This window comes from Plectrocnemia conspersa, unplaced genomic scaffold (assembly GCF_051122295.1).
Source record: "Plectrocnemia conspersa isolate PC_06_02 unplaced genomic scaffold, ASM5112229v1 ptg000012l, whole genome shotgun sequence".
NCBI lineage: Eukaryota > Metazoa > Arthropoda > Insecta > Trichoptera > Polycentropodidae > Plectrocnemia > Plectrocnemia conspersa.
The window spans coordinates 4,551,381-4,695,559 of record NW_028277176.1 but is presented as its reverse complement, the minus strand read 5'-3'; the positions used below and the strand labels follow the sequence as shown (position 1 = coordinate 4,695,559).

General features: G+C 29.7%; 6 protein-coding genes across 11 annotated transcripts in view; 2 read left to right on the top strand and 4 right to left on the bottom strand.

Moving 5' to 3' along the window:
* Nucleotides 1-1,182, bottom strand: part of jef (major facilitator superfamily domain-containing protein 6 jef) — a 9,492-nt gene extending 8,310 nt beyond the window's left edge. The window contains exon 1 of the mRNA XM_088200862.1: nt 825-1,182. Within this exon, the coding sequence (XP_088056988.1) occupies nt 825-952 (128 nt within the window). The 5' untranslated portion in view covers nt 953-1,182. The remainder of the gene's footprint in view (nt 1-824) is intronic.
* Nucleotides 1,183-4,714: 3,532 nt separating this feature from the next.
* Nucleotides 4,715-38,594, bottom strand: LOC148228015 (monocarboxylate transporter 14). Of its 2 annotated transcripts, XM_088200865.1 has the most exons (9): nt 38,130-38,594; nt 36,549-36,640; nt 14,635-14,739; nt 11,703-11,828; nt 11,358-11,562; nt 7,298-7,483; nt 6,177-7,232; nt 5,625-5,750; nt 4,994-5,545 (listed from the first exon to the last, which is right to left on the bottom strand). In XM_088200865.1, the coding sequence occupies exons 3-9, from the start codon at nt 14,728-14,730 to the stop codon at nt 5,400-5,402; spliced, it is 1,941 nt and encodes a 646-aa protein (XP_088056991.1). In that variant the 5' UTR covers nt 14,731-14,739; nt 36,549-36,640; nt 38,130-38,594; the 3' UTR covers nt 4,994-5,399. The 2 variants fall into 2 exon arrangements, with proteins under 2 accessions (XP_088056990.1, XP_088056991.1); XM_088200864.1 differs by lacking the exon at nt 36,549-36,640 and having other exon boundaries at nt 4,715-5,545.
* Nucleotides 22,435-23,538, top strand: LOC148228016 (general transcription factor II-I repeat domain-containing protein 2-like). Its single transcript, XM_088200168.1, has one exon. The coding sequence runs from the start codon at nt 22,435-22,437 to the stop codon at nt 23,536-23,538; it is 1,104 nt and encodes a 367-aa protein (XP_088056294.1).
* Nucleotides 38,595-52,613: 14,019 nt separating the features above from the next.
* Nucleotides 52,614-129,966, bottom strand: LOC148228014 (putative monocarboxylate transporter 5). Of its 5 annotated transcripts, none has more exons than XM_088200850.1 (12): nt 129,808-129,966; nt 72,822-73,098; nt 72,226-72,369; nt 60,486-60,730; nt 60,097-60,420; nt 59,872-60,029; nt 59,117-59,213; nt 58,799-59,027; nt 58,551-58,729; nt 58,253-58,475; nt 56,211-56,442; nt 52,614-56,138 (listed from the first exon to the last, which is right to left on the bottom strand). In XM_088200850.1, the coding sequence occupies exons 1-12, from the start codon at nt 129,901-129,903 to the stop codon at nt 55,880-55,882; spliced, it is 2,463 nt and encodes an 820-aa protein (XP_088056976.1). In that variant the 5' UTR covers nt 129,904-129,966; the 3' UTR covers nt 52,614-55,879. The 5 variants fall into 5 exon arrangements, with proteins under 5 accessions (XP_088056976.1, XP_088056979.1, XP_088056977.1 ...); XM_088200853.1 differs by having other exon boundaries at nt 59,872-60,005; XM_088200851.1 differs by lacking the exon at nt 129,808-129,966 and adding an exon at nt 119,946-120,162.
* Nucleotides 129,967-133,994: 4,028 nt separating this feature from the next.
* Nucleotides 133,995-135,253, bottom strand: RfC38 (replication factor C subunit RfC38). Its single transcript, XM_088200911.1, has one exon. It carries the CDS (start codon nt 135,149-135,151, stop codon nt 134,081-134,083), a length of 1,071 nt encoding a protein of 356 aa, XP_088057037.1. The 5' UTR covers nt 135,152-135,253; the 3' UTR covers nt 133,995-134,080.
* A 1,050-nt stretch (nt 135,254-136,303) lies between these two features.
* On the top strand, nt 136,304-143,891 carry Cdk8 (cyclin-dependent kinase 8). Its single transcript, XM_088200879.1, has 7 exons — nt 136,304-136,603; nt 138,764-139,015; nt 139,118-139,307; nt 139,379-139,592; nt 141,745-141,913; nt 142,041-142,196; nt 142,259-143,891. Exons 1-7 carry the CDS (start codon nt 136,379-136,381, stop codon nt 142,523-142,525), a joined length of 1,473 nt encoding a protein of 490 aa, XP_088057005.1. The 5' UTR covers nt 136,304-136,378; the 3' UTR covers nt 142,526-143,891.
* Nucleotides 143,892-144,179: the final 288 nt, after the last annotated feature.

Below are 144,179 nucleotides of genomic sequence, written 5' to 3'. Positions count from 1 at the left end.
AAAAGCATTCTTTTGCTTTTTAAGTAAAAAAAAACTAATTGCATTAACAGGGAGGTTCTTCTTATTAAGCCGGATAAATTTATTTAAAAAATAGTGTATGAATATTTATTAATATCTTATTTGAAGTGTCCTGTTAATAGTGAAATTAAATAACTTTCCTTAAAGAACTTACCTTTCCTGAAACATTGTGAGAAATATTCTTATCAGCATTCGCCTTGTGAGCTGCCTAATGATACATAAAACTAACAAAATAATTTCGCTTAATTTGTAAAAGATTTTTTAGTTTTTTTTTCTTAAATTATAAATTATAAAATTATAGCTAATAACAAACTGTAAACATGAGAATGGTTAACCAGTAACATGTATAGTATATAATTAGTATGTTTTTAAAATTATTTATATTATTGAAATAAATGTATTAAAAAAGAATTACATAGTCTTACCATAAAATATAACAATATTCTTGTGGATTAAACATGCTTAGGATAAGTTTATTATTTTTTTAAATTAAATTATATATCATGAATAAAATAGGTTTACCAATATAGATATTTATATAATAATTTGTTAGTTTATTATAATATGGTAGTTATAGTATAATAATAATCTTATATAATATTATGTTAGTTTATTGAAATATGGTAGTTCCAAGCCTTCCAATTTTTTTGACTATGTTCAAACCGACTGTGATTTTTTGCATAAATATTAATATTTTAACAACTATGTTGAAGATTTGATGTTAAATCAAGGTCGATGTCAGCGGTCTCCGTTCAAATAATGGTTCAGTGTTTGGATTGATTATATAAGAAAGATCACAATCTAACCTTGTGGGATCGACCTCGCCCTCCGCCGACGGATCCACCATGGGCCTGATGTTCTGCCCCATGGGTGCGCCCCCCTGAGGTTGCCTATAGTCCCTGCTGTAGTCGTCCATGTCCCCCATGTTCTGCATGGCGATGACGAGCCCTCGCTGTTCGACTGTGACACCACCGATTGGGCGCTCAGCGCCTAAGGGGCATACGCCGTCGGCCGGAGGCTCGACGAGGCTCGCCTGGTGACGGGAGGGTGACAAGTGTGCCTGAGCTGTATGCTCGGGAAGGCGCCGGGATCGATTCTGGCGGCTGGGAAAACCGGATCAATATGCGGGAGGGATGGCGCACGCGTGTGACGTCACGCTCGAGTACTTTTCAGATTACCCGACGGGCGGATTTTCCGATCACCCCTCTCTTATTTTCTACATATTCACACAGTTCAATACGTATTATTATTATTATTATTTAATAGACCAACATAACATTTGGTTTTAGTTTGAGTTTCGGCCTGTTTTGAATCACAAATAAATGATGGGTTGTTGTTCGGTTTCGGCCGAAACCGAAGCTGTGTGAATTTGATTAATAGAAACCGACCATTTAGTTGCAGTATTATTATATTTTATTGAAATTAAAGCAACAAAAGATTTGTCTATTGTTATGTACAGTCCGGCCAGTACGGACCGTACGTGACAATAGACGAAATAAACTAAAAACATTGCAATAGTCATTCGAGACTTTCTGCAAGTGTTAATACCATATAACAAATAATCTAAAAAGCGGATAGATAAATTGCCATATCTCACACTACTTTAAAATATTAAATCAGCTAAGATGATAAGTTGCATACTGTTTAAACTCCAACGTAACGATCATAAAAGTCCAGCAAGTGAACAAGCTAATCAAATTCTTTTTTTATCTCGTCGTAATTGGTCGTGCTATAAAAAAATTGGTGAGCTCTACGTCCTCTTTCAGGCTCACCAAGTGAATTAAACACCGCACCAAAATCAACAACTATTGTTTGAGACTTGCTTTCAACAACACATAAATAATTTCTACTTCAACTCTTAATGCTTTAAATACGAGGATTCGTACGAACTCGAACAAGAGGAGCCGCTGATTATCAACACACGAAATAAAGATAGCAGCCGCTTCCCTCTTCACGTGTTCAACCCGCTTTGCCGACGACTAGATCCTTCGAATACTTTGACATAATTATACGAATTTATATGAACGTGAATAATATAAAATATAAACAAAAATAACTTACTTTTTTAAGGCATAAAATTGTGTACAACTGGTGACGTGGTTATCCTTTAGAAAATGCAATTTGGATGCTCATTTTTTTTAATAAAGTGAGGCTTAACGGTTTATGTTAAATTGCTTTTGCGCTATTAATTAATATCATTAATGAGCATAAATATAAAATCCCATTCTTATTAAATTCGAGAAGCACAAATCTTTTGCACAAATGATCCTTTTAACAAATCTTTGACGATTTAGGTAGTCACGACACGTTCCAAAATTGCACATATGTAATTGTATTTTGATTTCTTGTTTATGTAAAATACGCAAAAATTTTACGCTGCACGGTAAGATGGTCTTTTTTTATTTATATTAAAAAGATATATTTTGTGCAGCAGAAAATGTTTGATACTTGACTGATAGACTTATTAGGAACATTTCAAAGTTTATTTCACAAAGATTGTAGATGCTTATAAGCGAAACATTTTTAGATATTTTCTACAATTGGTTCTTGGTATCTCTATATTTTGACAGTAATCACTAATACCTAATGAGAAAAATAAAATAATAATATTTGTTTCATTATTTATTAAAAGTTACGCTGTTTACAAATAATAAAATACAAACAAAATAAGCAAATGGGGTGTAAAAACATAATTAAAATTAATCTAAAACTGATTGTAATTTAATATACCGATAATCATAAGTTATTCAATACATATCATACTTACTAAAAATAAAGGTGTTATCAAACGGCATTGGACGGAATTATAACTAATTCCGAAAAATTGTAATTAAAATTATATTTACAATTACTATAATATTTATTATCTTACCTCACATTATTGTCTGAAATTCGTATCAAGTTGTAATGCTTAAAAATGTGTTTGTTAACTTTTTTTATTAAGAAACAACCTTTTATTAATATTATTTTACATATGTATTCAATTTTTATTATTTTATATATTATATTTAAATTTATAAAGGCAGTTAGAAGTTCTGTTATAGCATTTTCTTCATAATAAATAATTTATTTTGTTTTAATATATTATAGTTGTCACTAATTACGTCTTATTGTATCATATGAAAGTTTAAATTGGTTATTATAGTTATACTCATTACTAAATCACAATCAAATCCTGCAGATTTTACCCGACTAGTTTGTTTATGTTATGAAATGTCTAATTAAGTACAGAGTTTTCCATCGGTCCTCAGCAGGATTTGACCGTTTTAGTGGATAAACCTGAAAAGTCAGTACTTCGTTCAATCTAAATTGATAGGAACTTTGATTTAAGGGTTATCATTTTCATACAAGAGTTTGTAATAATAATAACAATTTATTATACAATAATACTAATTATAATAAAATATAATTTCCAATACAGGTGTTATTGAGCAGTACAAGTTGTGTCTTCTTAAAATATAGACGACTAGACGATTCTAATGATCTATATTTGTCTATTTAAAATACATAAACGAATCGCATGTTATATTATTACAGTACTTTAACCAAAAACCGTGTCAAAATCATCATATTTAAAGAACAAAAATGATTAAATATTGGGATTAATTGAAGACTTTAGAACTTATCGGCTAATTTGATTAAAATTATTTACACTAATCACAGCAAATAATGTGCTAAAATATTACAATTATTTAATAATTAAATTTCATTTAACAAGAAAAAAACTTGGAACCTTTGTATAATATTTAGATACTGAACGAAGATGTACATCTAAGTTTTGGATTCATCAAACTATTTGTAATGAGTATGCTAAATACGAATGTATGTATATATTATATAATCAGTCATTCAATGTGAATATATAGATATATACGTATATAATAAAAAATATTTTATCAACATTCAATAATTATCAGCCATCGTCGATTACACGCACATAATTTAAAACATTATAATAGATACATGTTTTAAAAATAGATGTTTTCATGATTATCATAAAATACGCATATTTTTCATATATAAATGAATCTAGCACCTCATTGAATTACCTCAATAGATTTTCATTAGGCATTGTTTTTATATCACAATTATTATTATAAGGCGATATATAACATAAACAATTTAACTTACATTTATAGTTCGAACAACAATTACAAACAAATTCACATGTGTAAACACAATTCAAAATTACATTCCAGTCTTTGTGTAATATTATATTACACGCATTTTGGCACAGAATTTTTTAGAGTAATATTTTTTACAAACTGTGTTATGTTAAATATAACATAACAATAATATCATTTGACTTAAATAGAGCATCTTGATGGAGCAGTAAATATTTTTGTATATGAAAAAGTATGTGGAAATGTACAATATTATGAGAGTACCAGAATAAATCTTTATTTTCATATTCCATTTTGCATCTAAAAAAGAAATCTAGGTCTTATATTTCATTACTGCACAAAACATACAGTAAACAGCATTGGATTAAAAGTATTTCTCTTTATACTTCGTTAATATACAATAAATTAAAAGTGGTCTCAAAATCAAAACGTATTTATAAAAATATTATATTAAATATATTACTGTATATGTGATTTTTTGTGCTTTTTAACATATTGTACTGATACTCCTATAATTTGTTGTACATACGTAATTAGCACCAAAAGTTGAACGAAAACAAGAACGACCCACATTTTATTTATATTATTTTATATTTTAGCATTGATATATATTTTATAATAATAGTTACATAATAAAATAATAACATTCAGGAGTAAATCAAAGAGTAAATTAATAACTAAAGTAGCTGCAGTTCTGCAGCTTTTTTAATAATTGATATTTTATAATTGAGTTTTTAAGATATGGGTACAAATGAATGGTAAAACACATCTAAAATAAAAATTTTGATTTACCCTTTCATTATTTCTCAACAATATATACAAAACTAGTAAATAAATTTCATATAAATGTCTTTGTTCTCAAACTACAATAAAAGTGTCTTTTGCGATAAAAATTTGCATGTATAAAATATTTTTTATATAATGATCAATAATTACATCAAAAAACTGATTGATGTTAAGTAAAATATATTTATAAAAAAGTCTCCGATTGCACCTCCTTTTTATACAATTTTACTCTGGGACTAGAACCGAAATATATGATACGCATAATAATACGTACTATCACTTTTCTCATAAAGCATCAATATCTATATAACACATTATATATAATATTTGTCTAAAAATCACTTATCACTATTTTGAAAAATAATTACAATGTCATTCATTTCCATTACTTAGTTAAAAAAAGCAATATTCCGTTGTTCCGATAATTCCGATACCAGTCCCTACAATTCCGTTTAGATTAAATGTTCATTATCAAACTACGTCTGCTTTTTTCTCCTTACTCTGCTCCCATTTATTCACGTAGCTCAAAGGATAGCATAGAAAAGCTGAAAAAGTATAAAATGCCCCGGCGACGTAAAAAGACATATCATAACCGCCCGTGGCATCTTTGAGAGCACCTAAAAATAAAATAATAGATAAAGATTACATAATTCATTAGGAAATATTCAATAAAAGACATGTTTAAATCCTTCTTACCTGCAATTGGAGCGCCAGCGACTGCAGCGATACCTTGGAACATCATCAAAAGTCCGAAAGCATTGGTAAGTTTCTCCAATCCCATTAATTCTACTACAATGATCGATCTGAGTGAAGCGAAGCAAGCTGAAACGAAAAAGGACATTGAATAACATTGTTTTTATTAAGTAATCTAAGTTTGATTATTTGTGTAAAAATGATACGAAGTTTGTACTTTAAAGCTTAACATTATTATTTAAGACTATATTTGCTGATATCTATATAAATGCATCTTTGTTGTATTTAAAACAATTTTATCACAAAGAATATAAATTTATTATTAAATAAATATTAACATCCATTCTTTGACTGCTTCTAACTAATTTTTGCATAGTTACTCTTTGAGACCCCGCTCAAAATAAAGGCACCCTGACAACTGTCAATTTAAAATTTAGCTCATATGTCTTAAGACTATGAAGAAAATTTAATTAAACTCCCCTACCCTGACACTTTAATGTTGATCTTTTGCTAATAATCGAAATTATATTAACGGAAATAGTGAAAAATATATACCTATTGATAGTCCAAATATTACACAATATGTGTATTGATAACCAACTGAGTAACTTATGGCACTAGCGATCGTAGCAATACCGCCAATTGTTATCGCCACGTTATTAATCCAAAGAGTGTTAATTCCATCAATCGAAGAGACCACTCCGCACAGTATCCTACCGATTGTGTTAGCAACGCCAATGGCGCTTAGAAGCCAAACAGTTGATTCTTTAGACATCCCTTCTACCTCCCCCCTGTCGGTTAAATATATGAATGGTGCATAGAAGCCCAACATTGAAAATAGTCCACTGAACGCCAACAGTAAAAACGTTGGCGAAACGAGAAGACTGAAATCCAACATTGTGACCAAAGTTCTTTTCACGGCTTCCGGGCATATCCTACAACCAGCTTCAGCCTCTTCGTTGACGTCCGTGACTGTCGGTAAATGTGTTACGGATAAATGATAACCGATCGACGTTTTCGATTGATACTGCGGGATCTTTTTAAGCGATCCGCCGAAGAATATGTCTTCCCTGTACAGCGGCCGAGATACTTGAGTGTCGCTTGTTAAAGTACCTCTCCGACTATGAGCTGGTGTACGACTGTGAGATATAATCTTGCCTTCTTTCTCTTGTTCGCTGGTCAAAATCCTGAATCTGTCATTCAGTAAAGGAGCTGTGTTTTCATTTTTACCGTTCGCTCCGTTCTCGTCGCTTTCTTTAACCGCCACCACAATATAATTCTTCTTCGTCTGACCGTTTCCTTGAGCTAATTGCGCTTTAATTCCAGCAGCACTCGCGGATGATCGTCTCATTTCTAAATTGGTATGACTCTTCCTGAACACCTCGGCCGCCGTCGGATACGTGTCGTTCGGAGCTACACCCATCCAAGTGTGGGGAGTAGCTTTATCTTCCATTTCGGGCGGAATATACACAAGTCCAGAACCTAATCTAGTTCCTGAACCCAGAGTTTTTACTATCTCTACTTTATTTTCATCACCGTTTGTAATTGCCACTTTAATTGGCTTCAATGGCCTGAACAGCGCACCGCAAATGACACAAGTCAAAATTAATCCTGCAAATAAAAATAATTAGTATCAATATTAAATTTATATAACGTAAATATATGATAAAATTTACCTCCGAAGACGACAAACGTTCCTCTCCATCCAATTGAACCTAATAATATACTAACTATAGGGGGAAATACAAATGTTCCTACACCGGAACCACACATGGCTATGCCCGTGGCTAAAGCTCTCCATCTTTCAAAGTAAAATCCTACTGTAATGACAGCTGGTATATATATCATCGAGCAGCCAATTCCTGTAAATAAATACATAGTTAATAATTAAACATATGACAAAAGTATGTACAGTGTTACGGTTTATAAACATATATGTAAAACTGCATGTTGATTTCTAATAGATCATTATTTTTGTTCTAGTTAATTATGTTTAAGACTGACATGATATACTTTCGAAATCATATCAATTTTCGAAAAACTGTTGCTTAGAAGAATTAGAACTGTTTTACAGATAAAAAAGTTAGTTCCTAGTCATCAATTTGGTTTTCTTCAGGGACACAGTACGATCAAACTAGTACATCGAGTGGCGGGTGAGGTGAACTGCAGCCTCCATGAACGGAATTACTATTCAGCTATGTTTCTAGACATCAGCCAGGCATTCGACAAAGTGCGGCATGAGGGCCTACAATATACATTTAAAAACGCACTTCCCTATAATATGTATGTGACACTTAAGTAATATCTGAGTGACAGACATTTTCAAGTCAAATACCAGAATAAAGTGTCAGTTGTTCATAAAATAAGATTGAAGGTGCCTCAAGGCAGTGTGCTTGGGCCGATAATCTACCTACTATATACAGCAGATCTACAAACAACTAGCGAAACTCTTGTTGCTACCTTTGCAGACGATACGGTCATTATGGCCTCACATGAAGATCCAAACAAGGAGTCTAGACTTATACATGAACATTTGAATAAAATTCAAAAATGGCTACAATTTTAGAGAATCAAGGCCAACGAGCAAAAATCTGTTCATGTGACATTTACCATGAAAAATGACACATGCCCACCAGTACAGTTAAATAATATTATATTACCACAAGCAGATAGTGTCATATATCTGGAGATGCACATGGACAGAAGACTCACATGAAAGACACATATATGGACCAAACGCAAGCAATTAGGATATGCCCTAAGAAAATACTATTGCCTGGATTCCCGCCATCCATCAGTGTGGGAGTGCAAGGGACCCTTCTTGGGTTAAACTCCAAACCCTTGAGAGGAAGGGACCTCTCGAGCTGGCCGTCTGAGGTAGAGCGCGTAGCACTACCTCAGAGTGAAGTAACACAGGCAGGCCAAAGGGGTCGGCCCCTCCTGGGGTCCGAGGGCTGAAGGCTGCAACTGAGGTAGCATAAACACCCCCCGTAGACCTGGGGGGTGGTACTATTACTAGGATGATACGCAATGTATGAGAGCCTGTCTCTCTAAGCGCTCGAGAGAAAAACTAATATATCTTCAATATCATATTTAGTACCACTCACCCGGTCGACACAAGCTGAGTGCCCACCCGAAAGGTTAGTTTAGGTTAGGTTAAGATTTGTTACTACGTAACAGAATAAAAACGAGTTTTTTCTCAACTAATCACTAGCGGTGAAAAGTTGATTAAATACAGAGCAACGCAATATTTAGATTGTACTAAAAGAAAGTCTGGTGAAATTGGAAAGGTATAATGTACTAGAAGCTTCTGCCACTAAGCCAAACTATCGATTCTACTGAGTAATGCTCACAATTTTACAAATTCAATGAGAATAAGTGGATTTCTGTAACACAAAATAACCCTCAAGGTTGAAAGAAAAAATTTGAATCCACCTAAACTGTGATTTTTATTATAAAGGTTTTGAATACATGTATTTGAGACACATTTACATGGTAAAATGTGCTCATTCTCATATCCGGTGACTTTTCATGATGTCATTTATATTTAAGCAACATTAATTTTCATTTAGCTATGTTAATAAATAAGCAGCCAAGTCGCTCAATCTGATTGGGATTGATTTGAGAGATGAATGCTTCCCTCATTGTCCATTTTTAGTTGTAATGTTTTGAGCGCAGGATTTAAGACACAAACATATGTGCTGGCAGATTAAAATAATTTAAAAAAATATCATCTATGGATTTCTACCAAGTCAAAACACCTTTGAAATGGAGCCGATGAGTAGCGGCTGATATTTTGTCATCCAAAATATAAGCTGCTGCTTGTCGACTCCTATGGCAGTCCATGAATTTCACTGGGGAACTAGTGGTGACGTTTGGACAATTAAGTGTTGTCATATAAATAATATCAAGTTTGTAAATAAAATTTTACCAAGCAAATAGCTAATAAAAGCCTAGTGTGTTATATTCAGGGCTGTGGAGTCGTTAAAAAAAACACGACTCCGACTCCGATTCAGATATTTACCAACAACACGACTCCACTCCGACTCCGACTCCGACTTCGACTCCGACTCAAAAAAGTTTAATTTTATCAGGTATTTTTGGTGTTTTTCTATACGTTTAATATTCATACGCTATACACATTCATTATTACGCAATTAAAAATTCATAAATTTCATAATTTAAAAAAAAAATCGGAGTCGCTCATTTTTCACGACTCCGACTCCGACTCCAACTCCGGCCAAAACACCACGACTCCACGACTCCAACTCCGACTCCGACTCCGACTCCACAGCCCTGGTTATATTATATTAAATGGATGTAAACCAAATATTGTCATGTTTTTCTTTCATCTATTAGAATTTTTTGACATTATTGGGTTCAACCATAGATGTCACTAACACAATAATATTTACATATTGAAAAAATCTGTATTTTCAACGTATAAACATTGCGACTCGCTGGTGAAACGCTGTCGTATGGTGTGAGTTATCGTACGACTCACCGGTGAGACGTTGGCGTTTAAAGGGTTTTGTATATTAACTGTGATTTCTGAATCATGTGAAGTCTAGCAATATTTATAAACAGTCTTCACTGCAAGGTATATATGTATATAACAAGCTATAGCAAAAACTGTCGTGTTAAAAACTAATTATAGTGATAAACACTGCATCACTACGATAACAAAAATTACAGTATGAATATTTGTGTCTATTTAAATATTTGTGAACCAGAAAGTGACCAACTATGGATTATATTAGTATAAAGTCCATTTGTGTAAGAAAAATAAGTTAATAGTAGTTTTAGTCAGATAATAATGTTCTCTTTTTATATTTATAATCACAGTCATTGATACACAATATCCATATAAATTGATCAAAATAAGTTAAACTGTAAAATGTTATGTAAAACATACTTGGCTGATTGCGGCAAGAAATATTAACACGGTTTTCAAGACTAATAAAACCAAAATAAAAGGTTTGGATTTCTACTGGACATCGAAACTCTTCTTTTCAAAAATATATGGGAATGAACTACGAGAGGAATTGTTCACAGAAATCGAACTGTAAAATGCTGCTCATATAATCCATAGTTGGTCACTTTCTGGTTCACAAATATTTAAATAGACACAAATATTCATACTGTAATTTTTGTTATCGTAGTGATGCAGTGTTTATCACTATAATTAGTTTTTAACACGACAGTTTTTGCTATAGCTTGTTATATACATATATACCTTGCAGTGAAGACTGTTTATAAATATTGCTAGACTTCACATGATTCAGAAATCACAGTTAATATACAAAACCCTTTAAACGCCAACTTAGTAAATATAATTATTCAAAAAAGTATCTACTCCAATGTTATATAACAAAAAAATCCAGTAAATTTTATTGCTTTATAATTATAATTATATTGCTACATGAAAACTTTTCGAAGTATCTGTAAAACCAAAAAAAAAAATCAAAGATGACCTATAAACGATAATATAATATATACTATTATTAATACAAAAGAATGTTGCAATACTACAATCTTTGGCACAATTATAAAAAAAATCGTTATTAGGTGGTTAAGCTATAATCTAAACGAAATATAATCAACATCGTTAGAAACTAGAAATCTAATAGAAGCGATGGATAATGTAAATGTGTAATCAACTATTTAAACCATATAAGAATGTCAACTAAAAACATATTATAATATATTATATATGTAAATAATGTATTTATTTACCTCCGAGCACACTGAATATTACTAAAATAAAGTAGACATCGTTGGCAAAATAAGAAACGGCAAAACAAATTGCAGCAAATATGGAACCAGCTATTGTCACTATTCTGAAACCGTATCGATTAGCTAAGCCGCTTACAAACGGACCAGCTAACAAATAAAAACCGGATAACAATGAACTGACAAATGCCATTGTTGCTTTTGATTCCTGAAACAAATAATACATTTTTAATAACATGCTTGATTAGGAATACATAATTTCATTTATAGATTATTTTCAATGTTGCAATGGCAGATATGTTAGACTATTATATAATATCTTGAGTAAAATTATGTATAAATACTAACATTTAAATCTTTTTCCATGGGTGTTAGTAGAAGTCCAACTGAATTGACTATACCGTCAACCATAAATGTGCAAAAGAACGATGCTGCTACGACTACCCATCCCCATCCACCATCTGGAGGCACAATCTGAAAAATACAAAGAAATAGCATTATTTCTTATTACATGTAATTGTGAAATAAACTTAAAAAAATAAACTAGATCGACTATTGCAAAATTCAATTATCTGTAATCTAATACAGTGTAAAAAAATAATACTTAAAATCTAGGCCATCGCCAAAGAAAGACAATGATCTGAAGTGCAAAACAAGTACAGTAAGATAGTTTGTAATTAATCATATCAAGTTGATAGCCGATAATTGGTCAATCATCTCATCGCTGCATCCGACGCTGGTCGAACGTTCGCAAATGATCTTAATTAAACTTAGTTGTACGAATGTAATAATTGATTTACAATGTATCTAAGAATATTTTTTCGAATCATTAAATATATGAGCCGTATTTTTAAAGTCCATTTGTGTAAGAAAAATAAGTTAATAGTAGTTTTAGTCAGATAATAATGTTCTCTTTTTATATTTATAATCACAGTCATTGATACACAATATCCATATAAATTGATCAAAATAAGTTAAACTGTAAAATGTTATGTAAAACATACTTGGCTGATTGCGGCAAGAAATATTAACACGGTTTTCAAGACTAATAAAACCAAAATAAAAGGTTTGGATTTCTACTGGACATCGAAACTCTTCTTTTCAAAAATATATGGGAATGAACTACGAGAGGAATTGTTCACAGAAATCGAACTGTAAAATGCTGCTCACTACTCCTAATGAAGTATTACCAAAAACTCATTTGTATCATCTTACTTTTGATGTGTCATTTGTATTTGTACCAAACACAAATCTTCTCATTTCACTGCAGATTCTTTTAACTGTTACAGTATCAATTGCAAGTTGTTAGCGATCATTCAGCAAGTTAAAGCTTTTTTTGCCATATTTGCGAGCTTAGTAATTGAACTCTTCTAATCATTGAAAAAATATAAATAAATTGGTTTTGATTATGTGATTGATCAGTTTGCATCATCAAAATTTGACAAAATTAATCCTTAATATAGTGTATATTATTTTTTCTTAAAAAAATGTTATTATTTAAAAATAAGTTTAGTCTCAGCGTATTTGCTTACTGGTGTTTTACTATTTTATGCATGAATAATTTTGCTGTAATATGATTGAATGGATATTTATGTACAACACTTTTTCTATGTGCGTAGAAGACTTCCCAGTAGTTATGGATACTATTCGGTAACTACAATAAATTTGATATAATTCAATTCGTTTGTTTTTCTTTTCTATATATAATTTGCCATAATAATCCAACTTCAGCTTTCGATTTTTTTTATTAATAGAATATTTTATTTATTTCATTAATTAGAAAAAATAATATAAATTAAATGGCCGCCTCTGGATCTTTTACAGCACTCGATCATTTCGATATAATATTCGTTGTCGTTTTCATACATTTAGGACGGTATATCGACAATAACTTGGTAAATGTTGGTTTTTATGTGCAACAATGTTTCGGGTTTACCGGCGTAGACACGGACCTTGCCGTAACCCCACACAAAAATCCAACGGCGTTAAATCGCATGATATTGGCGGCTAGTAGACGTCACCAAGACGTGAAATAATTCGACCTAGGAACTTTTTGCTTATTATAATACCCAGTGAGATAAAAATGTGCTTCGTCAGAGAAGATTTTCTTTGAAAATCAGCATCATCTTCCTGCTGCTGTAACACGCAATCTGTGAAAAAATTTTCGCTGTCCATCGTTAAGCGATCAATTTTATAAACGTGTTGTTTCAAATTAACATTTGACACTTTCAACAAGCGTGATTATTGACAGCTGTCTGATTTACAGTGCTATCAACAAAGGAAACTCGAATTGGATCACCTGTTTTTAGCTGTATATTCGATTTTCGCTGTCGTGAAAATTTATGTTGATAACATTTAAGAAATTTTCACGTATTCGAAAATTGTGAAAAAATAAATTTAAAATAAGGGGGGTGTCAAATAGCATTTTCGCTCCCAGGCGCAAACTACTCTAGCTACGGCACTGTAAACAGCTGTTTGTCAACAAGGATTGCATACCTCTCTAGAGCCTCTAGATTAAAATGAAGAATCTAATTTGTTTATTAATCAGTGTTGGATGTTTGTAAACAATCTTCATATGAATATGTAATTATATTTTTTCACATCCTGTTTTATAATGCTGCCTACAAGTGTCTATGAATCGAGTGAAAGTTCGTATGTGGGTATTGATGAATCATTAATGTATAGGTCAAACCCACGTTGAATTAAGATGTATTTTTTTCACCTTACTATGAAGACTTATACTTATATTTAATCTATACACTTTTAGAAAAAGGTTTGAAAAGTCACTATTTTTATTTTTGAAAAATTATGTTTAAAAAATCATAAATAAGAAACAACAAAATATTTGTAAAATAAGCATTTTTTGTGATATTATATCTTTAAGAATTTAAATCGATCTTTGGAACGACCTAAGAATATAAATAAATAGCGAAGAACCATGGCAACTAACAACAGATAATCAGACATGTTTTTTCTCCTCCCGGCGGCGGAGATTCAAGAATAAAAACCAATACTCCGCTTCAGAAAGGACATTCGAAATCAAACTTTGAAAGCCGGAGAATACTTTTAGTCTTGATTTCACAATCAAGCAGTGCTCTAGATTTGGTTGATAAGAGGTTAGTATTAATAAAAACCATAAAAATAGAAACTGATACACATTCCCTTTTTATCATTTAGATAGCGTTTATTATTATTATTATTATTAATTATAAACCGTATTATTTTATAAATTTATAATTTTTTAATTGAAAAGATTTTGTTGATACTATTATAAACTTACAATTTCCGTTTCTTCTTGCAAGTCATCTTTCGGTAAAGAATCTGTTCCTATGCCACTTTCCTCAGAAGCTTTCTTGCCGTTGTTTTTTTCCGTCATTTTTTATATCTGAAAAATAAAAATAAATCATTTTAATAACCATGTCAAAATAATCATTTATAAATAAAACAAATATTTAAGTAGCATAAAAACAGCATATATTTTTAACTTTTGACATAAATAATAATACCATTTATAAATTTATCTCTTATATATTTTTATAAGACGTCACGTATTATATAATTTTAAACAACACGTTTTAGAACATATCATCTATTTATCTTCATTAAATGTATTTTAAAACCCAAGGGCGTCGATAATTCACATAAAGAGTATGTTTGCTAAATTGTGCAAATAAAATACTAGTCACGTTTTGGCTAAATTAAGCAAATCAAATGAAAACATATGACGATAAAGTTAAATATGATAATATCGTTTATTGCTAATAAAAACAATTTAGATGAAAATAAGTCAAGCTACACGTGTACATAAATATTTATCATCCATATGCAATTTAATTTAACAAACAACTCACCTTGATGAACTTTTTAAATAATTTATACATCAACAATATTCAAGGCATTTATATTAAGTGTTTTTTTTTATAATTATTTATAAGTATACTTTATCTATTTTAAAATAAAAAATGTTCTGCATCGCTGACATCCATATAATACACATTATACCCAATGTATAAAATAATACATTCGCCAATGTATTCCTTTCCATTTCACGCGCTAACAAAAAAGAGACCGAATACAATTATTATTAAAAACTCAACAGAAATAGGGCTGTCAAAATTTATATTTTTATATTATCTTTTATTTTAGATAATTTATAGATACAGTTTTGAAACAATTACAAAATCGTTAATCGATTAGCTAATCACTTGAATTGATTTTTATTATCATAATAATGATAGTAAAAATTATTACATAAAGCATTTTTAATTTTTGTCAGTCTGATATTGTTTCAGAATGTAATTTTCATTCACTTTTGTTTATCATAAAATGTTCTACAAAAACAGTATTTTATATTATAATTGAAATAATTTATATTTTGTGCAACAGTTTTGCTAAAATATCACATTTTTAGATGTATATTAATATCGCTATAAATTAATTTTTATTGTAATATAAATATTATATATTTATTTTAAAGATATGAAATAGTAAAAATAAACATATATTGTATCTATGTTTGCATAATTACATAGGTTTTGGTAAGGAATTGCTATATACATATGTTACAGTGAATGTGTATTACTAGTGAAGTTATATTTTCACTGGCGTTTTAAATAAATCATATCCAAATATATTTTCACTAGCGAAATATAATTTTATTTAAATTATATGCTCCTCTAAACAATTGTTAAAACTCAAATTGTCAGTTGTGAAGCGTTAATTTGCTGTTCAAACCCAAAGCTAATCTAATTTAATCAACCAAAAATTGACTTAATGAAAGTTCTAAGACTAACTATAAATTCAGAACTTTCATTAGGTTTATTTATTTTGGTAAGCTTTGTTTTATGTGTGTGTGATGTCATATTTTTTTTATCTCCGAGCATCGGATCATCTATTTGTGAACGAATACAGTTTTACTGATACTGAGCAGTATAGTTTGATATTGAGTGGGAGAAGTAAAAATCGCCAACCCTGATTTTAATATATGTATATTTATGAATATTTTTCGCTGACCAAGAATGGAAGTTTTCGGCGAACTGGTTCGAACCGGTCGCGCGTATTGGAATGTTGCGAAATATTCCGAGACATCGAATGTCAGTGATCGAGAACCGTTCCGGACGAGACTAAACTTTTTCCTCGACATCCTAACATCCAGAGCGTTCAACTCGACGACGGGTTATTTTAAAACTTTCCACCATTGTAGACTCACAATTCCGATGTTGCGACGAATGACTGTAGTCAACCATTCGATAACTCAACTCTCGCTAATAAAATATAATATTTTTCAATATTTATTATATATAATTATAGTAATATTACATACACAACCCTGTTTCAATTTTGGCATGATACAATCAAAGTTGAAGGCCAAAATTGGACGGCGCCTGAGCATATTAATCAATTATCAGTTTAAATCAATGGACTACTGACAACCGGGTCGCAAGTTCAACTCCTGGCTTTGCTTTTGTGTAATAAAAACACACCCACCGAATCGCAATTCTAAATATATAACAAATGGTTCAAGTTAAAAATAAATTTATTCAGACATTCAATTATGTATCATATATTACATCACAGAATGTATTTGATCATTCATCTCAATGTGTATACGTAACAATTTTCTGATCATTCAATATCATATTTATAATTGAGAGTATTGAGACTATATTCATAAACAGATTTAATTCATTCATATATTTAAGACATACAGTTTGGCTATAAAAAATGACGTGAACTGCTAATAACTATCGAAGAAAAAACCATAAAAAAAGACCAATCCCTTTCTATTGACGAATGAATCATAGCATTATTACAATGAACACATCAACCGTTGTAAAGCGAAAAAAATGGTTATACTTTGATAAAAAACATTAAATGAAAGTTCATAGATTATGTATCACAAAATTAAAATTACTATAAAGTCCGATGCTTTTTAGACTATTAATATTATAAAAAAATAACTTTGAATGCGTCAGTTATTTAATTAAACATTAAACATCAGTAGTTATAATAAATGGTCAATAATTATAAAAAAAGTCTGTTTTATATACTAAATGTTATATTTTTAAATGAAATGGTTAGTTATATTTGTACCAAATTTTGATTTAATATTCGTTAATAAAATCTGAATATAAAATATTTTTATTGTAATGAAAATATAAATTAATTTTGCTATTTTCACTATGACGGTTTAATTGGTTACTGGCAGCTTGTCTTTAAGACAAAATTATTGACATTTTTTACCAAAATTTATATCGTGAACATTTGACGTTATTAAAAAAGGACATATTTATCCACGTCAAAAGCAATAAAATCGTGCCGTCGCCGTCGCAGTAGGATCGCTCGGTTATATAGCGTTCATATTACGTCTCTTATAATAATATTACAAATTAAATGAGGAACATATAAACCGAATTTTGACCAATAGGAGAGCGCAAAAAACAATTATCCCTTCTCAGAAGTCAAAAATCCACGTCAAAAGCAATAAAATCGTGTCGGCGCCGTCGCAGCGGGAACGCTCGTTACCGAGCGTTCCCACTGCGACGGCGCCAACACGATTTTATTACTTTTGACGTGAATTTTTGACTTCTGAGAAGAGATAATTGTTTTTGCGCTCCCCTATTGACCAAAATTCGGTTTGAATATACTTTGACCAATACTCTTACATCGGTAAAGATAGATCTCATATTTTTTAAACAAAAATATTTAAGTGCAGACAAACTGTGGAGCAATATGCGGGATGCAACGTTTGTCTGTACTTTTTCGGTTTGTATTTTGGACTTGACGTAATGAATGTTCTAAAACTTTAATTAGTTTTAGAACTTTGGGTTTGGGTTGGAACAGAAAATTGAGTTTCATTTAAATTGATAATACCGATATTTATTTTTTAATACCGAAAGTCGATTTTTGCCCCAATATCTTATAATGATTTTATTATAATACATTTTTTGTAAAACAGGAAGCTTTAATCATAAATATAGAATACTTTTATTGCATTTATAGTTCAAAAGATATCAATGATTTGCAATTTATTTATTTTATTTTTGTTGAACTATTTTTTAACTTAATTAAATAATACATATTTAATATATTATTGGAATTTTTAGCTTTAAATTTATATATTGAATAAAACGATAGTTTTTTTGGATCAGCTGTATATTATATATTTAAAGATATATTTTGAATATTTCACTAATATTTTGTGCAGCAGATAATTTAATTTAAGCAGTATCATTTATGAAATAATATATTTATGCAGTTTGCTCTCTTAATTAGGTAACTATTTTAAATATATAACTGACATATATATCATCGCTCAATCATAGTTTTGCTCAGCAACAAACGCTTCATAGATATTTTTAGACGGTAAGATGAAGAAATTTTGTTCTTAATGCTTTCAACATATCTTAATTAACATACTATTATAATTAGGGGAGACTTCTTTATTCCGAGGGCATTTAAAATATAACTTCTGTACCACACGGTCCGTGAGAACTGCATTTATTTAAATTGGTTGCTTTATTGAGTCCCGCAAATTTATAACAGTAATGTAAAAATATGTACTATATATAAAATACTTTATAAGCTGAAATAATTTACCATAAATAAATAAAACATATACGTTTCAAGAATAATCTTACATGAATTAGAAACTCATGCGTAGTACATCCATCCATACAGAATGTATAATACATTTCTGCGAATTATGTTTCGCAGATATTGTTCAATGAACTCGTGCAGCGTTTCTTTTAAATAACTATTAAAATCTATATAATTAAAGTAATTTTTGCATCGTTTACATCTAATTAGATTAATATGATTTATATTTCAATAATTATTCTATAAATGAAATTAAATGGCTTTATTATACTTTCAACTGTATAAATCAATTAATTTTATCAACAGTAAAAATATTTTTTATATACAAAATATATTTGCCATATGTATTTTTTAATTAAAAAAACTGATCTGTTTAATATAACATCCATATAAAAAAACGTTCAAGCTCACATGTGCAACACAAGTGTGTTTTACCCTTTAATAACCAGTATGTCCTTGCTAGTTTTATTTAATTTCTGTGTTAAGAATTTTAACCGTTTTGTAAAGCATAACTCGACCGAAGAAATAACGCACGTTTTAACGATGAAAAGTATTAAAGTTAACAAAATCATGCCAATAAAAATGTAATGACGTCAGTCGATAATGTAGTAAATAATTATTTAGCAATTGTGGAAATTTTATAATGATTTTCAATTATACTTAGATATATTTTCACTTCTAACTGATATTAGTAAAATATTTAAAGAAAATACAATACCATAATTATATATAGCTATTTTGTGTTATTCTAAATTAGAGTTTAATAATAAAATTTATTATTTACATGAAAAAAATATTTCTTTTAAAAAGATTTATATTGTACAATATAGGATTATTTATATTTTGATATTAGGAGCATCAGCTCTTAGGATGAAACATCAGTAGTTAAGCTAATGATGAACGTTACATAATTATGTTCGAAGCCGTTTTCCATATTACAAGCAAGCTAAGTTTTAAAACTTTCTACTCTATTGTGTATGTTGTGCTGGCTGGCGAAATAAAATTGTTGCTCATGAACTATGACTATGCTGGTATTTAAAAAATATGTTCTTTAGTCGAAGAAAAACACCATTGATTGGTCCTTTGGATAAATCTATCAAATAAAAAGATTAAAAGGGGAATTAGCGAATGAGAGAAATATTATGCCGAAATTATTGTGACGAAAAATTTATTTTCTGGACAGAATAAGCTACATATTTTGCTAAGTGAAATTCATGAACGGTGTAAATGTTGATGTTAATATTAATACAGAACAACTATTTCATTATCAAATAAACATATAGGTATTGTGTATTCATGAATGTAGTACCTATATGAGGCGTTGAGAATATTAAGGACGAACTCAGCAACTGCATATTTAAAGACAATCGGCTATATATTTATTGAAGTGTTTTAGAAATAGTTCATGAGTAAAATATAACAAATTGGGCGTTAAATTTCCGATTTATTGCCTTCCTTTTCGTCAGCAAAAACGCAAAAAAATATGTTGCAGTCGATTGATTTTAACCCCTTCCCGGTCATGCCCGAATTAACTCGGAAATTTGTATTTTGTGGATTTTTTAACAAAAAATATTTATTCTTTACTTTTGCAAATATTAATTTGCTTCAAAATAATAAAAACGGCATCGAAAAGAATTGAGAGCAATTGTTGTATTAGATTAATATGGTTAAAATATCGAAACAAAGATCAAATAATCTTATTAAAGGTTCGTAATGAATCATGTAAAAACAACACGTCAAGTTCGATCGAATGTCAAGTTTCTCCTTACTGATTTTTTATTGTAGCGACAAAGTCCATTATGAATTCTTACCATTAAAAAGTACGGGCAATAAAGAATATTACAGCTTAACGCCATTTGCGTAAGACAATCAGAATTTTGGGCAAACAACTTTTTGGTTTTGGACCACGATAACAAGCCGGCTCATACTTAATTTTTTGGTCAAAAACAACAACGTCGTGATGCTACACTTATTGTGTTTATCGGATATGACTATTTCCTGTTCCCACAGATACAGAAGACATTGAAAGCACAAGAAGAGACGCTGGCATAAGTTTATTTATGATGTTTTTTAGCAAAAGGTGTGCAAATTGAGCACTATGAATCGCAAAGTTCAGACCACGCGACACAACGTCACACTGTCGATAAACATAGTTATCTCGACAGATGCTCCCCATCTAAATATTTATTTAAACACACTTTCGTCGCTGAACATACCGCTAATGTCTCAGTCATGATTTAGTGTATACGAACACAATTTAACTCAAATTACACAGTACGAATTAGCAAATTTACACAATATATGCAAAAATAAACTCGCGTACAATTTATATAACATTTTCACATCACCAACGTGTTGTTTCAACATTTGCTGTGCAAAATATTGATAATTAAATAAACCAGCATGAGATACGCTAAAAAGCGAGATTATTTTGTCGTCATGTCAACTGTAAATCAAATTTCACGCGATATGCTGTAGATTCGTTAAAAACGACCAGTTGTAACCATCGACTATTTAAAAGATACATTGAATATAGTCTATATTTATTGTAAATCTTACAACAAGGCTTACAACAAGGTAAACACAATCAACACCTATAAGTAAGTAGTGGAACACTAGAAATTAATTTATCAATTATAAATTAGTATAACAGCTTTTAATTAATATGTCACAAAAATCTGAAGATATCTTTAAATTTGATTTTTTTTAAATGTTCGGAAACTGAAATTGGATCATATATATAATTACATTTTTTGTGCATATTGTTAACTACAATATATCACAAACCAGATCGTTTTGTATGCTCTATTAAAAATAATAATCACGTGCGAATTAATCTAAAAGTAATCATTAATCAAAAACTCAACATTATCTTTATACCTTTTATATAAAAAATGCTACAATCTGACATTTATCAATTTTGAATGATAAACTATCGTATCAGATGAAGAATCAATAATCACACTATTATATTTGTACATTCTTATATTAAGTTCAAGTGAATAACTGCTGAGTTTATGTCACTAATTAAATAATAAACAGCAATGAATCAAATTTTGATCTTGCAGCACTCTAAAGCACGTTTTTATATGTAAACGTTTATTACAACAGCCATGTCAAACTCGCGGCCCGTAAGCAATTTTTTTGCGGCCCGCGGGTACCCGCGGTATTTTCATTAATTGTCCACGCAAAAGGTTTTTTTGATCAGATTTATTTAAGTATATTGATTTTTAGTAATATGTAATTAAAACTGAGTAAAAGTCGCGTTACAATAATTAGCGAGCGCGCGCTCTTGAACATCCCTATGTTTTTAACCTCAAATTACTATAGTTCGCGACGATTTCGACAACTAAGGGCTATTCGCTCGAAAACAGTCTCATTAGAAGCGACCCGTCTGCCCGCGAATATTTCAGTCGAAATTGTGCAGTTATTTAAGGACATATCATTAACTAGAAACACTGTAGCTGAACGTATTGATGAAATGGCGGATGATCTGAAACAACAATTGAAGGCTGCATCATGCAAATTTGAGCATTATTCTATTGCGTTGGACGAGACTGTTGACATCACAGGAATCGCACAGCTCGCAGTGTTTATCAGGGCCTGTGACACTGAATTCAATGTTTACGAAGAACTCATCGAATTGATTCCAATGCACGATACAACGAAAAGCGAAGACATTTTTGAAAAAGTCGAGGGGATTTTGGATGACTATGATTTTGATTTGAGTAAACTTGTGTGCTTATCTACTGATGGTGCAGCGAATATGTCTGGCAAGCATAATGGTGTTGCTGCCAAATTGCGAACAAAAATTAACAACTTGTATCCAGATTCATCATTTGTCCATTTTCACTGTATTATTCATCAACAAAATTTGTGTAAAAAGACATTACCATTGGACCGCGTGCTTAGTTTGGTTACAAAAACAGTGAACTTTATCAAAGGAAATGCTCTCAACCATCGTCAATTCAGTCAGCTGTTAGAAGATATGGATAATGAGTTCACAGATGTTCCATTCTACACGGCAGTTCGATGGTTATCGTGTCATAAAGTGTTGAAAAGATTTTATTTGCTAAGACAAGAAATCATTTTATTTTTGGAGATTAAAGGTAAAAACACGGATGAAATAAAGAATGATAGTTTGGTCCATGATCTAGCATTTGCTGTGGATATTACTGCACATTTAAGTGATCTTAATTTGAAATTACAAGGCAAAAACAAACTCATCACTCAGTTGTACGATGATATCAAATGCTTCATTACAAAACTAAAGTTATGGAAGACACAGTTGTCACGTGAAAATTTGGTTCATTTTCCTAACTGCAAAGAACTCAAAAACAATGTTAATACTGAATCCATATTTACCTTTTCTAAATATGAAAGTCACCTGGATTTGTTGTTGGAAGAATTTCAGAATAGATTTAGTAATTTCTCATCTTTGGATGAACAATTTTCATTATTCTCAGCACCGTTCAACTTTGACTTTGTAAAAGCAAAAGAAAACTTGCAGATGGAATTATTAGAAATGCAGTCTGATTCTACGCTCAGAGCTAAATATTTAGAAGTGGAGATACCTGGTTTTTAGTCATACCTTCCCAAAAGCTATACGAACTTAAAAAAACTGTCAATAAAAATTATGGCAATGTTCGGTTCCATTTAAATTAACAAAAACATCCCAAAGAACAAGGCTTAATGATAAACATTTGTCATCCCTAATGAAGGTGGGAACAACAAATACATTTAAGCCAAATTTAAAAACAATTGTGATAAAAAAGAGGCATCAAACCTCAGGGCAAAAATAAAAAATTGTATTTGTAATAAATAAATTGTATTTTTTTTTTGATAATGTAATGTTATATTTTTTTCATCCCATCCTTCAAAATTTCGATCAAAATTATTATACTTAGCGTTAAGAGACAATAGCTTAATGTAGCCGTTGTAGTAAGTATGTAAATTAATTAAATATAATACGAAATGTTACAGTGATTCTTAAGTTTTTTGATGTGGCCCGCCGGCGTGCTCAAAATACCTTATGCGGCCCTTGGTGCCTTTTGAGTTTGACACCCCTGTATTACAAGATTAAAAATACAGGAAAATGCATACTTTAAAGTACAAATTGTTGGCTCATAACCATTTTTTACTTTATAAGAGGAAATAAATAGATAAAATAATACTAATAGTAATAAAAGATAAGATAAATTAAGGAAAAAATACACAAATTATTAAATTTAAGACCATGAATATTTACTGGGGACGAGCTACGTATCATATTAATAATATAACAAATATTTCAATATTAATTAAATATATTACAATTTTTAACTTTTTGTTAATGTCAATATATTGAAGACAAAATGAAGAAAAAAAATGTGATTAATAATATATCTATGTAGAATAATATCTAACAATTTATTTTGATTATTAGTTTTTAAGAACAGAAATTTGGAAATAAATATTAAAAATATAATAGAATATTAATCTTTCTTTAGACCAGACCATGTTTTACTCAATTATATTACAGATAATAATTTATAATTATTAATATAGACGTCACCGATTCTCAGACTTACTCAGTTGGTATAAATATACCCCATTGTAACGCATTGGGCTTACAACAGAAGATTAAATAAATCAATAGTACATCAGAAGATTTAAATAAAAATAATAAAATCAATATGAATGCAAATTATTTATGTTTATGAACCGAGTTGAATAAATATTATGCTGAAGTTTAATTTGTAGTTAGCGTTGTCAACGCGTCGCTTGATCATAATGAACGTAAATCGAATTTGCCACAAATTTAATACATTTCAAGGTTTTAGAACGAGTAAATGTTTGTCAGTAGATCAATCGCATGATTATATGTATATACTATTATATATATTTTATTTTATTTCACACAATCTACGAAACCAAAACGCAGTTTAATATATATTGACGTTTGACACATCCGGGAGTAAATGTTTTGTTGCACCGAAAAATACGTATAAGTTAAAAATAAATCATATTTTAAAACAATACTTGTTAATTATACCGACGTCAGTTTTAACTAGATAGTGTTAAGTTACTGTATAAACAGTAGCTTGTTTGATTTAATGTTAATTTATTAAGTAAATTTTTCATATGAATAAACTAAATATTATGCATTTACTTTCAGCCGCGTTACATAAAGCGAAATTGCGTTCTTATCAAATGTAGCTCATTTATCGCATTATTCTAGCTATTACAAGATTTTACCAGTAATTAAAAGGTGAAAAACATGCGATGAAAAATTTCGGTATCGATATCAATAAGCGATCAATTCATATTTTTTAGCTACAGCGTGTTATCAGATCGTTTTAAAGAGCAAATGTTCACGTTTTAAAAGTTGGTTAAATATGGTGATTATCAAAAATGTGACAAAACAAACTAGCTATCGCATAGATAGGAAACTGCGGTTACGTAAATAAATATATTATTATTTTTTGGTATTTTTCGTAAAAATATATCACCGTATCGAGAATGTTTTCTTTACTCCAGAGCGTGGATAATTCGATCCACTTCAACACAATTAAAGTCAATTCGCTGCCAATTGTACGGCTTATAGAAAATTAACAAAGGCGTTAGCGTAATTGAAGCAAAGAAAGCAAAAGTTTTCAGTGATGACGTCAAACGTCGAACAAACTTGACATTGAAAATCGTACATTCATCCAAAAGAAATACAAAAATAATCATAAATATTAAAGCACATATCGATTATATTGAGCAGAACTGTGTATCATAATCGATAAACAATAAATTAATAATTATTTTTATTATTTTTGATGTTGTAAATCTTTCACTGTGATATGACAGGCGTTAGCCCAATGCGTTACAATGGGATAAACAAACACTAAACTAAAATCATAATCTATTTTATTAATTATATACTATTATTACAGCATACAATAAATTCGATTTTATTGTAATCATTCATCCGTGAAATTAGGAAAATCTAGGAAGATCTAATCTATGATAATCGATCTGAATAATAATTATATACTATTCACATTGAAATTAAGAGTTCGAACCCATCTCTTGTGCTGGTAATAAATCAAATTAAAGCAACAGCATCTTTAGAAAGGTAAAACTGCTCATTAGTAGCATTGCTGTGACGTCACGAACGTCAGGCATATGATAGTCGGAGTGGGGATGAGTTTGCTTTAAATGTTTACAATATTAAAATAAAATATCCATAACAAAAATTAAGTAAATAAATACAAAATAATTATTATAAATAATTAAATTTTATTTTTTATTAAATCTTCCGTTGTAACTTTACAGGAGTAAGCCCAATGCGCAGTGGCGTAGCTACGGGGGGCGGGCCGCTCCGGGCGGCACTTGCTTGGGGGCGGCATATTCGCGATGGGATCGTCTGCCCTGAATGCACTAAGACATATATAAATCCACAAATAAAAAGAGCTTAATAATAACCAATTTATTATTTTATGATTTAATGACCCTGCAAAAAATGTATGGGAGGGCGGCAATTTTAAGGATTGTCCTGGGCGGCACATACCCTAGCTACGCCACTGGCAATGCGATTCAACGGAATAAATCTGTAACAACTGAGTAAGTCAATCAGATATAATGAAAATATGGGAATCGATGCCATCTATATTACATTAATAAGTATAAAGTATTATGTGTAATATAATTTATAACCAATGGATGTCACTACAGCTGGGGTCGGGTTTTTTATAAATAAAAAATCGAGTGCCGCTGTTGGGCCTCGAACCTTCAACCTCTGAGATGTTACGGACTACGTTATTCCGTCCTTATATATATATCAACCTTATAAACAAGATGTGCTAGAAATGTTTGTGGCAAACACTCTAAATTATTTATACAATATGTTTAAAAAATATTAACGCATATAAATAAAAAAATTGACTTTCTGACTCAATTAATGCTTTTAAAACGAGATTTTTGCTTTTAGAACAGACAAAATACAGTAAGAAACGGTCGATCCGAGCAGGTAGCAAAACCACCAATGCCTGTTTTACGTATACATTTTTAACATAAGTATAAGAAGATGCTGGACAGAAAACTTGTGATTTTTTCTGCTGCACGATAATCACTTTTCATTGCAATTCACGAGAGTTCAGATCTGAGCTTGCCACCAGTGGAGCTCACGCTAAATCGACACAAACTCTCGTGTGTTTAAAAACGACTGTGTCAATACCAAATTAATGATTCATCAAAAACTTGTTTCTGTTTATGGCAAGGACGTCATGATGAACAGGCAAAATGTAGCAAACTTGTATCGTGAATTTAAATAAGGGTTGAGTGACGTTCATAATAAATAAAGGAGTGGAAGGTTATCCGATGTAATGAACTCATTAAAAAATAAGGTAGAATGATCGAATATCTTTATAAGAATTTAAGTAGCAAAAAAAATTGGACTTCAATTTAAACACAAATAGTTTTTACTGTAAGAACAAATTAAACCTTACTTTTTTACCTTTTATAGATCGATAACTATACGTTTCTTATAGGCATAATATTTACACTGTTATAGTGAAAAAATATAGAGTGTTTATGATACATTCTATATATGTATGTATATAAAGCAGATTAATATTATTTTATTAAAAAAATACCAGTGTTAAAATTTATAAGCTAATTTAAATTCAGAGGCGCAGCTGCTCTCATAGCACGAGTTCGTCATTTTCTATGATAGAAACTAAAAGAATATAGGTAATTGTGTTTTACATGAATATGCATGTAAAATGTCGAACGTTTAGGTATTCTTCGCTTCTTCTTGGCGCCATAATTCCAATGCATACTCACAGTAGGAAGTAATGACCCTAAACGTTTCAGTATTGAGTTCACTAGCCTTGTTTTTATATATACATACATATATATATTATGAAGCATAAACGATAGTTATCGGTTCGTCTATTAATCGATGTTCAATAATAAACTTTCTAAAACGAACGATCGCTCTTATTAATGAAAAATATTTTATAGTCCTCTTCTTATTAATTAGCGCAATTTAAACGTTGCTTTCTCAACAGATAATAATGCCCTCTCATGTTTTATTGGCTCATTGATTAATTAGATCATGTCACTAATTGCCATCGTGATTTTTATTTCGGTGAATGAATGAGTTCATGACTTGTGTCGTCCAAAATTGGCAAAAATAATTAAATCGTAGTCGTTATACGGATTCGTCTCAATTGTTACGCAAATCATTCTCTTCTCTATTAATACATTACTTTTATTGCTGAATGAAGTTTTACGTTAAAATATAATCATAATCGTATACATATGTATATTAATAATAAAATATATACGAGAGGGCTTTTTTCTGATAATTGTAAATGTTAAGAGTATTTATGCACAAACATAAACCTCTTCATAAATATCTTATCCTCTAAATTTAAAAACCGTTATTTATGGTTGTATTAAAAAGGATAAGAGCAACTCTCAGAAATTCAGCTTTTATGCATTTAAGTGCCGTTTTACCTGAGAGCTTTATCTTATCCTTTGAATTTCCAGAATCTAGATAAAAGAGCATCATCAGCGCAGGATGCTTATACACATTCAAAAATTCGATTCGATAATTTTGATTAATATTCATCTAGGAAGATTGACCCTGAGAGTCAGCCGATATCCGGTCCTCTCCGACCTGACCTACAGAGCTCCACAGATACAAAACTAGACTATTTGCAAGACCATATTTTATAACTATTTTTTATCGTGCTATACGTACAATATATCATTTGAGGCAAATCTCATCGTTAAGTACACATTGGAACACCCAACGGTATAATTTTAAATGAAAATATATATAAAAAAAATAAATCCTTTCACAACCAATTGAAACGTACTATCTAAGATTACTCAAGTGCTTCTACTATCAAAGATTAGCGACGAATCAAATATAACACTTGAGTCAAATAACGGTTATTCCACTGTAACTTAGATTTTTAGATAAAGTTAAAATATAGCATAGAAAAATTATTTACATATTTTTAACTTAGAATGGCGTCAAAACTATTAAAAACGAAATGATTTTAAAATATGTTTTAACTATAATGTTGAACCAAAATATATGATGCAATAGAGTGGAATATCAAACAAGCCGTTTTAATACTTATATAATAAGATATCCAATAATATCTGTGTGGCCAAATACATCTCTGCACTTTATTAAGAAAATATCAATTAACGACCGACTTTTTCTTTAATGAAAATAACACAAGATCAATTTTACGCACTGCTCAGCAAATATATGTTAAGTATTTTCTTTAATTTATTATCAAAACATCCTATTTTTTTATTCTGCGTGGGAAATAAAACCTTTGTAATTTACTTAAGAAACTAACAGTTTATAAATAAGCTATCCTAAATGTACAGTACCTCAAAAAAGTTGTAATATAGATAGAATTATCTAAAATGTAATGATTATTGCATCAATAAAGACGACTTTTTGATCATCAGAGATGGAATATTTGGTTATATATTTTTTAGTATTTGTATATGTTACAATGAAATTATATTTTCATTGGCGTTTCAGTGAATTAATTAGGCACAAGTGTTATTCTACCCATTTGTTAACGATCGTTGGAGTCATTATTTGGTCGTTTCACTTTCAAGGCGTAAAAGTAGCGATGCAATTGGCCCACAAACAACCTCATCTGCGATTCGCCAGAACTGTCTCGAACCAGCATTATAATATATATTAATGATGAAAAATTTAAAATGTAAGTGGATTAAAATAACAATAGCAATTAACTATCTATAAATTATATAATCTTTTGAATATCTTTAAACGTATTAAGACGCATAAACTTGCTTGAAGAATTCTTCAGAATGGTTCACAGTTCAACGATATATTTTTTTTTTAAATATATCGTAAAAAAATAAATCAGTAAATTATATTTAATAAAGTCAATACTATTGACTATTTCAAGTTCATTGTATGATCTCATTTTAGTTTGTGGAAAAGATTCGTTCTAAATTTAGATCACTTAAAGTAAAAATTCTTACTACTATATTGTGGTTCTTAATTGCGTAGCAACAAAATAAATTAGATCTATGTATACCAATTATAATTGAATATAAATTTGGTATTTAAAGTACCGTTTTTATTTGACTGTGACATCAATAATCAATGTTTGATTCGCAAATCAATTAAACACTCAGGGCCGACGACGTCGGCGATACTTAAACTTAACTGGAAAGTTAAACCAGTACACACATACTGCGTTATTGTAAACAAAATTGACTCTGTATTTTTGACACAGTTTTCGCGTCTGACGCAACACCCACGAGCATTGCCAGTATATTTTTTACAGGTGTTCAAACACAAGCGATGGAAAATAAACTATATGGCGTACTGTATAAATGTACTCGATAAACTAAAATACAAAAAAACGATCTTCCAAGTAGATTAATATTACCTTGGATCATTGTATACATACATACAAATTAATCTCTGATTTATTTCAGAATTTAAAGCAAATCGTTCACCTTGATCGGTACGTATAGTAAATATACAGAATCACTGCCAAGGATTTAGATTGAAATCGTGTTTATCAATCTGCAATCTTAATCAGACAAATAGAATCTTAATATGCCGATTGATATCAATAAATCGAGGCGTTAATCATTAACAGCATATTCTCACTCACTTTCGCTAATGGAAAATTGCTAATCGATGGCAATTATCACATGATCGAATATAAATTGCATTGACACGAATACTTATCATATCTATGCACAATTACATTTTTGTAATGTTTATTATATGTGCACATGATCGCCCTGGGGTTCACACACATAATAACATATTATTTTATTAACACATTATTATATTGTATAATTCGATGTGTTCTTGAATTATATGTAAATCAGAGTATCTACTTATTGAATAATTCAAAAGACGTTATGAAAAGTTATGTTGATATGCTTGTTAATCAACTCATTATAAAGCAGAAGGCAGTTGACACAACACATATATTAATTTAATTAGTTTAGATTTAAAGTAATGCAGTTTTGTTAGCATACATTTATTTATTGTAGTATGGAGAGCCGATTTACTTGGCCATAAAAACTAAGCGACACTCTAGCAACACTGACGAAACGGCGACGTTGGAAACACATTCAGGTGGACCACGACGGGAGCGCGACGGCCGGCGGTGCCTCGTCCACCGATCATTCATTGAACAACATATAAAAAAATCAATAAACTACTATTGCGGCGGTATGTATAATTGCCACCTTTCACCTCAAATTTATTTAATTAAATTAATGAAATTTTTTTTAAATAAAAAATGTCATTTTATTATGTTCATGTTTATATTAAGTGCAGTATTTTTGGTGAAATTAAAATTTAAAAAAATATTATTGAATTAAATATGTAAAACTGTTAAGTTCCCCTTGAAACGGTTTGACAGTTTTAATGCACAGCAGTTTAATTTAAATTTAATAAATAAATTAATCACAATATATTCATTGTAAATCTTTCTTTGTAACATATGTGTTACATAAAATAAATAATACTTTATAATAGAGTAAAGCCAATCTACAACTACTAAGTATGTAGTAGGACACTAGACTGAAATCATATGTTATTGTAATAATTATATACTATTGTTACAATCAGTGGATATCATTATGCATGACATAAATTCATCATTCATCCGTGAGCTTAGGAAAATCTAGGAAAACCTGATTTGTGATTATCGATCTGAATTATAATCATATACTATATAGTCACAAAGTTTGATCTTCTAGACACGATATTAATTGAAAAAGGCCAAATTCCATATGGAATTCAATCACAGGTTTATCATACTGGAAATGCAAGTTTTTAAAACTTGTGTGAAAGATATCCAATTAATATGCTTTATTTGCATTTCACATAATATATACACCTACATAGACTCGTTTAATCTTTACTCTATAATTTTACTATAGCACCCACTTGAAATTTCTCCAATTACAATTACAATTATTCACCTACGCGTCGCCCTCTTTAACCAACAGCCCTAATGCACTAGCAATATTTATGTGACACACTTCTTTTTTAATTTTTATAATGACAAAGCGATATAGTGTATTAAAACGTAAACGTGTTTGTTTTGCACAACAGATTTATGGCGATATGGTTTATCACTAGAATATTATATTTTCTATATCTGACCAACAAAGAATTACTTTTTATTGTTGTTAGCACTTTATGCATAATGTTATCATGACTATTAATCACGCTTCACTTTTTTCGTTTTCGATTTTATTCTTTGTTGCGAATATATACATATTTTATAATATGCCGATGATCTTTTCATAAGGTCATTAATTTGCAAATATATTGACATGCAAAGTTTGTCTGATAAGATTACGATACGATGACCGATTCTATAATAAAGCTATAAAAATAATTTAAGCAATTATTTAAATTAATCAAATATTTATAAGATTCAATAATTGTGACGTATAAACTGTAAAAAATGTTGTAATTAAATGACAATTAAATATTCATATACGTCATACTTATCAAAACATTACCAGAAAATATTATTTATTTAAATATAAGATTAAAACATAAAACACGCATGTATTTGATGAAGAAAATAAGTTTACTATAATGTCTTATTTTAACAAAATAAAAATAAAAATCTATATAACAACCAGTGGTATAATAGAAACTTGAAGTAATAGACACTATTTATTTTTAAGAGTGTGTTATAACTTTCTTTGGAACACGTCTGCATTTAAATAAAATTAAAATCATATTAATGTAAATGCTAATATTTATGATAAATTAATTTTTCAGTCTGTTATATTATTAATTTGGCTACAAATTAAGCTATGGAATTAAAGATGTAAATTAAAATAGTTTAAAATGGATTTTAAGCAGCAGAAACTGCTTGTAATGTTGGTTCTAAAAATTACATGCTGCAGATAAGAGTCCTGAAGATGATTCAACTGATAACGACTAGAAATTTTATATGTTCGTTATTTTCAACTATTCGAGTATGGAATAGTAAACGACAAATTAATCGAAAATATTTGTAACGTTATCAATAACCAAAAATAATAGTTTTAATTATGATATTTAACAATAAAGACTATTTATTTTAGTTGTATCAGAACCATGCACAAAAATTCTAGATGTTTGGACTTATTAAAATGGCTAAGAAAATGGTTGACATATGGGTACCGCACGAACTGAATGAAACTGAAATAATCACAACAGAAATAGTTTTTTTATCGTGGTAATTTCACAGTTATGAATCAAAATAAAAAAAGCTTGATATATGGGTGCCGCACAAACTAAATAAAAAAAATCACCGTTATGTATTTGCTTCTATGATGTTTGTACGCAATAGAAACTAGCAATTTTTTAATCGTATTTTAATATGCGATAAAAAATTATCCTTTCGTGATAACAGAAGGCGGTCTGCACAATGGTTGGACAAAAATTATAGCTCGAAACATTTTGAGAAAAAATAAAATTATGGTGGTCTGCACTCAGTGTAAGGCTTAAGTTTTTAAATCTGCCGAAACTATTACAGTTGAGAATTATTGTCAAAAAATCGACCAAAATCTGTTCTAATTAAAGTGTACTTTAATATGTTTAGCAACGTGTGCTTAATTGGAACCAATTTGTCGATTCTACGGGTGTTTATTTCAATTAATTAAGCTAATTTTTATTTGAGATAAATTTATTTAAATTTGAAGTTTATTATATTGCAATTATTTTCTTAGTTACCTAATAGTTATACATTATGCTTGCAGTACATTCTCTGGAAGCTGTCCGAACCGAAGTTCAACTAAAAACTGAGTAGCGGCCACACTGCCACAGAATTCATATGCCGTTCGGACAGCGGCCATGAATGACGTTCGCACGGCGGCTGCTGTCACGTACAGCTGGCATATTTGCGTGCGATCAAAAAATGTGCCAAATAATTGCAATTTTTAAATTGTCATATTATTCAAATTACGCTACTGATAATTATAAAAGTTTGTGTGGGCACTCACCAATACAATATCAGTGAAAACTTTTCGGTCGTAAATATTCAATTTACGCAAAATCTTTGTCGGCTTTTGCAAAATGCCATAAGGCGTAAAAATGATACTTCAGAATACGAACACCCCATCTGTGACTATCCTATAATTTGTCGCTATCGATTCTAAATAATAATTCGTTATGGTGTGACATTTATATAAACCGATCTAGGAAAATACATAAGGATATTCGAAACGATTTTTTTTAACAAAATCAAGTACCACTAATTATTTAATTTTATATGAAAAAAAATATAATAACGATTTCTGTTAGAAGAATATATTATCAAAAATATAATTAATCCTTTTTGGTGCCCTAAAATATTCAAAGATGTCAGTAAGAGTCTGTTGAAGTCCCCGATAAGCATGTGGTATTATAACTTGAACACGTGACCAAGATGCAGCGCTCGTCATTCGTGTTGACCATAGGACGCCTACGCGCATACTGAAATTGAACCGAGTTACTCGTTCTATCTCAGTTTGCGAAAAACCATATCATTATCTCTCTCACTCTCGTCACTTAACACGCGAGAGAGCGAAACACTCTCACCACTCGCGCTCAAAAGAGCAGCTCCGACTTCGGTCCGTTTGCCGACAATGTTCGGAAGCGCTCGAAGCTGGCCAAGTCAACTGAATTACTTGGTCAGCTTCCAGAGAGTGTAGTGCAGGCATTAGATGTCTTCAAAATAAATGGTAGAAGTAACTATTTTATTATAACGATTAATAATTAATCTGACTATAACTAAGATTAATTATATTAAGTTATCATGATGATTTTAAAACATTCATATAGAATGTTTTATATACAATATTTGGTAAAATATATAATGAATTTTCCACTTATTTTGGTTAATAAAGTTGATTAATAACACTAACAAAAAATAGTTATTTTTAAAAGCTTAATGTTAAAATTTTATTAGCATGAATTATAAATGTAGAATTTTATTTTAAATAAACTTAGATATATAGTGATTGAATCTAGAAATTGTGTGAAAAACTAAACGATCATAATTTTATTTCTTATTCCTGCTAAAAAATAGTCGATAATTGTATTATTCGATAAGAGTTAAACATTGCTTTACATTTTCAATTGGTGTAGATTTTTTTGTGGTAAAATATTTTCTTAAAAAATAAAATCTTCCAGTTAATATCATAATTCATAAAAAAATTACTACAAAATTCACAGATCCATTTTAAACAAGTAGCAAATACACTATGCTAAAATAGTTCAGCACAAACTAAAATGCTATCTGGTTTATAGGTTTTAATAAAATAATAAGAACATTTTTTAATGAAAACTTGTGTTACTCAATTGAAGAATTTTGCAATACAATTCAAAATTAATAATGAATTTGTAGTTTAGATAAACTTTATGTGACTTTTCCTTAAAATTATAATGTTCGAAAGTCTATGATTTTTTGCATTTTGCATACAAAATTGCACATATCCGACGAAATTATTTAAAACGAACACTATAATTGAATAAGCAAACGTATTTTTGTGTACTCGACAAACTTTATCCAGTAACAGCCGGTTACTACTACGTATTATAAATAAATAATATAATGCGTATGCTTAGTTAGCGTTCACCGTTGGATATACAACATGTTGGCGATTAAAAAGTGCAAAATATATACTAAAAGGTCAAATTGAATATGCTAAATTATCAGTGAAGATGTTTAGAACAACATAAGGATACAATACTACAATAAATTGTTTTGCTTTAAGTATAAGATAAACCTTAATTACATAGAAAAAACTTTGTTTGCTAGTAATTTTATCACTGTTTGTAATAATCATATGACGGTAAAGTAAATATATTTAATTATTTAGTCAACGCAAAAATTTTCAATTCTTCTCATTACATCCACATTATTAATTTATAGAATCGACTACATATAAAAAATACCGTTATTTTTAAATTTAAAAAAATGTTAACTAGAGTAAAAAATCAACAGTAAAATTATTTTTGCAAAAAATAGAACTGTAAAATAACTAAACGAAAATTATACCATTATTCAACGTCAAATTAATTTCTAATCATAACCTTTTTTGTATACACTTTTACTAATATTTTTAAATACAAAAAATCGATAATTGCCCTCTTCATTCAAGTAACTACTTTTTTTAATGTAGTATATAACATAAAAGTATTTTATATAGTTTTGATATCAAAATAATCAATTAAATGACACTACACTGATTCGTTACAAAGATCAAACCAATAATAACCGACGTTTCTATTTTTATTCTAATTGAGTTATTTTTGTATTTTTTAGTTACATTCATAATTGACGTCATTGAGTACCGAAAATTGTTTTTTTACCTCTTCATAGGAAGAGCATTTTAACAAATAAGATTAACACAGTCATCGAGTGTAGTTATCGAGGTTTATTGTGCGTATCTATGGTAAACAATTTATCACTCTATACTGGGAATAGTAGAAAAATGTAGTGTGATAAAAATACTGGGAAAAACACGAACCGGGACCCATATAAACACATGTAAATTCAAAAATATCGGTGTACGAAATGTAAGTAATATAAAGCATACCTTGTATAATCAAGCTTTTTGCCCTGGAACAGACGAATGCGTCGCGAACTCGCACACTATATGGAGAGCAATCCGACTGCCGAATGAAGTAGCTACTCACATATATACAGAGATATACTCGATTCAGAAATCACAAGTCAATATTCATGAGTAATAAAGAGATGGCAATATTTGATTACACCCTATAGAGTCGTAAGTTGAAACATATTTACAATCGATATGATAGTTATCACTATTGGTATAAGTTATATGCTAATATTTTGAAAGTTATCAGTTATTACAACATGTATTATTGTTTATCTATATTAATGAAGACACTATTGATGAGTTAAATGTTTGTTACTAGAACCACATATAAAAATATAACTATTTCATTTGTTTAAAAAACAATTATTTTAAATTATTATCTAAATAACTACCGATGCGCTTTGAATATTATTGTTGGTATTCAATTGTTAAAATTATTTAAGTTTATTACATTTTTTATTTATAACATAATAAAACAATAATTAAATATATCTAGAAACATTTAATTCATCGCTTGAAAGAAACGGTATTCTTAAATATAAACATATCGGTAAAATAATAAAATTGTATTATTCACGAGAAATTGAACTAATAATTTACTTTTATTTAAATTCTGCCTACTGATTGTGTTTTCTGAACAGTTATGTGTTAATCAAACGAGCATCAGGGTTGAATACGTATTATTAAAAAATAGCTATACTAATTTAAAATAAATTAGATGTGAGTCGAAATCCTGTTTTTAATAGTTATGACACTGACGCGCTCATAATCTTGCGCTACTCATTACTAAGGAGGCAACTAAAATTATAATATTTATCATATGCGCGTGCATGAGCAATTCAGTATTTTGATGTCATATTTTTTTAACATAATAGTAACAAAACTTTTAATTAAAAAGTTTCAGTAGTATTTTATTACAGTTGCACATAAATGTATTATTTTAATAAATTCTGTTTTAAATTCTTACTTTACTTTAAATAATATATTTTTTTTATATAATTTATAAATATAATTTTTAGTCAGTTATATTGACTATTTACAATGTGATAGTTCTCTGTGAAATTTAAAAGTATGAGAAAAAATGACAATATATTCAAGTTTTTAATAAATAATTTTAATAAATTATAAATATTGCCATATGAAATATTTTATTCTCAATGGTTACTCAATGAATTAAATTAATTTGCATTTATAAGTTAATTTCAGATTAAAATTGCTTTTAAATTATTTTAATGAAAAGTGGATCTGATTCGTTGTAGAATATTTATCGTAAATATTCATCAATGACACCGAAACTCATTGAACTTCGAACTTCATAACTTTCCGTTTTATCAGTTATGCTTTATCGTTAAACATATACTGTGAAATAATTTACTGTTATGCTTTGTAACAACTAAGCGATTTAAAAATACTTTTTAAATCGCCAAAATTTATCGACAAATAAAATATATGTTATTAAAATAGTTTTAATATATTTTATTTACATTTCATTAATAAAACTTATTATTATACAGTATTGTGTAATGATATTGATATTTTTTTTTAATATTTTACCGTCAAATTATGTAATATCCGATGGCGCCTGGGGCAACGTTCCTTTTTTCTCTGCGCACACACGGACACCAAGTCCGTTTATTTACGAGTCGAGTTCGAATAGAAAAAAAAAGCAAAACAAAAACACTGGAATCCGTTCAGCATGTACCGAAACTTTCCGCTGACACAGTCACCCAAAAAGGCACTCTTAGAGATCTTTTCTCAATTTAAAACGAACGCGCTTCTTTTGGAATTTGTTCATAAGCGATGCATTTCAGACCCACGCGGCGCGGTCGTTTGGCCAATTTTTGATTGCGCAAAAATTAATTAAAATCAAATAACTATTTATAAATGCTTATGGAAAACTTTTGCGAATATCAAAAATAATAGTTTGTCATATAAGATTCGCGTGTAGTGCTAAAAACGTGCTTTTTCGCGCTTGACACACGCGAGGCGTGCTGCTACAACGACAGTTCGAACAATACTAAAGGCTTTTGATGGATTCTGCTGCTACTTTATCAAGCGTCGAGGCGCTTTGCCTGTTAACATTTTTTACATTTTTATTATTTAAAAAAAATTAAGCAATAATAACACTATCGAAAAAAAAATATTTGTTAAAAATATATATAATATAAACATTTTCCTCTTTGACGCCAATGGCTTACTATAGTTATGTTAATCGATTTGAATGTGAAAAAAATTAAAATATTGATGTATGAACGTATATCGACTATCCCTGATTTATAATCAATTACATTAGCTTTTCAATGAATTTTTAGAGTGAGTGTTAAATTAATTATATATACTGAAACTCACTTTCAAAATTACATCATTCAAGTCATGATTCAGTTGGGTGTAATTTAATATTTATTTAGTATGCTTTATTTGTGGATACACATTTTATACTATAAAAATAAATAATTTGCAAAAACACATTTTAATTTAAAATTTATTAATTCATAGTAGTGACGGTTGAAAGTTTTTTCACTAAAAAATTTATATTGACCATTTTAAATAATAGTAAAAGCATTTTTTTTAATTCTCAATATTATTTTATTTTAATCAAATAATACATTACTTAACTATTTTTTTTAAAAATAGAAGTACAAGCAAAATTATAAAAGAAAAAATCATAAAACTTAATCCGATCTAAAAAAATAGTGTAATATTATGAATATTTCAATTTATTAAAGCACTTTTAAGTAAATATTAATTTCAATAATAAATTATTTTAACAATCAATTTTATTTATTGAGACAGTATTGTTGTTTGATTTTGGTCACTAATTATTTAATGTGTTTGTCAATATATGTTTTTTTAAATAAATAATTATTTATTGAACTATTTTTATAAATATGTAAATAAAGTTTAATACATAAAAAAATGTTTTTATATATAAAACTTTAATTACATATTTATAAAAAAAGTTTAACAAATAATATAATTTAATATATTTTTACGTGAAAATTCTGTAATTAAATTGTAATACATAATAAAAAAATTATTGAGTCAGTAATATTTTATTTTATTAAATATTATGTACAATAATTATTAGATTGAATGTGTAAGGCTATCAAAATATTTTTCTACGCACACATGAATTTTACTAATTAAATTGCATTGTAATAAAATATTAATGGCCAGGAATTTTGCTTATTAATTTTATTTAGTTCAATAAATAAATAATCGGTTGTTAAAAAAAAATATTCCTAATTGGTCTGTTATTTGTATTGCTTTTTGTCGTTAATAAAATAGTCGTTAGCTTGATTCACTATTTTATTATATTAAAAAAATAAATAGCTCAAAAATATTTAGATATAATATATATTAACACATTACGGTCCGTTCACGCGTTTTCGCGTTTTCGCGAAATTTTGTTCTCAGTCTGTTCACGTACTTTCGATGGCTTAAATTATTGTAACTGTAACTTATAAAAATATCGTGAGAACGTAATATAGATTTTATAATTATCTAGAGATGGCAATGGTAACATTTATAATTTTACCTTTTGCCAAAATATATAAATATATATTTAAAATTAAACGATATGTTAATATTAAATTATTTTTTTCACATCTTAATATACATAAAAATCTGTTTCACTCTTGCGGTTTTTTTAACGTAAACATAAGGTTCATTAATTAAATTTTAATAAATATTTATAGCATCAGTTTTGTATATTTTTTACAGAACTCTATAAATTGGTCAGTAGTTTTTAAATAAACGTATAGTAGTTGTAAAATAAATATCAGTAATTATTAAATTAATTGTTGTTCTTTATATGTTATGTTTCTACAGACATAATATAAAATAGTTCCATAAAAATATTCTGAATATATAATATTTTTATACAAAAATTTTATTTTATTTCATTAAAATCCAAATTTATTGCTTTTTACATAGTTTATTTTTTTATTTAAATTCAGTATTATATAATACAGTAAACCATTAAATATATCATCGCCATGTAAACTACTCAAACTAGGTTATCAGCAATAACTTACATTTTTTTATTATTTTCTATTTATATGTTCGTTATCTATTTTCAGGCGATATAAAAATAACACCTCTCGTTTTTTTAATGACCATGTAATTTGGTGATTGTATAACGGTCTTGAAGGTTGGTCAGTCGGACCCCCAATAATGCCACTTTGCTATTGGTGGGTGTTGAAACTTGGGTATCACGCAAAAAACATATGCTCGTGCAAGATTTTTGTTGTTGTTGGTAACGTGATTAATAAATATTATCAAAAAGGTTGACGATCTGTGCTAGGTGCATCGGTATACGTTTCTCTTGGACAGGTAAGTGAGATCGTACGAGAATCGTAACAGGTAATGGCTAAAAGATGAAAAGGATCATTCATGGTCTTGTTTTATAATTGGTGATGTCGGCAACAAAAGAATAAGTACTTGACACTCGAATTGTACGTGGACACAATAGCATGTTAGAAGATACTGGAAAAAAAGCGTGAAAGAGAATGCAAATTTGTTTAACAATACAGGGGGAATATATAATATCTTATAAAAATAGCTATTATTATTTTATAAAATTACAAACTAGCGGTACTCCCTGTGAGAAGTGAAACAATAACTCAAAACTATTTTTAATTATCATCAGAATTGAATCAATATTTTTTAATAGGTAAATTGGTAATTAATATATCTTAAGCTTCTATATAAATCGTGATGTAATTTACAAAGCTAAGTAATAAAATAATCTATAATAATAAAACATTAGCTTATTAATCGTTTTACGATTTAGTTTTTATTGCTTTTGACGTGAATTTTTGCGTTCTGAGAAGTGATAATTGTTTTTGGGCTTTTTTATTGATCAAAATTCAGTTTATATGTACCTCATTTAATTTGTAATATTATGTGAACGCCAGATTACAGTTTATATGTACCTAATTTAATTATATTACGATGTTAAAAATATATAAATTGATATTCTTGTCATGAGGCCCGGAATCATTGTTTTTCCCAGGGTCCGGGTTCATGTAGGACGGCGACATGTAGGATGTTTTATATTTGTAATATACACCTATGTATATATACACTAAACTCACTAAAGTATTCGATAAGACAGGACAATAAATTGATAACAAAATTTAATCATTGCTACAACCATATGGAATATTTGTACGAACACATTAATAGTGATTTCGTTGAAATGTATATAGTTGGTTCTAAATAGCAATTTTAATTTGTATGTTTCATGTCATTATATAGTTATACTAATATTGATATTGTATTTTTAATTTATCTATCTTTAAAAAATAAATTAAACCATATTGATAAATGTTAAATATATTAATGATGTGACAACCTATTATCCGGAACGACAGGGTGAATAATTTCTCTTTATTTTAAACAGTTTTTCATTCATCCCTTGAATGAAGACTGGCTTTTAATTTAGTACACAAATATGTTGCTATTGACAAATTTCTCCTGCTATTATATTGTGTTTTAGCGATAGATAGCATATGTAGCATGATTTTCTGATATCATACGCGTGATGAGATTAAATCGTTTCAAGAAAATATTCTACTGTCACATAAAAAATAACAAATAAAAATGATCTAAATTTTCAGTTTGGTACAATAAATATTATTAAATTTCTGTCTAATTACCACATTAAAATATTATTGGCCCAGATTCTGATTTTGTCTCAATTGACCCAAAACTACGATAAAAATGGTTACGTGACAGATAAAGCTCAAACGGATAGTTTAGTGGAATGTTATTGTCATAAAAAAACAAATTTACAGATCAAGGTCTTTGCACTGTTTCAACAGAGAATACTTTTAAAAATGTAAAATTGTGCAATTTAATATGCGAATTGTGTTAATTATATATTTTATACACGTACTTTGTGGCGCCCGGAAGTAAGCAGCTTAGATGTATGCCGTGACAAGATTGAATTACAAATTGAACATAAATAAAAAATAAATTAAAATAAATTTTAAAAAAGATGTAGAATCACTCGCTTCCCGTTTGTTAATGGTGCATTTGAGAGATGCAACGTGTATTTATTGTGTAAACAACCGTTTTCGGATAAGGGAAAAAAACTTTTCGATAGTCGGCTATTCATTCTGTTCTAGGAAGGGATTCAGCGCCACCCCTGGCATCGGAAGGCCAAAATTGTGTACTAGGGAAAAAAATCCAACTCAAATTGGGGTCCAAAAATGTGCCACAATGATATTAATTACACGTCTGGTCTATGATTTATGTTGTGAATAAAAAAAGAGCGGAAGAATTGGAACGTGCGAAATTTAGATCGGATTATTCAGTATGATTATTATATTTTACTCTACATATCATATTTAATTCTATGGGTTTATTAAAATTTACTCATATTACTTGTTAAAATAAATTACAAAACATCGATTTAAATACAAATAAATTATAAAAATTTTAAATCTCAAATAACATATTGATAAAATTACTATAAATTAATAAATTCGCATCATGAACTTATTGGATTTTATGAGAGTAATCTAAAATAAAAATATTTAAAATATGAGCTTATGTAAGATTTCTTAGAAGCAATACTATATTCAATGTTTTATTATTTACATTATACAAGGGAAAGTATATTGAGTATAATATATAAATTTATTTTCATTTCAATATACTCATTGTAATTATAAATTAATTAAGAACAATGTGAGAAATCATTTAAAATTATTTATGGTCCCAAAAGTCCCAAAAAATATTACATATTAATTTAAAGCATATACTATTTTTATTAAATATATAAAAATAAATTTTAATTATATGGGTTAAAATAAATTAAAATCACGACTTATTTATATTACACAATAACTTTTAAGACAATCATTTTAGTATATTCCCTTTAAAACCCATTTCAAAAACTATATTTAGAATCATAATCATTGTCTAAAAACATATTTAAAATATGAGTTTATTTATTATATATTATTAGCAAACTATCAATATGACTTAATAAATTTCTTTCAATTAGACACAATAGACTAGATTAAGAGCAACAATATTAAAATTATTGAGATGAGAAATATTTATGGAATATTTTAATAGAATGATCTTAGAAATCTATATTTCTAAGCCTATTAATATGATTATATATCTATTATTATTATTACTAAAAATAAATATTTTTTAAATTGTTTCTTAGAATTAATCTATTTATTTTGGGTTTAAAAAATATTACAATCAAAAAAAAAAATTGTACAACTTTTCAGTATTTTTGTCACAAAAACGATTTCAATTATATATTTAGGATCATAATAATTATCTAAAATAAAAATATTCAAATTAAAAAAAAAGCTAATACAATATTTCTAGGAAGCAATTTTCAATGTGATGTTATTTATATAATACAAGGAAAATATTTTTTATGGGGTTTTACCATAATATTTGTCATTGAATTATTAGATGTTTCTTATTGATTATAAAATATTTTGAAGTATGTATATTATAATAAATTTAGGGCATTAACTGAGTAATACACGTTTTTTTAACCATAAGATAATGCTTTGTATTATATATTCCTTATACGTTAATAATATATTTATTTTTATAAATTAAAAATGCCTAGAATTATTATCTGATACGCTTTCTACTGATAAAGGCAATCGAGTTAATAATCAGAGGTGTTATATAAATTAAAGACCGATTAAGTGACCAAACACTGGTCCTTGATTGCCTGTTTTTTGTTTGTATTTGCTATAACTTTTGTTACACATCTGCTTTTAAAGTATATACAGCCTTATGATGATTATTAGTATTAAAATATAAGCTTTCAAAGTTAAGCATTAAATATGATCTTTTTTACAATTTAAAAAGTGTTGTTATCTATTTATATAATGTGTTTAATTATCTACAATAAAAACAATCAACACCCATTTTGTAATCTAACTTCACGTGTTATATTTCAAAAGTAATCAGATCGATACATATAAATCTGTCGCTGTAATAACATTTCGAGATAAAACAGCTATTATCTGACTTTGTTTGTATCAGTTTAAAGATCAATTACGTGAAGATTAAACTAATTAAAAAAATTGATTAGAACTAGAGATTTAATTGAGATTGTTGACATGTGATAAACGCGCAACATTGCGAATCAGAATATCGGTAAATCGACGACAAACGGTCATAAATATTGACACGATGTTACACGATGATATTCAAAGGACACCACCCGCATACCTGAGGTGTTCAATGTGAATTCTAAGAACATTACGGTCACGTATCCTTCTCACCTGTGTGCACACGAGTCGAAGTTCTCGACTTTTTATGGCTAAGTTCTTCAAAACTGAGGTTTAAATTCCAATACTATAGAGCAAATTCTGTAAATAAAAGTAATCAAATTTATTCTGTTTAAGAATTACATATTTTTTTATTGCATATCTTTTATAATATATAGTATTAATATATACATAAATAAATAAGTATAGTACATGTCTTTTATTAGGTATTATATCGTGAGTCTAATTTTATGAGATGTTATCTTATTTTTTTGAGCTGAACTACCTCTTTGTTTGAGATTTTTATACATAAAATGTACGATTTAGCTCGATTTGAATTAATTATCACGATATTTTTCAGTGAGATTAGGAAAATCTACGAAAACATATTCTGTGATAATCGATCGAAATCATAATTATATAATAATCACTAATTAGAATGTCCCAGATATATACCCTAATAAGGGCAGGCGATGAGAGCACAAAAAACAATTATCACTTCTCAGAAGTAAAAAATCCACGTCAAAAGCAAAAAAATCGTGTCGGCACCGTCGCAGTGGGAACGCTCGTTACCGAGCGTTCCCACTGCAACGGCGCCGACACGATTTTATTGCTTTTGCCGTGAATTTTTTACTTCTGAGAAGTGATAATTGTTTTTGCGCCTTTTTATTGACCAAAATTCGGTTTGACCAATACTCTCATATCAGAAGTTTGTACTCATATCGGTAAGGATAGCTATCATATTTTTAAAACATAGTGTAATATCAAGTTCAGAAAAACTATAGAGCAATATACGAAATTCTTATTTTTTCCCCTGAGAGCTGAATTGGCTTAGTTTGTATTTTAGGCTTGACCTAATGAAAATTGTAATTAGTTTTAGAATTAATGATTAATTTGTGTAGGTTACGTTTGGATTTAAACAGAAAATGTACGTTTCGCAACTGTCAAATTGAGTTTCATAGACATTTTAAAACAGCATATAATTTCACTAGCGCCTATCAGTTAAATTATATTTTCGCTAGTAGAAATATATATCTACTAGTGAAAATGTATTTAGACTTCTCTATTTTTATTTTATTCTCTATGCTTTTTACATGGAAGGGGGGGGGGCGCAAATTTAATTCATAAATTGAAATTGTCAGCAGTAACTTTTTTTAATATTTCGATTTCATGGAAATTCATAGTATTTCATTAAATGACATGCATTTTTATGCCAAATTCAATGAGGGGGGGATGAATCTATCTGCCCCCCCCCCCCTAAATGGGCCGAGTTTTACAATGATTTTCTTCTACTAGATATATTTCGTAAATTTGTATCGCATTTTAAGCCCTTAATTTGACTCACCCTCACATAGGTATATTATATCTATATATGTTTTAAGTGTATATGTTGGATTCTGCACAAACATTTATAAAATAAATAAATATGGTTTTGTTATTTATGATAATTTTAGAAAATTCCAATTCTGATGAACCTTGACAACAGAGAAGTCATATCATTTTGGCAGTCGTTATCATCTCAAAAAGTCATCGACACAATTCGACCGAGTGTTTATCCGTTCAATTAATTGGGCTATATAAAAAACATGATAACAGAACTGAAACAATAGCATTTTACAATACAATACGTGCATATTGAATTCGCATTTGCACATTTTAATATATCGTTTCGAATTACGAAAGATCATGTTTTCAAGCACTTTTATTTGCAACGCACCAAAACATATCTGTATGTGTATATTTTGCATATTATATTGATTCGTCGCGAGTGTTTTATATGTATAAAAATAGTTTGTGGTTATCTATGAATACGTTGAACTCGGACTGTGTGTAACTTAACCAACCGAATGTAAAACGGATAGGACGAGAATAAAGCATGTTCCAAAAAAAAAAAATAGGGCAAACCTACACAGAAATTGATATCATACAAATTTGATTCTTGAAAAAATATTCTAATAAGTGCAATATTATTAGATGTATATAAATAATAATAATAACTACTTATCGCTTTATCAAATAACTTACATGTCAATCCATCAATTTGTGTATTTTTAGCAGCAAGGCATATAATACTATAAAAAAATATAAATGAGTTAATATTTTTGTAACATAGCTTTAAATTAACAGTCATAAAAATTGATTCTACTGAACAGCAAATAAAAATAAACAAACGAAAGTTAAATTAAAAATATCGTTATATTATATTTCAAATAATAATATATACGAGATCACTTCACAAAATCTTAAGACATATTTCAATAATATTTAGACTTTATGAATACTTATTTCTTCATAAGCAAATAGTCTGATACCAATATCACAAACTTGTTTATTCCTAATATCTTCTGAATCACAAGTTTGACTTCTTTATCAATATTATAAGTAAATGCTTTGGTTCAATCATATGATATATTTTTAAATATAACACAGTGACGTATCAAGCCAGACTATTTATTTATTAGACACACTATTTGTACTGTTCGGTGCTAATTGAACGTTTTAATATACCGTTCGTGTATATTATAAAGTACTGTAACGTGTGTTGAAAATCAAACATTAAAAAATTCGAGGTCATCAGAAAAATCGTGTATATTGGAATTGTGTGAGTTATATTAAATTGCAAATAATATTTTATGAAACGCAGATAAATAGTAGTGATACTAGTTAAGGGCATATGTGACTACGGTCATTTCCCTTTCCTCGCATGAGTATAAACTTACATATTTGCCTTTGCAAATTTCAATGGGAATGCATCGGCGGCTGTCAGAGATATTATGACTTATGTTATTTGCAGTAAAATTGATCAGTGGCGTCCACTTTGGGATTTATTTAGTATTAAAACTAATATCGTATCAGTTGAATATATTTTTTTTTATATTTATTATATACTATAATATTTAACTAATTTAATGTACTAGTTCTAGTAATTGTAAACTATTCCTATTATATAGATCCTTTTTTGGCTGCGGGTCAAAATAATTACAATGTAACTATTAAAAAGACTGACGGGCTAGTGAATATTTTTGGTCCTAACAACCATATATGTGGTCTAGTCGTGACATCGTAACACGTTAAAAAAATGATATTTGCAGAACTGAAATGGGTCACTTCAAATCATCAAACTGGTCACTTGGTGACCCGCGGGTCATAGGTTGCCGAGCCCTGATATAGATGATACTACAACGAAAGAAATTTTAGCCAAAAAAGTCTCCAAGAAGCATGATGTATAAATGGATAAAATGTGTCTAAAGTTAAGTTAAAAAATTATAAAGGTTTATTAATTATTTGTAAGTTAAAATCCGGTCTAAAATTTGTGTAATAAAATATTATAAAGATGCGTGTTATGTCGTTCGTTGCCGAGCCGCTGCATCGTAGTAGATCGAATTAAACTCTTGACGACTCAAGGTGACTGCTTGGCTGAACTTCGAAGGTGTCAAATGCATTCATTCCTCGAACGTTTTGCTAGATGTGAATTTGTGCTAAGCTCTCTTGTATTTACGATTCCTATAAAAGGGAAAAGAGTGAGGAGATTAACGATCTTCTTAACTGAAGCAATCTAAATTATATGAAAGGAAATGACATACCTGTTTTTGTTTTAAAAAAATATTATTCAACACTCCAGCTGTTTATCAGGTGCAATTTTTGTATGTTACATAAATCCGGCAACAATGGAACTGTCGTAAAAGTTTCACAATTATTTATTAAAATGAAGACCATCGTGACCTGATATCTATCAGTGAAGTAATTTGAGAATAGGTTTATGAGACCTTCAAAAAACCCGATTAGATCATTTTCTCACAAGTAAAACGAATGCCTTAATATTTAAAAGTTAAGATAATCGTTACTTTTCCGTTCACAATAGATCCTGTTTTAGCGTCAATTGCTGTTCTCAAAGGATCGCTGCTGTTTTATATTTATTTTTGACAGTCCACTAAAGCGCAGTTTATTTGCAAATTCAAGGAACAAAAAATCAATTAATTTTAGTTTATATCACAACTATCTGCAAATGTTATGAGTATAAAATCTGTTTTAATAAACAATCGACGGAATGTCTTCACGCCTGCACCACTTCAAAAACATATAAACAAACCAAAAAATTATCACAAAACTGTTTTGAGATGAGCGTTAAATAATTTTAAAAAACTGTTAAATTTGAAATATTCTGTTTTTTTTTTAAATTCAAGAATAAAAAAAAACTATCATAGTGGTTTTTGTGTATTGCAACAACGCAGGTAGTCATTTTTTTCTTTAGTGAACCGCCGCATTATATACAGCCCAATTGTGCGCTTTTTTGTATCGAGAAATGTATATTCGTTATTTATGATGGCCATAGTCATGACAACTAATAGCCGACAAACAAAATAATACAGAAAAAATACTTTGTTGTTGACGAAATTCCATAAATTATTCATATTTCCTAGTTAACATTGTGCAGCTATGGACTTTAGCAAAAGCTGGTATTATAATTTTGCATCTTTTAAACAATGCTAATAATATAATAATAATTTATTATATTTTTTAAGTCCTAAAGTTTTTCAATGAAAATAAGATCTTGTCTTTCGTTTTTGAAATGTGAAATGTTATTAGCAAAACATGTTTAATTTTATTATTATAACAATATAAATATTATAATAATTATTGAATAAATTTAGCCGATTCTTAAACCATTATTAAAATAAGTTATATTTCACTCGTGACTAACTTCATCTGGCTGATTCTGTCTGTCGCTGTACAATAATAATCACATTTTCATTCCAATAAATTATAGAGTTGTAATCGAATCGTTGTTATATTTATATTGTATAACCTCAACTTTGTCATATAATGTTATTGATTACTAAGCTCCATGATATCTTATCATATTTACTGGAGAAAGCTATAACGAAATCGGTTCATCGGCCTATAATAGATTCTCAATGATTTCCTAATTATTGATAAATTATCTAACAATACAATTTCACATATACCTGCTATAAAATTGTCTGAAATGATTCGTATGATGCGTATTTTAGTTCATCAAAATCTTCGACTGTCACATATGTCTGTGTCATTTTTAGGCAATTATGGTTTATTTACAGTTTTAAAAAAAAGTCAAAGCACTCGAAGGTATAACGAACTCGAGTTTATTTTTAGTCTGTATAAATTATCTCAGATACTTATAAGAAATATATTGTGACGAAAAATTAATGATAGATAAACACTGTAATATAAGTTTATACAACTCAATAACCAGATCTTGACGATGAGTGTGACAGTGACTAGACTCATGCATTTAGTTAGACTTTAATCTCAAACACAACGAACTTTGAAATTGATTATCTAGAAACAAGTATTTTTAGCTAATATTATTAACGACTCATATAAGAATATATGTTTAATATTGTAATATATTCATAATATCAAAGATGATAGGACCATCCATAATCACTGCGCGAAATTTGTCAAAATGATCATAAAATTATAGATTTGTGTCCCTTGAATTTTCTAAGAAGCAAAGATTTTGTCAGCGTAATATTAAAAAAGCGGTTATGTATTAATAGTGCCGAAGTACTTCCACTAAAACCGTTGGACCTTACTTTAAAAAAACAATATGTACAATTTTGAATATACTGTAACGTCGTAAGATATGTATTAGACAAAAACAAAAAGTTTTGTTCCACCCCGAAGCATTTGCATTAGTAAAATTCGAAGATTAAAAGGGACGGTAGACTTCCACTCATTCCTCGATTGTATATATCATATATAATATAATAAATTAGAACAATGCCGATAGAACTTCGGTCTAGAATTCTCACCCAGAACTACCACTAACTATCGACTAAGGCGGTCCATATAAATCGAATTTTTTGATAGTCTAATATTTTCAAGAGATCAACTCGATGTTCGATAAGACTTAGAGAATACGGCAAAAATAGATAAAGATAATAATTTATATAAAATCTTTGTAATTATATAAATAAGCGCATGTACCGTTCAGGTACCGCACGAAGATATTAATAATAAAACAAAAGTACACGGTTCATCAAAATTTACACAGTATTCGGTTTCACTAATTGAACTGCCAATAGGCTAACCAATGAAATCCACTTTTAATCAATACATGTTACATAATATACTCGTATATACTGAAATACATTATATAAGAGGCCGCTTGGAAACATTGGAAAAATTCAGTTGATATAACATTTTTAATAATATTATACACTGTGTTGTTAAAGTAAGATAGTGAAGTTGACATAAATCTGTCTGGTGTAGAGTGTAGACCATGACTCCCATACATATATTATGATTTTATTTCGTTTATCTCAATGTATTTAAAATAACTGATTAATTAACTATATCACTAAACATGCAAAATATTAGTAATTAGTTCACTTTACTTTTAAACGACCCAAATACTTTACGTCTTCAAAGTAAAAACGTCGGCATTGTATGTACTTGAATTTGACATACTAGAGTAAACATATAGGTCGCAAAACACTTTTGATTCCAACCTTGATATCAAAAAATTGCATCACTTTCCAATCGCAAAACACTTGAGCAAATTTGTTCACTAAATTATTATATAAGGTCATGTATACACGTGGGACGTTTAGACGCTATTAAATTATATAAATATAGCACATATGAGTCAATCCATAATTACTTGCTTATTTTAAAATGGTTTCGTTCCAAGACTATTGTCAAATCCATAGTAAGTTAGTATCACTGGCAAAATTACAAATCAAACTAACTATTTGTTGTTATAATCAGTACATGCCAGTTGTTTTGATTTATTTGAGACATGTCGTTATAGATGTCACTATGATCAAGATATGTTTGGCCCAAGTCAAGTAGAAAACTCCCGCACGGTCTACATTAAACTACTGGCTTCTGTACTGCGCGGACGCGGTGGTTAGCATACGTATAATCTTACATATAAGTAAAATATAGCAAATAAAAGCAAAAACGGAAAAGTATTTCAATAATACCAAAATTTTCAATACCGGTATTACCGAGAGAGAGAAAACATTCAATATTGGTATTACCGGTATTGACATTATTATTATTATTTTAATTAATTGACTGTAAAATTAATTCAAATATCGCTCGCATGATTCATCACGTTTATTGCTTAGCAAAACCAAAGCATTCGAATACCCCAGCAACTATTGTTTCGATAAATAAAATAATATATGTATTTATTTAGGTTTATTATGGCCAAAACTTGGCGGCACTCTGGTAACACTGGCGTGACAGACTTCTTGGCTTGGTAAGCTTTTTAGCCCGGCCTGCTGCTCCGTTCACTGTATATTAATAATATTCTAACATGTAATTAGCATATATATAGTTAAGTATGAACAACGGATGCTTTAACATCTATAAATAGAAGTCGATGAAAGTAATTTGTCTGTTCAAGAGATGATGTCAGTTGTAGCACGTTCATTTTACTAAATTGTCAAAATAATGGACGAAAAAAGAGCTACAAGTTATCATGTTCTTAAACTTCTCAAATCCAAGTGGATTACCACAATACAATCTAACCCTCAATGTCGTTAGTTCTATTGTGCTGCTAAAGAATTTAAAAATATAAGAATCAATAATGAAACTATAGAACAGATATATGGTCGAGACAACGATAGGTTCATATTATTCTCAGAATCATATTAATTTGCCACGATGATACGTATATCACAAGAAAAATCACTCAATATGCCAGGAAATGCAAGAGATGAATGCTTCTCTCGTGGTTAATTGTATGTCGCGTCTAAAATCTAGCCTAATTAAAACAAGATTTTTATATAAACAAAAAATATTTATTTACAATCTTTACTTGTTCAATTATAACATTTTTTTGTTCACTTCTTAAAATCGAACTTTTTACACACTTTGGAAAATAAAATATAAACATACATTATGTTTATTTAATAATAATTATCATAGAAGGCATTAAAATATAACTGTTTATAAATTATGTGTAGGTATTATATTAAAAGATGTTTAAAGTTAACGATACTACGATAGCAGTTGGATTTCAACCATTATATTCTCATCCATTAAATAGTTTTACAGTATGAAAAACAGTCAAGTAGTAACTTTACTGATCTATTGTGTATGATACAAATCTTGACTGCTATCTTAATAATAATTATTTTTACTAATACTTATATCGATACAAAAAAAATAATACAATACACCAAGTATAATAAAAACCATACATTCAAGCTTAAAATATATAATACAGTATGAATAATTTATAAGTATATTATGCAATAAAACAATGATTTATATTTATATGTACACGTGGATATTTACAATGATTAGCAATTTTTCTGTATTATAAAACATAATTATCACAAATATGCATTAAATCATACTAATATTTTTCAACAGCAATATGAATATTATAGACTCTACATAGCCTTGCTATATCTCATTTAAAACGATAAATGTATTATACATATACGATAATTATGTATGGCAATTAGAGACTAGTATTTAAAAATTATTCATATCAGCCATTACCCAATTGACAATATTAATTAGGTTTCCATTTTCATTTTTAACTATCACATTTTGCTTTTTTTTAAATACCCTTATCTCTTTGCAGCAACTCTAATAAAAAAATAATTTACATTACATGTATTATATATATATGTATAAAAAAACATAAACTTAAGTCTTTATCCATATGTTATTATACATACATGAGGCATTACGTGTAATGTATATAAAACTCTTGCCTGTTATACTATACCTTCAAAAAAAACGAACTTTAACAATGTAATGAAACATTTGTGCCCTATACGTTTTGATTTGTTCGATCGACGTGTATTAATAACTGATTAAATCAATTATTTATATATGTAAAACACTCACACACATAATAATTACCCCTCGATAATATTTATAGCAAATTTCCTATCACATAAGTATAATCAAATTATACGAAAATATCTTACTTTACACATACACGTTTCATATACATCATATTATAGCAAAATTACACTAATTTGTGTATTTACAAGACTGTTTTTCAGACTTTTGAAAGCGCAGACTGGCACAAAGCCCCCCTATTATTTTTTTAATTTCCAAAACGATTTATTTTATATTTTAAAACCAGCGATGGAACGTACAAAAGTTTGGCCGGTTCGTATAAAAATATCCTTATTCCTAGCGGAGACCAGCAACAACAGCGATTTTAAATCCAGATATAAACTTATATGATACAACAAAGCCTTCTATTGCTAAACAATGAGATATTTAAGTTTATTTTTAATCTATGATTAAAAATTCACAGTAAAGGGATAATGTTGATTAAACTTTTTTTGCATAAAATCCACACATGTTGAGTTTATATGTTTTAAAAAGGTTAGCAAATTGAAGAAAGGTGAAGTACATTTTTGCCACAGAAGATTTGTTTTCTAGTATATGTACACACCGATATTAAGTGATTTTTAATATTAAGAATATAATTGTTTATGCAAATTATAAATTAATACAATTTGCATTTTTTTAATTGAGCCATATATATTATATTATACATTAAAAGAAGATTAATCAAAAGTAAAGATAATTTAGCAATTAAAGTCTACATGCATTTCGACAGTAGTCTTAATTGGCCTGTTTATTACAATTAATATATTGGCTTTTCTTTTCTATAAAGCCGCTATCATATGTAGTGCTATGATCAGATTTTTGAGAAAACTTTCTATTCTTACATAAAAAAATACAATTGATAGTTTTATATGTAGTATAGAAACATAAAAGCAGGCTTGTTCAATAAAAAGTCAAATCACAAAGTATTGATAAGTAATAGATACGAAGAAAGAAGCAATGGGACCTTAGAAAATATTGATAAATTGCCTTTACTTTTTGATTCACCTCTTACAATATATTCATCTTTAAAATAAAACATTAAGATTAATTTACATTGTATCAATTAGTAAGTATGCTATCAATTATATATAATTAAATAGCATACGCACTAACTAACACAATGTAAATTGTATTTTATTATATACAGGTGTCATGAAAAAGTGGTACAAATTTAAGGGATTGTAGTTCTCCATTTTACTATATATTTATTGGTACAAAATTGATTTGATATTCCACATTCGGTATTTTTAAAATTAAAAAAAATACATGCCACTTTTGACAACAAAAACAGTATCCTGCAAATATAAAATTAAATGAGTACATTCAAGTGTCAAATAGCTTCATGTACCTCGGTAAGAGCATTAAATCAGTAAAAATGTTATTTCAACCTAATAAACCAACTAGACTCGAGGATATAAAACATTGATCTGACTTGTACTGACATACAGTTAGAGAGCTGGATCCTAAGCGAAGCTTACAGTCTCTTCTAAGCAAATAAGATCGAATGACGTAGAGAGATGCTTATACAACCAGAGAAGCTTGGCACTGCATAGAAAGAAGTGAAGTAGGCGAAGACCCATACTGGGTTGTCAGTCATTTCAAATTCACAGCACTTTTTTCTATTACAGAATCGATCTTGATCGCGCATTCACTGTAATGCTTATCATTGTCGAAATGAAATCAACATTCAATCAACATGTTTTATTTCCTTGTTTTGACGAATACTATCTACACCCAAAAATTTATACTACATTTTAACAGCACCTTTATATATGCATAAATAATAAAAAATCAAATAGATTGATATTTTAATACTAATATCTCGTGAATAAAAAAATCCACTACTACAACAAAATAAAATATCGAAACCGTTATTAATCAACAAAAAATACTTTATATACTTCATAAAGAGGTAAGGTTTCGATTTTCAGGTACGGTTTTGTTCCACCGGACTCGTGAAACTCTCAAAGCTCCCGCGGAGCCGAATCGCGTCCCAAAAATGGCACTATTCACATTAAAAATGGCACTATTTTAACATACAAAAATAAATTTGATCGTCCGTTTCTTTTATATAAAAAAAACCAAAAGCCGAAACTTTGACAAAAATACTTAACATGTTATTGAAACGGACGGGAATATTTTTAATTTATACATATTGCATCCGACTGTGGGACGAACAAATTAAAGCACTGATTCAATCTGCTTTATGTCGCGATCATCGTTATCGTTCTCCTCGTCGTTGCCGATCTTGCTCGGCGGCTCAATGCTCATCGGACTGGCTGCGGTGTGAACAATCTTGGGCACATATCCTCCGTTTGACGTTGGCTTTCCCATGGTAATCGGAGCGTCATCAGGGTCTTCCTCGTCCATATCTTCTTCGTTCTCATCGATCCTCGACAATGGCATTGGATAATTATCGCCCGAATCGTCTGAAGTGCATCTACAAAACCGGTACATTCAACATTAAAAAACGAAGAAGTTCAATATGTGATTTGTTGATTGATTAACTTACCGTTTTAACATAGGTGCTGCGAAACTGGTGACGGCAGATATTGCAAAAAATGTCCCGGCCATAAAGAATGACGTTGAATAGGATTGTGTTGCGTCGTAAACTGCGCCAGCTAGTGGTGAACCGATGATTGCGGCAGCTCCTCTGAACAGTATTAGTAGACCAAAGGCGTTTGTTAACTTATCAAGGCCGAGTAAGTCGACAAGTATAATGGACGTTAAAGATATGTATCCAGCTGAAATTAATAAATATTAAAGGTTATTCATACGGTACCCTAACATAAAATCGAAGGAATCTAGATGATGACTGAGAACATACACTAGAGATAAAATGTTGGATCGAGAAAGCCAGAATTTAAAAAAACTTCTTCACTCATCCACGTCAATGAATAAGATTTATTGTGGAGATGACTTCATCTTGCTTTCATTTCAAGAATAAGAGCAGTAATTTGTAATAATATGCTCTCTATCTTTCTATACAGCGTAAAAGCATAGACTTTCACAGAGAATGCGATTAAGGATCTACCTACACTTACTCTGTAAAGTGATATTTCGGATAAACTTTCTTACTTCAGTCACATGATTATCACCCTAAAACATATCAATTACACAGGCCTACAAAAAACTACCTACTTTTTGAAAATGATTTTTATGTAATTTTTAGTGCTAATTCTAAAAATGACATTCATTTTTTACTATCACGTAAGGTTATTTCAACCAAAGATAATGAAAGATTAAAAAAAATGACACAAAATTCAATTTTAAGATATTTGTGTTTTGATGTTGACACTTAATATATACTAGAAATACAAAAATATGAAAACTAAAATCATTAATAAAGTTTCCATTAGATTTCAAAAATTTACAAGTCCTTATAGCAACGTTTTCTCTTTCCTTTAAAACTTATTTTTCAGCTTTTTCTTTTATAAGCTTTCTGAGGATCATCTCTTTTCAAAATCCAGGCTTAATCCGCGATCATATTCACATTCCATATTTCTTGGTAACGCAGTTTCATTATCTTTATGTCTTGGTGAAATCTTTCACCTTGCTCTTAGCTAACAGCATCCAAATTTTAAGGAAAGTATTGCAGATGTGAATAGAGGATATGTATTTACTACAGCTCAAGATCTTAAAAAGTGAAGTTAAAAGCAAGTGAAATAACAAGTATTCTATTAATGGTTCTAAACTTGGCTAAATTATTTTTATTTTATTTTAATCAAAAATGGCTATACAAGTAGTACAAAAAGTTAATAGAAAATCCAAATACAAAAATTTAATTTTATAAATCAAACAATTAGGTTAACTATTTTTAAATTGTGTATATGAATAAATTTTCTGCTGATTTTTAAAGGATATATAATAGTATTAGTAATATATACAACTTAAATTAGATGATAGCAACTTATGAATGCTAACAAAACTGACACTAAAAAAAAACAATATTTCGGCAGGTTCGAGAGAAGGATTCTCAGACATTTTTTTTTGAGCTAGTAACATAATAAAAACTCAAGAGAGAAACAAAGGTTTAAGTTAGCTGATTTTAGTTATAATTATTAGCTTACGAAGTGTAAACCATGTACTAGCAGATCGCTTGGAAGACCACGACTATGTCTACACTGTTCTCGTAGGACTGAGTTGATTGAATGATGAAGCTTAGAACTGTGAGAAATAAGGACTACATACCAGATTTAGTACCATAATAAAGTAATATATTTTATTTTGATTTGATCTCAGATTGTAATTCATATAATAATATAATCGATTTCGAACTATAGAATGTCATTGTACTCAATTGACAAGATAATGGTTAAAGAAGTTATCTAGTTTAGTTCTTAGATTTCGTGAATTCAAGTGGATTAGCAAAACAAAATTTCTCTATATAACGCGATTAGCTTTGAATGCATGCTTTTGTGATAACGGCATATTTTATTTTCAAAATCTCATTGATTCCTAGTAATTTGCATTTTAATTTCAAGCAAATTAAATTCGCAATCCTTCGCAATGTAAAAAAACTCCAATTAAATGTAACATCATAAGCAAACTTACATATAGCAATTCCAAAGAACACAGCCATTGTGATGTAAGATGCATAAGACACGCAGAACGGCGTCAAGACGACAGACACAGTGCATATGACCAGACACACGTTGTTCAACAGCAATGAGTTGATCCACGGAAAATCAGCGATCCATCCGCAGATTACACGACCGATCGTGTTGGTTATGCCGATGATTGAGATCAAATACGACGCCGAACTATGGGGTACTCCCTAAAATAAAAATAAAAGCATATTCATGTATAATTCTAATACGATCATGTAACGAAATAAAGAAATAAAACTTACACTTTGCACTGCGGCATCGACTAAATAAACAAAAGGCACATACAATCCGCAGAATCCAAACACGTTCGATATTCCTATCATTACAAAGACCGGATCTCTGAGTAAGCTCATATCCATCATGGAAGACAACGCTGATTTAAATGATTCTGGCACCACCAAGCACGGACACAGATCATATTCTACAATAAGATAATATTTTATATATTTCATTTGCAAATGTTTGGGTCAGATTTTGTATATATTCTTACGTTCTCCTTGCGCTTCAACGTCTCGTGCGTTTTCCGATGGTGCCGCATGAGACAAAGATAATACGCTGTTCCTGTAGTTAGTCAAAGACTTTTGGCTTTGGTATTCGGGTAAGTTGATCACGGAGCCAGAGTAAAATATGTCTTTTCGCGATAGAGGTCTGACCATGCGAGTGCGCTCGGGCTGAATCGTTATTGACATTTTGGAATTATAGACACTGTCACCGTCGCCCTGAAACAAAATTTGATAATAAAAGTTAAAATAAGATTATAATATAAGATATTGAAGTCCAGCATAAAAAATCATAGCCATGTAAGTACCTCAGAATTGTTGTTTCTATTTATTCTCCGTACATCCCCGTTACTGTTCATTGAAGAGCGAGAAGAAGCTTTTATTGCTGCTAATGATGGTTTAAATCTAGAAAATATGAATAAAATTAAGATTAAATGTAATTACATTCACAACATTGAAGGAATAATTCCCACATTGCAAATGAAATTTAAATATTTTGAGTGCAAGTTCCTGTGTTAGAAAAATTAATCAAGTCTTGCAGCTTTTAGGTTTCATTGTTTCAAAACAAGAGGAGTAAAATTTAAGCAATAAAGGAACATGATTAATAAGAGCATTTTCTTTCTACGAAACTGTAGTATAACAGTTTCTATTGTAAGCTTATGACTCTTCTGTACATTAATTAAATTGAGCGTGGTTTTTAGTTAGAAATCGATTTGGCACACAGATCCAGTATGATATTTCAATATTTGGCATATGATCTATTTTATACTTGTATCTCACATTGAAAAATCAACTTTATTTATTGAAGCCTTTCATTTATTACACATAGAAAATATAAGTTATTCATAATGCATAATTTACTAGATCAACTAGCAAAGTAGCTAAAATTAAATTATTTTATTATTATTACATATGGACATCTATAGATATAAAAAAACATTATTATAGTCAGTACATAAATTAAGTTAAGATAAGAACCATATATAGAATATTAGGCTAACTTCGTGCATTACACATCTGTGTTTATTACATAAATATTATTATGTTATACAAATATAAATACCTTTCTCCCGTCGACTGTTTCCTGATGCGGTCGAACGTTGGTACGGAACCATTTTTTGGTATTCCTTGATGATATGTTGTGAAAGCCGGTGATGAAGAATTTCTCGGCATGATGCCGACAGCCGGTCCCATACGCTGCATGTCATTTTCATTATTTATCTAGGCATTTACTCAATTGAACTCAAACATGCATAAAACAAAACTTAATAACTAGAATCACTCTTACCGGTTTCTTTGGTGTTTTGTCATTTGATTCAATACCGTTGCTCGAGGCTTCAACTTGCTCTTGCGGTTTAGCTTCACTGATCGTCGGTAGTGTTGGAATGGTCGGTAGATTAGCCATAGTGGGCACTGGCGTCAATCCTGCTAGTTGATCCAAGTTGAAAGATGAATGTACGCCTGGATCGTAGTTGATCGGTATTTTCATGCGCTTTTCTATGCTCCCGTCGGGCAGTTGTACCATAAAGAACGATCCCGCTATTGATCCTCGCTCCATTTGGAAGCGTTTCTCTTCAGCCATTCTTTGAAGCAATGGTTTGATGGATGAAAGCTGAAGTTTTATTATAATACATATAGAATTAGTGTATAATTTATAAGTAGCAATGTAACACTGACCTTTGGATAGACGAGTGGACGCATCAAAGCACCGAATATCACGCAGTTCAAGATGAGACCAGCAAGGATGAGATTCGCTCCGCGCCAACCGTAAGCATTTAGCAGCATGGTTGCTAGTGGTGCGAAGGCAAAGGTGCCGACACCGCTGCCACATACTGCTATCCCGGTTGCCAGAGAGCGCTTGGTTTCAAAGTAATAACCAACGGCGACCACAGCTGGAAGGTAGATCATTCCGAAACCAATACCTGAAATAGAAATTAAATTGTATATAAATATCTAATAGACAAAATACTAATCAGTAATATAACATAAAAATAATAAATAAATCATTTTAAAAGAAACGGAAACATAGATAACAGATTTGCTAAATCACATTACCATGTATGACAAACATGATTATATTTGTAATTTATCATTAGACCGTGAGTAAGTGGTGATCTAGTATCGAATCCTTTGTATTAGTCCTTGGACGAAGCTTGAGCAAATGGGAGAGAAAGCAAATAGCGTTAATGTTTAGCTCCGCCTCCGGTACATACATTGATGAAACTGTAACTTTCAGGTGGGTATTTACGGACGACCATCTGATAATAACATAGGACACATAAGAATGCTATTAGATGCAAGACCCTGAGTATTGTTTCATGAGTTTTTATGCTGTGGTATTGGATGGCTATTGTAAGAATTATCTAGGGTGTCCTTAGACAACGATTTAACGATTTTCGAACGATATAATCCTAAATATGTATTTAATACATAATGTATTTTATAAAAAAATATAGAATAAAATTAACCCAAACGATTATTGCGCATGTAAATAATATTTTTTATTGTAGTTTTATTGTTAATATACAATTGTATTGTTTCGATTTCTTAGACATATATACATATTATTTACACTAATTAAATTTATTATTCCATTCGCGTCTAATTTCAGAGATTTCTAAATGTATCTGGGTGTATTCTAATAATAAAGTATAATTCATATAAATTTACATATTTTTTCTTTAGTACGTTATAAAATTCTGACGTAGAAATGTGTACATATATATGTTATATAGTGGTACACCACAAAAATGATTAATCGTCATGCGTAGCTTATCATTGTTTTCGTTGGTGACACAAACTGACAAGAATATATCCACGATTAGTTGTCCTGGATATAATATGGCGTCTGTCGAACGTGAGGGCGTTTTATCGCTTCAGTTCATCCTTGACACGGAAATAAAAATTCGACATGCCTCTGATGTAAAAAATAAATGGCGAACGCATTTCTTAAGTATGAAAATCGCTGCCAACTATACGAAACACACCAGAGCCAGCACTGTCGCGATTATTGAGACGTCAAGAACTCAAATGCACATATACTCGATTCAGAAATCACAGTAAGTAAAACGCTTTCGTCAATATTGGTCATAAGTAATTTATAAAAATATAAATTATTGTTATATACATACATAATTGTTGTTCAAGACATTATTTAAAACTAAAATCTAATTTTTCCGCTACACTTATATTTTCGCACATACGCGTTCGATAGATATGCGGTTGATCCAGTCACATTTAAGACCATTCCCACGTTACTGTGTAAATTTACAGACTATGTAAACGATAATTTTAGATTTTTAAATTATTTATAGTTAAATAAAACGTAACATTTTATATATTTTAAAATAGGTTTGCAACTTTGCTTAATAATTAAAAGTCCAAACATTTTATATAAATATTCATATTTTTATGAAAATATTATTAATTGCTGCTTTTTATGTTATTTTTATACGGTAATGAAAATGCAAATTACCAATCGTAAAAAATATCATATTGAATAGTGTCTTTCTTTATATTCATATATATTTATGGGAGATAAAATTAATAAGAAATATTTTTTATCTGTAAATTCTGTTTCGGTGGATATTGTATTACAAAATTTTGTGGTGTTTTAGCCTCAGTTTATTTTTAAGACCAGTTTTATTTGTTATGGGATTCTGAAATCAAAGTTGAGAAAGCATTAAAAGCGGGGCTTATTGACTAATTTTTCACAGTTTTTCCTTAAAGTTTTACAAAATACAAAAACCAAACGTTTTACTTTTTGATATAAAGTTGATCCAGTCACATTTTTGACCATTTCCGTGTTACTGCGTAAATTTTCGCTCTACGTAAACGACCATTTAAGAATTTTAAATTATTTATAAATAAATAATAATAAAAAGTAACATAAAATAGGTTTACAACTCAGCTAATTAATTTTAAAAAAATATGGTAATGAAAATGCAAATTACCAATCGTCGTTTTATATTTATATATTATATGCGAAATAATTTTGATAAAAATATAATTTTCTGTAAATTCTGTTTCGGCAGATATTACATTGCGATTGTGTTTTAGGTCGCAATTTATTTTTAAGATCAGTTTTATTTATTCTGGGATTCAGAAATTAATACACAATTGAGAAATTATTACAAGCGTTGGTCATTAACTAACGAACCGCAGTTTTTCCTTTAAGCCAAAAGGTAGTTTTACAAAATACAAAAACAAACGCTTTATTCTATGGTGTGCGGTTGATCCAGTCATATTTTCGACCATTCCCGCGTTACTGTGTAAATTTGCGTATTACGTAAACGACTAATTTAGATTTTAAAACTATTTATAATTAAATAATAATAAAACGTAATATTTTATATATTTGAAAATAGGTTTGCAACTTAGCTAATTAATTAATATTATTGATTGCTTTTTTTATGGTAATGAAAATGCAAAAAACTAATCGTAGAAATATCATATTGTATAATTCTTTTTTTGTATTTTTAAATATGCGAAATAATTTTAATAATCGATACATTTTTCTGTAAATTCTGTTTCGGCGGATATTGTATTGCGATTTGGTGGTGTTTTATGTTGCAGTATATTTTTAAACCAGTTTTATTTATTCTAGGATTCCGAAATTAATATCCAGTTAAGAAATCATTAAATACAGTGGTCGACAACTAACTTCCCACAGCTTTTTTATTGATAAACTAAAAGGTAGTTTTACAAAATATGAACAACAAACGCTTTATTCTGTGATGTGCGGTTGATCCAGTCGCATTTTTGACTGTTCCCGCATTACTGTGTAAATTTGCGCACTATGTAAACGACCAATTTAGTTAAATAATAATAAATTTTTGAAAATAGGTTCTTCGACTCAGGTAACTAATAAAAACCTAAATATTTTTAGAAAAGTATTATTGATTGCTACCAATCGTAGAAATAGCACATTGAATAATATTTTTTTTATATTTTTAAATATGCAAAATTATTTTGATAATAAATACATTTTTTTGTAAATTCTGTTTCGGTGGATATTATTTTTGATTACAGTTAATTTTTAAGACCAGTTTAATTCATTCTGGGATTACGAAATTAATATCCAGTTCAGAAATCATTAAGAACAGAAGTCGATAAGCAACTTTTTGCAGTTTTTCCTTTAAACTAAATGATAGATTTACAAAATACAAAAATCAAACGCTGTATTCTAAATAGAATGCTCTTTTTAGCTTAGAAAATTTCACGCTACGCTGCCAAAAGAAATCTCTGTACTTGAATAAATCAACTTCAGCACTACTGACACTCATTTCGCCGATATATTTTATAGGTAAAAAACTTTATAAAAATTAGCGGATAAAGAAATGCTCTGCGACCGTAGGAAGATGTATAAGATATAAACTACTACAAAGAGATTAAAAAATGAATTTCTTTATGAGGTAAATTAAATAAAAAGAATCTGGCTTTATACTAAAACTAAACAAAGATTCCCACGACAAAAAAGGATATGAAATCCCATCAGTCACATTACCACTATTTATTAAGATAGCATGGAGAAAAAAAATATGCTTTTAAACGGTGAAATTTGTTTTATATAGCACATTTACACCACTATTAAAACACTAAAAACTCACGACATGTGATGTAATCAAATCTTAGAAACACAAAAGACGAAGATCAACAAATGGTTGATAGGCGAGTTGTTAAATACCTTGTCGACTGACCCCTAAGCTACGCCGTTGATACGTCGACGCCAATGTGTGTCGATTAAATTTTTAAAATTGTCGACCCCTGATGTGTACGAATATAACGTTAGGTAATCTATTCAGAAAACTGCCAGATTTAATACTGCATTTAATTTTGAAATGTATTACGACATTACAGTAGGATGATGTTTTTAACTGCACATTATTTTCAATGCCATGCAGCATTGTTAAATATAAATTTATTAAACAGTACAAAAATATATTTTTAATATTAAAATATTCAATATATTATGACAAGGACTTTCACTTCCGTTGTGCAATATACCGATTTTGCAATGACAAGGATAAAGTGGCAAAAACTCAACTTTTACATTACGTGCACATTTTTGTAATGATGCTTAAAGAATTTTGAATCAACCATCGCATCTCAGATATCTTACTCCTTCATTTATTATACGCCAGTATTCCCTACAAAATAAATTCAACCTTCTACTGATTCGAGATATCCTTGACTCGGCCTATCGATTAAGGCAGTACAATAAATTTACCACTCACAAGACACGAGTCATTACATATCAATCTTATTCCACCTTCCAGTTTCCTTCATTTATTAATTGGATGTATGTATAAAAAGGATAAAAATGTTTTTTTCGATACATAGATTTTAGACTCAGCCCTGTTATTCTTATACGTTCCATCGCCGGTCAGTCGCCAAGACGGTTGAATAATGGCAGAAGTAATTGTTATGCATAGTACGAAAATGCAAATCGATTATTATAGCTGCAGTACTGCAAACACGCACACGTAATGATTACGCATACATAACCATAATACAAACATGGAGGAAAAGGCAGGAGGTTGTTCAGTTCACGTGACGTAAAAGGGTTGATCGGGTTTTCCTGGAAACGCTTATATAACATTTATACCTAAGTTTTCAGGGATGAATCAACGGAAAGTACGCAGTGACTCGGCGTGTTCGATATGTTGCAATAAAATTTGAGGCACGTTATCTGCCTCTTTTGTGTCAACAGAAAAAACAGGAATAAAGATAAGAAGCATTATTGCTTTATATGGTATTATTAGTTAGATTGAACGATAAGCGTTTATCAATCGTTGTTTGCTAATAATAGGCGACATGACAAAACGGTCAAGGCGCACAGGTCGTTAAACTCGATTGTGAATTTTATGTTCATTATTATGTAAGTAATTCGCATAAAAACATATATGTTATATTCAGTAACCTTTTTACAACCGCGACACACGAAAACCCTTTCAAGAATTTTGCAGCACAAACATAAAAATCTACCCTCACTGGATGATAGACGAGTGGGTGATGGCTGAGATACTTGAAAGACCTGGGTTTGAATCCCACATGGACCTTGTTGTTTCTAAGAGATTAGAGTATCTAGGAGAGTCTGTAGTTTTAAATTTGAAACTGTTCGTCTCTTTTCTGTTTCCAGGTTTAAGTTGTAGTATAAGTTTTTGATGTTTTTTAAGTAAAACCATCGGAAACTTTACTTTTTGGCTTCCAGATATTTTGACCAAGATATTTGCCACAGTTTAAAAAAAATGCGTTTGAATAGTCCAATTGTTATTTAAACCCAAACCTAATCTAACGAAAGTTATATTAGTATTAACTAATTATAATACATATTTATTAAATCTACGATTTTATTAGTTCAATAGACTAAAAAATTAGTGCACACTACAAATAAAATATTGCTCAATTTAATATATTTTTTAATACTCTATTTTTTATATATTTTAATCCACAAACAACTTTAATGTACACTACAAATAAAATGTGTTGCGAAAATGCACAGCTTATTTATTTCAATGCGCATATTATTCGTTTTAGGTCAAATTATATTTTTGCGAGGTTCATTTTATTTTATAAATTGCTCATTTATTTTGTTCACAAAATAAAATGTTTATTGAACATAGATATATTCATTTAATGCTCATTTTTCATTATTGTAATGCACAAACAATTAATTTATATATTGCTCATTTAAATTGTTCTCGTTGTTATTTAACGATACTTTATCTAATAAATTCGCTTATCATTGCTCAGTTTACAGCTCGGATAATAGTTTATATCTGTGCTTACATAATAAATCTACTATATCTAGAATTCCAATCAAAACGACACAAAATCTATTGTTTAAAATTTGATGATGGTCTGTGAACAAAAATAACAAGGTATGGTTCCTAAATGATATACAACACTGTTATAGCATAGCAAGTAAAATGCTTAATAGTCAAGAACGACGGGTGAAATAAAGTTGGTAGACCTAAATTGAAGTGGTTGGAGAATGGACAAAATGTCTCAATTGTCAAAAACTGTATTTTATTTATTTATATTCCTCATCTGTGGAAAATCGTCAATGCGCGCAAAATCCGAACGAGAAGTCGTCACCGTGTCTAGCAAGATTTAATTTCGCACACGATGCCAAACTTCGCAACCCTCACCTTGGCCGCATCCAAATTCATTTGGCCGCACACATAATTACCCATTGCTTGTGACTATGTCACAAGATTTTGAAACGCTCCTGTTACGGTACGAGAGGTTCTATATAGTTTCAGTAGAATTTGCGTCATTGAACGTGCGACACCCAAAGCAGTTCGATCAATATTTTTACAATTATTACGAACTAGCAATTAAGTACATAAATTCAATATATCTTGATAATCTGCAATATAGTATTATATTGAGAAACACTGGAGAATGTTATGTTACTATGCCGCAATCAATAAGGATGCGATGACTCAGCGCCTGGTAATAATATATAGTAGCATACATAACCGTTGATGCTTTTATAGCTATTATAATTGCATTTATAAAATATACTATACATTAATTTATCAAATATACATTGATGAAAATAGTCAACCGCAATCTTCCATTGTAATATGACAAACACTAGCCCAATGCGTTACAACGAGGCAACACAATTAACATATACAAGTAAATGGTGAGATACCAAACTAAAATCAAAGTGTAATATTACTACAGCTTACAATAAATACATATATACGACCTATCACAATTTATTTACTTATTCTTCCTTGAGATTGGAAAAACCTATCCTATAAAATTACTACTAATTTCAACCTCTAGAGTCAAGATATAAAATAAAAAGTATCAGGACTTATTTTTATGAAATTCGTAACCAGGTCCTTGAGGTATTAATCGTCAACCCTTACTACTGTGATATATATATATATATATATATATATATATATATATATATATATATATATATATATATATATATATATATATATATATATATATATATATATATATATATATATATATATATTATGTTACAGTGAATATGTATTTTCAGTGAAGTTATATTTTCACTAGTATAAATATAATTTTACTTGCTGTTTCAATGAAATCATATCTGAATATATTTTCACCGGTTAATATATATTTCTACTAGCGAAACTTAAATTTAACTATTTTATTTGCTACTCAAAAATGCCTATAAAACTTAATTTGATAGTTGCGAAACGTCCATTTATTGTTCAAGTACAAACTAAGCGAAAGGTTAAAAACTATTAAAATTTTAATTAGAGCAAGATAGATTTTCTCATATTTGTGAAACTTAATTGATTTATTTAATGACAGTGAAAATATAATTTTACAAGTAATACACAGTGTATGTATAATTAATAATAATTAACTATTTCTGAAAGGCCCATTTTTGATCAGAAAAAGATTGAATATTTTATATAATTTTTATCAATTTACATTACTATGGAAACAAAAAAAAAATAATACCCTAAATTCTTCAGAATCACTTTAAATGCAACTACAATACACAGTGCGTGAAAACATTGGCTATAAAATATTGCAATTTTCACCAAGAGTTATTTTTACATCATCGTAAATAAATCTTAAAGCTATGAATTAAATTTGCAATCACAATGTATTTCCCATTGTCAATTATAAGTGGGGCATATAGATCTTCTGTATTTTGAGATAGCAATATTTGTTCTGTAATAGAGGTAGAGAGCTTACATATGTTAAATTCGCTAGGTTTTCAATACATTTAAACTTTTTTGTTCAAGCGTATTATGAGAACAACTGTTCTGTGATTCGTACATGCTTCACGTTTAGTTGAAATGTATCTTTATCGGTTCGAAAAATATTTTATATTCGGAACACTGTGTTGTTCCAAATATCTCAGATCTATTTTGAGTTATTTGCGAGTGAAATAATAATAATATAAATTGTGATTTATATAATATAATAACATGAAATAGCAGTTTATAAATTTTCTAGATAATATTTGTACTATGAATAAATTTTGATGAAAAAGGGACAGAAAACTGTTTAGTTAATTTCCTTTACAACGCGATACCACGTAGTATTAATAGAATTAGTAAATATTGTATACTGATTCACTTCAGTGACTCAAACATAAATTCCATGATTCAATTAGGTCATTGAACTAGATCGATATTTCATATTCGTAAACGTGAGATTTAATTTAAACACAAGTTACTTTTATAAATAAAATTTATAAAATCAGGTAATCCGAGAACAAATTAGTACCGAGATACAGAATCTTTTCACTGATAGTATTGTTTGCGTTTGCAGATAAATAAAAATAGATCTATTTCTACCTAGATTTTTGTAGCGCACGTCTCTATGAGCATCGGCTATTAATTAATTTTAATTATGCAATATATTTTCCACATTTTCTGGAAAACCCCCGGCTTACATAACCTCAAATGCCGATCAAACCACAAATAGATACGCCACACCATACGGACCCTCTGCCAAAGTGACACGCGAACAACTTTTTTTTGGCACGCGTCTTTAAAATAAATCTTACAACAGCGATCTTTGTTGTGCGTTGAGTATTTTTAATTTTGCTATTAAAAATATAAGTGACGAGTGCATGCTTATTAAAAACTATAAAGTAATTGGCGTCGACAATTATCGACGTCTATAATCTATCTATATTGCAACACTATCGACAACAGCATCTATAATCTACGAAATATCAGCTTATTAGATAATAATCGACGATATCGCAACTTCGATTAAACGCGACGTTGCTTAACTGTGAAGTGTTTATCTTATTCTAAGAACGTGACTTTATCTTAACTTGTTATAGTTAATACTGATAGAGCACGATGTTGACTTTGAATGGTCAATATTGCCAGATATTTATTTCTATCGAAAATTAGCTAATGCTTTGGATCCATCAGGGACAACATCATCCTCACCATTGCTGTTAGTAGGCTTTTTAAGATGTGTTTTTTTTTTATAAATATAATATGACAGTAATAATAACAATTGCATAAACATTCATTGCGTATTTTGTATGAGACTATGTGCTTTGCCCATTTACATGTCCTTTGCTTAAAGAAGCGATATTTAAACCCTAAATTGAGACAGAGATTACTGTGATATTGAAAGGTTAGACCTAAGGGGTTGATACGAATGAAGAAAACGTACTAGAATGACAGTGGAAGCATTTTGCCTAAAAAAAATTAAAACATTATTCCCTAAAATCATCCCATTAACAAACAGTCACGAACCTTCATTTATAGGCTGCAATTGCATTTAAAAAATGAGGTCCTTAACTATAAATTGCCATTTTACTTGAATAAACTGATGAGTTCTAAATAATTTGTGGAGTGGAAGAGGCTTTTGCAAGCAGTAATAATATATAATGATACAAATAAATACGTAGTCTCATTGTAAAACATTAAAAGCCGTCGACGCACTTTTGCGTAAATTATAAAAAGTATCGTTAAAGGCCGCTGACTCATATATGCGTTAATGGCAATTTGAAACACAGCATCGTATTTAAATATCAATAGAGTTGTTCAATCAGGGTAGTACTTCTCTAGTAATAAAAGATTAAAAAAGCTTTAATGTGCTAAAAAATCTAGTGTAAATTACTAGCAATAATCGTTCTATATTATTTTTTATTAGATGCATATTTTTTTAATATAAATTCAAATATATTTTTTATTAATTTCTGTAGTGCAAAATGCTTAGTTATCATTTAGACGTTGAAAGAGATGTTTGATACGCAAATATATAGATTATAATCTTTACTGATATGTATACAATTAAAAATTGTTTTGAGTCTCTCTGGTCTCTGGTTCGTCACCTGCAAAGTGAGTCTGTGAGACAGTTTTCAAAACGATTATCAAGCAAGTTCGGAAGTGATTAGTAATATGAATACGTATCACATCTGTATACTGGTCCTTCGAAAAAGTTTTGACGAATGAGAATGAAGACCAATTTGAGAAAATCACGTTAGTGTTTAGCTCCATTCATAAACATTCCTCTGTTAAGTTTCAAAGTGGCTTTACATTAAGCGACCGTCTAATAATTATAAAAAAATTGGTGAGTTGAGTAAAGGTTTGAAGTGTATTGTTCTTGGATAAACGAGAAAGTAAGGCAATTTATGATTAATAGCATTATTATTAAACGTAACTTCCAGGAGGCCATTGTGGGCGACCATTCGATAATGACAGAGTATTCGTCCAACAATTTTATTTAATGTAAGAGCATGAATATTGTTTCTAAGTCTATGAACTTATACGTGTTGAGATTCATGTTGTGATAATAGAAAAACTGCGATTCTTGCCAAATTAAATTTCTAATCTATCGCATTAGTGATTAACTTTATAATAATCCTTTGATTCAGTTTTTGTGACTGGGAGCGAAGGCTAATTTAGAGCCAATCTCGTTAGTGTTTAGCTCACTTCTTAACCATTCCTTTGTGAATGTTTAATTTTTATGGTTGTTTTACTTCGGGCGAATATCGAAATAGTTTAAATCAATGAGTTTTGAAATTTATGAAGAAGATGTATGTGGTAAACAGTGGTTTTCGAATGCCTGTTATTCCGGGTGTTCTAAAATGATTTTCCTTGCTAATCCTTTAACGTTTGTATAATTTTAAATGCTATTGTTTAAACCACCACGAGTTAAACAGGTATTTTATTCAAAAATATAAGTATTATATTATGCATGGTGTACCAAAATATTTTGATTTAAAAATTCTAAAAATTACTGTTGATATTAATTTTAAAAATCGTTGATGAAAAACTGCTGTAGAAAACACACATGGAATGCAGTAGCAACAAGAGCAGTTGCTGATTTGAATAAAGAAGCTAGTTTTTGAATAAAAAATAATTTATCTCACGGCTCCAGATCTATTTCTTGGTATATGAGCATATGTCAATATGCCTAGATCTACACATTTTGCAGTTATGTCATAAAAAAACTCGGATATGTAAAGAAGAAAATATAAGTCATTTTCAAGATAGTCCTTATATATAATATGTTTAATAATATGTTAAAGACAATATGTAAGCTGCTCAGATCACTCTTTGCGTGACATGTGATCCTATACAATTAAATTTCAAGCATAAGCATCGCTTGATTTGCTATCGCTCACACTGAATCAGAAAACTCTTTGCATGAATGTGATCAAAATACAATATCTCATACCACTCTTTGCGTTACATGCAATCTTAATTTAAGAATATTAGTATTAGAAAAATAAAAAAATTAAAAATAGTTTAATGACTTTACTAAACTGCAATTTAAAAAATATGTATAGGAATTGCTGGTAATTGTATTATACTAATAAAAAATATATTTTATAATAATAACATAACGGTATCTGGCACATGCCTTTCGGGGCTCGCCAGATTAATAACGCCATAAATAAAACATATTTTGCACTGACCTCCAATGATACCGTAGACAAGCATGAGCGAAGTGACAGATTGACAGAAAGTACTCATTACAAAGGCAGCTGATGATATGCAGGATCCTGCTATGCACACAGCCCTGCATCCAAACTTGTTACACAATGCGGAGACGACAGGACCTGAAAAATAGGAAAGTATGCGTCATCAAAGAGAGAGTCAACTTTCGTTGTCCAATGAAACCAATCTTATTGTTATCAATGAATGGCATGATCCTGTTAATATAATATATACAACTTTCGTCTTCATTTAAAACGCCCTTCAAAACACTATAATATATAAATTTTAAATTAGGGAGATTTTGAACAATTATCTATTATCTAAAAAATCTATAATACATAACTACATCTACCCTCATGCTTTGTAAAAGATTCAAACATTATATTCCAGAAGAATCGGCTATTTATGTTATAAAGTTACCGTTTTGCGTATGTGTTGAAGCACCGACCATATATAGCCTTGGCCATTATAGTGGGGCACCCTTTAAAACATAAGAAGGAAAAGCTAGAATGGGCGCCCAGACTGAACACTTGAAGATTGGGCGATTGAGAGATTAGTTATATATTTTACAAACCTGCGGCGAGGTACATTCCAGAGAGTAAACTTCCAACCCACGCCACAGTTCCCTTGCCCGAGTCGAAGGATGTGACAAACTCGGGCAGGAATATGCCGAAGGTGTAGGCGATGCCGTCAACGATGAGATTGCACATGAACGAGGCGAAAACGATGACCCAGCCATAGCCCCCGTCGGGGGGCGGTGGCAGTTCGAGATCCACCAAGGATCCATCGGAACCACCGCCGGCATCTTCGGTCAATCTGACCGACTCCTCACACGAGACTTCGCTCTCGGTCTGAAACAAATAATAATAAAAAAATATTATTAATTTATTAATCACAACGGCAGATTCACACATAAAGTATTACTTTAAAATTATATTAATCAATACCTGTTTGGCGGATTTAGACATGCCAGTGACAGACGACCGAACACGACGATCACAAGAGCGAAATAATGATTGATAGTATTGTTGAGATATGATTTAGTCCAAAGGTTCGGATTTGTCGATTATGTTATATTGATGTGCGAAATAAAAATAAACACAGTATTGAGATGATATATAATATAATTACGGTCATGGTATAAATATCATCATATATTAATATTAATTTAGACAGACATAAATTGAGCATGGAACCTTTTCGATTCGCTTACCTGTTTCTTTGATGAAATTTACAAAAAATATTCTCAATGCGCGACCAATTGAACTTCAAAGTAAATGGTAATCAAAAAATGGCAAATTATGAGTAAAATACATTTCAACATTTTTTTCAGAATATAGCAATTGATATTTAAAATATTTTAAGATAACATAAAATAGTTCATTATCAAAATAGCAATTTTAATAAAATAAAATAAACCATTGACATTTTTTTTTTTTTAAATAGCAATTATTTTTTTTATGCTTCGCAGACATTTCATTCATTTTAGTAGCGAGTTTAAAGTTTAATCCACCGCGAAATACAACAACAACGATTTGGTTAAACAAAATAAAAATGAAATCGGAATTTGAAACACCCAAGAATTTTTCACAATAACCATAAATAATTATCAAATACCACAACATATCATAAGCTTTAAGACACACGTCTAAAATCAATACTATATTATCTTATACGTATACTTTGTAATTATCGGACGGTCACCCACAAATAGTACCTTTGAAATTACACTAAGAATATACTAAAGGCGGAGTTAACCTTTACAAATCTAAAGGAATCTATGTCATGCTCAATATATTTTCTATTTTTTGAAGCGACTTTAAAAGATTGATGCTAAAATTTCCAGTATTTAATTTCATTAGTTACTCAGCGATACTTCTGTCAATATACTACAGTAAAAATATTTAGTAATTCCTAACCATTTTACCTGGAATTGTATCACTAAAACTCGTCATAAAATAAATTAATCCATCGATGGATTTTAGAAACAGTTTTTTGACCAGTCTGTACCAGCCGCTCAAAACTTAGACATAAAATTCCTATCCATGGTACCCAATCTAAAAAGTTTTGTTTTGACATTTACGTAAATATTTTCTTTAAAATTCACAAATAAATAGTTAAGAGTGCAGCTAAACACTAACATGATTGGCTCTAAACTAACTTTTACTTCCATGCGTTAAATTATTTTTAAAAGACCGATATAAAGATGTGATACTATATCACAACACTAACGAATTTTCTCACAGACTTTTAACTTGCCAATTCGACTCAATTTTAATCAATTGACGAGTTATCAAAAACCAGAGTCACTTGATTTTCACAATATTTGGGAAAAATAAACTGCGTATAAAACAATTCTTTTGACGTCTAAATATCTGAATATCTTTATATTTTAATATTTTTGCAATGCACAAAACCGAATGAAGAGGTAAATAATAATTTATACTAAAAACTTAATTAAAAAATATTAATTTGTATTTCTTATTGTGAATAATTATATACTGACTTCTTACAGTCCTGACTAACAAATGTTTTAAATTGCATATCAGCGGCTTATTAAGATAATTTTTAAATGACGCATAAGTGCGTCAACGGCTTTTAATATGATATGAAATGATACTAAATTGCATCAAAAAATATCAAGATTCTCCGATTCGAATAATTAAATTAAATCCTTACACTAGCCACAATAATCAGGTGGATTTTTGTGTATATGGTACATTTTATTTTATTTTCTTATCTTTAAAATCTGTTTTTTTTTTAATATTTTTGCATCCATTATTAACAAAGTAAAATTTTTGGAAAATTTTGATGTAAATCCACAATAATTGTCTCCTAGTGATAGTGCCATTTTATGTATATAATACAAGTCAGGTTTTTTATCTGTAATTAATCTACGATACACGAAGAAAACCTAATGCAATTTATTTTGATATATATAATAAGGCAAATAGTGTATGTGTAGTATATAAATAATTTCACGCCATTTCAGACAGGAAACTAAAATTCAACTTACGATAATATTTTTGACCCTTTTCGTAAAGGAAGGCGGTGAATATTTTGTCAATCTTGATACTTCATTTTATACGTTGACGTGTACTAATTACTTTATTATGGTAACCATAGAAAAATAACAATTGAGTTAAATAGTAGATTTAAATCTGTTAACATGGTGATGAATTACAAACAAACTGCAATTCTACACTTAGTTACTAAATTATTAATAATACACAATTTCCTTTTAAAAGTTGAAACTCTAATTTTGTATCAAAGATTTTGCAATAGAAATAGACTGTACCTAAAAATATTACTACCATTAATTTTACTGCAATAATTTCAATTGGCTTTAAAATATTTTAATTTCAATAATGCATGAAAATTATGGAATGTATGATTATGATTAAAATCATTGTAGTCTATATATGTACATTTTAGAGGCTCTCTCTGTATTTTTAATAGTCTATTATACATGAGTTGATAATATTTCAATACTTATTCATAACCAATGATTACATATAAAATATATTGGTTGTGTATTGTGAATTATGTTACATGATATTTTATTCATCTATGCTTGAATCGCCACACTAAAATTAAACTAATGTTTTATTTATAAACCAGTTAAGCTGCTAATATACTACTCTCAAGGTCACACAATCTGTAACTAATAAAATATAAGTATCAGAGATTATAAATACTGATATTACATGTACATATAATATATCGTATTATCAGATCAGATAAAATAATGTGATTTATATTTAAAGATAACTCTTCCGATAAATTAACCGACAATATAAACACAACTCACGTTTCAAAATATCAATATTAACTTATCACTCGGGCTACTTACAATGCTGACGAAGTAAAAGCATTTTTGCTTGTTTGTTTATTTTACCTTTTATAAATTTAATTTTAATAAATTCTCATCTCGAAACAGTAACCATAAACCGCAATGCTTGAAGCATTTTGCTAACTTAAACGCATAACAAAGTTCATTTGAGTTGTTGCGATGATAAATAATGTCCTCAAAACGGCCACAAACAGATCAAATTGCAAAAACCATTGTGTCAACTTCCGTCGCTTGTCATCATGGCAACGAGATAAGTGCGCTTTGAATGTAACAATGTTTGTGTTGATATCTATATTATATGAAATTGAAGTTACGTTTGATAAATTCACAATTTGAACCTAACTTTTTCATTTCGCTAATAAACAGTAAGTATTATGATAGAAAATATCATTTTTCTAATAATGTTATATATGTAACTAGCTCTGTAATTTAATTGACTCTGCGGTAAAAGAACATCTAGACTTTCAGTATAATATCTCAGATCACTCTTTGTGTGGCGTGAGATCATAATCATCGTTTTTCGTACATATTATTAAATTATTTAAATGGCGACCGTTCGACAAATTAGATAACGACGTTTTTCGGAAACACGTTAAACCTGTTTTCTGAGAATGATAAAAAGCACTTGGCTTATCAGTCATCCGTTTCGGTGAGCCATGTGTTTCCAAGAAACCTTCTAATTCAAGATATCAAGTCTTGAGCCACGCTCCAGATAGTGTAAATGAGTTGTCGACCCCAGAAGACAACACATCTTTTTAGGTCGAAAGTCTCTTGAACTTGACACCGAGATTTTTGCCCATGGATTTCACACACTAATGCGTAAAAATATTACTTTTTTGGCTAGTCCTCCACCGGCACCCTCTTTGAAGATCAACTAGGAATCTGCATGATTTCGTTGTCTTGTATAGTTCTAAAAAAATAAGTAACGAAACGCTACTACCCTTCAGGATAATTAATGAGATTTCAGTTATGTAAGCCCGAAGAAGATTACGCTGGTTATTTTATTTATTGCGTTTTACAAATCTCTTTGTAACGAATACCGAAATAACGAAATTCCCAGGATAACGAATCTTTAATTTGTCTCCAAAAAACTTTCATAGAAAATGTTTTCATTGTAACGAAGATTGATCTCAGTATAACGAAATATTTTGATCCGAATTTAAGAATTACGTTACTACTTGACGCAATATTTCTCCGAATTCAGTTCGTCCTTGACTTGGCGTGTGCCGGATGTGTTCACAAGCGACATTCAAGGTGTTTAACTGACCCCCAAAATATTTTTATAAAACATGCTTTTATCAAATTTTATTGTGTTCATTACAATATCCTCAAAAATGGACAAAAATCGATCTGTCAATCTTCTAAGATGATATTTTGATGCTGTAATAATATGGTAATTAAATATTAAATAAAAATGTAACATCTTCCTAACATTCAATATAACGAAATTTTTTCTTCGGTCCCGTGAGCTTCGCTATACTGAGATTTCACTGTAGTTAGGTTAAGCAAATGTATTGTCAGTGACTATTTAATTAATTATAATTTAAATCAAATATATTTCTTTTTAATAATTTTATTCAAAGATATATTCACAGATCTTCTAACGCGATTTGTTAGAAAAGCTGTTAAATTTATTTGCTCTTATCAGAATAAAATTGATTGGACTAGATATCTATCTTATTAAATATTCTTATAAAATAACGCGTAGAAAAAAGTCCCAGAACGACGTTCCAGCGTTAAATCATGTTTTTAAAATAGACACATTTTTAATTGTTTGTTTTGAAAACAACGCAAAATTATTTTCAATTAACCCCTTTAACGCGAAGCCTATTATATGATGGACAACGGAGTCACAAACGCGAAGCATATTGTATGTTTTTAACGAAACTAAAGAGAAATTATTATTTAACGATAAAACCATAATTTATATAATCATTTAAGGTAAAACAGTGAAACGTAAGGCATTTATTTTAGTTGTTGAAATGACGCCGTATAGAACTACAAACAATTTGTGAAAAACAAATATATTAGCGATTTTGTAATTTTCTTAAAACTTTAATAATTACTTAAAAAAATTAGGGCTAGAAATCTAGCCTGCAAATAATCAATAAAAATATCAGCCGCGCTGAGGGAGCACTCGCGCCAAATTAGCATCGCGGTGAAAGGGTTAATAATGAAAAATATTTATTATATCGAAAAAAATATGTCACTTATATTGTATTTAAAAGAAAACAATAAAAACAGAGAAGTTTTAATATTGCAGAATATTTTTATAAACATTCTAACGATCATTTTTTACTTAAAATATTGTCAAAAAAGTAAAATATTAAAACAGAAAATATTGTCAATACATAAAAGAAAAATAATATTTTCTTTATTGGTAGGTCTAAAATATTTATAGCAAAAAATACCTAAATTGCAATTATACACTGAAAACATGGGTTGATTTTTTTGTAATAAGTGCCTAATATAGCTTTTAATGCCTATTATTTATTTAGATCAATATTATTAATATTTATTATTATTATTATTTATTTAGATCAATATTATTATTATTTTAGGGACGGTTGATGGTGACGGGTGGCAATCATACACAGATTTACCCGCTGCAGTAATGTTGTTTACATTTTAAAAGAGCGGACGCGAGACAATGCGTCCGAACGACAGAAAGATTGCCAGTGTAGAGAGAAAATTGTCACGCCAGTGCTACTCAAGTGCCGACCAGTTTGGCCATAACAAATTTAAATTGGCCCCCATATTATTATTAATTATTTTACTATCATACAAATTTTAAAATATTTATTTTGTGCAACTATAGTAAAAGTTAATATACAATAATATTCATAAATTATAATAATAGTTCAAAATATAAAAATAGTTTACAATAACATTAAAGTATGTTAATTTATTAAAAAATATTAATACAAATATTTACAAACAAATACATATGATATAATATTAATAATTGTATTGTAGAATTATACATAGAGCTCTAATGTATTAATATACAATTTTCATAACTCTCAAATATGAAGAATTTAATATAAAATTTATCATCACAAACAACGTTAAGAATTTGATATATTCTTTCATTATATTAGCATTGTTTTACTTTGAGGGATAATATTTTTTATATAATACAATACAAAGCATGCGGTTAAGTTCATAATTCGCGTTGCTTTATCTACGCATATATTATATTTCCAAGAATATATTATATAATATGTTGAGATTTTTAAAACCGCAACTAGCGTCACAATTTGCATTAATTAACACATAATTACACCATTGCATTTATGCAACGAATAACTGTCAACATGACAATTTGTGTTACGAAACTACGTTCCGACACTTATTCGTACTTAGTTAATCCATCACACAGTTGAATAAATCCTCTGGAAATCGTAAACATATATCCAGTGAAAAACATGTTGTTTCATTAATTTCCTTCATACACGTGTTCGATATCAAAACAAGCAAATAAACACACAAACAAGATACGGGTAATTTTCCACGTGACTTTAACAATACGTATTTCGTAGTACATAATGATATAATTGATCAATTATATATATATAAGCTGTCAAAATGTTATGTATACATATTTAGATTTTTAATTAAGAAACATACAAAAGGTGTCTTTTCATTGGAATCTAAAAAAACAATTTAGAAGAGAAAGGCCTGTATTGTAAGAGGGAAATGGTCTAGCCATAAAATGCCCGAGTAATGAAATATTCAACAACTGACTGTCACAGATTTAGACGTAGGAAAATTCGGGAACTTTAATTTATAAAATGTGCTGTATTGTGAATAATCGTATTTAAACGAACACACCCATATAGGTTAAGGTTAAGTAATTAAAATTGCGTTACAGGACAATGATATACAATTTACGATTAGTGCGTTGCAAAAAAAAAGCGACTAGAAGGAAGGAGAACTTTGTTCTTGATCCATTCTTGGATGGCTTAGGGATGTAATTTGACTGTTTTAGATGACATTTCTATAACTGTGTCATCCCTTGTCTCGTCGACTCTTATCGTTTTATGATAATAAAATTTTCTAAATATTTTTTTTAGTATACCTTCTGCGCTTAATAGATAAGCATATTGTTGGCTTATGGCGTCCACTGCTATTGTAATATAGGTTTCAGAGCATTTATTAAATATAATACTATCGGTTTGTCTACTTCTGAATTCCACAATGAATTTACTTTGAAAAATCATTCTACAATATTCAATCATGTCTTGCAATTTAATAATAATATAAATTCTATCTTATCTGTTGCTTCCATATTATTCTGCAAAACTGAATTACGCATAAGAATAAAATTGACAATATAGTGTAAAGGAACGGACCACACAAAAGCCCTCGTTACGTCCAGAAAAAAAGGGTTTCACATTAATACGTAATTAATCGCTGCATGGTTGTGATTCATCAGAGAGCTTTGCAACCCTTGAAAACTGGTCTCCAATGAGAAAGGAACGAGCCTCCACTACACCGTCGTTGTCACAACTACATACAAATACCTCTGAGGACCATCTACTGGACATCATCCCTCCACCAGCTTCTCCACCACTGCTCGGAGAAAAACGATACTCGCCCACCGTTCGTTGTAATATATAATAATATTATACAATAAATTATTAACCGTTTCCCACGGCGTCTTTTTGGCTGCGAAGTCACACCCCTTAGGATTAGAAACTTTCAATCCGATTTTAGGAGACTAGTGGATTTTACGAGACATAGACAAGGTTACGCTTGTAATGACATTTTTACTAAGAGTTAAAAGGTACATAAATTCTATAAGAAACAGGAAAATAAATAATCAGTAAGTATGCTTGTTTTTGCATTAAGTGAAAACTCAAAGACGCATATCTCAGCACTCCTGATATAAACGTATAACTAACTGTTTTAAGCATTACGTAACGAGCCGCCATTTACCACGTAGACTTTTCAGAATGGGTGGCACGTTTTGTATACATTTCATATCATAATGGAGCGCAAATGAAAAGTATAATAAAATCACACAAAGCTCGTTTCTCAAAGCTAGCTTTGCGTCGCCTTGCTAAAACTTACTTACGCAAATAAATTGCGCAATTCGGAGCGACAACAAAAAATATTTTATCACGTGGCAGCAGGCTGAGGTGCATTTATCATTTTTTTTTATATTAATATATTCAGTCGTTATCGGGAAACTGTACCGGAAACGTGATGCTGCGAACTAATTGTTGCACACGTGACTCAATGTTATTACATTGTATAGTACGTACAAAGGAAATGTTGATTACAGTGCTGCTAAAAATGTGATTCTTTATTTTTATATTAATACAAAACAACAATATTGAAAGTGATTTGAATTTAATTGAATCATAATTTAAGCAATATTAAACGGATGAGAAGTAAAAGTATTTTTTTGTACTGATCAAAATAAGTTATGACAACAGTTTGATTAAGACGTTTATGAAATTTTCAATAGTTATTTTTTTGAAAAGATGCCTAGTGTCTTTACATCAGTGGCAAAACAGAAGATGAACCTCGTAATGATTTATTTTAAAATGCAGATATTAAAAAAAATATTATCATATAATACGTTGCCATTTCAGTCCCTATGTCAATGATTCACCAGCTTCACGGTTCAAAGATCTCAAAATGTGTAATGTAACGAAGTACTCATGTTCCTTATTAGGTCCAGGTCAATGAGCAGTATGTATCCTGTATATATGATTATCCATTGTGCTGCTATTATCATTATCTAGACCTAGAACAATCCACAGTGCTATGCTTCGATACTTGATTAAATTGACACACAGTTTAGTTAACAAACAGTGGTTTAAAATATGTCCGGTGCTGATTAAATATTGAGATACTTTTAAAAGCGAGATTCAACTACGATGTCACTTTTAAAACCTTACATACTATACCTTGTTGACGAACACAGTACTTTTGCGACCCAAATAGAGAGCACTCCGGGAAAATGAGATATCGAGGTTAGGGCAGTGGTAGCAGATTTAATGGATATTGCACACGCGTATCGTTTAGGGACCATGGGAATAGTTTAATCGATCGGTCCCAACTATATAATAGAGGCAGACTGTCTTTGTTAATTTAATTTATTAATATTTGTATAAGATGAGATAATGTGATTGTCACAGTATTCTTTGTCTTAATACTGACTCAGTCCATTATGTTTCTTCTGCGATTATTCTTATTCGTCATCACTGAGGGTAGTGATTAATACTAATTGCCCTTCAAGAAGATTCTCCTTTATCTTTGAATGCCTCGATATATGATATGATATGATATGACAAATAACCACATAAATTGTATTATACTTTCTTGGCAATGTATCCAAGAAATGGAATATTTGTTTTATTATTTATTTTCATAACCATAAATTCAGTGTACTACCATATTTCTAAAAAATTCAATCTGTAATTGCACGTAAAATATTTAAAAAAAATATTGAACGATGTAATATATAAGCATATTTATTCTAAAAAAAATAAACCATCCGTTTACAAAAATTGTTAATGACTCAAATAAATATCTCACCTAACAACATTTGATACTTTCAATGCTTTTATGATTTTAATATAAATAGTTTTATTTTAGTATTAATAAATTTAATATGTAATTGGGTAATATTATAGGCAGAGAATATAAACTTATTTGTACCATCAGTACAGTGAACCACAAAAACCTTGGTTTAAATCCTATAATTAGTGATATATAATTATAATTTTCCTAGATTTTTCTATTCTCACGGGTGGATATTATTATTATTTTACTAAGCTAGTATAGCTAAACAAAATTTACATATAAAAAATACTTTATTATAATAATTTGTTATTAAATGTACGAAAGTTTCCCTTTATTCCATTGAGAATGATGAATAATTTAAATCGAAGTGGGTCGTACATGTTAACACTTTGAGGAGTATGGCCGTACATGTACGGCGGTCGATCTTTCACTGTTTTGAGGTACCCCAGAAAGTTATATATTTACATATTCAAATAAAATTCAAATTATTGTAAATGATTTCTTTATAAAATAATACCAATAAATTGAAGAGTACGAAAAAAATTTAACATTACAAAAAATATTTTATGTTAATTTTATAAAAAAATATTAAAAGCCTCTGTATTGATATAAAAAAATCCGCAAAACCCTAATAATATATAATAAATATGTAAAATAAATTTTAAAAATTTAATAGTAGAAAAATGTTAAAATAAATTATTAAAACGTACTAATACAAAATAGTAGTAAAATAAATCAAAGCAATAAAACTAATAGAATCACTGATTTTTTTTGTTATTATTTACCATTAATGCAATATAAAATAATATTAAATAAATATTTATGGAAATATAAGTAAAATTAATTCAATTTCAGATGTTTACTAACAAATTATCAAATGTTTATATATTAAATCACTACTCAAAGGGTTAAGTATAAAAAATTCTCTAATAGTGAGTTACTACAGCTCATAAAGAATATCATATATGTTGTATGTATAAATTATTAGTGGATGCAAATTTTACTTATCATGAAAAATATGTATAAAAAATAAATAATGGAAGCTTGGAAATGTTCATTTTTTTTCATAAATATTGCTTATAATTGTTTATGGGGTTAAAAGATTTACTTTTTGTCTCTATATAAATATAAAATCGTTGGAAAAATTCTTCGTATTTTTTATAAATTGTTTTTTTAATAAAGCTACCCATACAGATTATTTTTGTTGATATTTTTTAAAGTTTTGATTATATTTTGTGTGGACGTCACGTAACCGATGACAAAGGATATCCTAAAAAGCTGCTAATGGCATTGGCACTTTACGTAGTCGTAAATAAAAGCTTTAGAATAGTAGCGCTACCCAAATAGTGTATTTAAACCCAAATCACATCATAAAAATGCACTCTACTGAAATATATTTCACAGAGAGTAATGCTGCAAAATTTTACAGCTAGTACAAATCGGCGACATTAAAAGAGAGTCGCTAAAAGTTAACGTCATAATCGTTATAAATAAATGTATTTAAAAAAATACTTTAAAAACACTGACCCAAAAATGTTGCTTATTAACAAACAAGCTTTTGTATTTTGAGTAACGAAAAATAAGTTTAAAAATTCTGAAATTAAAATATCGTTGCATACTTTCATCATGAATAACAACATTAAAAAACATATAAGAGTTAAAGGCTCAAGAGTCTACAATGGAGATTAAACTTTGTATGGCTAATATAAATAATTATAAACCGATAAATCTAATAATGCTTATACACATGCCATAAAAAATCAGATCATACTTTACATATAAATCAGACAAATATTATCTGTGGCAATTTTTTTAATTCGATCTAATTAATACATCTTCAGATATGTGTCATACGTATCCATTACAAAACAAACTAAAGACAGTTGATGTTTTATTGATAACTACGAAATAATTTAGTGACAAAATACTAACCACTAACGTAAAAATATTTTCAATATTTAGAACCAATTTTAATTTTTTTTCTTCTGCAAACAGTTAGGTAATTACAAAGTCAGATATTTTTACCTCATAATTTATTATATTTACACAAGGATAATAAGTCAGAAATAATATATATTTACTATTAATATTAAAATATTCAGAACTCAAATATTTATAGTAAAAATCTGCAAAAAACTAAGATTTACATTTATTTTAAATTTAATGTCGGAATAGCGTAATCTGTAGTCTCAGACCGGTAACCCAGAAGCCACGGGTTCGAGCCACGGTAGTAAATTCGAATTTGTATTATTGAAAACCAGCCCCATCTGCAAAGTGACATCTAATGCTTATAAATTATATTACACATAATAATTTATAATTAATTCACCGATTCAAAGGCTTTCTGTTTGGCGGTTAATTCATCATGTCTGATTGACTTTCCCAGTTGGTACAGATTTACCCTATTGTAACGCATTAGGCTTACACCTGTCAGGTTACAATGGAAGATCCAGAAAAAATATACATTACATATAGTCTATCATAATATATTAATATATTATTTTACTAATTATTGAAAGCAATTTTCTTTTAGATAATATTATTGCGATTTCATCCATTTACATTGAGATGTGAAATATGTATATAATAAACCAGAAACCGTTAGGTCAATGGTATAAGTTGGTGGCAAATACCTGAAAGACCTGAGATCAAATCCAATGCGAATCCTAATGTTTTTAAATTTTATATCTCCTCTGTGACTGCCATGTTACATTAAATTTTTTTTAATTTTCTTTAATATGACAACTTCGGTTTGACATACACTGAACACATTGTTCATAAATTATTTTGTGTGTACTGTAACTGAAGTTATTTGACAGTACATACATTGTCTAGGCAATGTATGCATTATCGAAATTCACACGTTGCCTGTAACGTATATATAAATTAATTTAAAAAAAACTATTTAAATAATGAAATTTCAATTAAATCCCTGACACTCAACTGTTGGCGTTCCCCAAGGTTTAATTTCGGCCTACTTACTATATACAACATTTACGCATAACCCCTCTATTCCATGACAACAAACCGATTTTATGCTCCTATAAGAATCTGCATCGAGCGCTAAAATATAATTAAAATGATTTAAGTATATATAAATAAATATTAAATGGCAAGTCATTGCAAATTTTACTAAAAGCTTCAGAGTAGTGATTTTGGGCAGATTAGAAAAAAGTTTTGCTAATAATAAAATGAATAATAAGCTTTATTGATTCGTAAATTACTTAGGTGTTACAGTAGATGCTAAACACTCATGGATATCTCATATAGATAATTTAACTAAACATAAAAATAAATTACTTATTTATAGACCTGTAATTTCGAATGCTTCGCTAGATTGGGATAAAAGAAGTACCCAATAAAATAAACCTAGCAACATATGTATTTCGTTAGGAAACGCGTCAGATGCTTTATGGTTTATCTGCATTTCTATGTTATACAGTACCTTAAAAATATATGCTCTTATTAAAATTATATAAGAAAAACACCACAGAATAAATAATCTAATAAAATTATGTTTATATCAAGTTTAAAAAAATAAATAAAATAGGAATATGAGAAATGGCAAAACAAAAATACGTCAAAACTAGTTAGGTAAGTAAGATACCATGTTCTAGGAACTGTGAAAATACTTTATATAATTTAGTAAAAATACAGAAATACTGCTTTAAAAGCTCTATTACATTCTCATATAAGTATTAGTAATATTTTCTGTTAGCTGGCTATGAGTCGGTCGTATCGACATTGACATTGTCGGCCCGCGGCTTTTCGGCCGCGGAACTCCTCTACGCGAATGGCAAGGCTACTAGCGTACAACCTTCGCGCCACCCGAAGGCTGTATCTTGTTTTGATTGCGTAATCGTATACCAGGTGGGATGTGGGCCAAGGTCGAACCACATCGATTCCGTAACTAGTCTGACAAAAGACAGGTGATGCTACTTTTTCGCCGATGACGGTCAACGGCCACTCGAATCATCCTAGGTCACTCCGCTAGCCAACTTTCTGCGACACTGGGCTAATACTGACTAATCTCATATGATTTGTAATTGGCCATGAGCACACGTCCTTATTATTGTTTTTATTGTGATAAGATCGTAAACAATTTGGCGGTAATGACCCGATGATGTAATCGTAGGCGATTAGTGATACATTTCAATTTCAAATTGACGTTGAGTAATACTATAACTTTTATATTACAAATATGGTACTATAGTACTCAATAGTTCATTTTTAGAGAACTTAACAATGCTAATGACGACGTAATTGCCGATAAGTATTATATGTTAGTAATAAGTTTAATTTTGACGAACATTTGTAGACAAAGATGAAAAATTAAAGTGGTTCCCAATTATCGTCAAACCTCAATTCATAGATTTCTTGAACGTTCTCTATTAAAAATATCACTTTTTTGGGGCCATAATGTCATTGGATCTAATGTCGCGTGAAATTATTTTATTTATTTTTATTAAATCATTCTTTGTAATCTGACAGGCGTAAGCCCAATGCGTTACAACGGACAAATCTGTACCAACTGAGTAAGTCAATCAGACATAATGAATACCTACAAATAAGTATTAACCACATGATTATAATTTATTATGTGCTATACATTTTATAATCAATAAATGTCACTGCAGCTGGGGCCGTTTTTTTAATAATAGCGCATTTTTATAAACAAAAATTCGAAAACCGCTGTCGGGGCTCGAACCTACAACGTCAGAGTTACTAGTCTGAGACGTTACGAACTACACTAATCCGTCCTTATATATTATATGTATGCATATAAAAAGTACAACCTATATATTCCCATTGTGAAAAGGTGCTAGTTATCCAATTAGAATTTAACGGGCTTTGCAATACCGGTAGTAACCATATCATAAATATAAAAAATAAAAATCGAATCAATTACAAATAAATTAATTTATATTATTTTATTCATTCCAAAAAATATTTTCATTTTCATTAAATACTTTTATCATTATTTGAATAATGTTGACTTTGGAGCCATAGTAGGGTCCCATGAAGACAGTGGCCAACCTATCAAATTAATGGCTATTAGGTCCGATATGTGAGCCGTTGACTTTGAAAGTGGGGCAAGTTCATTTTGGTAAAAAAAAGAGTTAGAGCTAATTTTCATTAAATTTCTATTTTTAATCAATTCACAATCATATCTTTAAATAACGGTGTAAATTATTTACTAGTAATTTATTTTGGTCAATGAAATTAATTGTTTTTTGATTTTGAAAGTGAGGCAAGTCCACTCAAAATAAAATAATTTTAATAAAAATTGAAAAGCGTTCCGTAATTACAAAGGAAACAAAATTTTGAAAATTTGTGGAGTCTTACAGAGTAATGATTTGACACAGAAGTGTGCTAAGAGAAGGAAACGCAAATGACCTGCAGTTTTAAATTATTTAGATACCAAAGAAGCAAAAGTTTTTTTAACACATTTTATAAATCTAAAGAAAGAGTGGTCCATGCTCTCAATGCAAGCAAATTTTGGAGATGATTTTCGTGGTATAATGGAAGGTTCATCCTGAAAAACAACTTTGTTATTATTTCTTATGATATTATCACCATAATCTCTGAAATCTTTTACATTTATATAGAAATTTAATATTTCACTTAGAATCTGAATATATTTATCGCCAACTTTTCATGACTTTCCAATTTCATCTAATTTTCAGGTAGTTGGTTCAAAAGTTTTAAATAGATATTGCAAATTTACTTCTTGCGTATTCATCAACCTCAATATCGCATATTTTATTATACTGTCGAATAACTTTTCTCGAGGAGATTTCCGTATACTATATTTTCTCAGTCAATAAGAATCAGTTTTAATTATATCCTCAACTGGCTTTAATAACAGTCTGGATTTTCTTTCAATTGATCAAAAGCAGAAATTATTCTTAATATTAATTGACTCGCTTTAGCGAGATTTTGTATTCTGGATTGAAGTACATTCGACAAAATATATATTTATTCTAATATATTAATCATCAGAGGCTCTTAAGAAAATTTTATTGCTAATTTATGTACCATTCCAGAATATTTTATACGATGAGCATATGAATTTTATATATAATACATATATGCTCGTCAAACAACATATGTAAGATGATCGCAAGCTACTTGTTCCCAAGACGCTATTAATTTAAAAAATTTTAATTCTAAGGCGTAGGAAATATTAAAGAGCTCTTATTGGATTTTATTTATTTGGTGAAATATTGAATAAATTTATCAACATTATGAACTTATGTAATGTACTTTATTGAATCATCCAAAACAATTTGTAATCGACGATTCAAACAATCCCATATAATATCATTTGGAAAATCTTTTTTTATTTTTGTGCCCATTCCTGATTTATACCCTAGCATGGTACTGGCACCATCTGAACAAACTCCAATTTAATTTACGTCCCACAAGAACTGATTTAAATAAACATCGTGAATTGTTTTCGAATATTAAGCTCCCAACTCCACCAAATCCACAAATATAGTTGGACAAAATTCGATAACATCTACCTTTAAAAATATAATCAATACAGATTTACTAGAAATGGTTAATGATTCGTCGAAAGTAATACAAAGCTTTGAATTATTTCAACAATTTTACAAAATAGTTTTTTTTTAACTCTTTTTCTATATGTTCGACTATTCTGATTGCAGAATATCGCGAATGTAATCCAACTCCCAAATCTAATCCATTTTTAATCTAAAGCTCAACTTTATCTTCCATGTCAGCAAATGAACGATTTGTTTTTCGCCAAACTATACACGTTAATAAATGTTTAGCACGTTAAATCAATAATTTTATTGAAAATCTAATCCATTTTTAATCTAAAGCTCAACCTTATCTTCCATTTCAGCAAATGAACGATTTTTTTTCGCCAAACTATCCTATTTACTTTTAAACGCAACAAGCCATCCTATTTACTTTTAAACGCAACAATCAGAGAGATTATTCAAATAATTTTGATAAGCAAATTCATACAGTAAGTAATCAGATATATATAATCAGATACCATGACACTGAAAGAACTACTGAAGAATCTGGAGATATTTCAGAAAAAATAACGTGGGAGAAACTGAACAAATCTCTACATTTCGCCAGACATAATAAAAAATACCACATCTCATGATATTTATTTTCCTTTTTGAACATTGATTGTTTCCAGCTCTCTGTTTAAGAACCGGCTCTTCGAACAAAAATTATTTTAGCAACCAGCTCTATCGAGCCGGTGGAAACCTATAGTTGCACATCAATGCCCATACCGGTAATACCGGTATTGGGGCAAAAATTGTCACTACCGGTATTACAAAATAAATTACCAATAGTACCAGGACAAAAACAATATTTAAAAATAATGTCTATATGGCTTAGAATTACGAAAATAACGATGCTCTTATTGCTTGAAAGCAGAAGCGGAGAATAAAATGCTGCTTGTTATTTAGGAGACTAACCTAAGTAATGTTATCAGCGTTGGATATCAAAGTAGAATAATAATATGCAATATTTAAGTATTTTTTAAATATATAAATATGACGTATAAAATTTAAAATTACATAATATTATAAGAAAAGCAAATTGTGACAGTTTAATTTAAATAAACTTTATAGTCAATAATGAGCTTTCGTTATATATTTAATATTTTTATTATTCAAACTAATTTTAATAATAAAATTATTTACTTTTCTGACATTGTAACAATTGCGTTTTGCAGTTATATTATCCCGCACGTGACAAGTGCAGGTGTATTAGGCATTTAAAATTGTATTATATACCAACTCCATTGTTCTTAACAGCAAATCAGTACTAAAATTTTCGGCATTATTTTTACTAATTTATTGTATTTATTTATCACAACCTTATATGAGATATATAATAGTATGCATTATTTCAATAATAAATAAGCATAATATTTAGTTCTAGAAAATACATATATATATATATATAAACATTATTAAAAAAAACTATAATCTCTATTGACATAATAATATATTTTTAATAAAATTACATTTTAATTGCTTATCTGTCCTAATCACTCATACGATTGATCCAAAGCTATAGTGACTATCAATAATTACTATTACTATCACTGAATCATTAGTTAAAAACTAGTGTAAACGCACCATAACACTTAATTGATTTTCAATGAGAATAATATAATCGATCTAATGTCCATTTATCTATTTGAGAAACCTTCTTCTGTGGTTAAACTTAAAGAGGGGCATAATTTTCTGTTTTAAATAACATTTTGGCACTCTATCGGATTCACCTTATTTGACGACCCCCAATTTCTGTGTGGCTTCTTAAGGATAATGTGTATTGTAAATAATGCAATCAGACATAAACTTTCAAGAAAAAATTAAGCCTTGAAAATAAACCATTCTATAATTATTTTAATAATGAAATTAAGTGGAGCGATTATTATTATAAGATTACAGAATACATTCTTTCAAAGTTTTAAGCAAGAGGATTTTTTGGACAATATTATATATGTATATCTATCATATTTTTTTTTGCATTCCAATCTAACAATAAACTTTTAAAATCCACCACGAAAGTGATAGTCAATATTATAATTTTGTAGAGTATCCACTCGAATGACCTAGTCTATAGACACAGACAATAGAATCACTGGTGTAAACTGTGCCAATATACCGCAAGTGTTTTATCGATCGGTGCAAACTGCAAGTGTCAAGGTCACGGTCATAAAGTGAGCATTATGCACTTGTTATGTTGCATACAAATCGATTAATTATGTATTAAAAAAATATTAATTGTACATCGCGAGCCAACCCTGATCACGAATCACTGAGCAGTAAATACACGTTTCAATCGACACGTTCTATTAGTTTTAAGTTTCAGCGGAAGGATGTTCATATGTGAATAATGTTAACATAATTTAAATAAGCAAGTTTATGATAACGATAATGCATCTCATGTATTATTAAATACTGGGGGTAATTTAAGAATATAAACATTTTATTAAAACTACAGATTTATTTTTATCATCTTTTAAGGATGATGCATAAGTAAAATAAATTAAAAGTAACGCGTAACCTTATTCATTGAAGAAAATACGGAGAATTCATAAAATATGTATAAATTAACCGAAAGTTTTCTTCTTTGATATATTTTATATAAGTATAAATCTTATCCTGAATATAAACAAACAGATCAATAATATGTACTATTGTATTTTGTAAAATCAGACAGACTATTTAAGTAATTAAAGAACTACATTTTAAGATTATCTACATCGTATAGTCCATAGACAGATAAAACAATCAGAGAAACAACCAAGATCCACTCTATACGAAGAGTGGGGTCCACACACTTGAGATAAATCGACGGATATAGAAAGCCAGGACAGCATTCAACAAGGTTTTTTTGAGGGTACAGCTTGAGTTTGTATTTAAGAATGATAATGGTAAGGTGTTATATATTCTGCCTTTCTATACGTAGTGGAAACGTTAACGCTTACATAAAATATCCAGGCAGGGGTCGACAAACATTTTTTGTGAAAGGCCAAATCGTAAATATGTTAGGCTCGGTGGACAGAATTTTCATATTTTTTTTAGTAGAAATTTTAATATTGCTTTATTTATTGCAAATCTACTGTTTAACATGATATGCATTAGCCCAATGCAGTGCAACGGATTAAACCTAATAAAGCACTACTAGACACTATACTCTATTTGCGTTAGCACAGTCAGTTCGAAAGCTATCAATTTCATCATTATTCATAATTAAAAAAGAGATGGCAATTTAACATTACTACTGTAACATTAGCTCTAAAGTACACGATACAGATATACGTTCGATATACTTATCATTACTCCGATTGATTGATAAATATAAAAATATAGTGATATTTTTAATTTTCATAAATTTTTTCAAAATATAAACAGGAGTAAGGATTAGTATATTGAACGTATATTCGTATCGTGTGCTTTACAGCTAATATTAGGGGCGTAAACCCAAACTTGCCATCTCTTTATCAATTATAAATAATGATTAAATGAATAGCTTTCGAACTGACTGTGTTAGCGCAAATAGAGTATATGTGATATTTATATATTGTAGATAAATCTACTAAAATAACAAAAAAAGACTGGTTATCGCATATTTGCATACACACCATTATAGAAACAGGTAAATTTGCAAAAAGCATAAACACTTAAATTGTAAGAAGCTTTACTTGTGAAAATATTGATTTAATTAATTCACTTTCGGTAAATGACTTTATTTTATTTGTAATTATAACTTTATTTACAGCCTCATTGCTTTTTTCGCAACAAAAATTCTGTGGTTATTGTGAAGTTGCTCAGTATAGCCATCACACAATAATTTACAAATTACAATCTAGTCCACTAGTCTCTTTTTTTCTGACTTTGACAATGACATGATGGATCCTTGACAATAACTGCTAATTAAATGATAACAACATATCTTAAAAAGCATTTCACGGGGCACTGTAGACGCTATCAAAATCATAGCGGAATGCGAAGCAATAGGAGCACCACATACGATACTAATAATAGGTACACAAAAAAATATTACATATAAAGAAGCAAACAAAAAATTCATAAATATCAAAATTAAATGATTCGAACCGGACCAGCTCCTCGTAGCTGACATTAAAAAGGTCCAGATTATTATTTGCTTGCGGACCGGATTTTTTAACGACCCTTGTCCGAGAGATCTTAATAATTTGGATTTACAAACACTTGCTCCGTATCAGTAGCTTAAAACAACTGCGATGTGTCATCCTAAAAATATGAAGAACAAATTTCCTGAAGAACTTTTGGCATAGGTTTCAAAATTACACTATCTTTTTATTTAAGTCATCATTGAACAATATTAAGTTCGTTAACATAAAAGGCACTAAAAGAAGAATATCTTAAATCATAAGACCCTTGTGATAGCTCATTTGCTAATTAAAACAGTCAAGCTGGCAACTACTAGTTATAAGCAACAATTGACAGAAAAATACTGTGGGTTTGGCTCCGATGACTTTGAAGAACAATAAAGCCATTCAAGACCCACATAAGACATACCAAGGTAGAAAATGACATTATAATAGTTGCTGATTCTTTATCAAATATATTGATGCGTAAATCATTTTTAAACTTCATATCAATAATAAAAACGGCAGAGACGACCGTGAGGATGTGGCGAACTCTTGCCTTAAAAATGCCTCATAATATTTCAACTTCACTACCATTACAGCAAATATGCGTATCTATTGTATTATTTTTATAATTACAGCGATAAGGCACATCTATTACATGCGCAATAAATCAAGCGAATGGACATTCAAGGTTGTGAAATAGATTAAAGTGATCAAGATAGCGCACGATACATATGTACCAGTGTTGCCACTACAACAAAAGAGCAATCCATCTCCTCTTTTATTGGCAAATTTTTATTTAATTATCAACGACTTGTATGTGTGTGTTTCATGAGAAACTATTTCTTTTTAATTAAATTTAATGAAAAATCTAGGTAACACTATAGCGAAATCATACAAATTTTTACCACCTAATCCATTTTGCTATGATGTATTTATTCCTGTTCGCTTACAAAGTATAAACGTTAGACGTACGTATATAAAATCGTACTTGATTTATTTGTACACTCAGCCAGGGGTGGACTTTAAAGTATTTGAATTATTCAAATAAAAAAAAATTAAAACGAATTATATTTTAATTAATAATAAATAAATATTTTACTTGAAGAAAATATTAACAATATTTAATTAAATTTTAACTCAATGATACATAATTAAACACTATTCATTATTATTATTAACCGATTTTTATGATATAAGATAACACTACGATTTCAGCTTTTGAAAAAGGTAAATAACAGGCAAAACTGTCTGGGCTGTAAGAAGGTTAAGCGAATGTATGGATGTTTTTCTTCGGCAAAAACTTTCTAATTGATAGCGACACGCGAACAGGCGCGTTATCGTGGTGAAGCACATAATCAGATGCAATGTCCCTTCAGCTTAGTTGGACCCATTTTAAAATTGTGCCATGACTTTATCGTTCTATTTATATTAGAAGATTGGTTGAGTGTCTGACGTAAAGGTGAATAATATTTACGAACAATTCCATTGTTGTAAAATATGATAAGTCATCATTATCAAGCTGGATCTGTTCTTACGTGCTTTTTTCAGAAGATTTTTCCGTGCACCATTTGTGGTTACAATTTACAACTTGAAATCATAAGCAAACACTCATAATTCGCCTTCTGTTATTCGAAGCGACTTCTGGCAAATTTCCAACAGGAAAAGATTTAAGCAGTAGTTTTGCAAAAATAATTTTATAATAAAGTATGGCAAAGTTTTATGAATTACATCTCACATTTTTGTTGACGAACAAAGTTCATCCCACCGAACTGAGCATTCACACTATACGGTTTTATTGATTTTGTAGTGATGTTTTTATAAATGGACACAATTACATACAAATTAGAATTTGTTCTGCAGCTGAGAAAGACTTAAATTAACCCTACTTGAATATATTTTAAACAATTAAGAGGGTTATTATTATATGATTTTACTGAGATGGAAAATATTTTTATATGCGACATTTCCTATCTCCTATTATAAATACGTATATATTTAAATTTGCGTTTTGGTTTATAAGAACTGATGGATAAATTTCGGGTAAAACCACTATTATGTTCGTCCCTAAGCTACACGAAAATATATTACGGTTATATTACGTAGTGAAAACGCTCGGTACAAAAATATTTTTCGTTATAGTTCCATCTCTATGAGCTTCGAACTACAGATAAATTTATTATCACAAAAAAAATCGATATTTTGCTTCATTGTTATACATAACAATTACGACCGTATATAAACAGAGATAGCGCAGCACTAACCTCATGCATAAGAAAATTAGTAAAAAAGAGTTTCAAGAACAGTGCCGGATAAAATTGTATGCGATTACAACTTAGTTAAGAAATACTATATTTTAAGAAAATAAAGTATTTCTCTCTCAAGCTGCAACTTTAACAGCTCAACTGATTTTTTGTACGTATTACGTTTTTCGGTTCAGAGATCAGTCAATAAAGTTATCATATAAAATGTATACATAATATTTTCTGCGATCTCATACGCTATTAACCGAGATAAATCCGAATGATAAATCTGCAGAGATACACCCGATTCAGGAATCACAGTCTGTGGAGCGCTATATATTTTGTCAATATTTATAAGTAAGAAAGAGATGGAAATATTTAGGTTACAACCTTATAATTTTCATAGCAAGTTAAGATCAGTATGACAGTCATCAGTAAAAATATTAGTATAATTTATATGTTATTATGATGAAAATTTTGAGTTATCCGAATTTTTTTTTTTTCTTTGTTAATAAAAATTTATTTGGGTAAAAGTATGCGTATATTTAAAATACGCAGAAAAGCTTTTATCTTTATTATGATGAAAAGATAAAAATAAATATACAGTTCATTATCAGAGGCATATTTAAAATAAAATACATGAAATATATATTAAAAATAAATAAAATATAACCCTTATAATAATAATAGAACGACCAGATTATTATAACTATTTTAATAAAATACTAAGCCTATCAAAAGCGGATTTATAAAATTATATTAGTAAAACCTACCTACTGACTATGATTTCTAAATGAAGTATGATAAAATTGTATGTAAAAAGAGTATTTTGACTCACAATTAAATTGATTTAAATCCGATTTCTAATTATTATCAGAGAAATTCGTAGCTCCGTTAAAAACCGTTGAAAATATAAACAATAGAAATAAACATAACAAAAAAATGAATGTTTATTTTTTTATTTATTTAAAAAATATAATATTTTTTATTAAAATATTATATAAGACATATCTAAAAAATATATTATTTTTCTTGGTTACTCGTTGGGTTAAATCCTTTGCACACAAAACGTAAAGAACGTAAGAAGATTGAAAATATAATATTTTCTATCGCATTTTTTTAGGTTAGGTATTCGAAAAGCATCGAAAACTCTTCGAGAGGAGATCGTCTCGTATGTACGCGAATATCTATTCTTGGCTGTGCTATCGATTCGTTCAGAGTTAAGCATCTTCAACCGAGTGAAGTGCGTTCTCTGTATATTAATTTCGTTTATAGACAATATTTTAACAAGTGGTCTCAAAATTTGGTTCAGGATTCTGTACTGAGGTGAAAAATAATCGTAATTGAGTGGAAGATTTAATAAAATAATTATTATACGTAATACTGACACTTGTCTTAACCATAGTATGCCCTTATCCTAATTATCAATTTAAAAATAATTTATAACAGAAGATTGTTCAAACTATTCTAGACTTCCGCATATACAAAATATCTATTTAAGAACCACTATCGTCATCTCAATCACTCACATATTACTAATCAAAATCATTTAAGCAAATCCATTACAATGCGGCGCAAATAAAAGTCCTTCGTTCAAATTATTACCATAAAATACTATGCAGTATATCAAGCTACACAAAATGATTTATTGACCTTCATTTGTATCGTAGGTAAAGAATATTTTTTTAAATAATAAAATATAAAGAGCATCCTGTACAAAAATAAAGAAATAACGGCAGACATCAGCTGCAGACTAGCTGACGAAGTCGTGCAAACATCGAGGGTTTGCACAACCAGTTTTTTAACTGTCGTAGGTCAGTGTCAGAAATAAATGTTAATATAATATAACATCACTTTTAAAAATAGCTAGCAATTCAATATACATAAATTAAAATACTGATTAGCGTCGAACAATCTAAAATAGTAGTTTTAATTGAGGAATTAATTGTAAGTCGTTTTATATGTGTTATTTATTACTTAGGCATTAAATCTATTGTGCCAAATTGAATTCTACTTATTCCACTTATTCTTAGATGCTTTGCCAAAATTTATAAAATATTATGTGCAAAATCAATGCTATTTATATTATGTGTTGAATTGTATTATATAAAAACATCTCTTATTATTTATAAATTTATAGCTAAATTATCTTTAAATATAACATGTTTATCGATAAACCTTGTGAATGTAATAAAAATAAATTTGTGCCACTGTGTACCACTCCAAGATATGAAAAATATAAATGAAAAGTTTTGTAGTATTTCGCTAATATATTTTTCCCTATTAACTCAACAGTTGGCCCCTGGCAGAACTTAGGTGTCACAGCTTCTACTATCTAATAAATTCGTGTTTATATGAGTAATTTAAATTACATTATAAATAATTTACAGTTAAACACAGATGTGTTTAATTTCCAAAAATTGATTACTTGTCTGAAGCATTGTTACACAAACGTTATATACGCCTTATGCTAACGCCTGTTATATTACAGCAATATATTCACAACAATAAGCATAAGCCGCCGCATATTCTAATTTATTATAGCAAAATTTTGCTGCTCGCTCTCACTCGCACTGAATCTAGACACTTTGCACTAATAATCACTAATTATGAAGTTCAGACTATTATAATTTATTAAAAAAAAAAACAATTTAAATGTGCTTAAAAATAATTACTTTGTTTCATGAGCATTAAATACATTTTTTTGAGCATTAAATAAATATATATATATATATATATATATATTTTATAAAAAATATTTAAATTAGCATTATTTTATTTGAAGTGCGCACTAAAACGGATTATTTGCGCAGTAAAATAAAATAAACTATTTGTAATATTTTTATTAGGTTAAGTTTAAGTTTAAATAGCAAATGGACGTTTCGTAACTGTTATGGTGATGTTATATTTTTATAGTGTGAATATTTTACTAACTAATGCTCATTTTTTATTTTTTTAATGCACAAATCATTTGTTTTAGTGCATACTACAAATAAACATGCTGAATTTAAAAAATGAATACCTCCTCTAGGTCAGTCGGAAAAACGGAAATTTTCCGACAAACACTCGCACACAGTATACATTACACTTCAACGTATACCAGTCACACACAATTCGCTCGATAATTGATATTTATGAAGCATTTACGAGCATTGTCAACAAGCCAATCGCAACAATCACGTTTTCCAGCACGGTTAATTATATTTTTCTCGGTCCATTATTCAGATTGTTTAGGTAAATACAAATACAATCAATCAATACCGAAAATAAAATAGGACATGTGCCATAGCTGACAAACTAAAATATATACAATATTCCAAAATTAGCTAAACGTACGAGGTTTGCTTTTAAAATTTATATAATAATGGATGGCGTCACACATATATTTTTATCTTATGTAAAGGTTTTATTAAACACATGCTAATTTTAGATTCTTACAAATATTCGCATAACTCAAAAAGCATGAGAGTTATATTCGAAATTATTTCGTAAAAAGTATGCAAATCCTAGCTCACCGACCGGATTAAAATAGGCAGCGAGCCGGATTTGGCTCACGGGCCGTAGTTTGCCGACCCCTGGCTTATATAACAAATTCTATAATGCATCCCGATACTAACACCTGATTTGCATTTGTATTTCTCTAGCTGATATATTTATTTTATTCGGCATTAAAACCTGAAACTAATGATATTTAAAAAAAAAACAGGATCATCTGTATTAAAAAAAAGATATCATTTTATTCTTATAAAAATCCATTACTATTTGTCTCTTTCTTCTATACTTTATTGCTGTGTTTCCTACATTTCAAACAATCTTGCGCAAAAACAGATGCTATTTGTTTTATATTGGCCAATTATGAATTATTACAAAATTTACTACAATATTAAAATAATAATAAATATTATTTAAAAAAAAAAAAAAGTTATGGCGCACACCTAAAATAAATGAGCACCGTCTCTCATTCAGCTCCTCATAACTATCGCAGAAAACATCATTGTATTTATCAAGCTCTTCGAGAAGCTGGATAGCTCGTGCTAGTGGAGACTTTTCCAGCAGCGCTGACATCCTAGCCACAACGGGCAAGAATAAGGAACGTGATCGCGATTTTAGGCTTCATATAGATTATGGCATTGTAGACATAAAATATGTTCATGACAACCAAGTATTCAATAATCTATGTATAGCATTCTTTGTAAATGTTACAATGATTGAATTTTAAAATTAATTTTTACTTTCAAAACAATTTAAAAAAATGCAATTTTGCTTCACGTCTATAGCAATTAGATCGTTTTTAATTTCCGGTATTTATATGTTACAATGATACGCCGAGAACATGTGATTTCGGTCTACTGAAGTTGATAATCGCAGCGTAGGAAAACTCCACAATTAAGCGTTTAATGTCATTGTTGAACCGTAATACGGACGGATGCTGGAAATGGTCCAGAACTTATGTTATTCCGCTTTGTTTATAAACATTGACCGCTTGAAATAATCAACAATGGACGAAGGTCTCGGGCGTGACTAGTGTTTAATGAGAAATTCAATAGTTATTTTATATAAACAGTAATAAATCAGTAAGGCAAAATAATAAGTATTATAGAATGTTGGGATAATGCATTTTTTACGATAATTAAAATTGTGCGATTTAATATAAAACGCGTTAAAGAGGTTCATATCGTGCTAAGCGTTACAGTTAATAAATATGAACTAGTGCCTTTGTTCATGTTAGTATGACTAATCGTACAGGAGTATGTTTCATACATACTCTGCAGTACTTCAAAAAGCATATTGCTCGACGTTGAGTGTGTATAACTTTCCCGGAAAACTGTCATTTGTGGCGTGTCCTTTTCTGAAAGCACTACGTAAATTATTTAGATCTTATAACTATATTATATATATTTAACTTGAATATAATACATCAACTCAAAGAGTAAAACGCAATAAAATACTTGATTTAATTTTAAATCATAGTCAAATAAAGCAATTGAAAGTTTGTTTATTAGTATTTTTAATGGAGCAGTGGTAAATTTTACGCAGTTCTAATATAAAATCAAGATTATTCCGTGAGTAAAAAATTCCCCTGGCAACTAAAGCTGGTTGATTACTTAGCAACACACAAATTCAGTCCAATTAAACCCTATTGACTCCGAAATATTGTTTATTTGCCCATCAGTGACCACGCAAACGCGTGTTGCAATGAGATCCGACAATTAAAGAAGTTGTTGATGCAATAAAATTAAGCTCAATTGAAAAACATCGATAATCGCGGCACAGAAGAGCTTAGCAACTGCTGATTCATGAATTATCAACGATGTGAACGAATTCCTTATCATAAAAATACTAATACAATCTAAATTATTGTATATTGAAATGCATAATACACAATCTCTCTTTATTACGAGGTGCTCTTGAGACTATCTAACTTTAACAATCTTCATTGTCAAACATAAACTTCCAGAAAAAATGTTATTTTGTATTTGATGACAAAACAATGGTTCAATAAAATTTTAATTTAATAAAAAAAGCACAATTGATCTATATAAAATGCAGCGGTACTTCGAAAATAAAAATGACTACCTGAGTTGTTTCACTATACATAAATCTCAACAAATAATACATAGCTGTGTTTTTATTATTTATCTGTTTTTTGTGTTCTTAAAATTGAAAATTAAAAAAAATACAAAAGTCTCTAAAGAGTGCCAGAATGATGCTAATTTAAAATTATATACGAAGGCTGTGAATTCGCTATTATGAATACGAAAGTTACCATTTTGGAACAAGTTAGTGTAGGTCAACATTCATGCAAATTAACCAGTATTTAAGGAAGCGCTTTATGAAGAATGAAATGTTTTTTTTTGAAATAAAATTTATCGATTTCCAATAAATTCTTTATATATGTATAAAAAACTGTGGACTTAACTATGAATGTACTCAACAATCTTATGCCTGCACTACACTCTTTGGAAGTTGGGCAAGGTTGGCCAAGGACGGAGAATATAGTGGGTTACTTCGGTCGAGCTCGGTTCTGCCCGCTCTAAAATCTTTCGGAAGTTGTCCGAGGTTGCCGAGAATGGGAGGTAAAGTGGGGTAATTCAGTCGACTTGGCCAGCTTCAAACGCTTCCGAACATTGTCGGCAAACGGACCGAAGTCGGAGCTGCTCTTTCGAGCGCGAGCGGTGAGATACTTCCCCTTTCACTCTCTCGTGTGTTAAGTGACGACAGTGAGAGAGGTAATGATATGGTTTTTCGTAAACTGAAATAGAACGAGTAACTCGGTTCAATTTCAGTATGCGCATAGGCGTCCTATGGTCAACACGCATGTCGAGCGCTACATGGTAGTCACGTGGTCAAATTATAATACCACATGCTTATCGGACACTTCAACAGCCTCTTACTGACATCTTTGAATATTTTAAGGCACCAAAAGGGATTAATTATATTTTTGATAGTATATTCTTTTAACAGATATCGTTATTATATTTTTTTTCATATAAAAAATAATTAGTGGTACTAGATTTTGGTAAAAAAAATCGTTTCGAATATCCTTATGTATTTTCCTAGATCGGTTTATATAAATGTCACACCATAACGAATTCTTATTTAGAATCGATGGCGACAAATTCTAGGATAGTTAAAGAAGTGGTTATCGTATTCTGAAGTATCATTTTTATGCCTTATGGCATTTTGCAAAAGCCGACAAAGATTTTGCGTAAATTGAATATTTACGACCGAAAAGTTTTCACTGATATTGTATTGGTGAGTGCCCACACAAACTTTTATAATTATCAGTAGCGTTATTTTAATAATATGACAATATAAAAATTGCGATTATTTGGCACATTTTTTGATCGCACGCAAATATGTCAACTGTACGTGACAGAAGCCGCCGTCCGGACGGCATATGAAATTTGCGGCATTGTGGTCGCTTACTCCAAGTCGTAGGTCTCGGCCGACTTCAGTTGTAACTTCGGTTCGGACAACTTCCAGAGAGTGTAGTGCAGGCATTAGGAATGATTGAAGTAATAAATGATAATTCTGGTGTTCTTTAAAAGTAGGCTATCCTCAACTTGCAAATATATTACAGTTAAAACACTTATTTTGAAATTGATTAGATATCCAAAACGTCTTCTAAAATACCACACCAAAGTTAAATGTTTCTATTTAAGATCAATTATGCCAGTCATGACTTTCTTGCATTTAAAAACTTTATTTTGAGAAGGGACCCGTTGCTTTCATCCAACTAACAAACAAAAAGGTTAAGATACCCTGAACTAAACACACATCTAGACAAGCTTAAAATAGAAGAAAATAAAAATAGCTTCAGGCAGAGACATGTAAAAGGCTATATAGTATATATAATATAAAACACTGAAAAATAATAAATATGGTAAATTATAGTCAATTTTATTATTTGATCAGATAAACTGAGATTATTATTAAAATATATCTTTACTGAAAATACCTTTAAAAGTATTATATACTGTATAAATCAAACATATGTATTAATAATAAGGTTTGTTGAAGCTGAAAATTGATTGCGAAATGAAATTGCGAAAATATTTTTACTGCCTGGAAGCCTTTCGGAAAATTTAATAAAGCCAATATGTTTGATATAATATAAATAAATTCATAGCCATACAGTAGCTAAAAATATTTCCAAGAAACAAACACTATGTTGTATATTTATAATGGGTTCTTTGTATTGTGTGTGTGAGGTACACACGCGAATATATGTATGTACGAATAAATCAATATTTATGTTAAGCCTTTCTTTGTATAACTTTCGAATGGTAAAGCACAAGTCCTGTATTATGTTGATATTGTTACAAATAGATTAAGTTATTTATATACTACATATATGCATTTCATATCTACTTATTATTGATAATATAAGTTGAAATTTAAGTATTAAGCTAAATATTTAACTTGCTTTAACACATAAAACAATTTAATCAATGCTATTGTTTCGATATTCGATTGCATGGGTTATATGCATGTTCCGCCATGAAAAATTGCACGTGACATACACAACACGATTGCGATTAATAATACGTACAGGTCAAAGCCTTCTGATTCTAAGAAAACTGCTTTCAATTTGAAGAGAAAAGGGCATACTTTACTAACTATTTCTGATAGAATAATATGAATATTGATTGAAACGGAAATTAAAATACGATTTTTTACTTTTACTTAAGATTATTTAAGATGTATAAAATGTATTTGCATAGCGCAAAATTTGAAAAGAGTAAGGAGATTCCAATCAAAAAGAATTTCGTTTCATACAAATATTAAACTAAAATTTCTATAATATTCTAACAAACTATACGATACATGATATTTTACGTACATAATAAAGGGTACATACTGAATAAGTATATTATCAAAATTTCCAGGAACTGGAACAGTGCACCGGCGTGCTTTGTTCTCTTCCAGAGTTCAACCTGTGTCCCCAATCAACTGAGTTCCGTGAATTACTAGGTTTGACCTAAATATTCTGCCAATGATGTATTATTAATACACAGGCCATATATATTTTTTATTTATTTAAAATAAATTATGACTTAACAAATTACCCCAATGCGTCACGATAGTCAAAATAAATGTACAATACATACACACAAAAAAATTATATAAATAAATGAAAACAGATATTGAAAAACACTTTAATTTACGGTAGATATAAATGTTTTTTTTATGAAAATAACATTTATTTGTACGCGAATGTATAGCAACATAGGAGTTTCAAGCATTTTGTTATATTATATAATAGAGGTCACTCTAATGACCATTTAAAGAAATTAAAAGAGGGAACAAAAGTCTCGAAAGTCGGGCCACACTCAGTCTATTCACATAATTTACAATGGAAGAATGATCTCGTGATCTAGCAGTTGTGTTAATAATTAAAAATATTACACGGATCACCTAATTTTTTTATTTTTTTTATTTTATTTTTTAGATTAAATTAAGACCATCGTGGCTTAACAGGTTACCCCAATGCGCCACGATGGTCAAAAACAAATTTTAAATTTATAAAACAAAAAAATGTATATATACATAAATAGAACAATACTTAAAAATAATAAACATGGCAAAAAATTATAAAATATAAAAATTAAATGATACAAACTGGATCAGCTCCTCGTAGCTAGCATTAAACAGGTCAATATGTAATGCCAGCGTATTAAGGAGCCGGATGACCACAGCTATAGGCGAATCGGCAAGTGCGGACGTCCTAGCCCTAACGGCCATCGTGATTCTCGAAAATGTTCCGGAACCCAAAACTGGAATTCCTCGAGAATAGCTAGATTGTCGACAGCGCCTTTTAGTAATTTGAAAAAATGCTTAGCGACATACAACTTTCTGCAAAAACTCAGCGAATCGTATCCTAACGCTCCTAAAAGAAAGGCGCTGGGATATATGTACGTATAATAACCAAATGTCCTTTTGTAAAGGTATCTTAAATACCTTTTTTGAATTTTTTTCCACTAAAAGGGAATATTTGGCTATTCGGGGATTCCAAATTATAGATCCCGATTCAAGAATGCTACGAACTAAGGTGTCATAGAGGATGCGAATAACTGACGGATCGTCAAAGTGAAAGGCATTCCTCATAACAAAGCCGAGCATCTTGGAAGATTTATCACAGACGTCGTGTATGTGTAGAGAGAACCTCCATTTTCTCTCGAAAGTGATTCCGAGATCTTTAGTGGAAGTTTCTCTAGTCAAAATGTTACCACCGAGATGATAGAAATAAGCTGATGGCGAATGGGATCGAGAAAATGACAGTATGGCACTTTCCGACACTAAAGGCAGACGGTTAACCAGCCCAACTCCACAGAGAGTCTAAATCACTTTGTAGAGAGGAGTTCACAACAGATCGAATGTAGAAAAGAAAACTTGAATTTGTATTTGCTGTATTTATGTCATAATAAATAACACAAAAAGCAGAGGGCCCAGATTGAATCCTTGAGGAACCCTCGAAGGGGTGAAATATTCTTTCGACAATCGGCCACCATAGATTACAAACTGTCTACGATTGCTTAAATAACTCGAGAATAACCGAGTTAAATTATCTGAGCAACCGAGGTTTGACAATTTTTTTAATAATAACCTATGAAAAACTTTATCAAAGGCTTTCTCAAAATCTGTATACACGACGTCTACTTGAATTCCCGCATCGAGAGAAGTTGTCACCGTTTTGGTGAACGACAGAAGGTTAGTAATGTAATATCACATCCATTATGAGACGTTAATCGCCACTTTTTATTTGGGAAGGACGCGCGTTAGCTAGACAATACTATTGTTCCTCTATTCTTTGGTCACCGATCACCGGAGTGATTACCTAGAGCAGAGGCGGGGAACGTTTTTCATGACAAGGGCCATTTATATATTTATAAATACATCCGCGGTCCATTAAAAATTGTTTGTCATGCATCAACACCAAAAATATCACTGGTTCAAGTGTTAATAATCAAGGATATTGAAAAACATACATCATTTAATAATTAAAATTAATTTTTTAACATAATTTTTTTTTTACATAAAATATTAGTTACCAGCTTTTCAGGCCTTAATTTGACTGCAAAGTGATACCTCTTCAGTCCAAAAATCCAAAAGCGTTATAGAGAAAATAATAATATACCACCCTTGAGTTAATACTCCCAATTCCCAATTTTTTACTATTTTTACTATATATTAAATAGATCATTTAAAGCACTATAGCTCATAAAAGCATTAATATTGCAAGCTGAAAATAATTTATTTGAATTAAAACTGTTCAAATTTTATGTCGCCAGAGCTCACTACATGAGAGTTTTCGCTATTCATATATAAGATTAAATATAAAACATTAATAATATATAAGGTTAAATAATTTCCTTATATATAAACATATGTTCCATATAAAAGTATAGTAAACGACAAAGAAAAGACGTATTATACAAAATGTATGTAACTTACATGTACAAAAAATATTAATTACAAAAAAAAAATTTTAAATATTATATTATTATAATTCACCATTGTAAAATGCCAAAAGGTAGCACAATTAATTTAAACGGTGTAATAAAAAGCTATGAGTAAGGGTTGTATTATAGCAAAACCATTCTGAAATTGGTGTCTGGTTAACTATTTTATAATTAAAAGCGTTACTAATTATAAATAACTAATAAAATATGCCCTAATTCTCGGATCTATAATTATAATACCCACTCATATGTGACAATTGATATGTTGCTGTAATGCACAGTATATCCATACAAACATTGCATCGTTAACTCTTTTACAAAGTTACTACTCATAACTTATAATTCAATATTGCCCCACAACTATCCTCTGCTACGAATCGTAACCTTTTCGAACAAATCAATAATTTCAGCAAGTTTTTGATAGTGAATCATATCCCACTACTTTGTATCAAGAATGGTAACTACAGTACACTGACTTATTTAAAAAATCGATCGTTCTTTGCTCCACATTTACGTACGCACATAAACAGACGAGAATAGTCTAGCAGTATTATATTTATATATCGTTACTACACATTTGCATATACAAACGTTTGTATAATAGCATATAAGATATACTATCTTTAATATAGTAGCATATCTCCAGATTTTCATATTAATCACATACGGGTTAAAAATAGAACAGGCGTCAAAAGTTCAACGCACAATGGACAAAACCCATAAACGTCGATGGTTTAACCGTTCCTTTTGCACTTATTCTTTATTATACACAGCGGATATACAAAAACGCATTCAGAAAAGGGGATAAACTGTGGTTGCGTAATGTCTGATAATTTAGGAAAGGTCGTCAAGTCAAATCGAGCTCTAGGTGGGCGTTGCGAAAATAATTAGTTTCCATTATCGTAATCAAGTTGAGAGTCGCTGAAGCTACAAATTTTAACGATCGCGAAATTAATTAATGCTGAGCTGTAATTTTTCAATCGACTATTTAATAGAAAATTTTAGTATAATGTTTCTACATACTTATTAAATATTAAATCTATACTAGTATATATTATGAGGGAAACACAAAACATAAAAACAACTGATTGCGACTATAATAGTTGCCTTATGTGGTATATATTTGATCATTTTAATATAATACCCATATCACCATTATCTTTTTACATGTTATCGATTATCCATTACGTAAGCAGCATAAAAGCTTATTTATAAACATGACATAATTATGAAAACATCCAACTCACATTCCTGTTCATCTTATATTCCACAAAAATATTATGTAGCATGTGAATGTTCAATAGCAGTTAATTAAAATTCACCACACAAGTTTCTAGTATCATTATTACTACATTAATATTGTTCACTACTGTCCTGAATAATAAGGAGGTAGTGCTTTTTTCAAATATGTTTTTATTATTTTTGGTCCTACTTCTACTTTTATCTTGATTTTTGTCTGTATTATTTCGATATGGACAGAGAAAGCATAACACTGTAGGGAGGTGGGGGAGATAAGAGATTTATTTGGCCACGAGCTAGGCGACACTCTAGCAACACTGACGTAAGGAGGGAAAAATTAATTTTTGGTGGATCACGACGGGAGTACGACGACCAGTGGGGCCTCGTCTGTATATCTCATTCATAGCATTCAATATTCATGTAACTACTAGTATCAATACAATAAAATAACAAATAAATGTAATTGAAGTTACGATATATATTTGTGTGTAATTCTTTAACAATAATTAAATAAATCAATTACATAATTCGTGATTGTTGATAATATTATTAAGATTTTAAATATATTTATAGAAGTAAAATTATGATTGCAAAGATCGAAATAATGAACGTTTCGCGCAAAATAGCTGACGAGTGATTACAATACTACATTTATAAAATTATAATATATTTATAAATATAGTAAAAGTCTGAATTTAATATAAATATATAAAAGTATTTAATACATATGAAATTACTACTTAAACACGATGTTACAATATATCGCTACATATGTAACTTAGACATTTGAATCAGGAGTTTTTAACCTTTTAATTAACGCGTATTACACGTCACAAAAATATTATTATATTATTATTTATTTTGAATTAAAAAATATAATAATAATATAAACTATAGTAAACACAAAAATATGTAAAGTTAATGTTTTTTTATTTTTGTAAAAAATGCACAAATAATAATAATAAGTATAACTAATTATGTGATAAACACAAAAAAAGTCAATATTTAAATATTATATAATATTAACGGGTATTTATTAATATTATTTAATAAAAACAAGTATCGACCTTATTCACAAGGACTCTCTAAAAGCCATTAACTATATACTTAATGTATTCTTAACTTTCAAAGAAAGTCAGTGTTTCATCTGCATGATATAATCGCGCGTGCCGATGTCATATTTGAGCGGATCAGGAATGCACTTTGTCAAAAAGGATCTCAACAATGGATACGTTTAGTGTCAATACAAAGCCGAAAGACTGTATTTAATACATTGTATAGATGTATCAAAATAGAATTTCCTATGTAACTGATTTTAGAAAATGTCTGCACTCTAAATCCAGCTTCTGTTATGTATCGTCAGTTATGAACTCACAGCTGTGTTTATACAATATTTTTATGGCAAACTTGAACAGGCACGTTTGCAATAAAAATATATTTAACTCTCCGAGCTCCTTTGAATATTTCTTCCTTCGGCAACCATTAAATGAAGCGTGCAACTTCTATTGTTCTTTGCCGGTACGCCTCACTTCACGACAGGTTTTTGGTCGTATTTATTTGCGTGAATGACTATTCACCTCGGTCGACTAATAATTTTCAACAGAAACTTCACTCATAAAGAAAAGGTGGCTGCAAAACCGATCCTGGGTTCTTGGCCTCTCGTTGGCTTCACTTTTTGATCTTTTATTTTTTTTATGCATGGACATATTAACAAGCAAATCGTGCTAAATGAGTATCGAACATAAACATGTTATGTTTCAATGAATGAATCATATTTTTATTTTTACGTATCGAGTAGAATCATTGTTTAATTCAGTTAAACTAGATTAAAGCATAATTGTATTATAGCTTCGCGTCTAATCTCACTAAGCCTTTTGAGTGTTCAATTAACACGTTTCTTCAAAATATCCCATAGATACGTGGATGCAAAAAATATTTTCGCCTTACTTATGACTAAGTTCAAAGTATTAGCATCAGAGGGAACAAAGAACGCTTTTGGATTGATGCCTAAGATGCGCTTTTGCTTTCGCGTTTCAAAATATTCGCAAAAATTATTTAATTTATTATTTTAATTTAATAATTATTAAAATTAAATAATTTAAATATAATTAAATATGTATTAATTAATTTAAATAAAGATCGTTTTGTTTTATTTATTGCACATATAATTTTTTAATTTGCCATGTGTTAATAAGAACAAAATAAAGCAAAATAATAAAAATATATATAGATCTATCAGGACTACCCATAATCGTTGCATCTAAATTAGTTATGTAAGATCTGTTAAAAGGGTAAAAAAGTAATATATTTGGGTCCTTGAATTAATTAGGAACAACGGGATTAATAGTGCTGAAGCAAAGACATTTCTGTGTGAGGCCTATTTATTCATTATGGCCAAAACTAGGAGCTACTCTAGTAACGCTGACATAGGGGCAGCGTATAACACATTATTTGGCGGACCTTGACAGGAAGACAACGACCGGTGGGCCTCATCCGCTAATCATTCGCAACATATTAAATTTCCAATATGTAACTAAACTGTAACTATTATTGCAGCGACCCAAACTGTGTCTAATTACCATGCGTCACCACCCATCCGCCAAATGTGCAATAAAACGGTACAATAAAATGGTTATACCCCAACAAAAATCGATACAGCTATAGATATCTTCACCAATCAGATTCCCCGAATCGCAGGTTGCCATTATTTTTATATTGTTTCTATATTATTAAAGCAAATAACTATTATATAATAAAATAAAAAATCTCAACTGTCATCAAAATATCATATTGGTCATAATTATAAAGACATTATTTTATAGAAAATCGACCTTTCGCTTATTTGATAATCATATATGACCAAAAGAAGCAGTCATTGGAACAAGAAAAATACAAAATTTATATATTTTTATGTGTAATTAAATAAATCAAACTAATCATTAATAAAAACAAATCAGAACCAAAATTCTCACGCAAAAAATGGAAATGAAATCCAAATATTTGACTATAAAATTGGAGTTGAAAAAGATCCGTTAGCAGAAGAATCGAAAACGTTATAAAAAATTTACAATATTATTGACACAATTTTACTTTCAAAATTACGCCATTAAAGTCTGTCTGTAACTTTTGTACAGCAGTAGACACTATAGAATTTTAACGGAAAAAAGCCTAATAAGATGTATTTGACAATCTACATAGGTCAAAGAAATGATTATTTTTTTAATAGTATTATATATAAGCCATAATGCTGCCATACATATTCACTTTCATCAGAAACGACTTGGAATATACGATAGTTCAGTCGAACTTGCATCAAGCAGAGCTACGCTACTAAAATAGGAGCCATGTCACTTCGATCGTCCAAATTGATCCAGCCAAGTAATCACTCCGACTCTTCAAGAGTTCAATAAGATGATGCAGCACCCCGGTAACAGTAATATAGCATTATTGATATCTGGGGACCTCGGTCTATATTAGCAACTCCGCAAACTATGAAGTGACATTAAGGTTTTAAAGGCATCCTCCTGAATCGGGCGCCCACGTGCCACGCACGCGTCCGCCCTCCGTCAAGACCGACCTTGGGTGAATGACCGATAAATATAGTGTCAAAGGTCATAGTAAAATTCTATAACCGTGCAAAAAACAGCTTCTTATAATTATTAATAATAAATTATATTTTTTTGGTTCGATCAGTTAAATCCATAAAATTATAATTATATAAATTATATTTTCACTGGCGTTTCAGTGAAATCATATCCGAATTTATTTTCAGCGATAGATACACTAACTATAGTTTTTAAAATCATGTATATTAAGTTTGGGTTTGGCATAATTTATTTTAAATATTGTAGTATTTTATCAAACAATGTGACGACACAATTCTATTAGGTACTATTACTAGTGAAAATATAACTTTACTGGTAATATACATATATTAATATCATTCAAACTTAATATTTGTATTAAGTATTAAATTATAAGCTGCGATGAACGGCAGTAAATTGATATTGCTCTCCCGTCGGAGTTTAATGGTTGTTAATTATAGGTGCGATTTAAAAGGGAATTATTTTTAGAAGTATGTGCATTAATAAATACTTTTTCCCATAAAACAAATTGTGCATTACAATACTAAAACACGAGCAATAAATAAATATATCTATGCTCAATAATTAAGCAACATTTTATTTGTAGCGCACACTAAAACGAATGATTCGTCAAGTATTTGAAATTTTATTCAAACTATTGAAAATATAACTTAACAGTTGCGAAACGTCTATCAAACCCAAACCTAATTTAATGAAAGTTTTAAAAGTAATTATGAAGTATTAACATATAGTACATATTAATATTTCTCAAATCTACAATTTTATTAGTTTAATAGAGAAAAATAAAAAAAATTAATGCACATTACAAATAATATATTGCTCAATCTAATATTTTTTATTGCTCACTTTTAATATTTTAATGCACAAATCATTCGTTTTAGTGCAAATTAAAAATAAAATGTTGCTCAATCGCTTATGCACAACTTATATATTTTAATGCACATATTTTATATCATATATTGCTGCTTTAAATTGTTCTTGTTAAAAGTTTTCTACTCAATTTATCTTAGTAACAAAAGAGATAAATATAATTATTATTTATCACTGTTATGGCCAGTTAGTTTTATCTGCGATGACATACATTATGATTTAATTATTGGCAAAAAATGTACTATAAACTTTTTTCTTTAATAAATATATATATAACTAATCACCGAAAATATGTACGAATAATTTATGAGACATTATAATTGCGATAAAAATATTTGCATAGTAAAATAATGGTGATAATAATATTATAACGGATATGTATATTAAGGTTTTGAATTTATTTAGATACTGATTTTTATGTAGAATTAAAAATCTAATTGTACATAATTGTAAACTGAATTCTAAAAAGTATTCTAAAATTTATTTTTATACATATATGGGTTTAAGCAAATGTCATTTACATATTTAGTTGAATAACGTATCCTTAATTAATTATTTGCTGTTAAGAATAAAATGTAAGAAAATTAATTCTAATTTTAATTCAATTTTTATGTATTTTTTATATTTAGGGCCAAGACCAATTTTAGATAAATAAATTTATGAATCATTTAAACTTTTACACAACCAGATTCATTTCTAAGAACTAACTTTCAAGTTTGCCGCTTTTGCGAACCTTGCGAATTGGCTCTACTCCAAAACAGCTCCGCGTCTTCCGCGATAATTTTAAACGAGATCTCCGACCACATGGTCAGCGCGTTGATCTTGAGAAGCAGAAAAAAGTGACGAAGCAGAAAATTTTCAGAAAACAGATAAGTAAGAAATAATCAAAAAGTAGTCAAAACTAAAATCTCGTAACACGAGCTTAGGTAGTAGTTTGGACAATGACTAAAAAGCTGCACAGTTATTTTTTTGGTTCAAGCCGAGGAGTGACGTCTCCTGTGTAAAAATTATTTTTTTCAATATATCATATAACATACCGTACCATATGGTCCATCATGTCACTAACAATATCAATATTTATATTTATAGTAATTATTATCTGGAATTACAGAGGTTCATCGAAGACTTAAGACACATATAAATTAATATAAGTAATAACTTCAACTCAAAATAAAATTGTGAAAAGAATCTGTAATGAAACTAATACTACTAATTGCTTGTCTACAAAAACACTTCATATAGACTAGAACTTTAAACTAAAAATCAGACCTAATCGTCTTTATAATTAACTAGATGCATCAATTATTGTTAATTAAAAAAAAACGACGCGTGTTATAAATTATGCTATTATAATAATCGATACACGTTTATGCGTTACAAGGTTACGAATATTTTACAAGTGGAATTTGTTGGTAATCGTTCCTGCATAAAATGCTGATGATATATCGATAGAGATTTTTAAACGGCATTTATAAATATTTATAGTTTATGAATGAAAAATGCTTTTATATGTTGCCCTTGCAGAGCTATGCTTCAAATGTTTAAAATGGAATGTCATGGCATTTCATCAAGCTTCAATACATTATGATACACATTTTCAACTAAACAAGAACACCGCGTCTATTTTAATCAACTATGCAAGAAATTACAAATATTGCTTATACATGTAAATAGTATAAATGACAATGGGAAACTACTATATCTAAAACGTTTTTTTTAAATACATAAGAAGAAAAATAATACCTAATAATAATATTTATCGTCGTTTAGCGACGACGATATGCGGCAAGCGTTCATATATTGAGACAAGTAATCTAACACGCGTTCATTTATACGTCACTGAGATTGGCAATGTGTGTAATATAATAATCCACTGGTCATATCTAAAGGCAAAAGTAATTAAGAACTCTCTGAAACACTATTCAAGTTTAAAAATATAACTTAACAAAATTTTTACTTCATAAATGCTGCGAACGAAGAGAATGGAACGGATCATTTCTGAAATTATTTCTTAAATGATATGTCTGCATTAAATGTGTCATTGATGAATCATGTTATTGTGAAGGTTTGATAGAGAGGCTGAAGTCTTAGATGTAATTCGACAAATTACAGAATATGTTTCTAAGAGGGTTTGGGTCTTTTAATTAAGCTCCATAACTTAATGATGAACTTTAAATAACACTAAATAAAAAATATGTTATTTTAGCAAATGATCATGGATATTATCAGTGTTCTGACTGACAGTATGGTACATATAATTTTTCTATTCGCAACGTTATTTAATTAAAATGTTTAAATAAAAGTGTTCATAGCTGCTCCATGAGCAAACTTTGAATAAACCAATATTTATTTATTTTTTATTACAATATATAACAAAAAGTATCCAGTTATATACAATAAGGGCAAGTGAAACTGTTATGCCATTAATAATGTGCATTCACCGCACAAACGTTTATCGCCAGACGAACGAGCGTTATTTATTTATGAGTTATGATTATGATTATATTTAAAAGCCAAATATGTGACTTGGCAACAGCAACAGATGACATGAATCACTACGCAGAAAATGGATGAAATAAAAAACATAGGAACAAAAAACTACTCTATGAGTTCATACGATAAATTCGAAGTAAAATTCGCTGATGAGTCTGAGCTTTTTATCATTGCATTAGAAGCAAACTGTCGGTCAAGGTTAAGATTCATGATAATAATTTACAAAGGCAATAAAAAAATATCTGCAATTATCTGAAGGCTATAAAATAATTTGTTGATAGTAAATTATTTTATGATGGGTAACAGTGAATTATTGTATAGTACTAATTTATTCCTCTATATGCTAAGACATAAAATATATAAAATTACACATTCAATAATAAAAAAACGGGTTTTATATGCATTGTTATTATACCGTCAACCCAACGATAGGATTAATTCAGCAAATATTAAAACGGAGAGAAAATCTAATTATGTTATTAAATCATAACAATGAGTAAACAATTCAGTTTCGTCATGTGATATATATTTAAATACATGACTAAAACAAAATAACGGACTTTTTTGTTAAAATGGGACACCACCGTGAGAAACCCTTTTTGCAAATTTAGTCAAAGTATCCGCCATGAATCGGATAGATTAAAAGTATCTGTCGAAAATGCATTGAGAACAGGTAACAACGGAAATCTGTTTCAAAACTGGCCACTTTTTTGTAATTTTCCGTTTCACTGAAAGGGGATGAAAACAAAATCTTCTATGAGAGATGCCATAGGAACGCAGACAACCAGAGATCACTTCCTCAGACAATTAAACAAATGCTTTGGAGCTCAAGGCATCATAAGTTCTTACGAACTAGAAGGCTATCGAAGATCGCAGACGCTACCGCTTCCCTCTTCACATCCGGAAAAATACACGCACAACTAACATGACGATCTTAAGTGTTTTACAAACATATAAAACAATAACAAACTTTGTCTTAAAAATAATAATAAATACCCCAGACATGAAGGTCAGGACAATACAAGAGATTTTCTTTAAAAATACCACAAAAACAAACGACACGTGAGCAACCAACATATACATGTTAATTTGATTCGGCACTGTTGCACTAAAATCAAATCTCTTTGCCATAAATGCATTCATAACATTAAATTATCGCTCACATTTATAAATGTATGTCATTTTGACATATTTTTGATGAAAGCTAATAATAAATATTTATGTATGAAGATAAAAATGTTTTCCAGGAATCACTTATGATGTCACTATAAAGATGATTAATATATTGCTGTTTTATTATGACGCGTGTTATCCTTATACGTGAATTATTTATTCAATTCTAAGAATTTGGGATAATAATCTTATGTTGAATAGCATTAATTTTCAAAGAGTGGTTTAATAGCACCAATAACCATTTCATAATTATCAATTCAAAGACGAGCCTTGCAAATTACTACAAAACAAGTTGATCAAATAACTCAGGATGATAACGATGAGATTATTCTGCAAGCCTCGACCGACTTATTGGAATTAACACAGCGTCTCCTCTGAATATCGAACAAGGAAAACCCCAATGCGAATTTTGTCCTCGATATTCTGTCTACTAACTTTAAAGCGATACACATTTTTATGTACGACATGTACATTTTAAAAAGTTATATAACTTCCATTTTAAGTCCAAGTTAAAAATGTACGTACTCCGATTGCACGAAGTGGGATTTAAAAGTTGCCTGGGAATTAAGATAACTTTTTATAAAATTGCTTTAAATAAGCTTATGTTTTTTTATTTTATATTAAATTTAATATCTAAGATAAAGTAATACATATAATGGAATTTTCCGACATACTGTTTATTCAAAAAACACATATAATCAGATATTTAAATGCTGAATTTAACCACCGTTTTTTTCAGTTTAAATCAGTTGCAGACTGTCTTTACCATAGAATAGATATTTTAAAACGTTAAAGAAATTTTAAATTTAAATAGTTTTACTTGACGTTATAAAAGATGAAAATGTTATTTAATAACATATCTTATTTGTGATATGCTTGAATAATCAATAACAGAATAGGATCTTTTTAATTATAAAATCTCCAATAAAACCCAAAGAGTTTACCAAATTTCCTGCAACAACTGCAACTAAATTTAGATTGCACAAAAAACGGCAGTTTTTTTTAAAAGAAAAAGAACAAAAAAAAACGCGATTAAAATTTTTGCTTAAAATTCGACATTAGCAAACCACGTTTTCGTTGAAGATCATCACATAAATTTTGACACAGCCACAACATAAGCTAAAATTAAATTATAAGAAAAAATAAATCGATAGAATTAAAAAAAAGAGACGAGGCAAAAGCAATTTAAAATATTTTGTGATCGGTTTTAAAGCAAGCGAAATAAAATTTCAATAAAACTATTCACAAATTAAGTAGATTTCTGTAAATAAAATTATGTAAGAAAAGTTTTTATTTTTATAATATTTAACTGTCTATCAAAAAGCATGTTTGCTCTCTTTATTTGTATTTTATTTCAATTTCAATTTTTAAATGTTTTTACCGTTCTTCTTTTTTCTCTAACGTATTTTTTAAAAGCTGCCATTTTGAAACAAAATATCGGATAAGATTGAATAAAAAAACTTAATTTACAAGAGCTATTTTTAAAACAAGTTTCATGTCGATATAAATTTCATTATACAAAAATACATTTTCGTTAAATTTCTATTAAATTAAATATTATTTTATATCGTTTTTTTACTATATTTTCTAAAAAATTTTAACTTGTAATTATATTATTAAAATTAAGAAAAATTGTGGATCAGAATGACTAACATGTTCAATGAAGATATATTTTTAAACTCATGCTCTAAAAAACCTACTTAAATGACTAAAAAATAAAAAAATAACACTTTTTTTGGTTATTAAAATAAATTCTATTTTAAATTGTTTTTTACTTTAATACTTTTTTCTCCCAGATTTTTTTTATAGAGGTAAAAAAGATGGCGGACAAGGCTTAGACGATAAATTTCATTAGTTATTGCTCTTGCTTTCCTTATCTCTTTCTCTCATTTCTTTCGCATACGTTTCGTCATCCGATCTTGGAAGTACTCTAACCACAATAATATCTAAAATTAAAAATCCATATTTAATAAGTAATATAATAACAATCACAATAAAAATATCAAATATTTTTTTTTCTAAATAAAAGAGATGGTGAAAAATACTTTTTCGGTTATAGACCAAGCTAAATTAAATTTTAATAAAAGAAATTAAAATACACGCACAAAAAGAATCAAATCTACTTGCTATTCATCTTTTCTCTCTTTCTCTCATCGCTCTTGCCGTCATTTCGACCTCTATCTGGTAGTAATATTTATCTTATATCTGCTGACGCAGATTCTCTAGTTCATAGTTTTCGACACGATCTTATAACTTACAATTTTTTAGTTGCTATTTTAATTTTGACACAATCACAACATTAACAATAAAATTTATATTATTTTATTATCTATTTTAGAATATTTTTTTTAAAGATCTTATGCAATATGGCAAATCAAGCTAGCTAGAAAACTCAACCGAGATATATTTTTAGAATAATTTTCACGTAAAAACTTCGGGTAGATTTCCTTATATTTCGTTTTATTTCACCTAAATGACCAAAAAATGTAAAATAAAAACGTTTCTATTTTTACTTATAATTTAAAACGATTTTAACTTTTTTACTTTTTACAAAGTTACCTACAAGTATTAAAACTACCACTATGAGAATCGGTGACATTTATGTATTTAATTAAATATCATAATAATTTTAATAAAAGTGCATTTTTTAAATTAAAATTTCGAGTCTACTGCCGTGGCGCGAACCTATAGCCTCTAAGTCACCTTTCGAACTACTCTATTCTGACCTTAAAAATACCTTATATAAAAATTGATTAAATTCGTTATTCAGTCTGATCCGCCATATTGTTTACTAAAAGAATAAAAAAATATAACTTTATTAAAAAATCTTTTAAAAAAGAAATATTTATAATTGAATAAAATATTCGCTTTTCATTTTTTTATTTATGATATTTTTATTATTATCGTAGTTTTAATTATATCGACATAAAAATAAATATATATAAATTGAAATTGTGGCTCAAAAAAATTGTGTCTAGCAAAATAAAATACGTAAATACATTTAAAATACTGGAAAAAAAAATAAAGATGGCAAAAATGTTTTTTAATAAATATAAAAAACGAAAAAAATATTATTTTTTGCTTACTTTTATATTCAGAAATCTACTCTCAACTCTTGCGATTTTAGCCTGACGCTTTTTTATGTTATTAATATATTTTTTCACAACAAACAGTAAAGACAACATCCATTCAGAATTTTTAGTTTAATTCTTATATTGTCTATTAATTTAACATGCTAATATTTTATTAAATTAATGTACTAGATTAAATATAATAATATTTGTTTATCCATATTCAGAAAATCTAAATTAACCACAAAACTTTAATCAAAAAAATATTCTCAACAAAACAAATACGTTTTAGTATAAAAGAACAGCTAGGCATCACCATTATGTGCTTCATAGCTGGTTTTTACTATGTTTTTACGTCGAGATACAGTGAAAGGGTCAAGAAATGGTTATAATATAATTAAAATATATTGCTAAGAATTTATATAGATAATATACTAATATTTTCATTGTTAATCGTCTTTAAAAAAACATTTAAATGTCAAAAACTGCGAAGGTTTTCAAAATTGCACATACAAAAATAATTCCTATCGGCATCGGGCAAACATATATTTGATTTATTTTAGATTTTAAGATCGCTAATAAATTATTTTTGATCTTTAATATTTCGAATCGATAGATTATTATTAAAAAAGCACATTAAAGTATCACACAATTGAAAAATACGAATGATAGCAAATCAATTATGTAGTACTAAAACAGTCCGTTATAATTTATTTGAAATGTTAAAACATTCTTTTATTTTCTGAATGAAAATATTTAATTTAAATATGGAACATCGAATATGCGACCCTGTTAGCATTTAAACGGTACGTCAACCCCATGCTCGGGGGGGATTTGCGAGCCACAGTTTGACATAATTAAAAATGAATTAAAATTGCAGTAAAATATCACAATTACGACCGCGCGACGTGTGACAATATTATTGTGACAGCAATACGAATACACTCGAGACATGGCGCACAACAGACGTGAGTTTATTTATTAATCGATATATTTATTTACCGTGCTGATTTTTCGTAGCCTCGGCGTGAGGCGCGCCCCCGAGGGCACGTTGGGGATGGAGCTCCTCGACATGATCACGATTCCCACTAGTCACTAAAGTCGCGTCACAACCCCATGCCGGTTCACCGAACAGCACCGACTTGCTCGGGGTGAAAAAATCGAGAGGACATAACGAACTAAGAGAGCGACCGAGCGCAACCCCGCTCTCGTAGCGAGTGACGAGAACAGCGAGAAAATCGTACGCAGGTGTTTTCAACCGCGCGCCGGAAAAGCTTTTCAAGTCCGATTAATCCACGCGTTTGTTGTCTTTGCTATTTTATTGTGTTATTAATGCCATATGAACAGGCCTGTCGAGTGGGAGGGGGAAGGGGAAAAATTCACGGAGCCCGAAAAATCATGACAAGAATATATTTATAAAAAAAATAAAATCGACCTCAAATAATGAATCTGAACTGATGTATTTAAGGTATAAGTTCCTTCAGCACTATTTATACATAAAATAAATAAAAGGATAGGAACATTGCCTTCAAAAGCACCCACTTTCTAGAAAGTACTTCGACAATAAACATTATTTTTAAAAGGAACAAATTATATTTTTTTGACGCGGCTCCGTTTGTGTTAAAATTTGTTTGCAAATTATTGTTGACTTTATTGCTTTTTGAACGTTTGAACGTTATTAGACATGAGAGGAAACATTCAATGAATCTTAATTAGTAGTAATTTTAATGTTTATCTAGATTGTATTATCAATAATTTGACAACTAATGCAGCAAAATAAATAAATAATACATTCAGTTTCATGTGGTTATTCCTAAAAGAAAATCTTGAAAAAACAGTTTCGAATCTATCCAGAAAATATTTTTTTAAATATATAATTTCAGTAAATTCATATGGGAATACATTTTTACCAGTAAAAATATAAATTATCTGGCAGGTGCTAGTAAAATTATATGATTTCAACTTACTTATCATTATTTATTTACATCCGATAAATAAATGTTACAGTGAATATATATTTTTTGGTGAAGTTATATAATTACACTAGTAAAGTCCAAATACATTTTCATCAGTAGATATATATTTCTACTAGCGAAACTATAATTTAACTGAAAGGCGCTAATATACTGCTCTAAAATATCTATGAAACTCAATTTGACAGTTGCGAAACGTGCATATACTGTTCAAACCCAAACCTAGTTTTTTTTTTAACTTTTATTAGGTCAAGTCCAAAATACAAACTAAGCCAACTCATATCTCTGGGGAAGTTAAGCAGAAAGATAATTACAGACAGACATCACATCTCACATATTGCTCCATAGTTTGTCTGCATTTCGATATTACACTATGTCTTAAAAATATGATAGCTATCCTTACCGATATTACTATGTACTACTAATACAAGAGGACTGATCAAAGTATTTTCAAACCGAATTTTGGTCAATAGGAGAGCGCAAAAACAATTATCACTTCTCAGAAGGCAAAAATTCACGTCAAAAGCAATAAAATCGTGTCGGCGCCGTCGCAGTGGGAACGCTCGGTAACGAGCGTTCCCACTGCGACGGCGGCGGCACGATTTTATTGCTTTTGACGTGGATTTTTGACTTCTGAGAAGCGATAATTGTTTTTTGCGCTCTCATATTGGCCAAAATTTGGTTTAGATGTGCTTATCCGATTCTCACTCGTAATATTGCTATAAAAAGTCTTATTATAAACGCTTGATAACCGAGCGTTTTCACCGCGATGGCACGATTTTACTGCTTTTACCCTGGACTATAAATGTACTATATGGTAACACTGAGCAGCAAAAAAAAAACACGACTAGTTATCAAATAAAAATTATGAGTAGATATTTTCAATGCCTTATAAAGATATTTTCATAAAATATGATTTCAAAAAATATATCGCAACGGTGACTAATTTTTATATTTATTTGTAGCATAGAAAGGGTTAACTCGTAGCTAGTATTATTTATTCAAGAAATTATATTATGATTTTTTTAAATATATAAAGTGAAATTTTTGTCATGAGGTCCGGAATTATCGTTTTCCCAAGCCTCGAGTTCGCTCTCGGCGATCCTGTATATAAAGTGCGATAAATATTTTTTTTTCTTACGTAGTTGGTATCCCTCGAAATAAATATTTTTTCATTTAATTGTGCGTATCTAAAACGTACGAAAAATCGCAATGCTTTAAATATTGTATTATGATCTCATGTTGCGCGAAGAGTGATCTGAAATCCCGCTCCACCCGCTTGCTTGCTTCGTAAAATCGGCCATAGAAAGCGTAGATTGTGCTTGGGATAACTTAAGCACTGGCAGTCTGTCGTGACTTATCCGCCACGGGCGAGTGCGAGAGGAGCACATGATATGTAGAAGGTTTCTTAAACTACAATTACGCCGGCTTACATTTTTTTTCTTAGTTTTTAACTTTGACCATTTTAGAATTTTTTTTTTAAATATATATTTGAATTATAATAAATTAATAAAAAAATGTTTCATAAATTGTAAATTTCGTTTTAAATCAGTGTGTGGTTGCTTTTTTTTTTTGTCATCTAAGAAACTTATTTTACCAACTTTGTATTATTATTTTTTCATTGTTTTATCTGATTTCTTAAGACGCTTAAAGTTTCACAACAGTTTCTAATAAAATCGTATAAAAAAATGGTGAGTCATACTATTAAAAAAATAAGCGCACACTGTTTGATATATGTTTGAATTTCATTTATTGTATTATTTATCTTATAAGCGCAAAGCGCGAGTTTAGGATTGCGTAGCGCAAGATTATGATCTAATTAACATTATGGCAGAAGCAGTGGCTTTGACGCACTTAGTTATTATTTAAATGCTTATTATTGTTTGTATAATGGCCAACATGACGCATTTAAAAAACATGTCAAATCAAGATGATCAGATTTGTAATAAAAAAATTAAATTAAATAAAATAAAATTTGCTATGCTGCGTGCTTTGAGAGTAAATAATATTCACATACATATGCGTATATGGATATTATTTACATTTGGCAATCTGTGACATATGCTCGAATTTCATTTAATGTATATCCGTAACAGCGCTGTCATACTTCCATTTTTTCTTTTGCAAACATTTTGGGAGCCTAAAAGACTTCTGTTGTTATGAGCTAAAAAAGGTCACCTCGGACATTTTTATTTATATACCCCATGCATGGGTAAGCGAACAAAACTGTCTTAGATAACCTGTTTTTAGCGCATTTATTTTTTAAATTTCATTTTAAAAACATGAATTGAGCGCTGACCTATACTATAAAACAGAAAATAAATATGTCTGTGTGTCTGTCATAAAAACTTCTCTCAAACGATGAACAGTCGCGATGTGACACTTGCACATGCCATTCAGGCTGCTATTTCAAGGTCAATTATGCTTTTTTCAACATTGAAGTTAAAATATTGTACATAGCCGAGTATGAAAATATTTTTTTAGTAACAGGTTGAGTAAAAATGAATAAAAAAGTTTGTAATGAATATAGTAGAATGAGTTTGAATCTATCCCATGCGAAGCCAGTTAATCAAGCTAGTTTATATTTATTATAAGCGCGAAGCGTGAGATTATAAGTTCAAAGCGCGAAACTGGTAGAAGCGGTGGCTACGACGCAATATGCTTTGATGCGCGCTGGTTTATAGTTAATAATATCCATATACGCATATGTTGTGTCCGGACTTCTTATTGTGTCCGTTTCACCGTGAATCATTTACATATTCTTCGACGAGAATCTTTGTTTTACGACGGTAATCGGTTCAAAGCAGGAGACGAAGACGAAACTTTTTTTGTTCTGCAATGTTAAGATTTGGTTATAAAAACAGATTTTTTAATAAAATAAATGTTACTTGCTGATATACAATATATAAAAAGTATGTAATATAATGCATAATCAAGCCATTACTTAAGACCACTTCTGTACAATTCTCGCACATGCGCATTCTAACACATTAACGACCGTTTTCGCGTTACTGCGTAAATTTGCGTGACACCATTTTCATGAATTTTGACTTTTGTTCAATATAGTGCCATTTGTGGACAAACTAATTACTCTTTTCGAGTCATAAGCTATATGATCAATTTATTATTTTAATGAATTAAAAATAATCGAAAATAAAAAACAAATTTTTCATCATTCTCTCATGTTGAACTTTGTCAAACGCTTTCTCACAGTCATTGACACATACGTTAATATCGCGTTTAACTATTTTAAATATAAAATATTAAAAATATTTATTCGTAACAATGTCGTTATTTTATTTCAATTATTTCTTTTTTCTTTTCAGGTCCGTATATCCCGTTTCGAGGTAGGCGAATGACGCACAAGGATTGGTGAAATATTTTTATATTATTATTTTTGGCTATCGTCTATTTTATTTTTTATTAAATAAGGTACACCCATACCTCGTTATACGGCCGCTCTTTATACGCCTATTCGGTTTATTTGCGTCCTAAATTGTGATTGTGTGCTGAAAATAATATATAGTCAATTCAAATTATATAACCATATATTATTTCAATTTCTGCTTTTAGCATCCGAAAATAAGGCATAATTTATATATAATAAATCAATGTATTAAATTAATATTATACATCATGTAAGGAGGACCGCACGTACTATGAAACCTAATGATTTTATAAATTACCCTGTAAAATTGGAACGGATTACATTTTATTTGTATAATGTAATGATTCATTATACTGCATTTTGCTTTAAACGAGAAATAATGACATTATCTGCTATTTAAAGTATGCTATTCAAATTCAAGATGTAACTCATTTGATATTAGACCATAAAAATAATCGTCACTCTAGTTCTAGTATAATTTATTTTAAGATTTATTTTATATAAATAATATTATTTAAAATAACAATAAGAAGCTCAGCGGTATGACGCTAAAATTTCATTTCCAGCGCAATTAAATCTTTAAAAATGGGATTTATTATAGCTTTTATTTATTGTACGGTTCAAATATCAAATAAATGCTTCTTTTCGCAAAAACAAGCAATAAGGCCAACAAAAATATATTTGCAAAGTATATGGCGATACTCCCATTACTTGTTTTATGAAAATATTAAAATGCATATACAACGCTAGAATGAAAATGATATGAAAACGCCCTTTAATTATCTTGTAAAATACATAGTTTGAAGAGCAGTATATAGTAGTAACTTAAAATGGTTGCTGCAACTTTAACATGCATTAAACCGGAGCTGCAATATTTCAATTGCTTTTTGAGAAAGGGAGAAGTAAAATCTATATGAATTTAATTTCAGTGTGTTGATGCATGTCTGTCACTTTAGCAAGGGTACAAGTGAACTAGATTTTTTTTAAATGACATGAGATCACAGAGTCTATTATGTTCTACAAATTTACACATATTTTTCGATATAACTTTTTAATTTTAATAACTATTTTATAAAAAAAGTGGGAATATTTAATCGAAGGTTTTTTTAATGGCTAATCGGTCAAATTCAATAGCAAGGGCTGTCAATATTTTTAAACATTAATTTTATTAGTTACATAAAAAAATTAAAAATTGCTTATATTTTTCATCTATTTTTATAAACAGTTTTTTCTTTTCTCTTTAAAAAAAATGTAAAATAAAGCAAATAATTGATTGAATATGAACTATATTATCTACAAATATAATACAAACTCCTAAAATACGGTAATATGTTATGCAGGGACTGAATCTAATATTGTCTCGTTTCGTTTATAACAACTTCGATTGACATTGTGTAGTTAAACTTTATTATCAAACTTTCTCGAGTTGGAAAAGTATATTACGCACATGTCCCTAGATGTATAAAAAATGATTCTGAAATAAAAAAAATATATTCCGTACATATTTATCTAATATCATATACATTTTATAATTTAAAATATGACAGCATATAAATAGTGTAATTCAATAATTATTTGATTTTTAGGAAAATTATTAAAAAATTAACATATCAATTGTATCGAATATTTTGAAAATGTTAGATATGTATTATATACCAAGTTGACTTCCAATGGCAGCGAAATCTAAGTTAAGCATTTGTTAGGCGGTTGGAAAAAGACAGTGTCGATTCTAACCGCGCACTTGTTGGCCGTTAATCTCCAAATTTGGTCTAAATATCTTCCTTACATCAGATTAAAAAAAAATTCAGGTTATAGTTAACAGGCAATATAAACAAAAATTTTACAACATAATTTACAGAATTTTCACATATTTTTGTGAGTTGTAGAATTTTTTTCCTATACCAATTTCATATACGAATCTTAAAAATAATATGTTTAAGTTATAAGAAAGTTCCTTCGTAGCAATTTAACAAAGCAAGAAGAAAGCATGTTTCCTCTTGTATATCTCCATATTAAGCATTTCCAGTTATTTCATATTAAAATCTCAAAACTAATATGATTGAGTTGCTACAGACTTTTCCCATGCCGAAATATATTAAGGATATGACATTATTAACAACATTGAGCTATTAGGTATCAATTCTACGAATTAAAAATAAAACATCTCCATGGTTATGTATCATATGATTTAATCGTATGTTTATTAACTTTTATAAAATTTTATAAAATATATTTTTTAAATTGATTATTTGAATCACCTGCTTGTAGATTAAATAGACATAATATAATTGTAACGTATTGTGTCAAAATCCCGGAACAGACTATTGACATGCAAATTTGTCTTCTCAAACAGGGAAAACTAGTATTTCCAGATTGATAAAGGGGTTCGCTTGAATATGCAGTGTCAATCTGCGTCTCTTTAATCCAACGTTTTGAATTTTATAATACGATAAAATATTGCCAGATTAACAGACACATTTACTTTGTTTTTATTTCAATATTTCTATAGCAATAACATGAGTATATTTAGCAACAAATATTATATTAAACATTCGACCTTCATAATTTTACATTCTTATATTCGTAGTGTAATAAAAACGTTATTTATAATCGTATAACTTAATATAGATTTAATATAATAGTGCACTATAAATAAAATAAAAATTCTGTAAACTTTGTAAAAACTTTGTATCTAGAGCATTTAATTATTTTAAAAAAAAACTAACATTATTGAATAGTAAATGATGATTAACATCTGAAAAATGGGATCAGTTAATACAATTTAGTTCTTGAAATATATTATATATATATATATATATATATATATATATATATATATATATATATATATATATATATATATATATATATATATATATATATATATATATATATATATATATATATATATATAATAAAAAAAACATTATTAATCCTTCAGTTGTCGAATTCTTATATATTGACTATTTTGCGAAAATTGTCTGATCTGATGAAAAAGTAGTATTAATTTTTGATTTCGAGTCGAATAACATTTTTTTCTGAACATACATTTTTATTGTAATATTCAGATCGGCAAGCAAAGTGTTAAGCAGAGAGATACTAAATAAATGTATAAACGAATACAAGAAATAATTATGTTCAAGGTGTTCTAATATAAAGAATATAACAGAAAAAATAATATGTTAGTAAATAATTTTCATACTAAATATTAGCCTTTTTCTAATTTGGATTTTTTTTAATCTGAAGCACATATTTTAATTTTAAATAAATTAAAGATGTAATACGGTTTATAATATATTATTGTTTGTAATTTAAAAAAAAATATTTCGAATAAATTTGTAAAATTTTCAAATTAGTTTTAAATTTTAAAAAACAGTTTTAGATATTTAAATTAATATGTAAATATTAATAAAAATCTATAATATTATTAAAAAAAATATTAGAAAATATTAATCTTTTGCCATATTAATTTTTATACTTCACTTCTCATTTATTTTTCATAACTTGAAAACATTCTCAATAAAAAAAACTGCCCTAGTTTTATAAAAAATAAATTAAAAATATATCTTATCTGTGGATAATGATCATAAACAACAGTAAAAAGTATTATTCACAATAAATATATATTTTTTCATTGTAAAAAAAATAATTTCATACTTCACTTTAAGGGTTAATCGACTATAAATCATTTTAGGTACAAAACATTTACATTTTTAGGTACATTTTGGTAATAAGTACTAAGCTTCACAAAGTTAAGTCTTAAGCTCAATATCTAAAATTCGTGCTAGGACAAATACATCTAATATATTTTATTTAATAAAAAAATTTATAGAAACAGATTCCAATGATGCATTTATTTGAGGAACTAATAATATAGACAGTGTGTCATAATAAGCTATGAAAAAATCAAAGAATATTATTCTGCAAAACCATTAAAAAATAAATCTGAGAACACTGAAAACTAAATTTTCAATTTTAAGGTAAAATATTAAAATCAGTGAACATCAGTTTTTATTAAATCAATAAAAGCATCTTTTTTTATTCAAAGTAATTTTGTATCCTAAATATGGGCAAGGTTTAATAACACAATAAAATAGTTGGTATAGTTCGGTGACTAATATCTGAAAGATATGGTTTCAAATCACATATGAACCCTAGATTATTATATACTGGAAATTCCGATCGATCATCATAAATTAGGCTTTCCCAAATTTTCCTACTCTCATTGATTTATTTAATAAAATAAACATAACTGATTTAAAGATTTTGATTTAGTTTTTTAAATATTCGTTATTTTCTACTATTTTTAAAATTAAAATAAAGTCTTAATATATATTTTATTGTTAATACAGAAATTAAATAATGACTTGACTTAGCAATATATAAAAATTTTAATTTTTGAAAATAACTTACGGTAGAGGCGTATTTATTATACTATAACTACACGTTAGTGAAGTCTAAATCTTAAGCTCAATATCTAAAATTCGTGTGAGGACAAATACGTCAATACTTTTACTGGATTTTTTACTTTTGAGAAGGGATAGTTATTTTTGCGCTTTCCAATCGATCTAAATTCGGTTTAGATATGCTCATTTTATTCTCATTTATTTTAAGTCGTAATATTGTTATTAAAAGTATTAATATTACCGCTAGATAATTTAACGTTTACATTGCGACGGCGACGGCGCGATTTTATTGCGTTTGACGTGAATTTTTGACTTCTGAGAAGGGATAATTCTTTTTTTCGCTCTCCTATTGATCAAACTTCGGTTTAGATATGTGTGATTCATTCGATTTTCACTTAATTTAAGTCGTAATATTAATATATAAAGTCTTAATATGAATTTACACTGCGAGGGCGACGGCACGATTTTATTGCTTTTGACGTGAACTAAACAAGGGCCCCATTGATTACGGCCAGAAAAATGCATGTCATTTAATGAAATATATTAATCTTAATGAAATCGAAATATTAAAAAATGACTTTTGCCCCTCCCCCCTCCTGGAAAAAGCTAAAATGATGTCCCTGTGTATTATTAAGTTTATTTTTAATTGATAAAAGAATCAAGAAAATTTACAGCTGATTTAAAAAAATAACTGACCGTCGCAAACTTTGAATAAATCATTGGTTCCAAAACTTGTTGCTACGATTGCTCAAGTATTCTGTATTTGCGTCAGATTTAATGAAATTGTAAAATCTTAAATGTATATATGCATTCATAAAACGATTGTTCAACACAATCTAGTGCATGTTTGCTGCATTTGCGATAATCTAAAAGTACTATTTATTCCGAATGTTTAATTCACGACAACGCAATGCAGTCACATCGAGCCACACGAAGTATATGGGTAACTTTATTGAAATAGACAAAGAAAGCCTGTCGTAGATTAATTTATTAAGTTCGTTATTTTCTTAAGTTTATATATTATAGAATTAGTGAAACATATATGGTAAGAGAGACAGGTGAGTAAAATAGGGAAATGGTTTGGTTCAAGTCCTTACTAGGTAGGTCGGCAGAGGTTTCGGCCGGATGAGATCGGGCTCCTCGTCCTCGTTGGGGGGCTCCGAGGGCTCGTCCCGGCTAGGCGCAGGCCCCATGCCTCGCCGATTGGCGTCGGTCGATAGGCGCCGCCGCACACCTCGCCAGGCGACGCCAACCCGAGCACTGGCGGGTCGCCAGCCGGAGAGCCGCACAGCCTCCGGTGTGGAGGGGATGAATATAGGGAGGGAAATCCCACCCCCGCGCTGGATCAGGGTTCGCAGCCGGCCGGCGAGGGCGAATCGTTACTTTTCGGCGAAGGATTGGGCATCTGGGGTACGCGGGACCCCTCAGTCTCAAATTTGATTCACGACCCAACTCGATTTTATTTTAATTATTCATCCGTGAGATTAGAAAAATCTAGGAAAACCACATCTTTGATGATCCATCGGAATCATATTTATATTAAAATCACTAATTCCAATCTTTCAGACGCAATATAAATTAAAAAACACTAGAGTTCATATGGGTCACGTGCTATTATATAATTTTGTAGACCTAGATTATTACTGAAAAATTACTATTTACTTATTTATTATTGTGGTTGTATTTACTATAGCTTAGAAATGGTTTAATGGCTTTAAAGAAGGTGATTTCAATCAAATTTATAATCATATGTCTGTGTTCTAGAATTTTGAATTGATGGTTTATCTAAAATGTTGACTAAGATATTTTAGAAGCAAAAGTTGACCAGTCAGTGGTTGTTTTTTTTAATATTTCCATTTCATTAAGATTCATAGTATTTCATTAAATGAAGCCATGTTTGAGAATGCTATGAACTAACATATTAAACAGAATTGAAAAATATATATAAAATTGATACATCATATTATCCATATAAATATAGAACTCTTTGTTTTTTGAGAAGATTTAGAGGAAATAATTCAGTACGGATAGTATCCATATTTTTGTTGCTAAATGGTAGTTTTAACCATTCGTCGATAGAAGTAGAATAACCTGTTGATTCACGATCGCCTCCATTATTTCTGTAGTTGTGGACAGGACGTCAGCGCTCAAGAGCAATGCTGTTTTCTAGACACAGTGGCGTTTTTGACTAGATACAATTAGCTACGAGGAGCTGGTATAATAAATTTAGAAAAGTCATTTTTTAGGTGTCCACCACTAGAATTTTTATTTAATTTTATCTAACATTTACGTCTACGAATGTAGCTTACATAAGTGTAAAAATGTGTAGGTTTTTAAATAAATAAATACCATTATACTAATAACTATACTGAAAAAGGTGATGCTGTCGAAAAAAATCTGTTTTTAAATACAATAATAAATTAAATTTGGCAACCCTGATTTTTAAATTGAAAATCTATCTACCCTGAACCACTTGGCTTATGGAGGTCGAAGTTTTAATGATTTATGTAACGTCAACATATTTTAAAATAAATTCCAATTTTCCGGTTGAGATTCGCTGATACTTTTATATCTCGCCAATGAAGTGTATGTATTAGAAACGTTGAAGTCTTAACATCAACAGTGGTTGTTGATCTTTGTTATTTTTTCGATGAAATATGCGTACGTCATACAATGTTGTGTCAGTAATAAATCGAAAACTGTCAGAGTAACTTGGTATAATAATCTTTAAGTAAATCGAGCTGTTTCCACTTTTAAAGTTTTAAAATAATAGTAATAATGAATCAAATTATTATTTTTTTCTTTTTCACTTATATTCGCGAAGAAAATTTATACATTCATATAAAATATGGTTTACATAATGATGTACTATTTTTAATTAAAACTTAGTTTCATATTTTAACTTAATTATCGATTCATTAAAAAACAATCAGACATTGTTGTTTTTAGAAAATCTAATTTATTTATAATGTTGTATTTTATAAAAAAAACAGATATTTTATGTTATTATAGTATTTCAACTTTTATATTTTTATGCGTAAATTACTTCCTCGAAAAATCGAGGCAAGAAACTTTTACCTCGAAAAAAAACACAATTGAAGGATAAGTTCCAGATGCTATTTATCTGGAATATTTATTATTAAGAAATACAAGTAAATTAATTTTATTGCATTCTTATAATTTTGATAGATAGTTTCCAATAATTCGAGTAAAACGAATATTAAAAAATATTAATGAATAGCTAATTTTAATTAAAATATAAAACGAATTTAACTGATTGTAGCTGTTACTTTCTGGTGCAATTTAACAGGGAATTGTTTTAAGAGATATATGCATTTAAATGAAAACTTTGTTTATGAAATTATGTAAGATAAATCTTCGTATTTTTTTTCGAAAAAAGATTTATTGCAGAGAGTTATTCATGGGGTGATCACTGTTCTGACCAGTGCTCGCTCGCTGCCGCTCGCTTGCGCATAATCTGTCCAACAGTAATGCACAAACGATTCGTTTTATGTTACAATTATTGTGGGGTGATCACTGTTCTGACCAGTGCTCGCTCGCTGCCGCTCGCTTGCGCATAATCTGTCCAATAGTAATGCACAAACGATTCGTTTTATGTTACAATTATTTTTTTTGTTGTTCATTTACATTGTCCCCGTTAATTTCCACATGGTTAATTTTTAATATTATGATCATTGGACAAAATCTGCGAAATTGGTCTAAGCCCTAAGGCCAAAATCTAGAAACCTCAATTTTCTAAAGGTTAGATACTGTTAAGATTACAAGTAATAAACTTCGCCAATATGTATAGCAGTGAAAAAAAATTGGTTCATCAACATCACTGTAAGAATGTGCAACAAAAGCTCCGCATAAATTAAAATTGATGCGTAATATACTATTGATGTAAAATAAAATAATATAATTATTTTATATAGTCATCCCTTGAAATTACGCCGTAGGTGGTTCCACGGCTAGCGACTTCAAAATGACGTAAGTAAAGATAGAATAGTTCATACAATTCCATACTAAATGGACCTAATGGGTTCTTGTCGGTTCGATCGATAATTATATGATATTTATTTTAAAAATAGACTTTGAGTAAGTTTAATTTAACACACTGAAGTAAGATAAAGATCTTCTACAATATTTATTTAAATAAGTCATTTAAGAGTTGCTATTCTGTCTTCAAATAATTCTGATGATTTGTTCAGCTTCAGCTTTAATATAAGATGACCAGACGTCCCCCTTGAGCAAATATTTCCAAAATGAAGTATTTTGAGCTCCCAGCGTAACTGCAGGGTGGCCAGTTATATCGGCCATAGCTACATGGCACCAACTTATTCTGTTCCTTTAGCAACGTGCTAAATTTCTGCAGGAGTGAGCAAGTTTTGTCTAAATAAGAACAGGCAAAGAAGTCCCATACCGTTTTTTTTGTTGTTGCAAACTTTAACTCGTTACTCTTATATAATTTTACAGAATTCATTAAATCAAAAGCTTTACAGAAATATTTCACAACCACTTTATGTTTTTGTTTTATGGCTGCATTAAAATGGCTCGTATTTTTAGTCAGAATTTTAATACGGTTGTGGTCAGAATTTTTCTTGTATATTCAAAAAATGATATATGCATATGTATTAATATCCTATTTCTATTAATTGATTTTATTTTCCCTTTGTGATCTGTTAATATTGAAATTAAATGACTTTCCTTTCCTTAAACCATTCGAGTGACGTTCCGTGCTAGCAATATTTGTATGAGCAAGCGATTGATTTGTGACCAATTTGTTTTTGAACGGGTTGCCTTGTGACCAATGTTCTGGTGACTAGTTGCCATGTGAGTAACGTGCTGATATTTTCTCGTATTATCATAATTTCTATATAAATAATTATATTGAAAAAATATGGTAGTAAATAATCATTTCTGATTTTTACCAAATTTTCTACATGAAATAATTTACATAATAGAATAAGTTTAGATAAGCGAAATGGTAGTAAATTTTTTTATTCAACAATGTTTTTACGCCATTCAGTCGAGAATTGATACCTATCTTGATTACAATTTATTGGTTAGGAATTCTGTGAGTAATATATTAAATAATACTTCAATAAATTTTTGTCATAAACTATAAATTGAGCCAAGTCTAAAACCATAGAATATATTCCTTTTGCAACTAACTTCGTGCGTTATACAAAGATCTAGATGTTTTTTATATTGATTCAGCAAGTTTTCTTCTTCTCTCATTATAATTGTTAGTAAGTTTAGGATAAATTAAAAGAAAAATGTGTTAATTTAACTAGAATTTAATCCAAATAAAATACGTATAAAATATTACATTAAATTATGATTTACATTATACCTACATGAATATTATTAATTAAACATGTCCTCGCCTAATGTCTCCATGAAGTTTTTATAAATGGACATAAATTTAGCGACGAACGCCTCCAGATGGAATATCTGCTTGGATCCCTGTCGCATACGATGTTCGTAAAACGCCGCCAAGCTCGCCACCTGACTCTTCATCTGCATATCGCAATTTATGACCAGTTCGTCCAGCAAACCTTTGAATATGACATCGGAAGGAATCCCGTGCACCAACAGCTCGTATAGCTTCACTCTGACTTCCCCCAGTTTCTTGGGCGACTGCTCCAACAGAATCATCTTAGCCGTCTCCCTGATGAAAACTTGCCAATCGGGCTCTGATATGTTTTGATTGGGAGTGAAAGGGTATTGTTGCACTTTGCACGCCTCGCACATCAGTATAGCTCTCCTCAAATTTCTCGAAGAGCATTGAGATATTCTCACTGCTAGTTCAACTGGAATATTCAACCCTTCTTTTTTGCACGTGCTTTGTAAGATTGATACAATTTCGTCTTCCGTCGGTGCCGCAACTCTAATACCCAAGCATCTCGATTTAATAGCTGGAATGATTCTAGACGTCGAATTAGTGCATAAGATCAATCTGCAAGTGGATACGTATTTCTCCATCGTTCTTCTCAGCGCGTGTTGAGCTTCCTTAGTCAATTCGTCGACTTCGTTCAAGATTATGACTTTAAACTCGCGCTGTCCGACCGAATCCAATTGATGAGTTTGAGCAATATTTTTTACCAAGTCCATCACTACGACTCTATCGTAGATTCCTACGTCCGAAGGATTCACTTCGATGTGATAGTTGCTGTTGACTGTCAAAATCTCTAATTTCTTCTTCGACGGGGTGGTGAAGCTCATGGTCTCTTGGCGCAAGCGCTCCACGCCTGCTCCGTACAATTCTTTAAGCAGACACATGACCCTAGTCTTCTTTCCGGCGCCACACGGTCCATAGAAGAGCAAATGGGGGAAGTCTCCTTGTTGCACAAGCTTCTTCAAATGTTGAGCTTGCTCTTTGTGATAGTCTAGCTTGGAAAGATCTCTCGGTCGGTGTTTATCTACCCACAAACTCATTTTACAAAGAGCACGCTTTGAACGGCGCCTGACAGCTAGTTATGGCGGCAACTTCTAACGTAAACAGCTGATCGCCGGTTGGTCTAAGCGCAACAATTTGTGGTCAGTACAATATAATCATAAAATGTAAAAACAAATCATTGAATTAAATAAATTTTTTTTTATATTTTCAGAATCAAACTACGATAACATATTATGTGTAAAAATATTTTTTTAATGCGTAAAATTTAACAATCACATTTTCCAATCGCTGTGTGAGAAAAAAATACCGGTCAAATTAGTAATGCTGTTTGTATCGCTTCAACTATAAAATACCATTTTTCTAAAATGTTTCACGCTGACTTTTATTTTTTACCTATTTGGGGTAAACGGGTCAGGAAATAATTATTTTATTACAATACATTAAATTCTAAAGGGTTCCCGAGACGATCAATCGTTACGTAATCGACGGTTTTAAATAATGAGCAATTGACGATGTGTCCTTCGCGTTCGCCTCATATGGTTAGATGCATTGTGTAATTGAAGTCGTATCGTACCTATAATTTTTTGTGAACGTGTCTTTTGAGTTACTGACTTTTTCTGAGACGATCCCGGTCAATCCGAGCCCATTGGTAATCCTGCTTTTTGTACATACTGATCTGTTAAAATTATTTTGAAAACAGCGCTTTTTGCAGTTTCTACTCATAAAAAAGTTGAAAAGAATCAAACGTCGGTACAAATTGAGGTACCGCTTCACTCATGAGCATTTGCAAAAAACTACAAGATACTGAGCCCGATGTTTATAACAAAAAAATCCGTTGGATAAAAAGTCATTTAACACATTATTAGATATAATCCGGCCAAATATTGCAAGACAAGACATTAATATATGCCAAGCTATTACTATTAGTCAAATTATCTCTATAATAATAAGATACTTAGTATTTGGTAAGAATTTGGAAGACTTGGAAATGATAATAATGGAAACGTTTGAGGCTATATTCCAAAAATAAAAAGCCAACATTAATTTTTATAATTTATTTAGCTAATATAGCTGATTTTTTATACACAGAATATAAAAAAAATTAAATTATTTGAAAATAAAACGATCAACGGTCCCATATGCAATGTTGAGCTGTATTTTTTGGCCTGTGGCAACATCGCGCGTGTTTTGTTTGGCGTTTGACGTTTACCGTTTACCGTCGCCGGTGTTTAGGACAACCCTGCGGGTCAGCGACAGCACGGGGAATGTGCTGCCCGGCCGTGATGATGGACTACGAGTTCAAGGCTCGCACGCAGGCGGAGCGCAGCAAAGTCGAGGAGCTGTTCGACTTCGAGGGGTGCAAGGTTGGCCGCGGCACCTACGGCCACGTGTACAAAGCGCGCCGCAAAGACCCGCAGGATCCGAGGGACTACGCCCTCAAGCAGATCGAAGGCACGGGCCTTTCCATGTCGGCCTGCAGGGAGATAGCAGTCAGTATGCGCGCTGGAATGCGCGCCTTTAGTTTAGTTTGGCCATCTTAGAAACGATATAATAACCGATGTTACTTTTTCCAAAAATTAAAACCTAAAGATTATGTTAGATCTGATTGATTCTTTTCTTAAAAGAAAATTAATGAAAATTAGTACATATGTCATGACTAAATTTCCAGTATTTTATTTCATTACTTACTCACAGATACTTCTATCAATCTGTGCCAACCGTTCAAAATCTAGATGTGTGATTTGTTATCCACGGTGCTTAATTTAAAAAGTTTTGATTTTACTTTTGGTACATATTTAAATTACTGTAGAGTGTAGACAATATATTTTGAAAGCATTAAATTCCGAATCGTGAAGTTGATGTTGACGAATCAATTGTCATATATTTATTATTTTGTGCTCTATTATAGATCTATAACGTCGCGAGGATTAATAAGCCGAAGGTTTTAATTTAATCGACAGTAATCTTTCATGCTATAATATATCATATATAAAGGATGATCCAACTTCAGCTTCCCAACATTTAATGTATTTTATTAATTATGAATAAGTGAAGTCCAAATACATTTTCACCACTAGATCAGGGGCGGGCGGTGAAATACTTTCCCTCTTGATCGCCTGCATGTTTAGTAACGAGAGTGAGTGAGAGATAAGGGCATGCTCGTGGCGACGGCACGATTTTATTGCTTTTGACGTGGATTTTTGACTTCTGAGAAGAGATAATTGTTTTTTGCGCTCTCCTATTGATTAAAATTCGGTTTATATGTTCCACATCAAATTTGTAATATTATTATAAATTCGTAGTGTGAATGCCAGATTACCGAGCGTTCCTATTGCAGCGGCGATGGCACGATTTTATTGCTTTTGATGTGAATTTTCAACTTCTGAGAAGGGATAACTGATTTTTGCACTCTCCTATTGGTCAAAATTTAGTTTAGATATGTTTCATTCGATTCTCACTTATTGTAAATATTAATATTGTTTTAAAAAGTCTTGATCTGAACGTTAGATAACCGAGCTTTTCTACTGCGATGGCGACAGCGCGATTTTATTGCTATTAACGTGGATTCTAAACCGAGACTGAACTTGAATTTTCTCAGAAAAATGCATTTCATGTAATGAAAAATACTATGCAATATTAAAAATACAATCACTGACTAGCCAACCTTTGCCCTCCCTAGAAAAAGTGTAAACACGTCCCTGCATTTGCCATTTTGTACACGCGTGATTATTGACAGCTGTCTGATTTACAGTGCTGCCAACATATGTAACTCGAATTGGATCACCCTGCCAATTTTACACGATTATATTACTTGCTGATAATTTACTTTTCCAAAAATTATACAGTGGTACCTCGGTTTTCAGTGACCTCGGTTATCGTCGATTTTTCCCGCAAAAAAATTGTTTCGGTTTTCGTCAGATGCCTCGGACTTCATAAATATATTCAGTCGTTAATATATCAAAGTAATAAAAAAAATAATAAATTCTGTTGAAAACTATTGGTGTTGTATAAATTATAATAGTGAACAATTAACTAAATATTATTTACAAGGATAGAGCGAAACATTCTTTTATCATTGGATTCTTGGGTCGTATTTTAATTAGGCAGTGGTCCCAACATCTGGAGCGGGTACATACCCTAAATAAATTATATATAAATAATATTTAAGAAGCTAAATTTTTGTGTTTAAATAAATTGGACCACAGTGGATTCAATAGGAAAAATGTTTTTGTTCAGTAAAAGTTTAATTGTGATTATTGTACACCATTATTAAATATCTAATGTATGTAAAAGCTCATTTTTCAAAAGAAAAGTGACATTGGTTGTTTTATTATCAAGCTACAGATATAAACATGGGAGTAGGTTATGCTATGGTATCATTAGCAGTGATGAACATAACTTAGATAGATATGTTACATCTCACATTTAATTACTTACGAGTAAAACACATTTTTTTCTATAAAACTGTTCTTTTATTACTACATTACAATATAAGGAGAAATGGTATCTAAGTAATCCTTTAATAGAGCTTACAAATGTTACTATCAAAAAGAATATGATTCAAAAACTAAGATTGCCAAACTAAAACTATCATAGGACCATAAAATAGCGATCGATCCTCTACCGACACATTGAAAAATAATTTTCAGTTACTCAGAGAGTTGAAGCATCCAAACGTCATCAATTTGATTAGGGTTTTTCTCTCACATAACGATAGAAAGGTGTGGCTGTTATTCGATTACGCCGAGCATGACCTATGGCACATTATAAAGTTTCACCGTGCTGCTAAAGCCAATAAAAAACCCGTCATGGTGCCCAAGGGAATGGTCAAAAGCTTGCTATATCAAATTCTAGACGGAATACACTATTTGCACACCAATTGGGTACTCCATAGAGATTTGGTATGTATCGATTCAATTTTCCAACATAACATATAAAATACTATCATCATTTGAAATTATTAAAGCTCTTATATTAATGAAACACTCGTTAAATAATTTTAGAAACCAGCGAATATTTTAGTTATGGGCGAAGGCGTCGAAAGGGGCCGCGTTAAAATTGCAGATATGGGATTCGCTCGTCTGTTTAACGCACCCTTGAAACCTCTGGCAGATTTAGATCCTGTTGTGGTGACCTTTTGGTACAGAGCTCCGGAACTTTTACTCGGCGCTAGGCATTATACGAAAGCCATAGGTAATGGTCTTATAAATGATTTATTATTTCACCTAACTGTATTTAAAATTGATATAAATATTGTTTTTCAGATATATGGGCTATTGGATGTATATTTGCAGAACTCTTGACATCCGAACCTATCTTTCACTGTCGCCAAGAAGACATCAAAACGAGCAATCCTTATCATCATGATCAATTAGATAGGATATTCAACGTCATGGGCTTTCCGCTCGATAAAGACTGGGAAGATATAAGGAAAATGCCGGAACATCCTACTTTGATGAAAGACTTTAAAAGATCAAAGTGAGCATTATTAAAAATATATGTATCTGAAAGTTTATAATAATTTGTATAAATATTTTTGGTTGCCAAAATCTAATATATTTGCTTTTGCTACTTTGGTGAAAATTGCCAAATCTGATGTCATCATTAAAGAACGAATTTTATACATTTATAAGTTGTTTGTTTCAGGAATAAATATCATTTTTTGCTATGTAATTTAGATAGTAATGAAAAACTCGGAGCAACAAAGGGTTAATTACTCATATGCTCAAAAGATCATCAATTTATCTCAATGATTTTATATATGATCAAAAGCATTTGAATGACCAAAATTTTTTTGCAATTTTCTATTACTCTAACCGGTCGGCGGCTTTATCTTTGCTTTGGTGATCTATGCACGCACTCCTGAATCAGCAGAATGCAAAACGATTTTTTTTGATAATTCAAAAAGGTTTTTTTTATATTATTTTTGTAAAGTAGCAACAGCTCTTATTGACAATATTGTCTCACGATTATTATTGACCGTCGAAGGCTCCTTAAAATTTTTGTTTAAACAATTGGAAAGTATTAATTCTGAGCTAAGCTCGAAACTTCAACGAGCAATTAAAGAGAAATTATATAATCGAAGAAACCAGACATTGTTATCATTAATTAAATATTTGCAAAATCCAGAATCTTTCACCGGCCAAAAAAAGAATGACTTCTTTATTGTTCTTCAGAAGTAGAAATAAGTAAAATGGGGGAAAAAATTATTCACAGATTATTTAATGACCCTCACGACTCCATTAAATCATTAAAATCCATTAAAGAAATTGAAAATTTAACATTGACACTACAATTAGAGAAAGAAATTAAATTAAATTAGAGAAAAAAGTAGTGTAAAGAAAACAACATCCTACGGATTAATGGAGAAAGAATTCAAAATATTTTAATCGACGGGCAAGAGAACAAATAATTTACAGTATCTATTTTTGAAGGCTTGTTGTCGATTAAACCAACATTAACACAAACGAGAGAATTTTTCCACGGCTGAAATTTTCTTAACAGAAAAAAGAATGAGGGTGTTTGTTTCTACTCTAGATGGCACGTGTTTTTTGAAGGGTTATTTTAAGAATAATGTGTAATAATGTATCTGCAATACTTTACTGTATTTCATACATTTTTTTCATTCATCAAAATTTCTCAAGAAATATAAGAAGTGAAGTCGAGAATTCCCATTTTTCGGGAAATGAAAATCATCGAGAAATCAGAAAGCTTAGTCGTGTTGTTAGATGCGTCGTTGTTAATAATTGGAACTGATCGTTTTTTTTAATAATTCCGCCTTTAGTCGAATCAGGTTTTAATAATTCATAATGAACAACACCCGAAATATCCCACCAGACACAAGAAAAAAACTTGTTTTAATGTCAAGGATGGTCAAGGTGTTGAAACTGGCATTTGGCCTGGAGAAAGCAATTGTTTTTTTTATGTGTATTGCTATAAAGGATCCATTTTTCGTCTCCAGTAACAATTCATCTCAGAAATGGATCAGTTTCATACCTGCTTAGCAGCGAAGAACAAATTGTCATGCGTTAATCCAAAGCTGACAGCAATTCTGTGTGGAACCTAAACTCTGTATATGCTTTTTGCAGAGTCTTTTCAAATGATCTTTTACTGTCAACCAAGAACAGCCAATATTTTCCGATAATTCCTTGATGGTTTTGCATGGATCCAATTTTACCAGTGTGTTATACGTCGTCATTTATTTTTTATAATCTTCTTAATTTCAGTTGACCAGCGTTGCCATTTACGAATCTGCAAAATATCTCAGTAAGCTTCACAAATGCTCTCAGTGGCTTCTTTGAGTTTAATCTCTTGTCAAATAAAAACAACAAAATACATTGCAACTGCTTCTCCTCTATCTCTGGCCTCAACATTTTTACTACGAGTGAAAATGAAAACAAACTGACTTCAAAACAACAATATAAAAACGATATTTCTTTTCGTTTTACATAATATATTTTATAAGATAAATAAATACAAATATTATGTAAAGTATCTTACATACATATCTGTAGTTAAAATTAGTTAATATAATGTTTCCTGCTTAGTTTCACAACTCATAATTTATTTTTGACCTACGTGTTATCTAATTTTATTTATATTAACACTATCTTTTCTATTACACATGTAGCTATCAAAACTGCTCGTTAAGTAAATACATGGACCGGCATAAAATTAAGCCTGATAGTAAAGCATTCAGCCTTTTACAACGCTTATTGTTGATGGATCCGGCACGTCGTATTACTTCGGATCAAGCCATGCATGATGCGTATTTCTCAGAAGATCCTCTGCCGACACAAGTATATATTATATTACTATATGTGTATACCAGTGCCGGTTGGTGAAATACTTTCCCTCTCATAAGTATTTCACCGACCGGCACTGGTGTATACATAAGTATTACAATTATTTTGTATATGTTCTTAGGATGTATTCGCCGGATGCCCGATTCCTTATCCGAAACGAGAATTTTTAACTGACGACGATCAAGAAGACAAATCGGAATCGAAAGCCAGACAGAATCAGCAGCAACAGCAGCAGCAACAGCAGCAGCAGCAGCAACAACAACAACAGCAACAAAACGTTTGTGAAACTATCATTATGAATTTATTATTACTAAGTGATTGGCATTGTAATATTTTCAGGCTCAACAGCAAGCTAGCTCGCAGCACGATCATCACTCTGGAGGCGGTTCGGCGAAGAGGTCCAGGGTCGGGACCGGCCAAGCTAGCACTCAACCATCTCAACAGCAGCAACAACAACAACAGCAGCAGCAGCAACAACAGCAGCAACAGCAAGAGTTTCATCAGCATCAGCAGCAGCAACACCAGCAGCAGCAGATGATGTACAATTCGAACCAGCAGCAAAACAACAGCAATAACCAACAGAACAACTTCCAGCAAAGATTTTGAATTGTGATTTTTCTATTTTGTGTCCTGACTTATCTCGAATAATCTGTGATATCAATGTACTGTTTGCATAATCAGTATTTATGTTTGTAATTTACTGACTCTTTAATGCTAGACAGATTAATGAACCCTCGACTTTTTGATATTGTTTTAATGTATACAGTTCAAAGCGGTTAATATGTCCATAGGTTATCTTTTGAGCATTTTTATTATTTTTTAAATATTTAGCAATGATATTTAATATAATTTATATAATAGTAACATGAGGATAAAAACATATATTACTTTAGGAATCCTCGATATTGACTTCCTTTATTGTCCAAGATTAGCTATTTCTTCTGTTCTGAATAGATTCAACCACATTTTATTAATAATATAGATACTTATGAAAGATAAGTACAGTATAATAACTTATATTATTCAATTTGAGGGTTTATTGTGTTTATACAATAATATCAAAAGATTTTAAGAGTTGCAAAAAGAAAAGGTTGAAATATTATCTATTTTAAATTAGAAACGACTTAAGCAAATTGCATTATTTTACATGCAATGTGTTTATTTTTATTATTGTTTTTTAATATAGCAGTTATAAATTAATCATCATTATAGTGGGTCTTTACTGCCAGTAATATATATTTCATCTTCTCTTTTTATCCTCAATATTATTCATGCTATATTTTTTTTATATATATTCAGCCATAAGCTGGGTCATTTCCTTCCGTGTGATGTGGGTGTTCCATGCATTGCAGTTTGCTTATTTATTGATCATATGGGCTTCCATGCATCTTCGTCCTTTAAATGACCAACTAATCTTCAAACGCTGCTTATTCGCTTTAGTTATTCCAAAATTAGTTTTAATATTATCCTCGTTCATATTCTTAGCTGATGATTCATTGACTCTTGTATGCTAAATTAACTAACAGTAATTCTACTTAATTTATTTAATTAAACTATTGTATCATTGTTAATTTCATTTAAGATCGGACATTGGTTAAAAATTATAACTCAAGTTTAAATGAATATATGTATGTATATAATGCTAAATAATTTATAATGTATAATTATTTTAAGCATGTGGAAATATGGAATATCATACCTCATGCTGAAACGTGTTTTATATTTTACACCGCTTTGTATGCGACTAATGTGTTAAATATAGAGTGTTTATTTTGGACCTGAAGCGCATATTGTGTACATACAAACTTGTGAACTCGTCAACAAAATAATTTACGACGTATATGTAACAATCTACTCGCATAACTTTCAATTAAATTGTATTCTATGTCAATGTTAAATAGACATTAACATACTGAGTCATAAATTTTATACACATTTCTACGATATACTTGAATAAAATTTTGTGCATTTTCAAGTGTTTTTTGCTTGTTTTAGAATTACAATTCAACGAAATCGCATAATTATGGCGTCTGTCCAATTTACAGAATCTAATGCCAGAAAATCATACTCGAATATGACCTTCATTGAATAGATTCCAATTGTTTTTGTATCAACTCAAATTAACATCATCAGATTGGGGTACAGTTGTATGTGTAATTGTTCTTATATAATTGTCCAGTAGAAAGTGATAATCGAACAAAGGTGCTCTGACAAAAAAAACATCATTTCGGAATACTCAAGAATTTTAAAAGCGAATAGG

Excerpts from the sequence above, each read along its gene's own strand:
- LOC148228016 (XM_088200168.1), top strand. The coding sequence starts at position 22,435 with ATGGCGGATGATCTGAAACAACAATTGAAGGCTGCATCATGCAAATTT.
- LOC148228014 (XM_088200850.1), bottom strand. The coding sequence starts at position 129,903 with ATGGGGCCTGCGCCTAGCCGGGACGAGCCCTCGGAGCCCCCCAACGAG. Across the intron at positions 72,370-72,821 it reads TGGAATGTACCTCGCCGCAG|GTCCTGTCGTCTCCGCATTG; the intron begins GTTTGTAAAATA and ends CCTATTTTTCAG. Across the intron at positions 60,030-60,096 it reads ACAAAACACCAAAGAAACCG|ATAAATAATGAAAATGACAT; the intron begins GTAAGAGTGATT and ends GTAAATGCCTAG.
- LOC148228015 (XM_088200864.1), bottom strand. The coding sequence starts at position 14,730 with ATGACGGAAAAAAACAACGGCAAGAAAGCTTCTGAGGAAAGTGGCATA. Across the intron at positions 11,829-14,634 it reads TGCAAGAAGAAACGGAAATT|ATTGTGCCTCCAGATGGTGG; the intron begins GTAAGTTTATAA and ends TGTATTTTTCAG. Across the intron at positions 11,563-11,702 it reads CCATGGAAAAAGATTTAAAT|GAATCAAAAGCAACAATGGC; the intron begins GTTAGTATTTAT and ends TATTTGTTTCAG.
- Cdk8 (XM_088200879.1), top strand. The coding sequence starts at position 136,379 with ATGTGCTGCCCGGCCGTGATGATGGACTACGAGTTCAAGGCTCGCACG. Across the intron at positions 139,593-141,744 it reads AAAGACTTTAAAAGATCAAA|CTATCAAAACTGCTCGTTAA; the intron begins GTGAGCATTATT and ends TTACACATGTAG. Across the intron at positions 141,914-142,040 it reads AAGATCCTCTGCCGACACAA|GATGTATTCGCCGGATGCCC; the intron begins GTATATATTATA and ends ATATGTTCTTAG.
- RfC38 (XM_088200911.1), bottom strand. The coding sequence starts at position 135,151 with ATGAGTTTGTGGGTAGATAAACACCGACCGAGAGATCTTTCCAAGCTA.